The sequence below is a fragment of the Puntigrus tetrazona genome, chromosome 23 (assembly GCF_018831695.1).
Source record: "Puntigrus tetrazona isolate hp1 chromosome 23, ASM1883169v1, whole genome shotgun sequence".
NCBI classification, from domain to species: domain Eukaryota; kingdom Metazoa; phylum Chordata; class Actinopteri; order Cypriniformes; family Cyprinidae; genus Puntigrus; species Puntigrus tetrazona.
The window spans coordinates 6,948,795-7,092,973 of NC_056721.1; the positions used below are offsets into that span (position 1 = coordinate 6,948,795).

Consider the following 144,179-nt stretch of genomic DNA (forward strand, 5'->3'; position numbering starts at 1 on the left):
GTGCTCAGGCTGTTAGGCGCATAGATAGCATAGATTTCAAAGAGATAGTCTTTTAAAAGTTGCAGCTCCAGCTCGCTCATGGCTCATTCATCACAGTCAGAAGGCGGTCATATTTGCATAATCTGACCCAAATGGTCAGGCAAAGAAAGGAGGTTTCCCGGTGACTGCAGCAGTGCCATGTCAGGAAGAAGCTGCGTGTTTTCTTTTAAGCAAAAAACACTTTGTTGGCCTTGGGAAAAGTAATAAATGGGCTACGTGTTGAGCATTTGCTGTTGACTGTATCGCTTGTCGGTGCACGCCATTGAATGAATAGATTTCGTGCAGGCATTCTACTTCCTGTGTAGAAAGGGCCTTAAAATGTGTTGTGTGTGTGAGAGAGAGAGAAAGAGAGAGACCTGCAGGAGTCACTCCATCACAATTAGATCAATTGCAACTGCAGAAATATTGATCTTTAAAATGGCATCATATCACTATTTCACATGATTTACTTGCTTGTTAAAGATTAAACTCCTCAAAATGAAACTTTCTGACAATTTCTCTCACCCAGTCAACATGTGGATGACCTGAGGAATACATTTCAGCAATTTTGTTTTAGGTGAACTAACAATAAAGTGTCTTAATTAGGCACACCTGGCTTCCATTGCCCCAAGCGTCATCACCTTGGTGCAGCATGTCGTTTTGTTTTTCCTTCTGCATTATGCATAAATGTTCAAACTCTTTAGAAGTGCATTTATTTCCTTGTGCAGTTACATAATAGTTTTTCATTAGAAAGAAAAGATACAAATCCATAGAATTTATTGGGCAGAGATGTGGGCAGAGAGAGGTTAAGCGGAGGTCAGTGTTGCATATTCCACAAATCAAATGGATCTTTAGAAACAATGGCAATGTTTATAAATACATATCTATTGATATGATAGATGTGCAGGATATTTCTTCCTTTATTTTCCCTATCTTTAAATCATTTTGTTTTGAACACAATTAAATGTTATGATAAGCTATGATTTTACATTCCATTATTGGAGGACATAGTCACCCAAAAGTGCTATTGCAATTTATTTAATGTGATTGATTTTATTTTTAATTCTTTTCATTTATAGAAAATATCTGTATTTTTTTAGAGAAAGTCTATCTGTGAGGAATAGACATAGTACAATGATGAGCCCATAGATATAAAAGTAATTCTAAAGTCTTTAAAATGTATTATATTATACATATGCATCCAACAATCAAATTAGAGAATTCTCTTTAGAAGAGTACTGTAGCTGCCATTGCTACATAAATAGCATCTAAAAGTGTGTAATGCAGTTTGATTCCTGCGATTTTTTTGCATGCACAAGAAGCTTAATGCACGACTTATCACATACAGCGACCTACAAATGAAGACCCAGAATCCTGTTGAAATCCACGATGCAGCTGGAAAAATGACAGCGAACAATGATAAATGACATACATTTTTGCAAGTCAAAAGCATTAACAGAAGTGTAATGTTGATCTACAAAGGAGAGCTATACGTACTTGTATGTCCACGGAGACAGTGATGTTTTGCTGATGAAATAATTTAAAATGAGAATTCTGAGATTTTTACGTGACACTTTGAAATTCGGCCATTGGTACAGTTGCATCATGCTTGGAGCACTGGTTAGAAAGCTGCACTGGATAGCAAGAAACACCAACTGAACAAAATCAAGTAAAAAAATGCAATTATTATAGACAATTATAGCCATTTTATTAAATTGTAAAAAATTAATAAAAATAAAATAAAAATAATAAATAAATATATATATATATATATATATATATATATATATATATATATATATATATATATATATATATAATACTAATTTATTTTAGATATTTATAAACATTTAATTTACTAGCTTTAGAAACAACTAGAAATTAATATTCAACATAAACATTTACAAATGTATATGTTTATCTTAATCAGAACTATGTATATGTATATATATTTAAATGTGCATTATATATTACAAAAAGTATTAAAATATATTATATTACACTAAAATAGTATGCTATACTTTTCAAGTCATATATCATATGATAACAAACTGCTACAATTTTATCAAAGCATTATACGTTTTCAACTATAGGTTATTAAACCTCTTATGTGCTTTGTCACCAGTCTAAATAACATACCAACATTTGTTACGAGACAATAACGTGGCATAGAAGGCATTGTTATTGTAATAAACAACGTAAATACACTTTTACTCACTAAATATGTAATAGTAACCAACCACCTAAATAATAGCATGTTTGGATTTGATGTACAAATAAGAGTACAAAAAGGAGTATAAATCTTGAAACTCTAAGGAAATAAAAAGACATCATCATGAATTAAGCCCAATGTCGTCCGCATGATACAGGAGTCAATTGAAAACGTATTTTTATTTTACCAGGCTGCATTTTATATCAAGCTCATAGCGATGTACAAATTTCCCAAATAAATTTGCATAATGATGTTTACAAGGTTAGAGTGGATGCTTTATGCCATAATGGAATTAATGAAGCTGCCTCTCTATTCTGTCTGCTATAACTTGTCCCCAGGCAAGCGCGGTGTGACTGATCACATCCAGGAAAACAAAGAAGCAGAAAGAAAAAATAAGTAAACAGGTATTCCCTCTGATGCGTTGACAGACTAGACTAGATGAGAAAGGTCATTCATATGACCAAAAGAGACCGCTTATCCTCTACATATTACCAGCTCCATAAGTAATGTATTTTATTATTCAGTTTTCACCGTGGAAGTCATGACTAATTCTGTTGTTTTGTGGTGTAGTTGTGTATTAATATCATATCAGATAGACCAGCAGCGGATAAAACTGTGCTTTTATAAAAAGCACGCCACTTTTTTGTTGACATTATTGTTGAACTGATCTTGTAGGTCTGGCGATAAGCGGCTTTAGCTACAGTAACAGCATGGATCAATGAATCCGATCAGACCGTTAACGCCATCGCGAGCGAAAATGACCAGAGAGTTAGTTTTCCTGTTTAAAAGTCTTCTGTATGCTACATTGCGTGCTAAAGAAGAAAAAGTCTGGCGATTATCCAGGCTGAAATAACTAGGAACTATGCTCTCCTTTCAGATGTAATAATGAAGGGAAGTTAAGCGCGTGAAAATACTGCGGACTGTTTTTTCTTAGTACACAAGGTAGTAGTATCAAACATGAAAAATATCGAAACTTCACTATCATATAAGTTTATATAAGAGATTAATGTGCTCTGGAATCGGCAAATCCACAGTGAACAGGCAATGATAGGAAAGATTGAGCTGGTTTGCATATATATCCTGAGCAGAAAACAAACCACATACTGCTGCTAACTGCATCAAATCACACCTTTGATTTTTAGATGACAAATTCAAAACTGTTATTCACGTCATAAATACGCCATTCAATGTGAGAACAAAATTAGTTTGTAAGTCAGATTACGTGCAGCTCCGTTCACTGCGTTTGAAATTAATATATATCAGATGTACGCCAAATACATTCATTTTATGTAATTACATACACTATTAAACAAATCAAGGAAATCAATAAAGCGGCATCCTCTCCAAGTAAAAAAAAAAAAAAAAAAAATGAAACAAGCGTTCATTATAAACATTGTTTTCTTTTTCTTGCCTTGAAATTAATTAAACTGACTTTAAATACAAGCATTTTCTGAGTTGTTTATTGCTATATATAGTTTTATAGGTTTAAGCATGATTAGCAATAAACCTGTCATTTCAGTGCAAGTCATACTAAGAGTGATTCCTTTGCGGTTTTTGTAGTGGAGGGAGGTTTTCATGAGATATTCTACGTGAGTGGAATCCCAACAATGAATCGACTCTCTCCGTGATGGGAACACTGTCTGTCAGTGAGAGATGTACAGAATCTAATGTTTCTGCATCTCTCAAAACAACAAGTCTGAGATGTCACGGTACAGCACAACATGAGTGGATCAGCATGCCACTACATCATTCTCGCATTTCTCTACTTCCTGCACACCCAGCTGTTATTTTCATTTTGTAATATTATTCAAATGCATCATGTTCATATTCCCATGTCAAATCAGCATACTATTTGTATTTAGTCTTTCCTGCTTATGAATTTCTGCTGGCGAGTGCGCCGAAGATTTTATGTTGTAGCTTTACAGAAAGCGTCAATATCTTTAATTACAAGTGAATATTTCATACAAATTTTAATTTCAGACTGACAAACAAAAATATGCGTCCTCTTCCCATAATATTGTTTCCTAAAAGTCGTGTTATCATTAGAAATATGTACAAATCAAGCACTGTTCATTCACTTGGGGATTATTGCGATGCTGTTATCAGCTGATCTCATTCTGTGACACCCATTCACTTTAGAGATCCATTGGAGAACAAGTGATACTAAATTTCTCAAATCACTTCTGATGAGAAACAAATGAATTGATCATGGACAGTGTTGGAACTAGTTACTCAAACAATGTAATATATACTCCTTATTACTTTCTGCCATGCAGTAATTAGTTATAACTTTTGCAATTTTACTTTACATAGCAAAATGATAAAACCTACATCTAGTAATAATTTGATTGTTGGATTTTAATTGAGGTTGGTGATCAAAAAGTCTTATGCATTATAACTGCAATATTATTGCTAAAATCTTACCTGTATACAGTACTAATTACTAGTTACTAGTAACTAGTTACTACCTAACACTAGTCACGGATGGTCATTTTTTAGCAAATGTTCTTTTTTATATCTAAGTGTAGAAAAAACACTTTAGTGATTCGTGTCACAATAATTTGCAACGAGATAACGGGAGAGGTTTAAATGTTTTCTTGTGGTCATTTTAGATCAAGTACAGACATGCACGTACCTTTTGTCATAGTTCAAAAAGAAAAATAAGTGGGTGTCACTTATGAGGAAGATCTCTCTGCATGCTGAACGTGGCCTTTCCATAGTATAAACAAATCATTAAAAAACAAGCAACACAGTGCACTTCTAGCACAGTGACATTTACACTGAAACATATAATATAAATGTAATATATATTAAGGAAGTAGATGTAGGTTGAAGTGTGGGTTACAAAAAGAAACCATCTTGCATTTCAGTTTGAAATGATTGTTTGATTCCACATAATCACAGAATACATTTAATGACAATGAAAACTAATAAAAAACGTGAAATTTCAAAGATAATATAAAAGCAGTATCAAATAAAACACTTCCAGCATTATTATTTTCAATCAAATCATGGCATAATACAATATACTATAATATAATATAAAATATACTATACATAGGTATTAAAAATGTCTTAACGATATTATTTATAATATTAAATAAATTAATTTAAATAAATGAATTGAAGTAAAATTACTATTCAAGTCTACTTCATGTGGCGTATGAGAGTCCAAACTCTTGCTTGATCTGGCGGCAACCTTCAAATCTTAACACTTCCTCTTTTACCATTCATGGACTTTTACATACTTGGGCTTCAGTTTTCTTTTCAGGTCTGAAGTGCAGAACAAAACCAGATTAAACTACCAGACTGTATGCTTCTCAGTAAACATCGATGCCAGTATACCAATTCTTTCTTAGCTGGTGAAGCAATTCCAGCTGATTCTCTATCGAAGTCTCTGCATTATTCCATCTTCTTATTCATTTCTCATGCATTGAAGATCAGCCTTTGTCAGGGACTTGAATGAATCAGTGTCATTAGGATTCTCAGTTTTTTGGAAAGATCCTGGGAAACTCTTGTAGTAGTTGAAAGGGCCATCTCTTTAGCCTTCATCTGGAAAACCTCCAGTCACAGGGTTTCAGCCACTCACGAGCTGGCCTGCCATCTTACGATCTCAGTCAAGAAATCGGAGGATGCTACCAGTTCACGTAGGCTTTGCCATATAATTAAAGGGACATAAAGCTCATCTTAATCTGGCACTACATCCTTCATATTTTGGAAGTTAGAGAAGTGTCAGGGAGTTACAGGGAATTTGTCAGGAAGTCTTTTTGTTGTTTTGTTGTTGTTGTTTTCACTTTGGCCATGTTTAGCAGAATCATCAAATCTTTGACAGTGTAAATAACTAAGAACGCATAAAGTAGCATTGAGTATAACACCAGTTCTTTCGCGTTGGGATTAAATAATAAATTTGCGCGTGAAATCACGCTTAAATTTCCCTTCTGCTGGTGGAATTTAGGAAATTACAGGCTGTTCTCGAATTCTGAGATTTGTTCATGCATTCTGTCGGAGTAGCATTTAGACAACAAACTGTCTAATTCGAAAAGCTACTATTTTTGTAAATAGAGCTATATATGCAAGACAGACCTAAAAACGGACATAAAATGATAAGTAAATTTGAGAAATTTGTAATTTTTCAAGTTTGCTAATGAATCGTCTTGATTTACATTTAGCAAAGAGACGGTTTGTGTTTGAACAGGTTGGAATGCGTTACATTGCTGTGTAATGTGAAGTTAAAGTGTCAAATGGAAAAACGTATTAAATATGACGTGGCAAAGTGAAAAATGCTTGTCTGGGTGAACTGTCGTGATAAAGAAGTCTTCCACAAAAGCAATCCCTGTTTTGAGTGTTAGCAACACCACCTCATCGTGGTTTCAGTCGATACCTTGGAGGCACATGTATTGTTTTTGTGTCATGTGTTCAAAAAACAAAGCGTAAAAAACGTAATGCCTGAAGTAGTGTTAGTAGTTATGTAGTTTTATTAAAAAAATTAAACCACTGTACCCCCCCAATAAAAATATTTTTGCTGCGTTTTAGAGTTTTTTAGAGCATAAAAAATGTAAAACATTTTTTTTTGAAAAAATTGTATTTCATCCATCCCTTGGGCGTCAGGACTCAGTAATTATATTTTAAAATCTAATAAATAAATGAATATTCAAATAACAATTTGTTTCACTATTAATCTTGTTATATCTCCCATATTGCTTAATAAACATCAACATCCTTTTCGTTTCTGTCAACAGAATGTCATGTTTAGTTCTGAAACTCTAACATTTTCCTGAGGCGATAGATTTATGACACAAATTACTTCAAAATGAGACAGTTTTAAATGATAATTATATCAATTATATAATGTCATATTAAGAGTACATTTGTTCTCTTAACTTGATATCAAAAATCTAGTTGGGTTTATGCTTTCTCTCCTCCTCACCAGACCTTAGATCCAGAAAGGCACTCCCTCCTATGAACAGAATTGGAAATAAATACTCAGTAATGTCATTATAGAGCACACTTGAGCTCATTCGGCCTGAAGCATCATGACTGTCAGCATCGGCATTGTAGTAGCTCTTTGTTCTTAAGCTGGCCTTTGTATGCGACTGTATCCCCACTCACTAATAAAAAGGAGGAAAAAAGGCCGATTCCCTCCCACCTGAATGGCGACAGGCCCGCTATCATTCTGGAAAACAAAACAGACACAACTCCGCTGCTGCACATCTCCATGCAAATTGTGATGCAGGAAAGAAGTTGGTGAATTACGTCAGGTCAAATCGACCCGGTATAAATGTCAGTCTGAAGCACAATGCGGCAATATCCCTGCCACCGCTTTTACAGGAGCGCATGGCTAGCCAGAAACTGAACGGGTCTACAATGAACATCTCCGCTCTGGTGGTGAAGTAACTCTGCTCTAGTAAGTTTCTGTGCTGTAGAGAATCTGACCGCTGGCGTCCAAGCTAACTTGCTGCTGTTTGAAACAGGTTTTGTTTCGGCGCGTCGTGTCTGTTTATGGATACCACGGTCTGCCCTGCTCGGACTGCAATCAACCATGTACTGCCGATCACTTAAAGCCGTCGCCAACGTCAGTTGCTCAAGCAGATGTACTTTTCAGACTGCAGAACGAACAACCACATTTCAAACACAGCCGATCCTACTTGGAAGTGCAGGTTAGTATTCGTACATATTATATTACGCCATTTAAAGTTGCGCTTAATGAGGCAGCAGATCATGAAGGTTCATGTTGATATAATTGATATCTTAAACTGCTGATTCTAATCAGCCAAATAAGAGAGTGCAAATCAGGTTGGGAGGGTTAAAACTCGGTTTTTCTTTTCCCAGGCCAGCAGATGCAGTTTTAGACAGGGTTAGGGAGACAGTCCGAAGCGCCACATGCGGAAAGTGCCTACATTCTGGTTTCACTGTGGCAGTGCCGATCGCAGTGCAAGACATCAACATGTTATTCACGAAGAATTGCGTGGGCACTAATCACACTGTAATATATATAAAACCTGTCACATTTTCATTGCGGCTGTACATGCACAAAGGAAGGTTGGCCCGCAAGCGATTCCTGCATGCACTTTTACTAGTTAATGTATTCATACTTTAATTTTCATTTTGTGAAAACCAAATATGAGCGCTATGTTTGAAAATGTCAAATCAGTGCCAATGCTTTGATTATGTTTTCTTAGTTTTTTGACAGAAATGTTTTTACAATACATGATTGTTAAATTTTTTGTATATTACACATTATATATATATATATATATATATATATATATATATATATATATATATATATAAATTGAAAATTATACAATTATTTGTGCTAAATTATTCTTCTTATAGAAGTAAATAAAGCTATGTTCAAATAATCAAAAATCCTTTCATTTTTGTACTATATGTAGTTATAATTCATTGCAGGACTGTATATTTTCTATTCAGAGACAGAGTTGTGTTTGCATGAATTAGTTTCATATTCTATAACTAAAATGATTGACACCATTGGAAAATGTGAGCAGAGAAGGCTGTGAGAAATACTTCCAGAGTGAGTTATTTTATATCTTTCATTTCATTTTAAGTCTGACCTTTCGTTTAAGCAAATGCAAATGTTTTTCTCCAATAGACATAGACCACAGTCTTTAGAACCCTTAGAAATCCTTTTGAATGATATATTTCTGAGCATTTCCCATTTAAATGTTGGAACAACCAAAGATTCTAATAACATCTGATGAATATCACACTATTCAAAATGAAACCGTCAGCCATGGCTTCCTGTTTCACAGAAGTGTTACGAGATCTATGGGAAAGATAAGATAAAAATTCTTAATCATCCGTCATGAAAACTATACCTATACAGTTCTCATGGAGCAGAAAAGGTTGTTAAGCAATAAAATGAGAAAGCGACTGGCATTGTAGAAGGGCTAAATGCGTTTCAAAATTTTCCATTTGCACCGTTAGAAATAATTAAGAATATTCACAGATTTTCTTGAAGAAGTGGGCGCATGCGTTGATGTTGCCCTAAAAATGAAATAGCACCTACATTACAGCAAGTTCAGTAAGAGAAGAAACCTTTCAAAAAAACACATCAAAATAAATCTAAAAGATTAATAAAACAATGATTTCAAATGGACTACTATTCTGACATTATTACAGAGTGCTCTTTTTTTATAAAAGCGTATTTAGTGTGTTAAGAAACATGAGGATTTCACTATGAAGTATACTTAAGAGGCCTTACATTTCTAGATTTCTTTTTTCTATTTCTATTTCTTTCCCAGTCAAGGAGAAGCATGCGTCATGATACGAGGAATCCTCTACATCCAGGATTTCTCAGACTGTATTAATCCTTGCGGTTGGGATATCCCACACCTAAAAGTAATCCCCAGTATGGAACTATTGTTTCAGGAACAATAACCGTCATGGTATCATTATCACAGACAAACAGTTTCTATTGTTTTGCATATGCAAACTCAGAATATTTACTTAGACCGTAGACAAACAGACATACAAAAAACAGCACCTATAATACTTGTTTTCAGTCACGGAGTAGAACAAGAAAGCGTCAGCTTTAAATCCAGCCTGTGATTTCTTTTTAATGTCAAATATTGATAGCATACCTAATATAGATTTTTTAAAGATTTTTAAAGAACATTAAAGATTAATGAATGGTTTATGGAATGATGTAAATGATTAACATAAATAAATAAAGTCACATTAATCTCTAAACTGTAAAATGCAATGCTGAAGCATACTCACAATTCTCCTGCAAGCAGACTGCAAGCGTTTCAAACGCAGCCGATCCTACTTGGAAGTCACGGTTTAACAGCTTTATAAAGTAATCTGCTATGTAGTTTATATACATAAAAATGAAAAAAAAACGGACTTGAAGCTGAAAAATGGTCTACTGATGTATTTGCGTGATTTATAACAAGATACCTTCTGGTTCACGATTTATTTTATGCTTAAGCTAGTAAAGATCGTGGTTAACGAGCGCTATTGTAAATCTATTACTGACACTTGAATTTCAATAATTGGGATTTCTTGCCGAAAACAACAATTTGAGCTGACACTTTGTTTCATCACCAAAGGTAAACTTGTCTGCGCGTGTTGTCAGTGTCCTTAGCAATGTATCTTTCACTGCGTGAGGCAGTGCCATGGTTTGTCAGACATAGCAACAGTAACTAAGGGGGTGGGTCTTCACGAGAGTCAGGATGGGACTTGCTATTTACAACTCTTGAATTCCGCTCACTCATCTATAGTAGCCAAAAAACTACACAAAACTACATAAAGTTACTTTAACTGTGTTAACATTATTTATTGCTTGCAAGCTCAGACCCAAGTGGCGTTTTTTGATCGAGACTCACAACCTCAGCTCATCCAGACACATTCAAATGACGCATTATAAATATGTATTGTCTTTGTATTTTATGTGTCTGATCAGACCTCTCATCAAGGTCGACACGTAATATGAGGGATTCTCTGTGTCTAAGATAAAGCTGATGCTCTTTGTGTTCTGTGTAATCATTGTGGTAAGGCTATCCCACAGAAAGGAAAATCCAGGCTACGGTGGTTTTCCAAGACTGATGTCACGATTCAGTATCTCAGACAAATATTGCACATGTGTTTTGCATAAACAAATGTTTATTTAGGACTCAAACAACTGAATAAAATAGTACAGTATTACTTCCAGAGACAACTTGTTTCAGATGAATACAGTTCATTCTAGAGTGAAAAACATTCAACATAGAGAGAGTGAAAGCGAAAGAGAGAGAGAGAGATTAAAAAAAGAGTGAGAGCAAAAGAGAAAGAAAGAGAGAGAGAGAGAGAGAGAGAGAGAGAGAGAGAGAGAGAGAGAGAGAGAGAGGAGTGGGAGTGAGTGAGGAGTGGAGAAAGTCAGACAGAGAGAGACTGAGTGAAAGAAAGAGAAAGAGAAAGAAAGAGAGAGAGAGAGAGAGAGAGAGAGAGAGAGAGAGAGAGATTGGCAAAAGAGAGAGAGAGAGAGAGAGAGAGAGAGAGAGAGAGAGACTTCTTCTACAAACCCATAAATCTATTTTTATAATTTACTACCAGTTAAAAATTCAGATGGTTATTAAGGAAAACTCCAACCTTTTTGAAACACCATTTGCTCTGAAACAGATATTCAGGCATGAAAACAAATGTTAAGCACCATCTCGAGATCTAATAATGAGCTAATATTATCAGCATAAGCTGTTCATCTCACTAATGGAGCATTAGGGAAATAAGATCATTAATAATTCACTCCCTTGCAACTTTTTTCTCTCAACATCTTTTAATACCCAGTTCAACTGGAAATGTGTGTGCAGGAGAAAAGAGACGGTCAAAGTTCTTTGTTAAGAGAGTTAATATTGCTCTTCTACAGTTGAGAGGCAATTTTTTTTTGGGCTCAAGCTTTCAAGAAACATAGCATGCAAATCTTGTCCTATGATTTTTTTCACATTTCCTATCAGGTCATCCAGCCCTGGTGTATTTCCAGAAGATTCCTTAACTCCTGCAGGGACGGTGGTCTCTCTAGTCAGCTTTATCTTTTCCTCCAGTTTCTATGTCTTCACCCACACCAATAGAGCAGCTTAAATTTGCTGTTGCAAAAATGAACTTTCTCTCTTGTCTCAGCATTGTACCATTCTCTGAATACTGTTGACTACACTTTTCCAGTATCCCACCACTGGATTAGAGCTTTTAGGGCTTAAAATGTCTAAAAAATGTCTACAATGTCTTTTTCTTTTCTTAATCTATTATTAAAAGGCAAATAATTATAGTAGGATGTGCTCTGTAATTATTGGACAGTTACAGTTACAATATAGTCATTATCAGAAAGTGCGTTGGGCAAAATGTAAAATCTTCCTCTATTACCCATAGGGTCAATATGAACCCAATCGAATGGGAAATGCAAAAAATGCCTTTTTTTCCCATTTGTCAAACAAAATCAAAATGACTAGCATAACAAAACCTAGCATAAATCTGTAAATGTGCACACAGAAAGAAAATCTGCACTGTAGCACAAATCTATATAAAAAAGATATGCTCACACACACACACACACACACACACACAGTGTTCTTGTGCTAGATGTGCATGGACTCATTCATGTTGAGAATGTAATTAAAAATTTTGTTGTTTAGCGTTTATACTTCTCCAGTTAACTTCTGCATATTTCTGTTGGTTTAATTTACACATTAATTTCTTCTACATTATAAACTGTATTATTATTATTTTTTGCACTTGATTCATTAAAATTGATCACATGCAACTCCAATCTGATTCCAAGGTTTGTCCTTTAGGTGTGTCAAATTTCTATGGCATTTTATGGTATTTCAGAACGCGTCAAAAACTACAAAACATATACCACTTGAAAGAACGTTTATTTTTTATGTCTTTTCTAATGGTAATATGTACATAAATTCATACAAATAAAATTCACAATAGTTGTGCTATGAACAGTTGGTCACTTCCAGTAAAACGAATGACTCTCTATGGCCCTCTGCTGGTCGACACAGCTTCTTTCCTGTGCTAACCCCTTTAGGTTTATCTCCACCCAGCTGATACAAGTACAAAAAGTACTTCATATGCCCACAGCATTAATGTATAGATGAGAAGTAAACAAAAACAAGAGATCTTTTATTAAAAGGAAATTTAGTAAATAACATTGTGGCTTAATTCTTGTTAAACCTACAAAATGAATACAGGTCAAGAGCAGTGAGTGATTTTCATCTTTCATTTTCTTGGATAGCACTGAGCACACACTGACAGCAGCTAGTAAATTAGACGTACGTCATTTTAAGAGACAATTATCCAATATAACAATGCACACGCAGATTCGATCTCAAGGTGGGTATTTTGACATGATTTGTATGTATTTGTTGGTGCAAAAACGATTAGACAGCCAGTGCTCAAAAAAGTCGGTTGAGATGGCTGGGGCCCCCACAGACCGTGGGCCCTTAAATTGAGGCCCTGACTGCAACCAACATGTGGAATCATCCGGCATGCCCTTCAATCTGTGTCTGAGAGTCACGCGTGAGAAATCTATTCAAGTTCGGCAAAGTGAAACAAACTCTCAAAAAGCGAGCTCCAAAGCTCTGAGCTCTCTGAGCTACCCACAATCCCGAGAGAGAGAGAGAGAGAGAGAGAGAGAGAGAGAGAGAGAGAGAGAGAGAGAGGAAGTACATGAAAGGACATCTGTACTCCAAGGACAGAAATGAGTTATGTTTGCAGTACATCTTTAGGAAAGATGCTAATATGATTTCAGCAGCTCTACTATACAGCTTATATATCCCTTATCTGCTGCTGGCGTCCTTCCCAGCCTTCCTATCATAATTTGTAAATGGAAGATTAGCTAAAACTGCTCAGAAGAGATCAGAGGAAGTTTTGATATCCGCTTCCTATTCTCTTGAGAATTTGCTCTCCTTCCCCTCTGACCTTTGAAACAAACCACACCGTCTCTGTAGGCAAAAAACACAACTGAAACGTCACATAAAAAAAAATAATGCCATACGACTCGTTAAAGCAGAAACGGTCCGCCGAGCCGACATATTATTCTGGATAATACGGTGTGGAAAAATAAAAGCATAACCGTCACAACAGACAGGTCCGCTAAACCGTGCTCGAATAATATTGTTAATAATAATAATAAAACAACCAAACAGGCAAAAGGATAATACCCTGTCAATGAAAGCAATTACAGTGATTTGGAGTGCAATACTGGAGGCTATAGAAAAATCACAGTGTAAATAAACCAAATACAACTGCTTTACTTCCATGTTTCCCTTTACCAAATTATAAATAATAAAAAAAAAAAAAAATCCTAGGCACTTTAATTCAACGTGTTTGATTTTACATCCATTAGACTTGCTATTTTCGTTCGCTCAGGGGCTCTTGATGACAAAAAGTAGTGCACACACAAACACAAAACTAACAAAAGCCTATAAAAACGTCCAATTTACGTGTGGTGTACAAATATCTCCTGAGAACACGAGTGGGATGATGCTTTTTAGGCCTTTGTAGCAAAATCCGCTTCCTAACAGTTTTCCTGTTAACATGTGATTGCAAATCGCTTCCTTTAGAGGGCAGCTCTGGCACACTCGCCTGTAAATGGTGCTTTCACAGCACAGCATCGTATCACGGGAATGCAACGTCTTATTTTAGGATTACCATCATAAAAATATGACATTTGTGGACGACGTTTACAACGTAAATAGAAGGATGCGAAATACATCAGTCCAAAAAAAAAAAAAAAAAAAAAAAAAAAAAAAAAAAAAAGAGAAAAGGAGCCGTCCGCCAAACTGGCTACTCACAAACTAGTGCAATGTTTTCGGGAATGGGGTGTTTTGTGAGTAAATGGGACAAGCGCGTCTAAGATTTTGCATAGATTGAGGAAACCTTTCGGGTTAAATCATGACACGAATGACGCATGGCCATGCTACTAGTTGAGAAATTGAGACAAACACAAAATGTCATGGTAATTAATGAATGAACAGTGAAATTAGCATATAATATATATATACAAGCTCACCAAGGCTGCATGTAATTGATTTAAAATGGAGTAAAACAGTCGTTTTGTACCGTTTTCTGTTGTAATGCGTTTTAAAATGTCATTTATTCCTCTGATGCCATTATTAGACCAGGCATCTGTGTCAGATGATCCTTCAAAAATCATTCCAATTTGCTCAACAAACATTTATCACTGTTAAATTATTATTTTTATTATTATTACTACTATTGTACATTTTTTCAGGATTCTAAGAGCTTGCTCAAAAGAGCTGCATTTATTTGAATTAGTGAAGACACTAAAAGCGTTAATATGGTGTAAAATTGTTCATCAACTTGATGCAACCTTGTTGAACAACAGTAGAAATTTCTTTGAAAAAAAAAAAAAGAAAAGAAAAGAAAATGAATTTAGCATGGAACCGTGTACGTACATTAATACAATGTGTATTAATACCATTATAAAATTAAAATAAATAAAACTAATCTTTTACTCCTTTTTTACATCATGACTTTCTTCTGTGGAATTTAGAAAGAAGAAAAAGCAAGAATGCCAGCACCGAAAATGTGCTTTTCTTGAAATTAGCTCTAACATAGAGCACTCTTCACAGTAATATCTAGCCCTATCAACAGTAATCAACATACCAGGTCTAAACGCTAAGGTAGATTTAGTCAGTCACTCAATAACACTTTGAGTACGCTACTAAAGTGAGTGCATATATATTACGTAATCTGTGCTAATGACTATATTATTATTGCATAACGTTTACATGTATAGTCTTTTTTTTGTTTGTTTGTTTTAAAGTGCTTTAGTATTTTACAGTGAATGGTAGGTCGTTCTATACAAAGGAGAGGTGTAAATTAAATAAAAGCTGTTTTTGGTAAATAGATACGGGATGTTAAAAAACGTGCATGCACACAAGTGAAGTAGCAGGAGTTAAACTCTTCCCTTGTCGTTTGAGTGCTAAAACCTTCTGCTTTCAATAAAAGAAGACCCGTGCTGTTTTCCTCAGCAGTATTCCCATGGTGGTCACTAAACCATACAGCCATGAAAAGAAAAGCCGCTGGCCAGATTGCTATATAAAGCATCATTTGGAAACGTCGGTTCTTCCTTAGAGCTCCGCGTTGATGTGCATTCGCTCCGATACCTCAAACTGTCCCACGCTTTCCACTGCTTTAAGCATCTCATCTGCATATTCACGACGGCCCGAGCCCTCCCGCTTCGACCCACGTCAGGTCTGCTGCACCAGTTTGCGGTAGTGGGGCATGACTTTGCTCTCCGGTAGGTAAAGCGCCATTTCCAGAGCCACCAAGATGGTGAACTCAAAAGCGATCAGCTCTCGGACGGCTAATCCGGAACCTCTCCTCCAGTTTCTTTGGGCAGAAAAAACCAGATACAGATTAGCGATAGATACAACATAGGGCTGCCACTAATGGCTGTTTTCATTTCGATTAATCAATAAATTAGTTAACAGATTAATCGATTCATCTAAGAGATTAATTTCCCAACCAAAAAAACCCCCCAGCAATCAAGAACATTTTCATTGAACTTGCAATTATTATAATTTTTTTAATAAATGGTACTGTACTGAATGGCAATGTATTATAAACAATATAAAGGTTAATGTATACATTACAACAAAGGCCTAGAGGGGGCGCCGGCAGCCTGACGATTGTTTTACAGTTTACCGTTTAATGAATATGTGATGGTTCAAACTTTTATTTTGAAATAGTGATGAACAGATGCGTAGATTTAAGTGATTTGGGAAAATTGTCTGATAATGCTTTTCATGGATTCTATTTTGTGAAAAGCGCTACTTCTGGTATTTTAGCGGTTACCCGACATGGACAAAACAAAAATAAATAAAATCGAATAGTCGATAGAATCGATGAATCGTGACAGCCGAGTCAGAATATTTGAATGATGATAAGTGATGTTGAAAAATTCTGCTTTGTATCTAGAGAATAAATTTCATTTTAAAATACAATAATATATCACAATATTACTGTTTACGATGTATTTTTCATTCAATAAATGCAGCCTTGTTACTCATAAGGGACTAAGCTTTCACCATCTCCAAACTTTTGAACTGTAGTGTATGCGTGTTTCAGAGCATCACTCACGTCAATCAGTTGCTTGACCTCTTGTTTCTTCAGGTCGCTGCTGATCTTGGCAGCGGCGAGCAGTAGGCACGCGGCTGCCACCAGCTTCCTGTTCTGCTTGTTGAGACGCCCCTGCAGGACCAGCTTCTCAAAGTACACAAAAGCCATGGCTATGGTAACCGGCTGCAAGGAAGACTCCTCTCCTACTGAACGAATTTCTCTCTTCAAACTGATGAAGAGAGGGAATGACAAAGACGGCAAAACAACAACGTCTTTATCCACAAATGTCATTTCAAGCACTTTTGAACTTTAAAAGGATCGTTCACTCAAAAATGAAAAATCTGTCGTTCCAAACTCATAAGACTTTGCATATTTGGAACACAAATTAGGAAATCACTGAATAAAATCATTATTTTTGTACAAATGGCATTCTCGTAGCTTCATAAAATTACAGTTGAACCACTGATGTCAGATGGACTATAATGATGTCCTTACTACCTTTCAGGACCTGAGCATGCACACTTGCTCACTATAGAGGGTCAGAGAGGTCTCGGATTTCATCAAAAATATCTTCATTTGTATCCTGAAGAAGAACTAAGGACTTACAGCTTTGGAACAACATGAAGGGAGTAATTCATGACAGAATTCTTTTTTGGTGAACTATCCCTTTAAAATTTAACTGTTAAATGTAAAAAAAAAAGGTTTAATCTGGTAACTGCACACATACAAAGAATACCATTTTCTGATTAACCTACCTGTGTATTTAAGCATTTGAGGCTAAACGTTTAAAAACATTTGTGTGTACCTTCTGATTTTGCTCAGTGTGAGTTTGATGTGGGGGAACTTTTCCTTAAAGGTCTCATTCATGTCCTTTTTCAGATCTGACGGTTTGGCGTACTCTATTACTGTTGTCTGTAGAGAGAAAGCGAGTCACCGTTAACAGAAAATTTACATCGGTAAACTTTTTCCAGGGTACACGGGTATAAGCAGTATTATCCAGCGGTCAGTATGACGTCTGTAGGTCAGACCACCCTGCTTTCAGCCCAGAGGTTTAATAACACAGATAGCCATTCATCCCTACAGATGTGTATGATGGGTAAATTAATGTCTAAAAACAAGAAACAAGACCTAACTGGGCTGCATTAAACCTTCCAAAACACAAAAACATATCTGTGAATAGGTAAATGGCTGAGCAGCTGTGCTGCGTGGTATGATTTAAAAGTAACAACAAGATAATAACCAATATATGATAAATAATCAATAATAATCTCTCTCACCATGTATGAGGCAAAGATGAGCACTCTTTTATGTTTTCCACATGGCCACCGTGGGTCACTGAGCACATTAGGGTCATAGTCAATGTCTTCAAGGCCTGAAAAAACACCACCCCACACACACACACACACGGCTGTCAATTGAGCCAATCAAACTACAGGAAACACAACTTAATATGGCTAATTTAAGCATGTTTTGAGATGGTGCCAGCATCTTCCTGCACTGACTAGGCTTAGTTATATTAAAGGGTAGTTCAACCAAAAACCAGACGTCGGTTACATTTCACGGTGAATAAATGACAGTGTTTTTTTATTTTTGGCTGAACATTTACTTTAAGACGACACATATAAAAACAGCTATTAGCGCTCAGCACGTACAATCAGTGACACACTTGGTTGACACAAGTGTTGCAAATGCAGGCTTGCTAAATAAGGCACAAGAATACACAGAGCTGTGTTGATGACTCACACACTCACTAAGCATTAGAATACAGGAATAGCAGCATTAGTAATTATATGACACACACACACACACACACACATTTGTGCCTGAAATACTGTGATAATAACCATGTCTACCAAGTTGATTGAAATGTCCCTACCCACTCTGTGAATTATACAGCATTAGAACCTTTATTAAGCTCCCAGTTACTGCACACTTTTTGAATGAGTGTGTGTGTTTAGTTTCTGAGTGAATGTGTGTATGCTTTGCATGCTTGTGTGATTTAATTTCACCATTTAGAAGGGAATGAAACAACTTTTGCGTGTCCACAGTCCAGAATTAGCATTAAAATGCTTTTAAGCATTACAACACGCACTTACAAAGCCTTACAAAGTCGAAAAAAGGTCAGAAGCAAAGGAATCTGTCATAGAAAAGAGTTACAGGTGTTCAGTAAAAACAAACAAAAAAGATACTGTATCTTCACTAATTATCCAAGTTGGCCAAGTAATACCAAATAAGACCAAGAAAGTTTATGTATAGAGTAGGTCTAGGGTTATTCTTCAGATATTTAGCTTATTTGAGGACAATATATGCCTATATATGGTCCTCACAAGAGTGTGTGTATATGTGGGAGACATACCCAGGTCCAGGCCGACGGTGCTGTTAAGGCGAGAGGGAGGATAACTGCAAGGGATGCTGTTTCTGGAATAGGGCACGGGTAGAGCGAGATCCACTGCGGGCTTGTGGCGGTCCAGAGCGTTAGTTGGGTACAGGAACTGAGCGTACGACACCGTCTGCACAACAAATAATATCATAACAAGCCGTCTGTCAGCCTGAGACGTCCTGGACGGGCCTTTAGCCCTCTGGATGCATCAAATGATATAAAGCTGTCATTCCTGAGCAGGTCCAGCGGTACACGGAGCACAACGCCCTGTGACATTTCCTGACTGACTGATTGACAGGTGCAGTGAAAGAATGACACGCTCTTACCCTGCCGTACATGCCCAGTTCCACCCCTTCTAGCCCGGGAAGCATCTCTAGGGTGGTGGATATTCCTCCAGATGAGTGCCTCCGCCGCTGGGCATCCAGACGAGGGTCACTGACACAAAGACAGATTGACAGATGCTTGTTTTCAATGATTAAATCTAAAATTAAGAACAGGGATGGCCAGACGTATTTGTCAGCTGATCCCTTTGACCTGACATTTTATTTGAAGTACACTGAAATATTAATATTTTAAGAATTTAAAGGGATAGTGCACTCAAAAAATTTTGATAATCACAACTTAGAATAGCCAAAAATATTCATTTGTGTTTCAAAGTAATTTTGGGGTTAATCATTCCTTTAACAACACATTTGCACATTCATTGCTGTCTGATGTCAGATAATGGTCACATGACATGCATAAAAAAAAAAAAAAAAAAAAAAAAAAAAAAAAAAAAGTGTTTTAGTTAACTGTTTTAATTTTCATTTAATTGAAAAGTGTTATAATGCATTTACTGTTGACAATTATTTAATTAAAGTGCATTACAAGGCATATTTAATGCATTAAAACTACTTGCATTAAAATCCTTTATTTTAGTTGATATGTAAATTACATTTTCTTTTGAGAAAACAGTCCAAACATATTAATGACTCACATTAACGACCCGCAACACTGTCCAATCAAATGCTCTGTAAGACTGTGAATCCTCTTAAGGCTACCTACTTCTAAAAAAACTGTGACATACACTAAAATCTGTTGGCTATTTAAAAATAAAAGCCCTTGAGATGGGCCTTGCAATATTTCCCACAACGAAACAAGACAAAGACATGCTAGCTCATTAAAATTACTGTTGTTTGGTTGAAAGCGCAGCACACAGAGCTTTACAGAAAACAAGTTCAAACACAGAGCTAATTCAACACTCAATTAACAACACACACAAGTCTAACTCACCCAATACAGACAGCTTTAAATTCAACCTGATGTCCCAATCTATTGCTTTTCCTTTCAGAAGTAGCTGAGTGTTGTGTACAGAGCTGCTCTTTAAGCACTGACTGAACACACACGCACACACAAACATATATATATATAGTTTTCACTACGTCTAGCATCCCTTATCTACGGTCTTAGACTTCTTGCATAACATGGCTGTTTAATTTCTTCTCTTTTTCAAAAAAAGTGACCTAAAAGACAAAGTTTCCCATGGTTCGATTCCTTTTTTCAGCATTTCATGAAACCATAATGAAAGAGGGTGGGAAAGGAGAGGAGGTTTTTGGCCGTGTCATGCCAGGAAGCATTTCATGGATGTGGGAAAAATTCCTTCCTGTCCCATTTGCCCTGAATCTCACCCTAGATATGAATCCCCTGAGAAAAGCCAAGGAAACCAAACAGACCTTATATTCAGATCAACATAACTCCGTAACTGTGCATCTGACTATTTGAGATTTAGGAAATGTAAAAACATGTAATGCAACTGACAGCTAGGAATACAAATTTCAATTCTAATTTTGAATTCTCCAACCTTAATGATCCATCAATTCTTCTACTATGTTAGTATGGTTTTGTATGGGATTATTCAAACCCAGTCTCTTGCTAACAATATAAATGTACAAATATACCAAGGAAAAACTTAAAGGGCAACTTCATTCAAAAATAAATACAAATCTGTCAATAATTACTTCGTTCCAAACCCATAAGACATTTGCTCATCTTCGGAATAATAATTATGATATTTTGCAAGAGCTGAATTGCAAGCGCTTTCTGACCCTCCATAGTTATATAACTGAAACAATTTCTTTACCCAGAAAAGTAGTAAGAACATCATTAAAATAGTCCATGTGACATCAATGGTTCAACTGAAATGTTATGAAGCCTCAAGAATATTTTTTTTTGCAAGAAAACAAAACCAACTTTTTAAAAAAAAAATGCATTCTCTTCCGTGTGAGTCTTCAACATGCATTTTAGAGACGAATAAAGGCATATTTATAAAAAAAAAAAAAAAAAAAAAAAAAAAAAAGAATATTACATTACAGTATATTCCTGGTTCATTTTGAGTTGTTGAAAGTAATACTGAATGATTCAGTGAGTCAATAACTGTTACAAAGCGATTCAGTAAGAGAGTGAATAATTGGTCTGAATAGACAGATTTAACACTTATTACTTGAGTCTTTTTGCCTGATTAATGTATGAAAATCTGAATCAAACAGACTGGCTAAAGTGCAAACCAAAATCCTACCTGATAACAAGACTTGAGAAACATAGCTTCATTAAGCTTGACTGAGTGAATGTACCCCTATTACACTATACTGTACAGGCAAACCGGACCTTTGATTTAAATAGGCAGATTTTCATGTCTGTTTCATGCATACCTGATGTGGAAGCTCTCTCCATAAGGCAGCACAGAGAAGGCGGCACACAAAGACCTTTTGGCGCAGATAAGCACGATCCTGTAGTGGTGAACACAAACTAGTTAACATTACACCCACAGGCCGGCTCATAAAGGACACGCTAATCTCTACATTCAGATCAAGACCAAACAATACCTGTGACACCAGAGTGGTCAAATAAGGCAGTTTTCAAAATACACTCCTGCCTCAACACACACACACACACACACACACACACACACACACACACACACACACACACACCCAGTTAAAACACACTATCAGTCCCTCATTTCTCCACACAAAAACACAGGAAGTGGGGGGTGTGAGTCAGCTATTGGTGTGTGACTGCCTCTTAACCATAGAAATGTCAAAGTGTGGTAAGATGGCAGTTAACACGAAACTGAGGGTCTACCGCAGCAGTCACATGTCAGTGGGGACATTTCTCCAGAAATAACAGTGTGCATGAGTCAGTGCAATTAATCCAATCATTTTCTACAGATTTCTGGGATGGATTTCCATTTCTATCTCAGGTATCAATATTGGGTTTAATAGATTGTTAACAACCATCATGTGTCTCCATTAAGAAAACCATCCATTTTTATACTGAACTCGCATTTATTTGTATAACTACAAACTAGCTTCACAGAAAATGTAAGTTTCTACATTATAGTTAAGGGTATTTTATCGGTGGTTACCTTGTCAAGGTGATTTTCAGATTGTTTATTAAATATTAAAATTGAAAAATGCTATATAAAAGCAGGACCCCAACAGTCTTACAGGATATTAATGTGAATTCTGCAACTGTGCTCCATTGTTTTCTATAGAGAAGAGTTTTAGCCTACTTTTTGTTCGCTTTTTTTATATTGAGCCTCTGCATTTATTCCATAGATGAGGCCACTGAACACCAGGCTTATCTGGACCTGTGATCATCCAGTGGAAAATATCTTGGTCATTAAGCAATCCTGTCTGTGACCCTGAGAATGCGAGTAGGTACGTGCGTATTTGTGTGTGAAAACCCAAGGCCTGGGAACACAAGCAGAAAATATGGGCCGCTGTCTATTTGGGGCAGTTTATAATGGGATTTTTGTAAACATAGCCAACGTTCAACAGATGGAATGAGGCCAGATCTCACGGAGAACAGCCACTTCCTGAAGAGAACAACCAAATTCCAAATTCGGTGTCAAAACTATGACATAATATCCAATCATAGATGTTATGCAAATTTAGATAACTGAAATACAAATTTTGTAACTTTGGGGTTCAATGCAGTTGGCATTCTTCAGTAAGACATGAACAAAGCTAATAAAACAATTTGCATCAAAATTAGGCGAAAAACCCAAAAAACATTGATATTGTGAAATATTATTACAGTTTAAAATATTATTTTTTTTCAATTTGAATATAAAAGTAAGGTCTAAAACACACACACACTTATTTATTTATTTAGACACGACATTTCCATAACTGTTTAACTGTGGCTCTATATGCCACCAGACTAGAATTAAAATGAAACAATCAAGACTTTAAGCTTTAATTAAATGGGTTGAACAAAAATATAACAAAATCCTTATTAATTACAACCATTTTTATACACAGCTCCCCATTTTTAGGCGCTCTAATTGGACAGCACAATAAATAATGTTCATTTTGTAATAATTTGTTAAATCCATTGTGAGCAATGACTGCCTCATGGTCATCACCAGAGGCTGGGTTTCCTGCTTTCTGATACCTTGTCAGGCCTTTACTGCAGTGGTATGTTTTCGCTTTTGATCAGTTTAATGCATCCTTAATGACCCCAAACTTAATATAAACTGATAATAACCTACTTTTGCCGTTCTTCAGAATATCAAACTTGCTGATTGCCCAAAATAAAAGAAATGTACCGTTTTAATACGGCCTTCATTAAAAAGTGACTTATGATAATAGGAAATGTGTAATTGCTATTTGTGTATAAACCGTTAGAGATATGATGTTGTTATCACATGAATCGTACAAGAGCACTGCATAAAGTAATTGTAAACAGATCATTGCCAAACTGAGAAGAGAATGATGACGAGAGCCAGATTGTTTGTTTTGAAGCACAGAGAGAGGAAAACATGACTAGCATGGGAAAAGACAGACTGACACACACACACACACACACACACACACACACACACACACACACAGCCAGACAGAGGGCTGTTATCACTGGTATTACCAACCCAAACCCACACACACACACATATGGAGGAATGAATAAACACACCTGCTGCCCCTGGTATCATACTGCCTCATGTTCTTAATAAAGTGGACTTTCTTCACGGAGCGTGGACGAGGAGAGCCAGATGCGTTCCGACTCCTGAGGACAAATACAGATGGACAGAACATGGGTAAAACATGAAATGAAAATCCTTTAGTCTTTCATATTTGGTTTCACCTCACCACTGTCTGAAAATTAGACGCGAGCTTTATAATGCATGCAGCTGTGACTCAGAGCAGCTACATCAGAACTATTCAAAACAGCCCAAATGCCCACAAGTACTTCATCCAAACTCAACTTCGACGGAAAGAATCAAAACAAAACACAAAATTCAGCACACACACAGGATTTATGCTGCTTGAAACCGCTTTAAACCAAATGCGATTCCTTTCATTTGTTCTATATAAAGTCATGTATTATTATACACCCGTTTGTTCCCGTTCAGCCAAGCGCTGCTGCAGTGTTTAAATGCTGTTTAAATGTGACTGAAGTGTGTGAGCCAACCAACTGGCTGTTTCCCCTCCTCAAGAGAATGTGCCATTATGGCTAATGAAACTGACCATGACCTGCTCCACTTGGCACCACCATTATGTCTCTTTGCTCGTTGACATGAAACTACCCTCACATTTTACTAAGATGTGATGAGAGCAGGGCTAGTTATTACATTTTGATAAAAGACAGACAGTTTCCTTTTAAATAATGATGAATCTCTTGCAATAAAACATTGTTAAATCATTCCGTGTGTAAAAAGAAGAAGCAGGAGACCAGAAAGTACTGTACAAGGCAATCACCACTGACAATATGGTGTCTGTACAAAATTATAGAAAAGTTAATATACAGGCATACATATATGCATACACACACACACACACACACACACAAATATATAAAAAAATCTTTTACAACTTTGATTTTTATTTATTTAGCATTCATTAAAGCATATAAATAGTGCAAACTGTTAGGTTGCAACAGTTTTTTTTTTTTTTTTCTATAAAATTCTATATTGTATTTTTTAAGCAACTCAAATGTATCATGCATAGGAATGCACAAGAGTGCCAAGAGCTCTGCAATTCTTTGGAAAATATGGATTATGGCGCATTAAACTAGGAGATCAGGTTTTAAATGCCAAATACCAAGTGCCTGAGCAGACAGCCGGTCAAATCTCACAAGATTTCTGCTACATTTCGTCTTACGTCCTGGTTAAATAATAATGTGCACTGCAAACCAACAGTTTCATAACTGAGCAGTTGTTAGGGCTTTAGAATGACACCAGATCAACAGCTAGTCAGTCTTAAAGGGACAGCAACACAACTGATGCATTTAAGGCCTAGAGAGGTAGTTAGGGCACCATTAAAATAGTGGTTCAAACAGCTACGATATTTTAATGAGAATACTCATTGAATAAAGTCATTTGCTTTGCAGACAAAATTATTCTCAGAGATTCATAAAATTAAGGTTATGAACCACTGATGTCACATGGAGTATTTTAATTATGTCCTTACTACCTTTCTGGGTCTTGAAGCGTAGTTACATAGTTGTATATGCAGGGTCAGCAAGCTCTCGGCAGCAATATCAATGATATCTTCCAGGTCTGGAACGACACGAGTGAGTAATGCCAGAATTTTCACTTTTGGAAGCTTAAATATGATGTGGTTCAGACATGTAATTAACGTCTATCAAAAAACCCATAGAAAGTCAGTTACATAACTTTTGATCTACGTCTCATCTGTGTGTATTCAAAGCTTGTACCCTCTATCCCTACACGAGCATCACAGATTTCTGTTTTGGCCACCAAACCAGGCCACATCTACCTTCTGTTTGGTTTGATGTAAAAACTATTACACAACCCTAGCGTGCCGAACAAACACAAACAGCTCCCCCTATTCGCACCCTCCATCTGCTCCGCCATTTGTGTAGCGATACACCCTCCCTCCGAATCTGAATTACTGTTATCATAACCCAGGGCGAGGAACCGCACCTGCGTGCAGGCGAGCGAGAAGAAGAGAGCAAAGAAAAACTGAAGACTGTGACCGAAAACAAATGACTTGAAACCCCTTTTATTATCTCCAGAATGAAAAACGTGATGAACTCTGAAGCAGCTGCCAGCTTTGGGTAAACCTCATTCTCCCTCGGCCCATCTGTCACTCACTTGATCCTGACATTTCATTTATTCTGTCTTTTCTCTCTGTTTTCTAGTAAATCTCCAATCCATTTGCATCCGTCTCAAATGCAGAAAATGGGATGGAGAGGGGACTAAGACACGAGTTTGGTGAGGCGGGACGCCGGGGGTCAAATCAAATCACAGACACAATCAGAGTGGGCAGATTGCCCAGAGAAAGATGGATGTGTTTGTCTGAATCATCCATTAAGAGCGTTCATGGAAACAACAAATTTCTTTATTGATTAGACTCGTCTCTGTGTATCAATGACGACATTATTAAAAACAACATTGCTTCTAAACGAATACATTTACATTACTTATTTAGTGATGCACTGGCATAAAAATCTAGATGATACAAGATATATCATGGAAAATCTACTAAACCGTTAAGTATGTAAAAATACAACTGTAAAAACTTAAGTCAACAGTAATTTAATTCACATCAGATTAAAATGTACAGACTTTGCTCAGACAGGGTACTGTATAACAATTTGTTTCATACTTTACTTTTGGTGGTTCTGGTCAACAAAATAGTTAAGGCATTAATATGTTCTAATAAGCTACTAATAAACAGCCTATATGTAAAATCATGCTAATAAGCAACCAGTGAGAACTGGTCCCTAAACTAATGTCTCGGTTGGTACTAACTGATCACCGGTCTCATTCATCTGACCTTATGAATATATGACCATTGCCAAAATTAACTTTAATTTTAATAAGATTTTATAAAACTTAATAAATAAAATTGATGAGGAACAACCCATCAGTTTCAAAAAGAAATACAAAGCCTGTGCTGACAAAGAAAACTAATTGATGAAATACGGAATCTAATATAACAATTTTTACAAACATTTCACAAGCATTTAAGGGATATTTTATGCAAGTATAAGAGAACCTTAAGGGCAGCCTTAAGGGAAGAAGAAGAAGAAGAAAAAAAAATTTAATAAAAATCACACTTTGTGCTTTATGCAGTCGGGCACATGTAATTTTACATTTTTTTGATTTCCTTGCATTAAAATAGTAAAACAACTGTAAGACAACAGAAAATCCACATGAGAGGATGACTCATCAGCCCATGGAATCTCATGCAGCAGGCTGGCAAGGATAAACAAACAGTTAAGAAAGAATGTACTATCCTACAGGAATAACTCAAGTTAAGAGGCAGAGGGAATGTTAAAATGTTCTCCTCCATATACTGTACCGCTGCTCTTCTATCTTCATAACCCATGTCTATTATATATCTCATATTTTTATGTCCAGCAGATCCCTGCCCCTCATTCCAGGGGATCAATAGCTGTTCCTGGCTGACTGGATGCAGTCTGGCCACAATCACGTCACAAAGCTTTGAATAAATACCCTGGCGTAATCCTGCCTGGACTGGACATGCACAGAATTAAAGTGCTGAGAGAACATATGGCCTGATTCCATGCTTCCAATGTTCCAATAGCACACGGGGATAAAAGACAAGGCTAGAGAAGCAGCGCCGGGGCAAAAAGTGCCGAAGCACAGGCTCAAGAGGAAGAGAGTGGGTGAAATGTCAGGCTTCAATCCGTGGGCTGGTGTGTTGGAGGTGAGACATGGGCTACTACATAATTTAAGAGCCAGATCTTTGCCTCGGAGTTTAGTAGTTCAAGACAGCTGCTGTTTTGGATTGTACATAAACATATGATTGAAGTATATATACTTCAATAAGGTCTGCAGGCAGTACATAAAGTATCCGGAAAATATTAATAAATCACAACTGTTTCCAAATGTTGTAAAAGTCCCCCTATTATGGATTTTTTAAAAAGTGTGCAACAAGTGAATGAAACGTTTTAAAAGTGCACAGCGTATAAAGTTATTGTCTCAAAAGAAAGTCGAGTCTGAATCATTTAAAAAAAGTTTAAAAAAAACAAAACAAAAACAAAAAACAACATCCCAAGCTGTTTCATACAGACATCAACGTAAAAACATTAGTATATTACCCGCTAATGTCTTGGAAAACTTGATTTTCATGTTGGTCTGAATGAAAATGCCAATTCATTCTTTGCCACTAGGTGCCGCTTTTGGAGTGGTAAAAGCAACCTGGCCTCATTGGAAATACGTGCCTCTTCATACATTTCTGCAAAACTGTAGATTTACTCTGTGACTCATGTGATACCGTGTTGCACTGAATCTCAGATTCGAATCCTGTGAAACTTCGGATGAACAAAACAGCTCAAATCCAAATAGGGAAGTTAAAATAGTCTGCTTCAGAAAATGAACTACTTTTGCATTTGTTAACACTATAGCGTAAGTTTGGGCTTGGGCTTTGGTGTAGGGGATATTTCCAACATCACTGGAAATTTAGCAACACTCACTGGATACTTGAATTCTGAACGGCTGCAAAACGTACCCCAAGCAGCAAAATAAAAAAGCCCCAATAGGTACATGTAAATAAAAAACGCGCCACGGTCGTGTATTAAATGTGTGTTTTAGCGCCACTCTTTGGGCATTTCACTTTGAAAGTGCAGAGAAACGTGCAGTGTAGTAAGGTGTACAGAAATGCAGCCATTTAGAGGCACATATTTCCATCGAGCCTGGGTTGGTTAAAGCTCAAAAACACTGCTTTAAATCAAATCGACCAATCACGGGAGGGGACAAATCGATTGGTAGTCTTAGAACAAATTAGGTAAAGAATAAATGCATATTATATGAAAATGAAAGTGGTATTTGACCTTACATGCATGTCGACCCGTTGCTTAGGACAAAACCAAAATATGAACCTTTAATAACCCATAATAAGGGCATTTTAAATGTTTCTTGTTGTTGGTCTATGTTGTCCTCTCACATACATTTGCTGTTGGTTAATTCTCCTCATGCCTTTTTACATGGGTAATAACGTAAATAATGTTCTGTTTCTTGCACAAACTGATCTTTTCATATTACGAGACCTCAATATATTGTCAGGAGGCACGGATATTCATTTTGTGTTCTTTGATATGGTTTTGCTCACTTTCATTTCGTGAATCACCAAGACCCACAGTTCAGCTAAAATTCTCCTTTACTGTTGTACTAAAGAAAAGTCTCCTGTATATTGGCTGGCCAAGAGTAAATTAACAGCACATTTTCATTTTTTGGGTGAACACGCGTTTAAATTCTCCATGAGATCGGTCATATCCCAGCTAAAAACATTTTTCAAACATTAAACCTAGGAACAGTAGTGTTAATAATGTGTTATTTGTCTTTGTTAATATATGATATTTTTTAAAAAACCTACGCACACTCAAGTGTACACAAAGGCATACCATTTAGGCTCACTCCCATAACACTTGTTTTCAACAGCAAGGAGAGTGTGAGGAGAGCCTTTCTGTTGACATGAAAAATTCATTATACATAATGTCTCACGCTGTCATCAGATCTAATGATAAAACAGCACATCTAAAACGGCAAAGGTGGAGGACAGCCAAATGACACTAATAGCATCCTTCACGCTGAACATTGTTTTCCTGGAGAACCTCAGCTTCAAATTCGGATTATGCCACGGGTGCTATTGACAAGCGCATGAGCCAAACCCAAGGTCAATCTGCAAACAACACCACTTCCCTGTACACGGATACGCCGGTTCAGTTATTAACTCGCACGTAACGACTTCCCCCAAACAAGAAGAATCAACAGTTTTCTCTGTCGTGTCTAGACTACCCATTACTAGACATAACTAATGAGATTACAGAGATGTTTTCCACTTAGCACGCTCAGAACAAGAGTGACAGAAGTCAAGAGATACAGAGTGAATTGTCACGGACTCGATTCCTCAACTGGCAGAAGTACCTTAATAGTCCTTGCCGCCTTTGCGTGAAGCGGTCGCGCACAAAAATGCAATATACAAACTAAGCAGCAACAGAAAAATACAAAATTTGGTGAAATGTAAATGTTCTATTTGCAAAATAAAGATTCTCCATTGTTCTAGCTTGATGCATTTGTGATTTTTTTGTGAGCTTAACATTTTTTCAATGAAATGAAGGACAGAAATGTCTCGCGTTTCGAACAGGCTAAGAAAATGACGATAGAATTTAGGATATTTAAGGTTGGAAAATGTCTTCATAAGACTTGACTTCTCCATCAGAAAAAGAGGCATGTGTAATAGAGCTCAATGTGAGAACATTTAAATGAAGAGACGGTAAGATTCACCCTTTAAAAAGTTACCACAGGGATTCATGTTCAAACAGCAAAAATGAATATAACCCAAAGGCAAAAGCAAAAAAAAAACACCTCACGCAAAAGTCTTTCCACTATTGATTGCAAAACAGCTCTCTTTTGAGCAACTACATAAACAGTTCAAAGCCTCAGAAGCATTTTGACAATGCACGAAGCTGAGAATTTGACAAGTGCGTAAACAAGCTCCTACTTGTTGTACTATTCAAACGTCTTTATTTTGAATGTCACGTCTCTCAGTGACCATGCTAAGAACGGTTACTAAAAAAACTGACTCTGAGAGGTTGCTTTCAAGCAATGAAAGGTCAATTTAAATGCATGTTGGATGCATTTACTGGAACTATTTTAGGAAGCCGCAACATTTGAATCAAGTTCACGTAGCCTGATTTATTCTCCAGTGCAGAGACGGTTCAATCCCCCCAGGCCTGCGGAGACCCTTTGAAGGGTTGAGAATATGACAGAATGTCTTAAGCTTTAATCTCTGCAGGTACTGTGTGCACAAGGCAGCATGAAGCGCTGGAAGAGCACCACCACCCCTAAACGCAGCACAGACTGACCTCAAAGCTCCAGCTGATAAAGCAAAGCAAATGTCTGCCGCGACTGTCAGTCTGGTTTGAATCTACATGTCACAACCGCACCCCTGTTAAAAGTGAAGTTGGGAAGAGGGTTTGGGGGGAGGTATAGTCAAAAGAATAAAGACCTCCTATTGCTCAATGGACTGGTGAGATTAAGAGCTAAACATAAACGTCATTCTCTCACAATGTGTACGCCAAGCTTTTTCACTTCCTCATGTGACGAGATAGACCAACCAAAGCTGAAAACTTCACACACAAATGGCCATTTTTAGGCAAGGTTCATTTGGCTGTGAAGTCATCTGGATTCCAGAAAGGGGTTTGTTCAGTCTGTGGTCAATCAGATTATAGCGAGAACGGAAACTTTTTTTAAAAAAAGTTGCGTCCCTGGAACAACATTTAAAAGTCAAGCAGATAAAATCTATGGCGGTGACTTGTCATTTCACCCTAGTTTTCTATCTGCAGATCAGCGCAACCTGAAAGCTTGTATATTTAAAGAACAACAACAAAAGACGCTTCTAATATAATTCCCAAAGTGATATTTGGAAAGGATTTTGGAAACGGACCGGAAAAATGCGCGTTTCGAAAACTACAGATCACATAACCCCAGATGATTCATTCGCTGTAAATAGGGGGGTGTATATTTAAAGCACAAGCAAATTGGACTCTGACTGGACGGATATGTTAAATGACTAAAAATCATGAAGAAATCGTGCATACGCTTTGTGTTACTATACATGGTCCTCTGTAATCAGATCTTTGAAATCTCTAGTAAATAATAAAAGAATAGAGTGAACATTGACGTTGGTGACATTTTATATAAACCCTCGTATCATTAGTCTGGATGACTCTATGGTGCCTCTCCCTCTAAATATACAGGTTGGGTCAATCTGCTACAAAGCATGCCTATTTAGACTGCTCAGAGGAATGACTAACACCTTACGTTACGTGTCCTTGTTAATGCTGGAATATTAAAAAAAAAAAAAAAACAATAAACTGTGCAATTATATTAAACCTCAGAAAGAAATTACACATTAATTTTATATAGTTTATCAGAATTACTCTTTACTTACATAATAAGAACTCTAATATAAAGCATAAAAACCTAATATTTTAACATTTCTTTTCATCCCAAAAATGAGTGTGAAAAGGATGGCAATGGAAGAAATTTTAAAATACAGCCTTTTCTGGCATTAAAACAAATACAACATTAGAGGCACTAATTTTACTTTATAATATAAGACGCTTGCTATACTGATTATGAACAGTTTTTCTACATTTTGACATTATATTTACTTTTTCTACCACAAAACTAGCAAAACATTTATTTTAAGGGTTAATATATTAATATCAACTGTTAAACGTTTTAAGCATCAACAGCTTTAAGATCAAAATCAAATAAAATAAGACGCTAACTTATCACCTCGTCACAGATGACATGCATAAATATGCTGCCTAGGTAAACACGGCCAAGTCTTTTTGTTCCGAAGTTTACGTAAACTATCAGAATGCAGTGAACTGTCCTGTCTCGTCCTGCCCCTAAAGCGAAAGCCCTGTTCAGAAACCCGTGCAGAACCCACCGCGGACGAGACTCCAGCGAGGAGCCGCAGCTCTGCACCGACAGCAGCGTTGGAGACTTCCGCGCTCCGAGCGGAGTGGGCTGCAGACTGCAGGGGGACAGGAGGTTGCTCTGCGAGGAGAACGAGCCCCTCTCCCTCTCCAGGAACATCTCGGTGCTCCCGGGGTTGCTAAACCCAGAATCCGACGGCAGGACCAGGATGGGCGGTACGCCGAGCAGCCCGAGTCTGGGCACAGAGAGGCTGGAGAAGGTCCCATCGCTACTGGCCGCAGCGGACAGTTCGTTCACAGTCGCACCGATGTCAGAGCACTGAAACTCGGCATCACTCGGGCCCGCTGCGCTCACATTGTTCCGCACTGGCCGACCGTCCAGGATATATTAGTGAGAAACAAAAGCGCGGCTTGCCTCCTCCGCGAATCTTTACTTTTCCGCAGGTGCTCTCGGAGCAGCTTGCCAGCGCATGGGTTCAGAGTGCTCTGCGTACTGCACGCAGCAGCCGCCATTCTCGAGTAAACCGCGTCCGCCGCCGCTCGGTTCTGTTTCTACCCCGGCGCTACTCGCCGGGACACGCCCACCCTCAACCGATTGGCTTAGAGGCCAGGATTTTAGTAAATAGATAGAGCGTGCGCGGATTTGATTGGCTGATGAGTCATAAAGCGTTTAAAATAATTTCGCAGGCGCGCTCCGACAGGAGAGAGAGAAAATGAAGGACTTTAGATGCGACCTCAGCGGCTTTTTTGTGACGCTGGACCACAAAAAAAGTCAGTTTTTTTTTTTTTTAGATTTATACGTCATCTGAAAGCTAAATAAATAGGTTTTCCAGATATTGACAGGACGACAAGTCTTTGAGGGTGCAAAAAATCTATTGAGAAAATCGCCCAATCAATGCACATTACTAATCAAGTTTTGATATATTATAAATTTACAAAATATCTTCATGGAACACAACCTTTTCCTTATATCCCAATGATCTTTGGCTATTATGAATGGCTTTGTGGTCCAGGGTCTATATACCCATATGAAAAAAACTGTATAATTCATATACAGCAACCATATATCTTCCTTACTGAATTCAGCCAGATTTACCTTCTGTGTTTCATACAAGTCCAATATATGTCCTACACAAAATCAGACCAGTTATGGCCACTTTCATATTAAAAGCACACATAAAACATGTAGGGGATTTTAGGGTCATATATGAAAACTGCATAAATTCTTATATGAATTTTACATTAAAACAGTATGAAAAATATTAAAAATAATTAGGGAAATTACTAATACTCGTATACAAATCATTTAAAGTTCTTATATAAAATTATATGCTAGTGTAATTGAAGTCATATAGGATTTATTTACATTTTGTGTAGTTTCTTTATAGGTTTCTTTATATATTTCATACATATTTTATACTGTTTTAATAGGGAAACTGTGTGCCTGCTCTTGAAGTTTTATGTTTCCATCTAATTGCTTATATTGCATCAATAATATTGTTGTAACTCTACATATAATTATCATACATGATTTCAGTCAATATTAAAATATGTAGGCATATACTAATCATATAGGATTTCAGTCAATGACTTACACAAATTTGCATTGGAACGCTTATTTATTTAAACTCAATGAAGATGACAATTAAATTATACTACAAGTAATATAAAATTTCAAATAGCAAACAAAACATTGCTCTGGAAAAAAAACAACAAAAAGTTGATACAACAGTAAATACACACTGTCATAGCCATCAGTTATCAAAGAGCATCAAGGTTTCGAATGTTTTTGTGTTTTTTTCTTTCCTCTTATTTCTGTTAATTTGGCATTGATGGCTGCACCAATGCTGGGGGCATTCACGTGAGGCCACTTTTGCAATGTTGCTCTGTGAGACAAATGAAAAAAAGGTGGCCTACAGTTAATGACTACATAAGTCTAGTGTTTAGGGATCCCTAGAAGATCCCCAAATGGAACCCCAGAAAGTTGTGAGACAGTGAGGGCATTTACATGCACATTCTTAAGCTGATTATGCTTAATAAACCGAAACACACTTGGTCATGTAAATGCGGTAACAGGTTTTCTTTTATCGTAGTAATGTCATAAACGGCATAAGCATAAAGTGGTCAGAACAGGTAGTTTTTTTGCCTCTTACTCAGATTTCGTGTAGCATGTAAACGCAGTGGCCCACTTTCTGTCGGCTTATTAAAGTGTGCTATTCATGACAGGAGCGCACCGTTACTGCAGATTTAAGCACATCTAGACAGAGCAAACGTCTTGCAGAACAGAAAGAAGGACTTTTTCATGACGAATAACATTATAAAGGTGTGTTCTCATCTCGTGCAGCATAAGTAGAAGTGGTTCAGTCACAATGCTCCATCTATAACTGCATAAGAGGATCATATATAAGCTGCAAGTTCCTGCTGATATTTTGCAAGTTTTAATTAACATCACAACCGATGAATTTATGGAATACAAGGGAGTCAGATACGCAAATGATTATATTTTGATGTCACTACAGGAAAATAACTTGATTTATGAATGAAGTCATGTAAACACAGCTTACTTGTATTGTCAGGTTACTGATGAGCATATAAACAGGGAAAACTTATTATTTAAAAAAAAAAAAAAAGTGAGTTATCAGCTTACTGGTGTGCATGCTCTGTGCTGGGCAAGTTACTCTGAAAAAGTAATAAAATTACAGTTTTCTTCTTTTATGAGTAATCATATTACTGTTCTGATTGCTTTGTATAAACATTAATTAGTTAAATTACTAGTTGCATTACTTTTTTTTTTTTTTCAGTGGCAATATCCATGACATTTACATGAAATGCCAGCATAAACTCTCCTGTTATATATTTATTAAAACATTAACTAAAGCAAGCATAGGCTGCTGTGTACATGGCAGAATGTCAGCAAATAGCTCTGCTTTTATAATTTGTAGTTCATCGCAATCTCACAAATCTTTGTCATAACACAATTAATATACAGTACAGACCAAAAGTTTGGACACACCTTCTCATTCAAAGAGTTTTCTTTGTTTTCATGACTATGAAAATTGTAGATTCACACTGAAGGCATCAAAACTATGAATGAACACATGAAGCTGCTTTTTCTTGCCACAATACAGATTCTAACAGTCTGTTCAGTAGACTATCAGCTGTGTATCACCTTACTTCTGCACAACACAACTGATGCTCCCAACCACATTTATAAGACAAGAAATCCCACTTATTAAACCTGGCACCTGTGAAGGGACAACCATTTCAGGAGATACCTCTTGAAGCTCATCAAGAGAAAGCCAAGAGTGTGAAAGCAGTAATCAAAGCAAGGGGTGGCTACTTTGAAGAACCTAGAATATGACATATTTTATGTTATGTATATAATTCCACATGTGTTCATTCATAGTTTTGATGCCTTCAGTGTGAATCTACAATTTTCATAGTCATGAAAATAAAGAAAACTCTTTGAATGAGAAGGTGTGTCCAAACTTTTGGTCTGTACTGTATGTGTATTGAATCACTCATAATGGCTAAAGTGTACAATTAATTTGTGTGTTATATCGAGAGAATTTGTGAGCATGCACATTAATGTGTTACTGCCCAACACTGCATAGGGACTGTCACTATCATGGCCTGAAACAAGACAGTTTGCATAAACTTTACTCCCAGTGAATCACTTTGGATATAATGATAATAATATATAACTCATAGTGCAGCTATATAATATGGAGCTCAATCTACATAATTACAATTTTCTGAACTGATTTACAACTTACTGTAGATAGCATCCACTTTTATTTTGTCAAGAGCCTGACGTTGTGGTCCAGAATCCTTGGATGTTCCTCGAAGATTGCTCACGAGGAGCACATCAATTGGGAACACTGCTGTCAGGAGTGTTCTCACAAAACAGGAGGCAGAGTTCGCATTCTGTGCCACTGCCCAAGCCAGTCTGTCAATGAATACGTTAGATCCAGGAGAAATTTCCACCTGTTATAGAAAGAGTACGAAAAAAGCTTTTTATACAGTGTTTCCAAGGCCTGCAATACTGATTACCAAATCATCATTCAGTAATTAATGTAGTACATTACCTGTTCTGTGGATGCTGCTTTGGTGCGGGAGGGCTGTTGGATGGGGGTGTAATACGCTGTGGCAAACCCTGTCCAACTTCCAAGTCAGAGCTGACCGACGACGTTGACGAACACTGAGACTTTAGGGCCATTTTTACATCATTAACCAGATTTGGTAGCTCTACAAACAAAATAAGATATGATAAAGCAATCTTTAATACCAGTTTAGCTACTCAACTACCTCCTTTGTGTACATATGGTAAAGCAAGCCGATGAATGCAATGTCAATGGTGCATTTTACAAAGCCACATATACCAAATGTTGTAGCTTGATAAGTTTAGGATAGAGTATTACCTACTCTATCCTATACTAATACTATTATTAAAAAAAAAAAAAAAAATTATGCACTGAGCTATACTGAGACTTGCTACAGCACTTATATCCGAGTGTCTTCTTGTTGATTTGACTGCTTCTATTCTCAATTGTAAGTCGCTTTGGATAAAAGCGTCTGCTAAATGACTAAATGTAAATGTAATGTAAATGTTTCGGGTTTTTTGTCATATACTTTATAAAAATGTAGTTACCAATAATTATTTTGATTGCATGCCATTAGAGTGTTTGTCTCATCTTTACATACCAAATTAAACAATATTATTGGAACAAAACAACAGTTCAATAAAAATCTAAAAGTCTGAAATGCTGACTGCATGTTTTAGCACAATAGGACAATAACACCAATACATGCCTTTAATAAGCATTGTTCTTAATTTTTCATTGTCATTTCTCAATTTTTCATTTTCCTCCTCCAAGTCGTTCAGCTTCTTCTGAGTGTCTGTCAAGGTTGTGGCTTGATACTGATCAACAATCATTTGGGCAACATTTCTCTGTGGTTTGTGAACCACTGTCCTTTTCTTTTTGGCTCTGTCAAGGAACAAGAAACAAGTGTAGAATTTTTTTTTTTTTTTTTATCTAAAATGAATTCAGTGCAAGTGGACAAAATCTTTTCCATGAGGGTCTGGTGTTCTCTTTCAATATACTTGTAAAGTATAAAGAGGTCTTTACTAAGTCTAGATCAAATATCAATGGAAAAATCCTTTAATTTGTCAAAACATTAATTTAAGCTAGAGTGAGGTATCTAGCTACCAGCTATGAAAAGGCTATACAATGGAACTGTGGCAAGATAGCAACATTAAAGTTATCCTTACTTAAAGGCTACTAGGCTTAAAAATGTTATTAAAGGATATGACCCTGGAGAGGACATGGAAAATGACACACATTTGTCTTCTTACCTCTATAAATGTAAACATATTGACATAAAATAACTGTACAGCAGAAGATACCTAAGTGAGAGAATCTGAAGGAGGCAGAGAGGCAGATCTCAAAGAATGTTATTCCCATCTTAAAGTCATCCACATTTTGGACATAGTCAGGTACAAAAAGTAGGTTACTTTGTTGTCTTGCTATGTAGACTTCCTTTGTATAGCCTGTTTGCCACAGCTGGTTTTACTGCTCTAAATATCAATAGGACCTATGTTTAAAAATACCAAAGACCTTTTTAAGTATCCAAACATTTAAACTCTGTACTTAAGTATATGGTGTGTGATTATTGTGATCTGAACACAAACAATCTTACCGGTGTATTCTCAACATCAGTTTCATCTGAATCTGTATATCTTGATGGTGGGACTGAGCTCCTTTTTCTTAGGCAGAGGTTTGTTACTTGCATCAGACTCCAACCCCAGTAATTCTCTAATTTTAGCATTAGTGTGATATCGGTTGTCTGAAAAATAGTTCAAAGTGGGAGGTGAGATCAGAGCACTTCAAAGTAAAGAAAACAATATTTTTAATTTAATGCATGTAATTAATCATGTGCATGTTATTGTATGTTAAATAAATATATACCTAAACATTAGATTAACATTTTAAAACTTAAAAACAATAGAAATGCCTTGGCAAGTAACTGAAATAAGTTTAAATGAAACTGAAATTGAAACTAAATGACAGCTAAATTAAATCTTTATTTTATTTCACTTGTAATTTAATTAATTTAAAGTACAGTGAAAATTTTAAACTGATTTTAGTATACTTAAATGATATATAATGAATAATAATAATAATTACAAATGTTGCCATGGCAATTAATAGAAATAAGCTTAAGTACTAAAAAATTTTAATGGAAATTAACATGAAATAAAAGCTAAATTAATCCTTTGAATTTATCTACAAAATTTCTAAATGTAAAAATGTTATTGGTAACAGAGTCACATCATTTATAGGTCCTGATACTGTAAAAGAAATGCATTACATAGGTCTACTTACTGCTCTATTTTGGCTAAATTTGATAGAGGCCATGTACACTGGCCATCCATGTTTTGGCTTTTTTCCTTTCTGCCACTCCACAGCAGCCGAATAGTCCGTTTGTGGGTATCCATCGTCATCCATCTTGGTGTCATCATATTTACGTATGGCATCGGTTTTCACCTCGCTTATACATCCCAGCATCCTCTCCACTGACCCACTGGACCACTGCAAACTTTCTCATCACACCTTAGGAATTAAAAAGGGTTGCTTGTTAAACTTACATTTATAGTACACAAAAAATAGTAGTGTAATGTTGACATTTCTCGATATAACGTTAAGGCTCAGGTACTAAGTTTAACGTTAGCTATAAAGTTAGCAAACTAACGTAACGTAATGTTAAACGTTAACTCTTGCAACTGTGGTCTGATAGTTTAGCATTAACGGATTCTAGGGAAAATATAGCTATACTTTGCTTATTAATTGTTAATTGCACAATCCTGGATAAGCATCGTTAAATTATTCATACCTTAGGCTCCTGGTGACGTTACTGAAGAAATCAATCAAGTGAGAGCCGTTGAAGAAACGCCCGTTGCCGCTCTCTGGGTACTTGACTTCCAAATAACCCAGCGATCTGGCTTTTCATTGGATCCCGCCAACCAGTTCAAACATCAACCAATCAGCGTGTTTTATATTTTGCTTACGCGTAGGTGTTCAGAAAATATACTATTTTTTTACATAAGTAAGAAGAAAAATGCCGAAACGAAAAGCATATTGCTTTCACAATTGCCATGAAGATGAAAGAAAGATACCTCGACGCACATGGACCAGATGGAAAAGAAGGTAAAAAAAAAAAAATATATATATATATATATATATATATATATATATATATATATATATATATATATATATATATATATATATATATATATATATATATATATATCGATGGTATAAAAATACAACGTTATAAAATGTATGTAGAAAAAAATTAATTTGACAACAGGGTCAGAAATTAAAGGGTGCTTGAAGAATATTAATTTCATGAATGAAAATGGCCATTTTCGCGCAATCCTGTTTAGATAATCAGATTGCTTTATTGGTTGTTTTTTGCAGCGTTGAACTTTATAACCAATCACAGTTCTGTTCACGTTTTGCGCTTGCAACGCAATAAACAAGGACACCCAGTCTTTTGTGTTATATTATTCGACATTAATTATTAATCACTATTAAATTAACAAGAGCAATGATTTTTTTTTAAATATATAATTTTTGCAACTATATTACTTTTTAGTTTTTTAATGTATGTTATATAGTTTTCAACAGTTTGTTATTGGTAACAGTTTAAAGTATTCTGATTGCATTCATTACATTAAACCATTTATTTCAAGCATTCAGGTGATTATCAAGTTTGCCCTTACAGGAAAATAACATCGCCTCCTAATGGAAAACTGAATTTCTGACCCTGGTTAAGAACCACTTATCTAGAGTAATGTAGTCTAAATAGTAATTAGGCAGTATAGAGTCGTGAAACTGTCTTTTACAATGTTGTATTTGAACAGGAAAATCAAAACATATCTACAGGACTTGGAAGAACAAACTTTCCAGAGTGACACTATTGATGTACAGTAAGTCCTAAGTATTAAAATAATTCAGACATTTAAAAAGGAAAAGTGGGGCTATTTTGTATGTGTATTGTGCTAAAAGATTTAAAGGGTATAATTAAAATGAAGGTTTTCTCATCTTTTGAAAAGGAAATCAACTTTATAATCATTTAAATTGACTGTTTTGTTTCATCCTGTTTTTATATATTTCCTTCTGCCCTGTCTTAGAATGATGTTTCTCACTCACCAAAAGAGACTGAAGAATTCACCCCCACATATCTCCAGGTAGACATTTTGAAGTAAATGGTATCAATCTATTTATATAGTCCTGTTTTTTTTTCTTTCACATAATTTAATAATGTTGTCCCCTCTTTTAGGACAATATACTGTTACAACCAGCAACCACAAAAGGTTCACCATCTAAAGAAACACAGGTGAAAAGACATTTGGATATTAATATTACCAAAGGATATTGTTGTGATTTTTTTTTTAAAAGGTGATGTATTGGCTTCTTTTAGGATATGTTACACCTCCCCAAAAGGACAGAAGAGTCACAATCACCAAACGTTAATGTGAGATTTAAATTACATTCATAATATACATTAATTTATTTAGCAGACACTCATCCAAAGCGATTTACCAATGAGAACAATAGAAGCAATCAAAATCAACAAAAGAACGATGATATTAGTTACTTATTTATGTTATTTCTAAAATGTCTCTTTTTGAAAATAGACAGCTCTACAATACTTATTATACTTAAATATATAATTTCTTAAATATATAATTTCTTAAATAACATTGTCTTTTGTGTTCACATTTATTAGTTTGTTTTGTCCCCTGCAGGTCAATCTACTACTGAGGACAGAGCAGCCTATATCTGGACAAATACAGGTAAACATGACCTATTTCTGTTTTAGTGCTATTCATGTTTCAATTGGTATATTTGCTATTGTTAGTTCAAATTATATATCCTAAAAATGTTGTTCTTTTAGGATGACAGGCCTTCATCAGAGACTGCAGGAAATGGTACTTCATCAGAGTTGCAGGTAAATAAGGAATTTGTCCCAGACTATGTTTGGGAATCAGAAAGGTTGTATATAATTTAGGTTTACGTTGTATTCTAGGTACATTATCCTAAATGTGTAAAGACTATTCAGTACATAGCATAATGCATTTTTGATGAGTTTAATTTAATTTAATTTATTCATTTATAAAGCACTGTTCATTTATCTGGTGTTTTCTTTTTTTTTTTTTAGATGTGCATTTTTACTTTTGTGCAGCACTTTGGTCAACACTCTGTTGTTTTAAAAGTGCTTTATAAATGAATGAATTGAAATGAAATGAGTTTAAAAAAATATATAAACCTTTAAACTGTAACACATTTCTTTTGGTACACGCTTAGATTATGATCACTCCTATTTTGATTCTTTTCCATTTGTTACAGAATACTAAGCATGCCGCCGGGTTCCTCAGATGACCATGTCACAGACATCAGCTGGCTGAACATCCTTGCATTTTCCTTGAAGCACAATGTAACAGGGGCTTTAATGGAGGACCTACTGAAGCTGTTAAGGTTATGTAGTGGGGATACTACAAGCATCCCACGTAGCAAGTACATGCTAGAGAAGGCATTTAAAGATTTTGTGGACAAATCACAATACCATCATTATTGTGGTGTTTGCAGCTCTTATATTGGCTTTTCAGCATCCAAGGACAGTGAATTAAAATGTCAGATTTGTTCCTCAATAAAAACTGTGAGACAAAGTTTAGAGTTGGGCCAATTTTTTATTTGTATACCTTTGAGGATCAACTTAAAGCTCTTTTGGAGAATGAACCTATTACAAACATTTACAATGAGCAAAACAAAGCTGGAATAACAGATATTTCCGATGGAAAGCTGTACAAATGTCTGAAATCAGTTAGTGATTCTTTCCTTTCCCTCTCGTTTAATTGTGATGGAGTGCCTGTGTTCCAGTCATCTAAATTCAGCATCTGGCCCTTACTATGCTCTGTTAATGAATTACCCGAGAGGAAAGAGACAAAAATGTCATATTATGTGCCTTGTGGTTTGGGTCATCTAAACCACTGATGAATAGCTTCCTCAAACCTTTTGTGGAGGAATGCAAAAGTCTTGGACAAATGGGACTTCATTGGCAGGATCCAGTAGATCACTCATTTAAAAACACAAAGGTCTATGCATTATGTGCCATATGTGATGCTGTTGCACGACCCTTGCTGCAAAATTTCAAGCAGTTTAATGGAGAGTATGGGTGTGGGCACTGTCTTCATTCAGGTGTTCAAATGAGAAAAGGCAGTGGAACTGTGCGAGTGTATCCTTGTTTGGAAGAGATGCCAGAACGTAGAGATCACAACACAACTGTGCAGATAGGTGAGATTGCCAAAAATAATGAACAGAGTATTTTGGGTATAAAAGGGCCATCTCCAATTGTGGATTTGCCCCATTTTGACCTGATTAATGGTATGGTCCCTGATTACATGCACTGTGTGTTACTGGGTGTTTGTCGGCAAATGGCCACTTTATGGTTTGATACCAAAAGCTACAATAAACCCTGGTATATTGGTTTGAACTCTGCAAGAGTGGATGGAAATCTTTTAGCTATCAAGCCTCCAAGCATTTTTTCCAGAATCCCACGGTCTATTGTTGAGCGAAGGTTTTGGAAAGCTCACGAGTGGCAGAACTGGCTCTTATATTACAGTTTGTCTGTCTTGAAGGGATACTTCCAAACAAGTATCTTTGCCACTGGGCTTTACTTGTGGAGGGCGTGAGCATTTTGCTGGGTTCAGACATTAGCCAAGAGGATACTGACCATGCTCATGAGGCTCTGGAACTTTATGTTAAATCAGTTCAGTCTTTGTCTGGCGAAGATCAGATGACCTACAATGTGCATTCACTCCTGCATTTGACTAAGAGTGTTGAGAATTTGGGTCCTCTCTGGGCCCAGTCTGCTTTCATGTTTGAAAACTATAATGGCTACTTGCTCAAGCAAGTAAAAGCAGTAATGCAGTACCTCAGCAACTTTGCAAAGGGTAGCATGGTCTTGTGCATTGCCACGCATCGCTAAGGCCTGCTCAACTAATGATGTCTCACCTGAAATGAAATCATTCTACACAGAAATTACCTCCGTAAACATCATGTAAGGAACTATGCTAGATATGATGGGGTGACTGCACTTGGAGTGCCAAAGATCAGGTCGGTGTCTGAAAATGATGTCAATGCATTGCATGCATTGCTAGATGTAACCGGAGCTCTACTGGCAGGTATTATAACAGAATAGTGGTCAATGGAGAGGTCATTCACAGCCAAAATTACACAAAGACAAAGAAAAGGAACAACTCTGTTGTGATATTGAAAGATGGCAGTATTTTCAAAGTGTCATACTTTCTCTGTGTCAGTGATGACCAACATCACCTATATGCAGTTGGCAAATTTGGAAACTGTATAATGCAGAAGCTGGTTCGAGGATGTACTGTCAAAATATCATTGACCTTTATGAAGACTGTTCATTTTCCTACAGGGTTTGAAAGAGCAGTTGACAGCAATGACATTGTGAGACCATGTATTTACATTAATTGCGAAAAGGCTGGTCCTGTTGTTTGTGAACAAATCAGGACATATTACTGTAAATAAATGAAGTTGTGGCAAATATGTTTCTAGATCAGTGATTAAATGTGACTAAATATTAAACATTAAGAGGTTAAAATTATATAGAATATAGCATAAGAGAAAACCATTTTTGTACAGTATGTGACATGAACAAGAATTACTTTTTTTTTTTTTTTTTTTTTTGTTTTATGTTTGTAGGTAACAAAAATTACTTGTATAAGCTAAACTTAGTAATGTGAAAGAAGCTGTGTTAAAGAAATCGTCACAAAAAAATGGTGATGATTTGAAAGAAAAATAAATATGTGAAATATGCAGCTGAACTTTGTATAATACACTCTATTAAAAATTGTGTAATTTAAATGTGTGATTGTGTGTGTTTAAATGTTGTGTTTCATGTAAGGCTGAAAATCAATATACAGATTATGACTATAATTGTCTTGAATAGACATGGGGCTGTTCAAGATAAGATACTGTAAGATAATTGCAAGGGCGTGACTGAAGTAATTCCTTGTACTGATTAGTAATCAGCTTTATTGCCAGGTATGTTTAGACATACAAGAAATCCGTTTTTGTGACAGAAGCCCCACTGTGCTTCTGTCACACAGAAAGCAGCAGTGACATAATAAAAGAATAGGAATAGGACTAACAATAGAAATTGACCGTTTTAATTTATAGGTATGTTACAATTTTGTATATTATGTGTAAATTTGAAATCTAAATTAAGTATAAGTGTGTTGGATAAATAAATAATGTTGAGTGTTCCACAATTGTCTGAGATGGATTGCCTGAGAAAATAAACTGTTGTTGTGTGGCCACTCTGGTGCTCTGTGCTCTGCAGCGTTTTATATGCCTCACAAGAGATGTGGCTGGCATTCATATTAAATTAGCATTCTTTCCCTATATTTTTACATCTTGGAAATATATAAGGATTCAGTCATATGCAGGACATATATAACATATATGATAGTAAATACAGAAATATTATGCATTTTATATATGTGATTTCTGCAACATATAAGTCCCTTACAATATTCTGTTGAAACATATAAGAATCACAGTGGTTTTTAACAAAACTTTTCCATATGGGTATTCACATTTCAGCGATAAAAGCTTTAAAGTATGGCAAAATAAACATCCTTTTAACCCAAATTTTAGGTATGTATAACATTTTAATTCATAACATTTTACAGTGTTTAACTATTATAAACAGTACTACAAAGTCAGTCGGTTCTTTATTTCAATGGGAACGTAAGTCAAAAATAATTCCACTGGGCCCTCCGTCCTATGACCTACTGACTAAGATATTCCACAGAGGACCTCAGCTGGCCCTCTTCATCACACGGCCATGGACAAACATTTGTTATTGCCACCCTGCTGGTTTGACTACTAAGATTGTTTGGGTGTGAGAAGAGGTTTAACTTTAAACTAAACCCTATCTGGCCCTGTTCTTCTGCCCAGTCCTATTACATAACAAACGTTTAGCCTGACAGATGTATGTGCCATTTTGATAACCCCCGATGCTGGGCGCAGAGCCCATCAACCTTCAGTGGTTGGCATAGATAAGAGGGAAGGGAAGGGCACTAGACTGTGGCAAGGTGGCAGTGTCACTGGAAAGAATGTCAAGGTTGAGTTTTTCATGAGTTACTCTCCCTTCAGACAGCAGCCACAGTCAACGACCCTCCGGCTCCAGAAGATTACCATCATCATCACTGTCATCATTATTATATGATTGCTTACTCTTTTTCTCCTTTTATGTCTAAGTGACCTTTTCTCCAAATAATATGTAATTACTTAGGTTCTCTCTGGCACTTCCTCACTGCATTGGTGCTCTTTTGTAACTCACGGACGCAGAACATGACATAATCAAACTTGCATGCAAATAATACGCCTATTCACAAATGCAAATAGGATGCAAAACGTCCATTTTTCATCAGCAGCACTCCGTGTGGCCCAGTAAAGTGCACATATACTATAAATGCTATAAACTAGTTTGAATATTTTGTATCAAAGAAATGTGCGACCTAAACCCTGTCTTTAAAAAACTCCAGTGCAACAGTTCACAGGTAATAATCCTCCTCTTCTATGTCTCCGTTCCCTTCCTCAAAGCCCAAAGCCTCAATGTTGTGTGTGATGTCATCAATTCTGCGGTTAAAATCCTGGGAACCGGAAGGAAGAGTCCAGCCGTCATAGCCCCGGACTGCTGTGGCAGATGTGCTGCTCATGCTCCGCTTGATCCGGCCAAAACTGTCTGTCAAAATCCCACCCTCTCGGATCCCAATGTCTTCCAGAAACGTCTCGAACACTCCTACATCCTTATCTGGAATAAAGGGCCTCATGCCTGCTCACATGGAAGAAGGATACGTGAGATAGACTATACGTCCGTAGACAGCATGCATTTGTTGGATTATAATTGGGAGTAAGTATTCTTATATTCACATTAACGAGCAAGCATTTTGAGAACTTACGATGAATACATTTTAGAGATCCTTTCGAACTGTGGAGTGCAGTAAATCATACTTTTATCCAGCAGGACGCATTAAATTAATCAAAAGTGACAGAAAAAACACTGAAACTGCTTTTTCCTTCCACGTTTGTGATTAATTGTCTCTATCCAGCTCTGTAACTCTACTCTATAAATTCCCTCTAACAATACTGAATGGCGAAAGCACAGACTGTCTTGCGCTCGTCCAGAGCTGCATGGAGCTGACTCAGCCTTTAGCTTGCGTGTCAGGCTAGATGAGTCTACGGCCAGCAGAGGTATAAGTGGCTCAGTGGGTGTTATGTAATTGTGTCTCTGTTGCACACAATCGCAGCAATTTGCTTTAGCCTTTACCAACTCACTTCTAAATTAACATCTACGAGGTCTTTCTAATCAGGTTGGACAAATTGGGTGTCGCCGTGGGACTTTACTGTTTAATCCATTATTTAATGACTCACTATCTAAATATGTATTTGTGACAAATCTGGGATAAGAGAGTTATTTATAGTTTGGAATCGTGGTCATAGAGTTATTTATGGGCTGTGTCATGTTTTTTTTCCCCAGAGCTGCTAGTGTTAGTAGAGAGTTCTGTAATTCTGTCACGCTGTGAAAGTGTGATGTTGACTGCTCCAGTGAAGCCAGGTGCTCATGAATATCATGAATGTATGTTGCTCAAATCCCTCTAATGAGCTAATGATAGACGGCAATTACACAAACTCTGAATACAATGCCAGACTCGATAAATCATGACTTTTGAAATGACTTCGGACTTCATAGTGAAATAAACCCAGTTGAACAAACACGCCCCTTGGGGATTTAAACAGCCACTCAAGAGAGGCAAAGAAAGAGAAAGAGAGAGAATCTATGGTGTCTTTTGTGTTCTGTGTTGTGGGTTTCTCACCAAGCAGCAGGAACTTGCGCGAGTCTCCATAGAGCTGCAGCAGGTCAGTGCAGAACTGCTCTATCGGAGCACCAAGTCTGTATTCTCTCAGAAACAGAGCAAACTCCTGAATCTCCTGAGGCACCAGCTTACTCCTCAACTAACCAATGAGAACAGGACACAGAACGTTTAAGAGACACTCATTTAGACAACTGCAGTGGATTGTTCACCCACAGATGGAAATATACTCATTCTATACTATTGGGAAATGGAAGTACTGGTATTTTAAAATAACCATGATTCATTTTGTGTTTCCAAAAGTTGGGAACCACATTTGAAGGCAAAATTTTAAAAATACTTTATTCAGTCCAGTTTATGCAGGAACAATTCTTTATTGGCATCTATCCGCTTAAAAATGTAAATTCTATTGGTATAGCTTCTGGTCTCATCTGCGTCCAGCTATCCAGCTCATTACGAATACACTGGTTTTAGTGCTAACTGTTTTACCAGTTACTGCATGTTGTTATTCTCCTCGTTCTAGCAAACTGGAAGCCTCACCCATAGGATTACTTCTGTGTCGTACAGAAAGGTGGAAAGGAAGGCGGAACCTTCAAAGGGATAGTTCATCCAAAAATGCAAATTCTGTCATTAATTACTCATCCTCATGTCGTTCATTCCAAACATGTAAGACCTTCATTCATTGTCGGAACACAAATCAAGATATTTTGACATTTCTGATTCTGCATAGGCAGCAATACAACTGACAAGTCCCAGAAAGGTAGTACAGACATCATTAAAATAGACCATGTGACATCAGTGGTTCAATCGTTACTTTTTAAAGCTCCAAGAATACTGTCTGTGTGCAAAGAAAACTAAAATTATAATTATTCAACAGTTTCATTTTTATTCATATTTCATTTTTGGGTGAACTAAGCCTTTACCGTACAATGCTTTAAGAGTGGAGTGGTGAGTTTGGTCACATGGTGTGTACAATATATGCATGTCAGATTGTATCCAGGGGCATCAGCCTAAGAATCTCACCTTAACAATAGGTATGGATTTGTGAGTCTGCTTGTTTTAATGGAATAAAATAATTCAAATGAACTAAAAAAAGTAAATTGTGAAGTACAAATTAAATTTTACACTTTTAGTCTGTTTCTGAAACATATAGCTTTAAAAGACTTCAAAAGGCTTTAAAATACATTGTGTGTCTCAGTGTATGTGTACATGTAGTAGTATATCCATACAACAACATGAGGGTGGGTAAATGATGGCAGAAATTTGATTTTTAGGTGAAGTCAAGTGTCACTTCTATTACATAATTTTCTGTGTGTAAGCATCTTACAATGATCATGTACTCCTGCAGACTGGCATTACAGGGCTCAGAGTCGCTGTGTGTGGAGGCCAGGCTTCGATGTGACTCATGGCAGGAGAGAGATGAGCTCTCACTGTAGTTCTCACTATAATACGGATCAAATGCTTCCTGTGAACCATCACTGTGAGGAGAGATAACACACATGAAGTCAGATGTGACAGAGCTTATAAGTTATTTTTAATACCACACCCCCGTTTGCTCACATATATTAAAATAGCTTTTAAAAAAATATATTTGCCCTCCAGCTCTGGGCTCCAAATGACCAAAATATTACACTGTAGCCCATGAGTTTAAAGATCTTTGTCCCAGCAATGGCAGACAGGGTAATCGCATTTGCGTTTCTGTGCTGTTGGTTACTGAGGCAATGACTTGCAAATTCAAAATTGAAGAAAGTGTATGAATGTAATGATAATTCATGAATCATAACATAACAGACACTCACTATGAACTGCAGCAGCTGAAGTCTGTGTCATAGCCATATGTCATGTCAGTAAGGCAGCTGTCACCTTGGACAAGTATTGATGGGAGGGAGAAAGACAACATGTTATAAATTTGCGCTTTTAAGTGGCAACTGGAAATATAATGCAAAATATGTAATTGAGTGTATTCTAGATATGCACTGACCGTACAGTTTAGAACAGTTTTAAGTGGGTGATGTCAGAAAGACTGTATTTCTTAAACATTACATATACACTTTTATATTAATTACATTGAAATGCAATAGAGTTATTAATATAAGTCATACTAAGAATTTTACATTTATATTTATCTGGCTATCATAATTATACATGACAAATGTTAGTTGTCTTTTTAATTCAATTAGCTTCTGTTTTCCCCCTGCTGTTATCAGATCAGAAGAGACCTGTGATCTGTTTTTATAGACTCATCAGTTGGGAAACACTGTTTTGAGGACGTTCAGCACTGTAGAACTTTGTTGAAAGAGCAATAGTGATGTCACTCACTCCTCTGTAGCCAATAGCGGTCAGGCATGGTGTAGTGATATCCCGCCCTGTCGACACATTCAATGGTCTGATGTCCATAGATGATCTGAAACATTTGACAGATGAGTGCGCAGTACTCCTCTGCAGCGTCCTGTGTGAGTGATCAATATAAGAACCGAATGAAGAGCAAATCATGGCTACATACAACTTTTAAATGCTTCTACCTTTCTGCTTTTCTTTCTTAGACAGACACACGTACTGCACACCAACAAAAGCAGCCAGACTCTAATGTGGGTCAGCACAATCCCATCCATATTAATGTCCGCAGGCACACAGAGACACACAGATTACTGACACAGCATGCTGTTACATAAGTCTGGGCATTACATCACAGGGGAGTCTACTCTGAGCGCGCTGTTTACATCACAGCTGACACAACTCATCTCGTCAGCACGGCCACTGCAGGAACGCAGCTACAGCTCACCGTGAGGCTCACACACACTGATAAAATCAGGATCACAATCACCTAACATCTATACAGCAGCAATAATTCATATCTCTCTAAATGTCACAATTGCAATGCTTGTATTGTCCATCCATTCAGCCATCATTGCTAATTAATTCATCCAGCATCCATCCACATGAAATCCTGTCTCTCCATTCATCCAGCCAGACAGCCATATTATTGGCTTTAACCCAACTCACAATTATTCATCTGTCCATCCGTCCATCCGTCCATCCATCCATCCATCCATCCATCCATCCATCCATCCATCCATCCCTTATAATTTCTTTTACACACCCATCAATTATTGACCCTTCATACATCTATTCACCTAATCATAAATCACTTATAATTCCTTTACAGACCAATCAATGATTAACCCTTTCATACATCCATCCACCGAATCATCCATCACTTATAATTTCTTTACCAACCAGCTATTAACCCTTTCATACATCTATCCACCCAATCATAAATCACTTAAAATTCCTTTACCCACTCACCAATTATTAACCCTTTCCATCCATCCATCCAGCCATCCATCCATCCATCCATCCATCCATCCATCCATCCATCCATCACTCATAACTTATAATTCCTTTTACCCAAGCATCATTTATTAACACTTTCATCAATCCAACCAGCCATCCACAATGTGAAAGTGTTAATATTATAAACGTTCTAATGGCTTTCATCCATCCATAGATACATGCATATCTAATGCATCCATCCATCTATCCACCCATCCATCCAACCATCTATCTAGCTAGCCAGCCAACCACATTACATAAGACATATAACTTGAAAAACATAACAGTTTTTTAACCCATCCGTCCTTAATTTTTAACCTATTTATCCATCCCTCCCTCTATCTTAAAGCCTTTTTAACCCATGCATTTATTCATCCATTCGTCCATTTAAATGGCTGGATAACCTCACCCTGTTCTCTACAGCCAGTATGACGAGGTTGCAGTAGGCATCAGGGCATGGCATGGGCTCCAGTGGATTATGGTTCCTCCTCTCCCAGCTGCCGTAGGACTTTCCCCTCTCCCAGCTTCCTGTGCAAGCCTGCCTGCGTTCCCAACTGCCACCTGGCGTGTGCTTCCTTTCCCAGCTTCCACCTGGTTTAGCTCCAGGCCCGTGCCTCTTTTCCCAGCTACCTCCTATGACCCCTCCACCTCCCCGACGTTCCCAGCTGCCCCCTACAGGCCTCCGGTCCCAACTTCCACTCACTGGTCGTTTCTCCCAGCTACCTCCGCATGGCTTCCGAGTCTGTCTACGCTCCCAACTCCCGCTCACACGTTTCCGTTCTAGGCTGTCCTCATCACCACCACCACCACCACCACCACTTCCTCCACCCCCTGTCCCACCTCCTCCACCCACGCTGCTCTGTTTAGGCTCATGGCGGGACGAGAGCTTCCAGTCCACACCACAGATGGTGTGGCGGCGCTCCATGGTGCCCCCTGCAGGCCTGGGGTCAGTGTTGCTTATAGTTTGTCTGCGGCTCTCCAAACCAGTGGGCCTGTTCTCCAAAGTGTCACCAGCTAGTACAGTGTCCACATTCAAACCTGAGAAAACAAACACATTATCGAAGATTCATTTTTTAAAAGTTTGCATGGTAAACATCTGACAGCCATCTTTTTTTTTCTCCAATTTACATACTTCCTTACGTACTTTGTTACTTATTTACCTAGATGAGTTTTAACATCTGTAACTCTGTTTTTCTCTGAAACTAGATTATTGTTTTCCAATATTTGTAAGCTACAAATATTGAAAAAGAAGGTAATTTAGAAATATAGAATACATTCCTAAAATGTGTTTTGAGCCTAATCAAATGTACTGAAGCAGAATATACAGTAACCAAGTTTATCTCTGGCATCCTAATTTCCTACGGACCAGTTTTGAGCACCAGTAGGTGCAGTGCATCATCCCGCAGGTAGGAGGCAGCAGCGATTTCATGTGTGGGGATTCTCAGCAGCAGTTTTTCGTTGTCCCTCCAGGTAAGCAGCAGACAGCGAGCAGACAGGCTGAGAATGCAGTCCTGCTCCACACTGGTCTTCAGAGGCAAAACCCTCAGTTTCTACAGACGGACACAGACACAATGCATCATCTGCCACATGAAAACTTATAGTATGAAAAAAATTCAAAATTGAAAAATGTTTATTTTTAAAACTGAATGATCCCTCTTCTGAATAGCATTACAATTACTCTCACCCTGGCTGTGTCCAGAAGCTGCAGAAGCTCATCTCTGCTGGACGGGTTCAGGGAACATGACACCCAAGTCAAGTGTCCCAGGAACTGTTGGTGACATCTATAAAATTCAGCTGATGTTTCCATGCGAATGTGAAGCGTTTGCTTTGTGTTGTCGGACTCACCTTGACTTCCTTTTCCACATAGTCGTAGATGAGTCTCTCTGGGTGGATGAGGTAGTCAGGTGGGTAGAGGGGGACAGTGTGAAGGGGTCTGCGGTACACACTGCCTTTGTCTGCCTGACGCCGGCTAGATTTAGGGAACACTAGGCGCTTTACAAAGCCCTGAGACAAGAGTCGGCATAAAAGATAGAAGATGTAAAGTGATGATGAGAGATTTAGCAAGAATGAAGGTTAAGTTCAAGTTTTTCCCCATTGGGTTTTAAAAGAAGCAAATTAAAAAATTGTGACTTTATATTTAATATTTTAGCCATTTTTCTCACAATGCTGAGAAAAAAGTCATAACTGTGAGATATAAACTCAGAATTGGTACTTTATAAACATTTAAAATGGCGATATATATAAACTCTAAAAGCTTTTCTGTCTATCTATCTATCTATCTATCTATCTATCTATCTATCTATCTATCTATCTATCTATCTATCTATCTATCTATCTATCTATCTATCTATCGTTTAGATGCAAAAGCCTCTAAGCATGTCTGACATTTTTCTTCAAAAAGAGCATTTCTTTCTGACAACTTCGTATGAGCTTCAATGTAATACTGGTACTTTTCAGTGGCTTGAGGCTGGATGTTAGCGCGTTTCAAGTGGAAGCACTTGATGAACATATGCCATGTTTAAAGAGCATTCCCTCAGTATTCTTATCTCATTTTTGAGCATCTCGCAGCATTGTTAGCACACAATATAGTTCACCAAAACACAATACAAAATATTCATACGGCTAGTAATATGAGCTTCGCGTTAATAGCACCAGCGACTCTTCTTGGATCTGAATTTATCCAGAACACGTCAGATTTGCGAAAGGCTGTTAAAATCTGCTTTTATGATGATGTAACACACATCAGCCTGCTGCTCAAACTGTGACATCAGCGAGACAGCTGTTAGATATGGAAGGCAGATTAGAGACAACGTGCCTCGCCGACATCCCGCTGATTTATACAGCGTGTGTGAGGAAAAGAATTTCAAATATAAGGAATGCGTATCAATCACACGTGTCGGTGACGGTGTGTGTGTTCACTATCAGATGTGATCTAATGGGGCTTATCAATCATCCTGACTGCTTTCTGGGTGTTAGTCAAAACGCATTAAGAAAGGCAAATTCAAAACAATTTATCAACCACATCGCATTACTCTATCGTTAAACCTAAACACAACTATTACCCCCCCCCAGCAATACATAATAAGCTAATCCTTTGAAGATAATATGAAGCTATAATTGGCCTCTTATACTGCTGTGTCCCACGGCTCAGAGGATTTGCCGTTTAATTAGTGACCCAGAAATAGAGCAGAATCTCAAATATTTGTTATTCATTTTATGCCACAATGTTTCTTTGTTTTAAGGCTTGGAAAATCCACACATTTGTGATGTGATCGGTGCTGGATATGACACTGATGCCGCTGCACGTGGCCTATAGCTATTTAAATATCCTTGGAGTGTATGTTTGTGCTTGTTCTGTAGCCAGCGAGCTCCTGTCCCACGAGACAAAGGTTGTACTGTGTCCTTTATTTAAAATAACCCAGTTGTTGCCTCAAGTAACAATCACTTTAGAAATGCAGAAAAAATAATGAAACATAAAAGTCAAAAATGGCAGGCTGTGAAGCATATGCAGCAGGCAGAACTGAGAAATATACAGTAGGCAGAACAGAAAATACGCCACGCACTTCAAACGCACATCTTTGAAATATTCCTAGATGTATGGCCAGCTAGTTTTAGTGTATGACAATGAGGAAGAAGAACTTACCTTCTTGGCTCGCTTGGGCTCATAGTCCATATCGACCAGCCTGATGGCTAGCTGTGTGTGCAAGAGTGTGTGTTTGTATGTGTGTCCCTGTTTAGGACAGGCCCAATCTCCTCTCAGCCCTCTGGAGCCAGGCAGGACTGTGCAGGAAATACACTTCCTGCTGGACAGGAAACTCCACCAGAGACTCTGATCTAAAACCCCAAACACCTCCACACTCATACTGCTGATAACACATGCTCGTACAGTACACACACACACACACACACACACTACTGAAATGATTGGACATTTGTATGAAACCAATGAGATGGCACTAAACAGAAAGACTACACACATCACACACCTAAATTACATAAAGTCAGATTTGCAGAGATTTGTGGAGCAAAACAAATTCAAAGTCCTTCTGACAATTATTAAAATGAATTAAAATGAGTTTTTGTGTAGATTTTTTGCTATATCAATACTGAGAAACAAATAGGCCCAAGACATCAAAAAAAACAAACAAAAAAAAAAAAAAACCTGACATAAGTAACACAAAACAACTATGTGGCAATCTTTTTGACAACATTCAACCAAAATCAAAATATTAATTTGCGATTTAAGCCAAATTGGTTTTGTAGGGCCAAAAACATTTTACTGTAATATGCTTTTCTCCAATGGCGCTTTGAGGCTTGTCTCCCAAGTTTCACAGACTAGACTAGACTAGAATGTGAGTCTGAGCTGTTTCAGCTGAAAGAAACACCTCCAAACAGAAATATTACATTTATGACTTAGCATGACATAGTAAAATTTACAAGTCAAAAAAATTTACATTTTTGACTAAAAACACCAATGAAATTGACCTTAGCTCAGTCCTGCCAGTGATTCCTGCAATTACTCAAAGCCTCCGCTGGGGGGCAGTGTGGGCCAGCACTTTGTTTCAGTGGGGAGTGGCACTTTAACGTGAGGCTACACGGTATGAGGATAGCTGATAGCTAATCACCTGCAGAGAGACCATGCTCACTCACTGCCCGGAGCTGCACACACACCCAAGCTATGTCTTTACATTTTCTATACAGCAAGCGCGTTTTATAGATTCCTAAAATAATATTGCAGTTGTTTGACCTGTTGTAACCTTGTCGAAATGAAATCTATTTGATTTTACTGTGTGCAACAGTGCGGTTTCACTCACGCCCGATGACATTTACCAAAGAAATGTAATGAAACTTTATGACGAGGGAAAGTAGAACCGTTTCTAAAGTCACGTGCAGTTTGTCAGAGACTCTGGGCTTGGATTGATCTGGATTGTTAAACAGCCCAGGGGAACATGCTGGTAGCTCAGTTTAAGGAGGAACAGATCACATAAACCCAATGTCATACTGGGACAATGGCCAGATAGTCCTTGGAAATCAGTGGCAGATGATCTGGGCCATAAAGGACACCGAGGAGTAAGCAGTCTGCTTTTGTCATTGCGCAATCAAAAGTAATCCTACATACTTTCTTAAAGGGTTAGCTCACCCAAAAATAAAAGTTTTGTCATTAATTACTCACCCTCATGCATTTCAAAACCTTAAGACCTTTGTTCATCTTTTTGATGAAATCGGAGAGCTTTCTGACATTGCATAAACAGCAAATCAACTACCACGCTCGAAACCCAGAAAGGTAGTAAGGACATCATAAAACTAGTTTATGTGACACCAGTGGTTCAACTGAAATGTTATGAAGCAGTGAGAATAACAAAAATAATGACTTTATCCAACAATTTCTTCTCTGCCAGTCTTTGATGAATGTGCCACAAATGCTTCAGAAGGCCTTTATTAACCCCCAGAGCCGTTTGGAGCACTTTCATGATGGATGGAATGCGCTTTATTTTCCTTCAAAATCTCACCATTCACTGTCTTTATAAAGCTTGATATAAAGATGGTATTTGTTTGAAAGAAGAAAGTTGTATACATGTAGGATGGCTTGAGTTTGATCCTGGGATAATTTTAATTGTTCGGCGAACTATGCCTTTAACATTAACATAGGCTACTAATAGTTAAAGCAATTATAATATGTATTTAAAAAAAGAGCAATAGTATTGGGATTTGACGGTCAAGGTTAAACCCGATCTTCATGCTCCGGTCCTTCAGGAATAGATCTCCACAGTTCACAGAAACTTACATTTAGGTTTGATTCCATTCAGCTATGTGATATTTCATGCAAATTGCATTACATGTGCCGTACATATACTTGAAGAGTTTTCTCTTGTAGAGTGTACTGTTGACCTGGAGAACCCCAGTGTGTGTGTTCTGTGTGTGTGTGTGTGTGTTTGTGCGCTCACTGTTACAGTAGAGGATGCTGTTGACCCCCTTAAGGGCATGAGTGGAGGAGGAGGAGAGCTAATGGTGGGTCAGTTTTCAGGAGAGGGGCCACACTGAAAAGCTCTCAGACCACAAATACAGTACACTCAGACACACATCACATATACCTGCAGCCCTGCTTAATGATCCTGCAGTTACCACAGCAACCTGGATACGACTAAGGATACGACTTTCATCTCATGCTCTTTGTCTTTCACCAGATATTTTAGGTTTGTTATATGTAACATACTATAGCCTATATTTTTCACATTACAAATTATATCTTTTTTTTTTACCCCATTTCATAAAACCCGTATAGTTTCCCGTTTGAACTGATTGAACTCCAACACTGGTAGCAATGTCCAGTTTCTTTTAAGCTGATTAATATTGATCAACCTGTTCACAAATCGAAATCAATTTTCCAGTCAGCAAATCACAGATTCAGTAATCTAATTGAAACGAGTCTTCAGTTCAATTAATTCATTTTGAATTAGTCTCGACTGATTCAAATGGTAAAGAGATCCTCAGAGTGTACATATGAAGTATATCAAATGGCAGTGCTGTGACAAGGTAAATAAAAAAAAAGGTTAACTTTGTTAAAAATAAGCAGCGACTCTCAAAGTTCCAAGACACTGCATGCGATCCTGTGATGTTTTTGAATGTAGGTTGCACATATTTATTGTAGCTTGGAGTGATTTTACACATTTATACGATTTGTTTATGCCCATATACAGGCTATAATTAAAAAGCAATGCTTGGAAATCTAGGGCAAAAGTTGTTAGCATTCAGAGTGAGTTTGATTCATGCACTGATAATTGTTCATCCGGTTCATGATACTCCTGTATGATGGATAATGCACTGTGGCAATTTCTATACAAATGTTTCCTGCTTCTGAATTAATTTTAGCTGTAGGAAAACTGATTCTTTGTCAAATTACATTTGCATTTAAATGTATTCCTTAATCATGCGCTTTTATCCAGATTGAGAATAATACAAGCTGAAGGAATCAATCCAAATGCGAACACTATACTAAATTCCCAAAAGTATCAGAGTTGCAGAATTTTTAAAGAGCCTTTATAATGGATTATGATTTGGTTTTAGAAGTCCCAAACAACAGGTTGACATGTATGCAAGGTCAAAAACCTCTCATTTTCTTATAATATGCATTTATTTTTATCTTATTTGTTCAACAGCTTCCAAACAATTCGTTTCAAGGACACGTGTCGATGTCAACATGAAACGGCAGGACTGAATCAGAGTTGACGCTTTCTTTAGAGAGAACTTTATACATGGTGCACTTTTTGATTAAAACTTTGCAGGATGTTTTCATTCACTTAAAACTGTGTTACACACTGCATGAAAGTTCATTTGCAAAAATCTATAATGGGGCACTTTAAAGTGCTCTTGGAGGAGGTTTTCAGTTGTTTTATGAATATTTCAGTGGATTCTGGTACTCCTGTGAAACTGTAATCCTAGATGTCTTATTTTATCAGTAATACATTTCACTTGTGATCGGCTGCAGTTGCATGAGCATAGCCCCTAAGAATTAGTTAGAACAACTAACAGTTTAATCAGTCTTACACGATTAGTTACTCTTTTGCAACTGACCTTAAAAAGCTATGACCAATCTTCTCTAAGCAGTTTATGCAACCGGCCCCTGATTTGAGCAAGGTGTGGAGACCACCATGAAGCAAAGACCAGGCACTACGAACGACAACTCATTTACTTCACAACCTCCAACAATAAAATCCCTGTATGTGTGAATGTCCTATTATAGGGGCAGCATGATTACAGCCCCCAAGCGGCTTTTGCTCTCCATCAGCGTCTTCAGACTGGACAGCAGGGTTCTTGTCATTGGAAATTACCCACCATGACTCTGGGTTTTTCTGCTTGGTTTTTAACCAGGCAATAGAATTTCAATGCAGCAATCAAGACCTCGAAAGACCTCACAGAGGGAGTGAGAAAGACAGAGAGAAATACTTCAGCTGATGTCTTGTGATGGTTTTGTAATTGCGGTGATTTCTTTACAATTGCCGTTACTCAAAAAAAGCCTGGAAAAGAGCTAAGTAGGGTAAGCAGTTAAAACTAAAAAGAGGTCTTAAGATTTTACGAGGTGACAAAAAAGTCTTTCTTTCTCTCAAGCACACACACAAACATTGTTGTCCCCAATAGTCGGCAGTTTTTCATGGCCAAGAAGAGCATTCGCTCTTGCCAAGCCACAAAGCCCCCAAAAATTCAGAATCTAAACTCCTTATAACCACAGCAATGGCCGCCCCCTTCCAAATAACAAAATAATGAGCGAAATGAACACATACAGATGTAAAAAGGGTTTTGAGGCTTGTGGATGGAGCAAACTAAGACTCACTGCTCTAGTTACTGTAAATTGAGTTCGCATACAACATTAGAAGTCACTGTCAATCATTTGGGGGTTTTTTCCCTGTGAAATGCAACACAAACACTCAGACGTTTGCAAGTTTTATGTTCCAAGATGCTCCCAAAACCATTGTCATGAAACACTCAAACAGACATTTTCAAATTTTTTTTTACTTTTCCGAGGCTGTCATCTGAATCTTTTTTTTTACAGTATTATTTTCATCCAACTACATTAGATCACAGCTTTTTGTCTTACTATATGACATTTTTTCTTTATCTTTACAGATAAACAATGCAGCATGACCAGACAACCCAAAAAACATTCATACCAACACACTGGCACCATTCTATTGTAGATACATATAACAAAAGATAATATCTATTTATGAATATTGATTAGAAGAATTATATCAAAGACATGGCCACAGAGTCATAAAAATAAATCTAATAAATAAATAAGTCAATAATTACAGAAGAACTCTTTTGAAGAAATGGATGATTGGACTCGCTTAACCTCACCATTCACAGAAGCAAATAATACACAATTTGTACTGTTTTCAGGTCACTGAACATTAAGCTTAGACCAATACAGCAGCCAGGCTGGTCCTGAGGAATACTGATTGGTCAGTTCATCTATATTTTACAAATGTCCACTTCTTCTCATCATGGTCATTTTTTATATGTTCAGTGCATAGGCAGAAAGGTAAATCCCTTTCGTAGTTTCACTTCCCATGCAGGTCATGTAAACACCACGTTACTTGCTTCCAGCCTGATGTGCACTTTCGGACCAGTCATGCGCTCCCAGGCATCCGAATGCCAAATGTGCGCGGTCCCACCGTGTAGCACCATGCCGACCGTCAAGGATCGGACCTTAACCTCATGGCGGCTGAGTTCCACCTCTGCATAGAGATGTCTTGTGGAAGGTGGAGGTATGAACAACACTACACCGTAGTCTCATACTCCGTCACTTCTTTGGGGTTGCTGAAGCTCTGGTACTGGATGCGAGGCGTCACGGGAGATGTATTTTCCAGCACCAGGATGGTCTTCCTCAGCCTTCGGTCAATAAAGTGGGCATCCCAGGCAGGGTACCTTTTTCTTGGCAGGTCGATGCGGATAACGGGACCTTCAGTTCTTGGGGGACGTGGGGAGGAAGCTGGGGGAACACTAGGAGGCCTAACCTGAAACACCGGCAGGCAACTCTCTCTATCCCCGGCCCCTATCTCCCGATCTCCACCAGTAGTCCTTTGAAGTGTTCTGGGAGGGCTAGTAACCACGTCCGGTTGGGGCAAAGGGGTTTCCAAATCCCCAACGCCTCCCAGACCGATTACCCCCATTCCCTCCTCAACACAGCTCCACTGAGCTCCCAGGATAGGTCCGTCTGGGTGGAGCAGGCAATAATAGACGAACATAAAGAATGTTCCCAAAGCATAGCTACACACCACCACACACACAATAATCAGGGCATAGAAGTCCGAGGTATGAGGTCCCCTGTGAATATACCAAGCGACGGTGAGAGCGACGTTCTCAACCAAGGTCACGCAGTAGTACACACCAAGCCGAAAGCGGGCACGGCCTTCTTTGACATTGAACCAGCAAAAGATGTAGATGATGCCCACCACCATGTTGTAGATGATCTCCTCCCACTTGGACATGCAGAAGTCGGTCTCGCCCTGGATGATCCAGAAGGTCATGGCGCACCAGTGGGCCACGATGAAGATCCCGAAGTAAAGCTGGAAGACTGAAGCGAAGAGGGCGAAGGCGATGGTTCGAGCACCGATGGTAAAGAGGTGCCAGAGCATCTGAACAATCACGGCCTTGTAGGACATGGGGAGCTTGTCGTCACGAGAGTCACGCAGAACCTTCTGGTAGGATGCGATCATCCAGGCGAGAGAAACCAATGAGGCAGATGCGGAAAGACCTACAGAGACAGAGCGAGAAGAACAGGGAGACAGCTTGAGCAATGTCAAGGAAAGAAAGGATACAAACTTTACAAAACGATACAAAAGCAGCTTGGCTAATGCATTGCGTGCATGTGGCACTGTTCTGGTTACAAACATAAGTACTAAGTTTATGGAGTTAGCTTTTTAATGTCTGTGCTGTTGCTATTGTTTGTGCAGTTATTTAATTGTCCACAAAGTAACTTGCTCAACAATATGCGCTGTTGCTCAACCACGATAGTGGCTGACTTAAAAGAGAAAACAAGCCATAGAAGACACCCACTATAACTGAAATGGACAAAATTGAGCTAAATTTATTTTATAAAACATATATTCACAAAATTGTCTAAGAACCCTGGGACTAGAAATGGCATTATGTTCACCACATCGTTTTTCTTTTCTTCTATAATTTTATCGAAAGTTTTATTATGATAGGACAGGTTTAGATCTAGATTTAGTTTGTACAGTGGGTCCTCAAGCCAGGATTTGAACTCAGGACGCCAGTAGCATAACAACACTATACGTCTGCATGCTGCCCACAGGCCTACCGGTGCTGATCCCTGCCTGATTTTTCTGTTGATGCTGGATGAGAAAGGATGTTTTGCTAGTTAGGCTCGTCAAGAAGCTGGAATACCAGCACATCAGGAGCCCTTGCTGGGGACTAGAAACCAAAGCAAAACATATGCTGGTGACCAGCTCTTTTTTTCTTTTTCAGCAGGGAATGCCTTGTGGCTGAGAAAGCAGTGTTTTCATTTTGAATTGCACCCTGACACATTTCGAAAGGCAGTGATGCACAAAATCAAGCTTGCATAGCCAGAAGCCTTTGCATTCACGTAAATGTATAGAGCAGGTTTGAGGCCTGAGAGTGAGTAAACTTTCTACTGGTCATCATTTAAACCACAAAAATTGTATTTATGATAAATAATAATAATAATGTAATTCAACTCCTTTAAAATACATTTTGAGTCTGTCTTAAATCAGTCTATAGTGATAACAGTGTTCAGTGTAGGGGCCAAAGTTTCAAATGAGACAAGCTGACTTAGATACAAGGATAAAATGTATTCAAAATGGCATTAAATGATTAATGAAGTGTTTGTGTTTTATTAAGTAATATTATAATACTTCATTGCTTTGTGTATTTATTTGGCCGTTAATGCTGCATCCGTGTAGCTTCTCTATAGCTGGGGCCATTTAAATAGCCTGAAACGTGCTAAATATAAAACCTAATCAAAATCATTAAGAATAACTGCATTTCCACATTCCACAGTTCTGCTTTCAATATTTAATTAGATCTGATGTGATTCATTCCTAATTGAACATGCGATTGAATAATTAACTTTCAAAACATGAATAATTCAGGCCCTAATTGATGTCTCTAGCCTATCTGGACTCATAATATATGAATGTGCGAATATACCTTGCGTCATGACAGACACATTTCGAGAGAATAGATTCTAACGAGGCAAAGATGCAAAGCGATTTTAATTCCAGACATCACAGCGGCTCTTATGAAACACAACCCGACGTGAGCTGGCAGAGACGCGCGAGCTGCACTTTCAAGAGTGATGGCAAGAAAAAAAAGGTTCAAAGTTTTGTGCTTGGTTGTTGCTTTTGTTTTAGTTTTCAAATAATATTTCACAGAAGCTACAACACCTGCTGAGACAACAAATCGCAGGGCTTGTTCCCCAACTGCCTGAGAGGATGTCTCTCTAGAGAAAGCGAGTGTGAGCGTGTGTGTTTGACTTGCTGACAGGGAGACAGACAGGCACTTTATATTATGTTTGCGAGTACCCTAGAGCACAAGGTAGAGTGAAAAGGTGAAGAAGAGGTGTGTGTGAATGTGTGTGATTGAGAGATATAGAGCTATCTCAGGAGGCTTCCACACTGAGCTGATGTTATCATGAGGATCAGCTCTTAAATACATCTCGCTGCATGTTTGTTTATCTGGTGGGTCCCGGCAGATTGGCTTTGTTCTGGTGTTTGATCCTCTCCTGTCTCACACACACACACACACACGTGTTTTAGGGAGCTATACTTGCAGGTTCACCCCGTTAAACACTTCAAACCCTCCAGGCTGGCTTATCCAAGGTCAGCTAAGGATATTGGGATGATCACTGCATGAAAAGAAGGCAGTCCTTTGCTTTTGTCAGGCCAGGAATTAAAGGGATAGTGGTACTCTAGTGAAAGACAGCGGAGACTGACCTGGAAGAGAAGAATAGTTCAAGTTGTGGTTTTTTTGGGGGGGGGTTTTTGCACACAAAAATTGTTGTTGTAGCTTCATAAAATTCCGATTGTAGCACTGATGTCACATGTACTATTTTACTGATGTCCTTACTACCTTTCTGGGCCTTAAACATGTCAATTGCATTGCTGTCTATGCAGGGAGAAAAAAGTCTCAGATTTACCTTCATTTGTGTTCTGAAGATGAAAGAAGGTCCTACAGGTTTGGAACGACACGAGGGTGAGTAATTAATGACAGAATTTTAATACTTAGGTGAATAAAAAAACTCCATTTTGGGCTGCTTAGGCAGAACAGGTTAGTGTTGAACAGAATTCACTTCCTGGAGTGTCTCTGAGAGTTCTGCCACTCATGGATTTGCAAGCACAAAGGGGAGTGAAGAAAACAAATATATGCATAAAACACACTGTGAAAATGTGGTCCACAGTACAAAAAACATTCACAATGCTGGTGGGGGACTATGTGTTTCCCTCCTATCAGTCTCTCCTATTTGTACTACATATATTATTAATAACAGCTAGGAAGATAATTACTGTGAATTGGATGAAGATGCGCCAACCTACTTTAACAGATTGGACACAGACTCTGAATCAGAAATATATATTTGAGAAAATGACTGCAGACTTACAGCTGAAATCAGATATTTTCCAACAGACATGGGAACTAATTTAAATATATTTGCTTGGTTTTTGAAGTTGTTGTGGGCCTAGTTGTAGTTTTTGTATTGAGTTCTATTTATTTTTGCCATTGCATGTTTCACTCAATTGCATGATTACTTAACCATTACCTATTTATTTTAATTTTTTTTTGTGAATGTTAATATTTTTATATATTAAATATATTATTATATATATTTATATTATTTTATATTGTGTATATTGTAATGTTTATAAAAACAAGAATAACCCCAGAAAAACTCATCAGCTGATGGACGATAATTAAAAACACACCAAATATTGGCACATATATTGGTCAGGTTGACCAGTAGCATAAATATTTTAAGAAATACTCTTTCACTTCATGGAAACACAGTGCATATCGTACACAGGACCCTCGCTGTTTATTGAGTGTTTCCTCTTTTTGAGTCTCTTTAACTTTCTCTCCGTCTTACTCACATTCTCAGTCTCGGCTCTCATTCTGAGCAGCTCATTTGGTGCAGATCCAGATTAAGTGAGGTCTTAATTAGCAGAGATCCGAAAGCATTAGTCTGCGTTTTCCGCTCCGCTTGCAGCTTGCCCGCATGCTCTCTCGCGCTCTCTCCGGCCTCTATTTCAGAGGCTCTCATGGAGCAATGCGCTGGCAATCTTAATTAAATCAAACATCAGACGCAGCGCAAGCCCACTGCCACAAAGACTGCCTCCGATTAGAATGCAGTTTAAAGAGAAAGGGATAAGACAAGTTAAAGCCCAGCGCTGCCAGTGCTGAGAGAGAGAGAGAGAGAAAGAGGGAGGTCTGAGTTGCTAACTGCCAGATGATGTGGTGGAAGAAAAGTATGCAGGAGATGTTTGCATAATGCATTTTAAAATCAGCATTTGCTCTTTAAGATTGTATTAAATGACTACACGAGAGTTACAGTCAAAGAATAAAGGCTCTCCACAAAACCTCAAAGACCTTAAAACACACAGTAGGGAATTCACAAAGATTGAATTGTTCCTGCTGATGGTGCCGTTCATTTGCATGCCATGTCTGTGTTCCTTCATTCCTTCAAATGCTCTTCTGTGAGTTACTTTCTTATGGTGGTGATTAACCAAACAGCCCAAGCCGCCATTACTGGTTTGAAAGTGCTGGAAAGTAAAGTTTTCAAAATAGTAGCAATTCGGTTTTTTTAAGCATTAGAGCTATGTGTGAAAAGAGCATTATGATTCGCTGTGGCTTCTCTCATTTTATTACAGCATAAATTTAGTCACATTATTACAATATTTTAAGCTGGACCACAAATGATTTATAAGCCTTTTGATCATCTATCTATCTATCTATCTATCTATATCTATATATATATATATATATATATATATATATATATATATATATATATATATATATATATATACTTATATACTTTAATACAAGGACCAATTCTCATTGACTTCCAAACGATTGATTCGTTTTTCATTAATTCGTTTAAAGATTCACTTTTACAAACCCGTCCAGCGATTGGTTGATTTCATTTAGCAGCGTTTGTGAGCTTATGGCTGTTACACCGCATTGAAAGGTCATTTTCGAAATCCATAATACTGACACATTTAGAGGAAAAAAGCCAAACCGAGATTATGAAGACAATTAATATTTTTGACGGATGGCAGACACAAATCATTAAGGGGTTTTGAATCTGTTACTGAAACAGAGAGACTGCTTTGATTCAAACTTTTCAGCTCTAACAGTGGTTTGCTGCTTTGAATCAGAGATGTATGTAAACTCAGATGATGATGATTCAGATAAAATAAAAAGATCTCCATGCCCTCATACTTGCTAGCAGCTTGAAGCTACTTCGTAAAAGTAAGAAAACACGAATTACATGTACAAAACATAACTATCATAACTATAAAAAAAATCTTTTTCATAGTGCGGGAGACTGCAAGCTTCACAGTCTTCACTTCAAGTGCTCTCCACAGCGAGCGCAGCATACAGATGCTCACTTTCAAATGGATTTGCTGACACAATGTAAAGGTCAAAGGTCTGAGTCAGACTGACAGGCCGGGCCATGAGATCAGAAAACGCAGGAAAAAAGCGAAAGAAGATAAGAAAAACAAGCAAAAGCCTTTCTGTGGTGTAGCTGGTAACCAAACCCATGACCCAGAATTAATCAGAACATCTCTGAGTCTATTCAGTCTTACAGCGTGTCCCTCTGAGCTCTCTGTCCTGCTATATACCACTCGTCCTATCCTTCCCTCATCTCTCTTTCATTCCACCCTCTTGTCTTCTCTTTTTTTTTCTAAAGTCCTTTTCCTCTTGTGTTTTTGTCCCCAGAGTACCTTTCTCTTTCGCAGTGTGGTGGCCTTCCAAAGCAGGCTCCTCTGATTTTTAATTCCAGTCCTTTTTAACTTTAATGATTTATACATCATTCAATCACAATATTTATTCGTTCGTAATACGAATATAAGATAGAAATAAGTATTTTACACTGTTTTGGAAGGGGTCTCATTATGTTTTTTACACGTACAACTTTCTTCAGTGCGTAATGTTGCTGTTTGAGCTTGAAAAAGATTCTCTAAATAAACAGCACAAAGTCCGTTCCAGAGGGAGTTAATAAGTAAGCGCTGTTTCCGAACTCCCTCAACCCCTCAGTTGTAGTCCTGAATTTTCTTTTAGAAATGTACACGTCACAATGACATTCATTTCAATAATTCCCTGACACAAATGCAATTTCCTCTTTACCTTCACAGACAGCGTTTTTTCTTAGCTTTTGACATAACCTTGTGTGTATTTCACAGCTGATTTAAAAGAGAATTTAATATATATAGTGTTTTGTGTGTGTGCTCTGTATATCAGAATTTTAATCTGAAAAGGGATAAACTGCATGCAGATGATTTTTGTTGTTGTTACCAGAGTATCTGATGCACAAGCTGTAAAGGCTCCGCCCTCTTCTGGAAAGAATATACTACTATTAGAATATATTGTAAAAGTATTTCTGTGATGTAAAGCTGATTTTTTTTATTCAATAATGGCTAATGATTTTCTATTTACATATATTATTTCTTTTTTCCGATGCTCCTAGCTAAGTCGTGTCATATGTCATCGCACAGAGAGGAGCGTGTTAAACGTTTTGTTTAATTCATCACAAGCAAACGTCTTCTCCGGAGTGGCCGTATGAATAAGTCATGACGATCACGGCACAATCACACAAGCGTTCTGTCCTCTCTTTCTTTCTCAACAGTCCTCATTAAGTATGCCCAACTAAAAGCATCTCATGTGGCCACCTGGGAAAGCTCAGTGTGTGTGTGTGTGTGTGTGTGTGTGTGCTGTCTCACCCTGTAGGGGCAGTATGTCGTTGCTGTGGATCATGATGCTGAGCTGCAACACGAGCTGGGGCGCTCTTCAGGAAAGCCTCCAGCAGCGCAGCATGTTGATGTCAGCGCTCTCGAACATCAGACGCCAGTAGAAGTGCCTCTGACCCGGGCCGCCATGCCAGCGTGGCTTTGCACTCCCAGGTACAAGGTGTGGACGTACCTGGAGACACGCAGAGGGGAAATGTCAAGTGGTTATTTAGGTTCAATAATTAAAGGTCAAATGATGTTACACGGGGATGTTTTCTCTCTCTTTAGCCACTGATTGAATATACAATGACAGTTTGACAACTGCAGCAAAGGGTAAGAAATGCATGCCAATAAAAGTGAAGAAATACTCCAGAATATAAAAGATAAATCCATTGCGCTTGCATTTAAAGTAAAACAGTTGGTAAAATACAATTATCTTACCAACAATGACAGCAAAAGCGCACAGTATTTATTTCACGATGCAAACACATAGCAATTTTAGATTAGGCCACCTAATATAAATTGCGACCGATCCATTATGTAATATTTAACAAATGTAATGTTTCTTCAGTGATGACCCACCAAAGCACGAAATTGTTTACTGCATGTAGTGATATTACCAATGACTGCATAATCCAGCAATATGCATACTTGCGACATGACAAATTTTATAAATGCATAAACAACAACAGAAGTTTGATTTACCAGCCAGACACATGGAGCAAACACCGAGCTAATTATTATGTTTGTATTAGCAGCGACAGATGATTAGATGCTCAGCCTTTATTAAAAGATATTTTTGCTGTCTTAACTGTGCATGATTATTATTATTTTTATTATTTTGAATACCGTTTTTTCCTGCTGTCAGGAAAAATATTACACCGCTCTCTGCTGTGTAATTAAACATGAGGTTATACTGATTTTAAAGTCAGTTCTAGCGGGGCAATTATTTTTTTTTCATTGTAGCATTAATCTATTGAAGTATTTGATTAACTGGATAACATGCTGTCTTACATGCTTCCAAAAAGATGCCTTAGACTGAAAAAGGTAAAAACCAGTCGTGGAAATTCTGCTAGGAACTCGTAGTTTAAGTTCTAATATGCATATTCATAATGTGAATAACATTAATTGGGCAAGAACAGAATGCAACCTGTTTGAATACTTTGCTTATGCGTAGGCTATGCGGAAACACTGCCACGTAAATCTGCTAAGGTTTTATTATATCACCTAAAAATGTACATAATACTGTCTTTTTTTCATTTTTGGATAATGCATTTGCCGTCGCTGTTTTTTAACACTTTTACTTTTCCCCTCAGACGCTGAAACTAAACACAGCTTTGACAGTCGCTGCGACTTGCGACAAAGTGCATGAATGTTTAATGAGGTGAGCTTTAAATGTTGTTACATTTGCTGCGTGGTGTTTTTGAGAGGAGTGGGGTTTTTTCCCTCTTTGGCCAGTCTTGACAACAGTCTTCTAAAACTACATAAATCAAACTATGAATTACTTTGGGGGAATTCTGGTGTAAACCTGGCTGAACGGGGAGTGGGTGAGACAGGTCTAGTAGCAGAACTATCTGAAAACAAGCTTTGGCTGAGCTGAGCGCACTGACTGTCAAAGTGCCCATCACAATATGACACCAGCAGAGTGGCACTGAGGGCTTTTCACCTGTCAGCAGCTTTTGGCAGGAGAAAAGAAAAGGACACAACCTGATACCACACACACACACACACACACACACATGCATGGTCAATGGGGTGAGCTCAAGCCATCCACTTGCGCTGAATGTTGATTTAAGGAATCATTCTGCCAATTTTTCTTAAAATTCAATTTCAAATAGATTTTATTTTACTTTTTACGATCATTTAATGGTCAAAAAACATTATATTGAAGAATTTTCAAATTTAGATGTCACTAAATAATTTATTACACGGTTCATCATATCTTCCTGATATTAAGAAATTTTGGGGTATTGATTCCAAAATGTAAATAAAAATGTACACAAAGACTTGATTGCTACTTATGTCTTACCGAGTTTGATGGATTCTCAGCCAGTTTTCTCATGTATGTATAAATTATTTTATATTTCATTTGATGTATTTTTTTAACCCTGGTTTAAGACTTTTTTATAAATGTGAATATTTGAAATGATTCCACTCCTATACAGATTAGTTTAAAAATAAGTTAAATGAAGTTAAATTCTTCCTTTAAACAAAACAAATAAACAAATAAATAAATAAATAATCATTTTTGGAAAATAGCCTTATGTTCCATGTCCCCTAGAAGTAAACATTTTTGCATTGATTCAAATTAACTTTTAAATTAAACCAAAAAAGTGTTTTTTGTAAACACAGAATAATGAAATTAGAGGGTTTTCTTGCAAATCAGCCGAAATACCTTTTTTTTTTTAAATGTAGCGCTGTTATCTTTTTTTGATCTTCATCTTTCATCTCCATTTGATTCAAAGAACTCTCAAATTCTAATGAAAAAATAAACGTTCAAATTCAAATAAATAAATGTTACATTTAATATATCTCGTTGTAGCACTTTTTCAAACAGAATTCTGAAGCCGAACCTATTCATTCGAAGAATTCTCTGATTCAACCTGAATCGCTTCGCCAGTCCCGTTCTCTTTCTAACTCTCTCTTTTTCTCTCTCATCTCTCAGGCTCTAACCAGCTTTAGGCCAGCTGCATTATCTAAAGGCTGCAGAAGAGTACTTTTATCCTGAGCTCTACACTTTCAGCCTGCAACGGGAGGGATTTTTCATGCTTAACTCTGATAGGCAGTAAGGGCCAAAGATTGTATTTCATGCTCCTCTCTGATAGGCTAAAGGTTTTAAGGAACTGAGCCTGCACGGCACTATGGGAGATTTCGAGATGATCCAATGCCAAGCGCTCCATGTGAAGCAAATGTGAATATTTTTCTATCTGCAAGAGAGAGAAAAAGAGAAAAATAGCAAAGACATTGCCAAATACCAAATAAAAACACATTATGCTACAATTTCTGTTTTGTGTGTGTGTGACGTCTCAGACATTTAGCTAGTATGCGCTTCCAGCACATCCATTATCACAAGGATGAATTAATCTTGAGGGTCTCCAGTGCACTGGAGTGGTTTGGAGAATACGAAATACAAGAAAAATAAGAGAACCACCATCGAACTGCTTCACAGAAAGTATTGTTTTTTTCTACATCTGTATTTCAAATAAATAGCTTTATGAGGCTGATGAAGTTCAGCCGTCATTGAACTGTTGCAGAGAGGCTAATATAAAAGGACAGATGAACTTGAGAACCTGAGAGAAGAGACTAAAGCGGTTGAGCTTTACGGTATGAAGGACTTTAATTACATTGCGCATTGATTCTGCCATTATGAAGCTTGATTACTTCATACAAAAAGACCTGAAGGAGAGAAGTAAGTTCAGAGAGAGAGAGAGAGAGAGAGAGAGAGAGAGAGAAACTGAGCATGTATGTGTGTGGTTAATTTATCCTCTGCAGTAATTAGCACCCCTGTCCCTGTTGAGACCGCCAAGCTGTATTCTTGTCTAACACGCTTACAGTCAACACTGTTTAACGCAGTCTGCATTTCAGCAATAAGCTGCATTATTATCGGGTGTCTATTAGCAGATGTGCCATCTGCTGTGTATGAAAATGAATGTGCGATTCAATTGAAAATCCTCAAATTTAAAAAAGAATCCTTTTTTCATTTTTACATTTACATGCTTTTTCTTTTCTATGCGAGAGAATTTCTTACTTGTGCTAACTGAATGTGAATCAGCTGATTTTTTTTTGAATCTGCATTCATGTTAAGATCAACCAAAGATCTCTGCTTCGTCAAAAACAAAGTTTTCGAAAAGCGGGTTTGAGTGTTGCCATGGAAGAACCATTTTTGATTACAAAAATAACATTTTAAGTAAAAAGTCTTAAAAATTTTTTCTTCTTAATGGAAACAAATGGCCAAAAGAACCATTATTTTCTAAAGAGTGAAATCAACTGAATCTATTAAAGAACTTTACAAATTCAAGTAATCTCAAGCTCAAATAATTTCCTTCACTCTTGTTCAACCGATTCATTGAAAAGATCCAGTGATGGAGTCAGGATTATGTTCATCACACTCAAAAAAGAATGGAGAGAGGTTTAAACAGACTAAATTATTGATAAAGTCTGTCGTTTTAACCGGAAGACTGAGTCGACATTTTGATTGAATATTATGAAAAATATTACGTTTAATTTATTGCTTAAAACAATTCAAACCTATTTGGCCGCCGAAAAAAAGAGATCAAATCTATACTAATGTATGCTTTTATCCTGATATTTATTCTAATACATAACAAGGATATTGGATGATTTTTGGTATTGCACTAATGGTATAGTATATAGTCCATGTATATTATAGTCCATATTTCATCCTTAATGTCCTGTACCTTGACTCGATGTTAAAAGGTTGAAGGAAATTATATGCAGATAAGGTTCGGTGTAGTAAAACTAGGTGTTGTAAGCTCCATATATCTATGGTTATTTTGGGGAGGAGTCGGGGGGGAATTGCACGGGCGCACAATCTCTAAAGTTTCTGGCGTGCGCATATATAAATCTGAAAACTTCGGTGCGTACGTGAAATCTAGCTTTTGAGCATACACTTTCAGAATGAAATCTCATGAAAGAGTTTTACAAACGAGGCCCAGGTGTTTGTGGAGTACATGAGAGGCAGACCTGAAGGCAATGTGCCGGTGAGATGTCTCTCTTTCGCCTCCCGCATTTTTCCGCCTGGAACCACAGCATCAATATTCTACTCTGTTTCTCCTTCTACCGCCCAGCAGACCTACAGGTCAAACCTCTGTACTCTGAAGACATAGAGATTTAAAATGATACAGAACCTAATATTTAGATGAAACCTGACTGTTGAGTGACATACACAAATGCGTTGGAGTCTACAATTGAGTCGTGAAACACGGCTCAGAATGAGAAAGCTGCTACAAATGTAGAGAGACCTTTACCTCAATAACTCCTTTTCAAAACCTTTAGGTTTCACACACACACACACACATGCGTTTTTGTGAAAAGTGGGGAAATTATACTGTACAAACTGTGTGTTATTGCCCTAAACCTACCCTACACCTAACACTTTACCCCTTACAGAAGACTGAGCATTATTACTTTCCTCCAAAAATCTAACTCTGTATGATTTATAAGCGTTTTGAAAAGTGGAGACATAGGGCAATGTCCTGAAAAGTCACCTTCACCTTGTAATACCTATGTCATACTTGTGTTATTATAAAAATTCATGTCCTGATTTGACACAAACTCATACACACACACACACACACACACTTGGCGCTGTCAAAGAGGTCTGTCAAACTGCGTTGAAGAAACAGCTGACCTGCTGTTTCATTCAGCCTGATCAAAGCGTAACCTTCAAGCTCCTTCACCTTAAGTGCAAAGTGTATTTTGGCATACTTTGTTATACTTAGGTTTTCACAACAAACTGCTGGAGATGTGACAATAATAGTCGAAAGCAGATGAAACACCACCTGTGTTCACACGCTATTAAATGAAGTGTAATGTGAGCGGCTGATTGCTGAAAACTGAAGAATAATTTGGAAAAAATCCTTTATTTAAACCTCAGATCCTCAAAGGAATTCAATGAGCCTTTAATTAAGTTTTTTTTTTTTTTTTAAATCAAAACCAGTTAACCTAGACCCAAGACCAGAGAGACAATGGGCTAAATCCTCACAAAGGCACTAGTATTGAAAAACACTAAAACACTGAATATTCAAAAGTGTTCCCTGCTTTTGCTTTTGAGACAGAAAAAGTGATTTTCTTTTTTTCTAATGAAAGTTCTGAATTCCATTTCCACTTAAGATCTCACATAGTTTCAGATGAACTTCCAGAGGGCTGGACAGAACATGGGTGCTACCTTTTGGTTGAGCTGGTTTACCATCTTCTTAAAACACTTTAGTTTAAGGGTATATTATACTGGTCTTATTTGTTCCTGGCAACTAAGAGATACAATGTTTTCAATATCAAAATTGCACAAGTGTGTAAAATCAAGTATTTTTGTTGCACAGTTGCACTAAAAATCAAATTTGTGTGTAATATTGCTCCATGCAAAGTTCACTGTGAAACGTGTATAGCGTCAGAGCTGCGAAATGTAATGAGAGACAACATGTTTTTAATTTTTTTTCACTTATTTCACACTGTGGGTATGCTGATATGGGTTCATGTGCTCTTCATCTATTTATATCAATATTACATTTGCAGTGTCTTGTTTCCAGGAGTCTGGAGGCCCCTGACAGTCAGAGACCCCGGGGCACTGGCCCCATTGGCTCGGCCCATAATCCATCCTTGCTTAAGCTGGTGTGACCTGGTTTTTCCAGTAGGCAGGGGGATGAGTACTGGTGTGGGTATTGAGGCTGGCAGTGAGGTAAAAAGCGTATGGCAAATTGTGAACATACAGAATCAAAGAGCACGAGCAAACCAGCTGCTTCTCAAATACGTGGATTTATCATATAAGACATCAAAAATGGTGCATCTGTGGAAAATGAGTTGTAAAAAACGAAAAAAAGAGATTTAATTAATTCAATTAATTTAAATGGTATATGCTGTTCTTGAAAGGCTTTAATTATTAAAGGCTTTAATTTAAATATATGAGTGTGTACTGTGTATATTTATTATATATATATATATATATATATATATATATATATATATATATATATATATATATATATATATATGGATATATGAACAACATTACAGTGACTTTTATTCAATTTACTTGAAAAATGCTGAATGAATTTATCAATTTCTTCTGACCTCAAAAGTTTGAATGTCAGTGTACATAAATGTATATACAGTATTTAATCAATACATTCTAGCCTAAACTCAATAAAAACATGATATCACACATCAAAAACTGAACCCCGAAGCTCACAAGTTTTAACGTAAATATCATATTTTATCATCACTGGTGCAAGAAGTGTCTACACATATATTGTGGCTTACTTCGCCATGTTTTGCGCATGCGTAAGCGAATCGATTTTAGAGCGAGTCAATGCTGGGAAAAAACCAGAGCGCTCTTCTACTTCTGCTCAATATGAGGCACATGCTAATTCAAAGGCAGAAATGAAGTTCCCAGTGACTCTATTTGCAATGCAAAGCGACGAGCAGCGTGACTAACATCTCCTGTCTATCAGCCTGTCCCCACCTTAGTCCTCCACCATCCCAGCAGCCTCTGGGGCAGAGCTGCTGTAATTAAGCGTGATTAATGCTCACATTGAGTGTGAATGAGGCCCCGGGAGGTTGTCCCAGCCAGAACACACACACACACACACACACGCACTTGTATACACACACTAACTCACAAGCGCAGTCTGTCATAGGTAGAGTCTTTCTCCTTCTGACTGACAGAGTTCCTCTAAAAACAAGTATCCAGGACAGAGAAACTCATTAACTCAGGCAAATACAGCTAATTACACTAAACGAGGCTTAGAGTGCACAAAATACGGAAGCAGGGAAGATGCAGCTGGCGCGCAGGGTTCTAGGTGAAGAGCCTCTCTCTCTCTCTCGCTCTCATTCACATTCACACTCGTCTGCACATACATACATAAAACAGCTGCTGCCACATTAAAGCCTGACTGAAAGGACTTGACAAGATATTCAATGATATTATGGCTTTTTTGAAATAAGGAATCAGCCAATTATTCCACAAACGTAGCATTGAGATGCGATGAAAGAAATCTGTCCCGATTTGAATAGGACAGTCTTTTACTCAACATGTTTATCTACAGCTAGAAGCAAATACAATCCTTCTCTCTAGGAAACAGCGCTCTTTTTAAACGCCTGTCTGCTTGGCTTCTTGTTTGTCATAAACTTGAAATAAAAACGCTTTGGCTTTAAAGACAGATATCCAAACTTAGCAGAAACCTTTCTGCAAATTTTTCCTAAAAATACAAATAAGGATGTGCCCAAATAACTCCCACATGAAAATTTGGTAACACTTTATTTTACAGTTACGTTATTGCTTATCTATTGCTTATTAGCATGCAATAAAATGTTAGCCATTTATCAGTGCTGATTAAGCACACATTAATGTCTGTATTCTACGTGACCTTGTTTTGCATCACTAATCCTACCTAGTATGTAAACTTAATAACTACCTTGCTAACTATTAATAAGCAGCAAGTAAAGATTTTACTGAGGAAAAGTCATTTGTTTTTAACAAGTGTTCTAAAGTGTTACCAAAATTCAGATTTTGTTCACTTTTGGGAACAAATTTGTAATTTTAAGTAAACACACACACATACTGACACACATTCACACACAGACAGACAGACAGACAGAGACACACACACACACATACTACACACACACACACACACACACTAATACACACACACTGTTATGGGAGACAAATATGTAATGTGTATTTTCTACCACCTTTTTTCATTTTACATTTAAAAAAACTTAATTCTGTAATGATTTATAAGATAATCTCTCTCTCTCTCTCTCTCTCTCTCTCTCTCTCACACACACACACACTTTCCAATTCTGTTTAAGTGTATTCTCCTGTCATTACATCAAGATCTTTGTTTCCATTCTTTTAACTTATCCCCTAATTTCTGTAATTTCTACTTGATTTTATGAGTTTCTCAAAATGAGGCCTATTTTATGGGTCAATAACAAATTCTTGGAGAGGTTCTGCAGAGTTCTTGGACATGTAATAGTTTCATTTGGTTTTGAAAAAGAAAAGTTCAAGAAAGGTTTCAATTTAAAACCTTGCACCCTTGATACAGTACAAAAGTTTACACATCTTGTATATTTAAAAATATTATCAGGCTTTTTTATGCTGATAAGAAAAGAGGAAATGAAAATTAAATTTAAATCACGATAGAAAAGATCTTGATCTGTGTGAACTGCATTTTTAATATATTATTAACTCTTTCCCTGCCATTGATGAAATACCTTGTCAATTAGGTTATGCATCCCTGCTAACAATGAGATTTTACAGCAATCCCTGTATAAACAGACACAGAAATATCTCTAGTCATGTTGTGGATAGATCGATAACGTGGCAATATGAATATGAATATGTATGTGTCAGATCTATAAATAGAATCTGTGTGAATATATAGATACATATGTATGCATGTGTGTAAACATATGTATATACGTGTGTGTGTGTGTGTTTGTGTATGCATAAATGTGTGTATGTTTGTGCATAAACGTGTGTGTGTGTGTGTGTCTGTTTACTGAATGCAATTTCAATTATATTATTATTCATTGTTATTATTTACTGGTGAAAGAATATGATATCTGAATGCATTTTGTTTGAAAATGCACTACTTTGGTAAAATGCATTTTTCAAATTCTTTTGTCCAAAATGTTGTATTTCTGATGATCTGTATTCAAGTGATGACAAAACACATAAAGATATAATAAAAAATGTCTTGATTCTTTTTATTTTTGACATATAATGTTTATATATAGCAGGAAATATTCTGAAGGCTGTCAAATTTATAATTGTGCAACTTTAAAAAAAAAAATGCTTGCAAGGAAAGAGTTAATAATAATAGGTTTCTTGATTCTTATATTAAACTGAAACTTAGTTTCAGTTATTTTCCCTTCAGTTCACACATAATACAAAACTAAAATAAATAATGAAAAGGAAAAAAACCTTTAAAATAGTAAAACCTATATATTTTTGTCATACATAAAGTATTGCTTTTAATTTTTGCGGATTTGAGTCTTTGTCTCCGTGAGAGTTCACTCATAAGCAGTATCTTGTTTTGACCAGTTTGAACTCTTTTATAATTTGAAGTGGAAAGTTCGCTGTAAGGATGCTTTATACGTCTGCAATAACTTTTATTGGAAGACATAAAGTCCTCAGAGAGAGGAAGAAAGAAAGAAAACGAGCAGTTAGAAAGCCGAACTGCTGCATGTGGTTTAACTAAATGAGGGTAATTATCCCATTTCAATGGAGAGTCCAGTTTAAGCCATGGATTATACACTAAACCCAGGTGAGTGACTGTCTGAATGACTTCACTTAAACTGTAAATTAAACCCACTAAGCAATTACAGTACAAAGACATCATCAATATTTAGTGTGTGTAGTTAGCTAAAGTTTAGGAACTTAGAAGTGAGCTGAATCAGACAAAACCTGCCTCTGCTGACATAAAATGATTCATAAAAAATATCAATGACTGTTTAAGCAGCATGTGTGTGTGTGTGTGTGTGTGTGTGTGTGTGTGTGTGTGTATGTACCATATGCATGCCTGTGTGTTTGTGTACTATACATGTGTATGTGTGTGCATGTACCATATGCATGCATGTGTGTGTGTGTGTGTGTGTGTGTGTGTGTTTGTGTGTATGTTCCATATGCATGCATGTGTGTTTGTGCACCGTATGCATGTGTGTGTGTGTTTGTGTGTATGTACCATATGCATGCGTGTGTGTGTGTGTGTTTGTGTGTATGTACCATATGCATGCATGTGTGTGTGTGTGTACCATATGCATGTGTGTAAACAAGATTTCAGCTCTCTGGACTCGAACATGCATTGCATGCGATGCGAGCATTGCACCATTTTGAAATGATTTGAGTGAGAAGCAGATGATGAGACGACATCCATAAGAGGAAGTTCCTTACTGCATTGAATACATTAATGCATAAAGCGGAGTGCTGTAAATCCCTCTCTGTCATGCAGAAAGCAGGCAGCAGAGACGAAAAAGTGTCCAGCCCTCCTGCGGTAAGTCTATACAAGCACAAATCTGCACAGCTCCATGAATAACAACGTTACTCCAAACCACATGCTTTTTCTTTTACTGTCTTTTTTCGAAAATATGTGCCTGTTATTTTGTTTCTCACAGAGTAATGGCTGTCATTCATCTCTAGCAGCATATTGGCGTTTTCTCTATTACAGCCAGGGCTGACTGTGTGACAGACCAATGACCAATGAAAATGAGCTTCGAGCGACAAATACATCTAGCAAAAGGTTGGAAGTGGAAGTTTAAATATCATCATACCATTAAAAAGTCAACTTTTTGCCGAGAGATGTACTGTTTCTAAAGCAAATGTGCTGCATGTCAACTAAGACAGGACAGGCTTTAAGGGGAATAATATAAATCCATACAATCTGTCTGCATTACTTCATTTATAAGCCTGTCACCTGCATATTATTTTTAGCAATATTTCACCTGCACAATTCACTGTATTATCACTGTTTGAGAGCCCAAATGTGGCAATTATATAATGCAATTGTGTGTGTGTGTGTGTGTGTGTGTGTGTGTGTGTGTGTGTGTGTGTGTATAAAATAAAAAAATCATATTCAATATTTCTGAATTTCTCTTTATAGGGTCAAAGGTGCTTTCACGCGATTATAACCCAAATAGACAGGCCGTTAGGAGACATGATAACATTGTCTTTCCCACTTAAATGCATTCTTACCAAGATAATAAAATTTTATTTGTAAAAAGTATTAAACCCGGCACAGATAAAGTTTGTGTAATCAGAGAAATGCCTCGAGTCACGTGACAGTCACACACAATGGAACTAATTGGGCAAACACAATGCAGCCAATCACAATCATCAAAGCCCTATAGCTGTTCTTTTTGACACCAGTTCAGTTCAGTTTCAATAAAACATTCATGGGTTGGAAGGTTGACATTGAAATAATACAATTAGACGAGACTTTTCTTTTTCTTTTCTGATGAAAATAAAAGCGGTGCTTGCTTGTGCAAAATTTGCTGCTAGAGCAGAGCGCTCTGGGTGGTTGCCAGGCATATATTTACTGGCAAAAAAAAGGTGAACCCTAAATATGATATTATAGCTTTTAGATTTTAGATGTGATAGTTCAGCTCTCGTTGGGATTTTTTCAACAATCATCCAGTCACTTAGAAAATTAAAAGCACACCTCATGTCCGTAACACAAAGCTCTAGAATGAGTTACACACAAAGCTTAATACTTAGGATTAGGGTTTTTTTTCAAATTATTAAATCACAGAAGTTTATAAATAAAAATGCAATGAGAAATATTGCTACTTAGATGCTTTAGTATGCATTATGCATACAGCACCACAACCTCTGTCTCAGGTAAACAGATTTTCAGGAATGTTTATTGATGTGTACACACACACACACACACTTTCTCTGGCTGGCTGCGTGACTGTCTCTTTCTCTTTTACGTCCGGCTCTAGTCAGCAGCAGTCAGCACTATCAAAATTGCAGCGAGATAAAGATTGAGACTCTGCTTCTCTCTTTACAAGAAGTCCAGTATCTGACTGACAGCTGTCCTGTCCCATGAGGCTTCAAATAACACTTTTATAAAGTCATTGGGCACAGGAAAGATAACTCTCTGCAATACCAGCTCTACTTTTGAAGGTTTTATTTTTGCATAAACAGGAAAATATAAGCTATACATTTTCCTTTTTCTCCAACATAAGCTAAAATCGGCCTTGGAAAATAGGAACAAGATCGCGCTAAAGCCGTTTCTGACATGAGCGACAGAGAGGGAACAAATGTACTATAATTTTCCAGTGTTGTTATACACCTTACACGCCATCTAATGCTCTTTTTCATACTTTATTTTCTTGCTGAAATAATTCTTTTCGGATTGTTCGCTGTCCTCGCCTCCTTGTATTCAGCGAAGACAGCAGAGACGCAAAAACGCAGCACAACAAAGAGCTGGGGAGCGAGCAGAGACAGAGGAAAGACACTACAGAGAAAAATCACGCCAACTATGTAAAGCTGAAATGATCTACTCAAAATGATCGATTAGAACGAATCTTCATTTTTCTGTTGTTCTTTCGGTTGTCACTTTCCTGGATGTTTGAGAACGGAACAAAGACCAACTTTGTGAAACAATCCCACTCAAGCCCACAATCTGTTCATCTCTGCCGCCTTCCTCACTCCGGGCCGCTACAATCAAAAGCGCTTTCTGATCGCTATCTATGAGACAGAAGGCTTGGCGACGCCATCAAACGAGCTGGAACAGCAGGTTATCAGAAAAGTGACTCATCAAGCAGATAGACTTTACTTACTCAGAAGTTAATAGTATCTTTTATAGTCATATCAAGGATGTTCTGGTTTTAAAATGCTATGATTCTCTCCTTATTAGTTTATCTAGTTCTCTCAAAGACAGAGTAAATCTTTCAATTAGTGAGGCTGTGTCTGGAACAAAAGAGATACAAAATGTCTTACGGGATTAGCTGCAGTGTTTTTCTCCCACCCTGGCTCTTTCTCTCATTAAAATGCACTGAAATACAGAAGAGTACACATGAAAGATGTAGCCTACTTAAATGAGAATGTACCGTAGGACTTGTGTTATTTATTATAGAATATTTACTTACACGTATTTTAAGTTGTGTCAATTCTAAGTACTAAGTAATACACTAATCACATGTGTTTACTGTATGGTTAGGGATTAGGATTTGGCTTGTTATTACTTATAATTAATTGTAAATGTACAATAGTAAATGCATATGCAACAAGGACACCTTTAAAATAAAGTGTTATCAACATGTACATGAACTATTCCTAATTAACTAACACTGTAAATCGCACAAGATGTTTTTTTGAAGAGCACGAGTGGCACAGCCCTATTAGAAAGGGCGGGGAGAAACACCTCATTTGCATTTAAAGAGACACTTTACTAAAAAAACGCGCTGCTTCCATTTCTCAAATAGGTGCATGTTAAAAATTATATAATAATTTATCTGGTTAAAACATTTTGAGGTGAAACTCCACAAGCACATTTCCTGGGGAAATCTATGATGCATAATGTAAAAAGCCATAATAGGTTTGCTTTTTAATTACATTCATTGTGTGTGAGTTTGTGTGCGTGTTAGTAGTGTAGTTATATTTAAAATAATTTTAGAATTATGCACACAGTACTTATGTCAGCTGCAGCTGCATTTGAGGCATGCGTATATACAATTTGGTCACACTTTATATGAGGTGGCCTTAACTACTATATACTTACATTAAAAAAAAACAAGTACAATGTTTACATTGTATTGAAAAAATAGTTTGCTGCTAATGAGATGAGATAATGTTACATTAGGGAGAGGTTTGGTGATATGAGTAGGTTTAATTTAAACATAATATACAAATAACATAAGAAAAATGTATACAGTACATTCTTCAGAGTTACAAATGACATGAGAGATATTTTTCTTGTCAACTACCCATATACAGGTACACACACACACACACACACACACACACACACACACATACATATATATATATATATATATATATATATATATATATATATATATATATATATATACACACACATATTATTATTATTATTTTTAATATATTTTTTGAATTAACATTTAAGTTATTTTATTCATGAAGATGTCCCAAAATGTGTGTTTATTTTACCTCTTAGGGACAAAACATTTATCAAAAATATATAAAATAGAAAAGTAAATATTAATATTAATTTAACATACACACACATACAGACACATTTTCATTTTGAAAAAGATTTTACATAGCTCTGGTTAAGTAAATATTTTAAAAATAACTATTAAATCTAGCATGTTTAGTATAACATATAAACAAAGAAACAAATATGTTTAAAGTCTGACTGCTAAATCTAAATGCAAGTCTAAAGTTAAATACTTACTGAGCATGCAAATGCATGACGCCCAGGTAACATCAACCAGTGGGCGCACGTGCTGAACTAATATGCTGAACTAGCGCTACAGGCAGCAAGAGAGAATCAGGCATTAGATTTTACTAGCTTAAATGTCGACTTCAGCTAAACATCTTCAGCGCAGCTGGTGTAATTACACTGCAGCTAGCAGGGGATTCACATCCGAAGTCCCTCGCGGCATTTATTAGACCTGTTGGTATGTCAGTGCCTTACTTTCATCGTTGACGACACCAGAAATCGCTATCTTAACCTCTGTGTTGTTTCAGACCCAAATATTCAAGATATCTTCTTTTATGCTCCACACGCGAAAATTGCTTTGACGAAAGGTCAATGGAGCTCGACTTCTGGATTAAACCCAACTCCCTAAGTTGTAGATTTAATAATATTAAAATCCAGAGCCACCCGATTTGAATATGCCATGTAATTCACAGTGTGAGAAGACTTCATAATGCACTCAAAGCCCTCAGAGCCTAAAAAAAGAGAAATTAGAATATTGGAGGACAGCATTCGACTGAACTGGTTTGGCTTTCTCTGTGGGATTGGGCAAACTTGGTTAGGCACTCAAGCACAGACATATGAACTGCCAGTGTCCCCTCCTCTCTGTCTTGATCTGTCTCTCCGTGTTCCTGCTCTCTCCCTCTTATTCCTTTCTGTCTGCCACTTCTGATGTCATCCGCTACCCTGACCTCTGCTGTTTCCATGGAGATGTGAGAGTGGTGCCATACTCGCTCTTTAATAATTAACATGTCTGGAGAACGGAGTTGTTCCAGAGGAGCTGTTCAGGTATATTGCTGTGTTTCTAACATACCGCGCAGGTCTCTCATTGCAGTCTGCCTGCTCATCACTCTCACACAGACACCCACCATCTGGCCGAAAAGAGACCAACAATGTTTCAATGGTCCTCATAAAGTAATATGACGCCACGGCATGGTGATTATATTTATAGAAAATGCTGGCGCACTTTGATGTGTACCATAACACTGAATAATGCAATATCTAAGTACATTGGAATTCCGCAGCTGTGCTTTGCAGTATAGGGCTTTGCAGTTTGCATGTAAAATAAGACATATAGAGCATGTGTGTTTCGAAACCCGAACGCTACCATTCAACATCTGAGGACGGTAATTTTAATATTTGAAGAAAAACGAATACTTTCATTAATACTGTTCAGGAAGGATGCATTGTATTGATTGCATGTTACAACGATTTATTTCAAATGAAGGTGTTCTTAAACTTTCTATTAATCAAAACATGCTGAATATTTCAAAAGCACATAACTGTTTTCAACCATGATAATAATAATAATCTTTCTTCAGCAGCAAATAAGCTACAGCATAACTGAGCTTTCAGCATTAATAATAATAACAGTACTTTCTGCAGCATGAAAGCATATTAGAGATATTAAAAACATTTAAATATATCAAAATGCAAGTATTTTAAACTGTAATAATACTGCACCGTAGTACTGTTTACTGGGTATTTTTTTATCTGTTTTTTTTATCTTTCTAAAGAAAAAAGTGTTTTTTCAAATATTACAAAAAATCCTTCCAACACTAAACTTACGAATGATCTCATTTACAATGAAAAAGATTGGGCAAGAGTAATATGACAGTTTTGAGCAATTTAAGGCACTTTATTGATGGTAAATTAATTTTTCAGTTTAAAGTAAACGGTCTGTTAAAGCATGACTTGGCGAGGCTGATTAAATTAGAAATGTCAATTATTGATTTCTGCTCAATTGTATTGGGAAAATCTATTATGATTAATTCTAAATACTTTTGTTATATAATTTTTAGGATTTGGGGAATAGATTTTGGGGATGGTAAAACAGGATATTACCATAGAACATGTCCAGAAATCTGTCATAATTGACTTATCAATAATACTGTACCTTGAAGGCACCCAAAGAAAAAAATGACTTGTGGTATAATCAATTGGGTAACATTTAACAATATCATGATATATGCCACTGTACTTAATATAGCAATTGCCATGATGGTTACGCTTATACAAGTTACTTTTACAATAATAATAATAAGGATAACTGAGAAGGAGTGAGGCAGGTTATAAAGCAAAGGAAACTGAAACTCCAGAAATCTAGTTTGATAACTAAATAAACAAACAAAGATAAGAAAGTCAAGCAGTTCAGCTCATCAAGAGGACATCAGAAAGAGTGGAAAGTCAGAGAAGGGAATACAGAATAAGAAAGACAGGTATTTAAAACGAGAGACAAGGAGGATCGAGGGCAAAGTGGATCACGGGCGCTGCCAACCTCTTCAAACTGATAGGATCTGTCTGTGAGCCGTGACACATTCATTTGCAAGAGAAATCAGACACGAACAAGAGCTGCATACATCTGAGTAAATGCACAATGTATACTATATTCCAAGTGGCGCTCTGGTAATGGTCTTAGATCAGATGTTTGTATTTATGTGTGTGTGCGGGGTCTTTGTCACATGAAGGTAAAAGTCAGACTGCACTTAGTGTGTAGCTGTCACAGTGTTGAATGGGCATGTGAAAAAGAAGTGAAGAGTAGGTCAGTCACAGACAAGAGTGAAATCAATTTCATTTAGACTGTAGACACACACACACACACACACACACACACACACACACACACAAACATGTCCTGAGAGACGTAAAAGTGCTGCTGGAGTGAAAGAGTACTCTCTCACTATAAATACAAACTCACCTGTGTGCAGGTAATATAATGAGTACTGTATAGAGTTATTTTTCAAGTTGTTCTTCTGAATATCACCTGCATCTGATCATGCTTTTATAAACAGCTAAATAAACAGGAAATTAATATTCTCATTGGTTAGTTTGTCTGTTTTTACTTGATGACAGAAACAAATAAAGTCAAAGCAGAATTATTAGCTAAACTCAGACCTCAAAACACAGATGAGAACTTACTACAATTATTAAAACATCCTGTTCTACTCCCTGAACAGTTATATTACCTGGTAATATTAGGTAAGTAAACCGTAACATATACAGTAAGTGTGTCACACGCAGGCATAATAAAAAAATAAAATAAAATGAAATTAATAAAATAATGAAAAGCATGTTCTTTTTTATGCTTGTTGGTGGGTGTTGTGCTTTTTAATTAAACTTATTTGTTTTTTGTTTTTTCCTCTTTAATGTGAGGGTAATATAACACAAGTAATTGTCATATGGATGCGTGATAACAATTACAAACATGAATGAAATAAAAGTTTGCAAGAAAAATGCAATTATTGCAGTTCAAATTACTCATTGCACAAATGTATCATCACAGTCTTTGAAAAAGGTTGGTTAGCAGCATATTTACAGATCACCGCTTAACCAACACAAATTCAAGGACCAGAACTAACTTTATTAAAGGAGTGTATAATGAGGCCATTACCCCTTCATCATCTCTCTTTATCTCTACACTCTTTCCTTTGCATTTGTCTAAACACTTGCACCGACTTCTTTTTACTCAGTTTTCGTCTCTTTTTTCTTCTAGCTCACTATCTCTACTTTAAAGCATCCCTGTTTGTGCAGCAAGAAGAGCTCAGTGGGTTTTTCTAATTTGCTTATTTATGGGAGCTAGACAGAAGTCTTTCTCACTGGGGATTGTTGGATTGATAGTGGAGAAGAATAAGCTATGAACCGAAATAAAGCTATGATTTACAGTATAACTGGGCTGGACACATATAAGGGGGTTTCACAAAACTGTATTACAACTTGCTGTGCATACAGACAAACCTGAAAGTGACAAAAGAAGAAAAGAAATTGTCTTTACAATGAATACAATGCCCTGGTCTCAGTGTGACGAGCATGCTTTTGAGGTCCATAGCATACAGAGGAAAGAGAGCCGAGCAGAAACATGTGACAGAAACAAATGAACACAAGTAACAATGGACAGGACGACAAGTGAATAAGTAAGACTGCAGGCAGACATTCAGAGAAAGTGACACTGAAACCAGAGGGACAGGTGGCCAGTACAAACAATGACACATCCTACAGCACATGCCTCCTATGGACTGACAGTAATATCACAGCCGCTCAATCCAACCATAAAAACCTAAACCTGACTAACTGAAACAGCGACCAAATCTCAAAGCGCCACCAATTAATTCGGCACACCCATTAAATAAAGTATATTATCAAAGCAAATTAAACACAAACTTAGCATTTTCTTAGCTAACACTGAACAGTCATTCAACCACTGCTAGCTTAGCCTATTCTTAAATCAGTTTTAAGAATCTGTAAAAGAAGTGCATCAAATAAAGCACTCTAGTCCTGGAGTTTATCCGTTTCTACAGCTGAGCTCAGTCAAGACTTCAGTTGCACTCCAGCATCACAGAATTCTCCTCACTCTATCACTCTGATCTCTGGCGCGCCGCCATTTTCCGCAGATCTCATGCCCCCTCTTTCCCACAATAGCTCCCGAGGTCAATGACAAACCACTGATTTCCCTGAAAGCTATACATGCTGTCAAAATGACTCCAAACAAATTAATTATCCATTTACCAAGACTATGGAATCTCAGAAACTTGCCTCTAGACAATAAAAGAAACCAAACAAAGAACAGAATTACGCAAGAAAATGTGCAGAGCTAGTCAACACTCCACAGTAATAGGGTCTTCGGCTTGTCTTTAACCAGATGCGACGAACGCTGTGTCAAAATGATCAATCATTTTAATTTATGTTACTTTTTATTTTTGTCCCAACCAGCCATGATCTATACGCTAAGTGACAGGATTCTGTTTTTGTAATGATTCTATTTCTGTTTCTATGCGTTGTTGATGATGATTATCTCTGTGATACTTACATGTATAATTTTATGCACTTGTACTTATCGTGATAACTTTGTTAGTCATAAAAGCAATACCGCACTTACCTCAGATCTTGAACATCTTAAAAAAAAATCACAGTGCATTCCAAAACAAACATTGTTAACACTTTAGATTAGAGAGCAATTTCACTGTTAACAACTGCTTATTATCAATGGCATAAACTTACTCTGGGTGTTTCTTTTAGAGAGACAAGAAATATGTACCAATACACATATCACCTGCAGTTTCCTCAACACCAGAGGCAGTAAAATTCCCACATCCTTTATTCCCTTTTTTATACATTTTTGATTAATAAAGCATAATTTTCAGCCACAATTTCTTGAAGACTATCATGACTTGTGTACTACATGACATTCTCGTAATACTAGCTGTTTGTTAATACTCAAACACATATTAATTAAATACTTTCTGTAATTACGTTTTTATAATATCACTGTTGACTATACACCTTAACCCTTAACCTACCCATGCACTAAATCATCAATAACCTTACCTGTATCCCACCTCAATAGCAGCAAGTGTTTTGCAATACAATATGAATCATACCAAGTGCCTTTGAAAGTAAATTAAGGCCACCTAATATAAAAACAAAACATTTTCTTTTTCTTGCCAATAGGCCTGTAGATATGATTTGCATTTCTCCTAGATACAAAGATATAAACCAGATTTAAATGAAAGGAATTCAGGAAAATCGTTTTTTAGGGACATAACTCACAGTAAGTTCCTCTAATGGAACATAATGTTATATGCATTACATCATCTCTCAATTGATCAGTTATATATAAAAAGTGTTCCAAAGTAGCTCAAATAACTTTCATGAACAGGCAGACACGCAAGATAAAAAGAAAGAAAAGTGACTAAACTCTAACCATCGTTTAGTCGAAAGATATGGGTCACAGATTATTATGTCACATCATGCAACACATGACAATAATGCTTTGTATCATGGTTAGAAAACATGAGACTATGTGTGTGTGTGGGTATAGATGGATGGCTCTCAGCAAGCCTTCTGACTGATGGATAAAGCCATAGAAAGTTTAACACCCCCATGTGGTGTGTGTTCTGTGTGTGCATGTGTGTGCAGAGATGATAATGGTTCACTTTGGAAATACAAGGGATACAGAAATCTGGCTGGCCGTATGGCAGCTCTGATCCCCAGGATGAGTAAATACATGCATCAAAGTAGCTCCACAACCACTCAGTCAGCTTTCCATGCTTTCAGCATGTGTGTGAGTTCTCAAGACTGTATAGACTGTATATATATATATATATATATAAACAAAACAAGACCAAGTCACTTTCTTTGTATTTCAAATGGTGTGCTAGCAATGCTAAAGAATGAAATGAAAAAATGCTTCAGCTAAAAGCGTCTGCTAAATGCATTACTAAACCCGCCTATGTATATTTGATTATGAAAAAATGTGATTCAATCTTCCTGTAGTTTGTTATATAAAGCTGGTAAACATGGTTCATTTCAAGCAAAAGCAAGAACTAAGGTACTTTAAAATGCAATGTTAGTCACTTTGGGTCAAAAAATTGTCTTTTCATTTAACAATACTTACATTAGAGAGGAGGTATTGTATCTGTAACTGTAATTTATTGTTTTAGAACACAATGAGAAATCTTATTAAAATAAGCGCTTTTGTATGACAGAATGTCTACACATGAAATTCTAAGGTGTTTAGGTGGGATTTTAAAGAGGCTATCAATAGAAAATTGCTTCGAAAAGCATAAGATTCCTCCAGCACTCTCCAAAGCCACGCTTCTCCAAAACACCTGAACACCAAACACGCCAGACTGTGAGACTACAGAGCTACGATGAGACTGTGTTAGGAGGGTTGAACGCGCATTGTCACATTACCTCGCGTCATTAACGCTGAGAAAAACATTAATGTGCAAAGTGAATATCATAGGTCTCTATGATTTTTCTATGTAAGATGATGTCTCGGATAATCATTGCTGTCCAGTTTCTAAATTGAATTCTATCAGGTGGAAATGATACATTTAACAAATGTGTCATGAAACATCTAACACTGATCATGAGCCCAACCGTGATATTTCCGAAAATCATTCCTCAGATCTGATTGCTTGTTAGGAATGTTGTTCCAGGATCTAACAAGACTGCTGGATCCAGGAACATCCTGTACTTCTGGGGTAAAATCCCGCCACCAATAGTACAACAATAACATCTTCCATTCTCTCCCGGCCTTCAATAGCGAATTGCCTTGTGGGAACACTGTAGCAAGGAACCTAAATACATACAACTATTGGCAGGTAGAAACGCCTATTATAATGTTCTGGTCGAATAATTTGATTGGTAACAATTTATGCTCCTAAAGCACCTTTCAACCACTTAAATACTGATTGCTATTAAGATGCTAAGAGATTTTCTAATCGCATATCAAAATGTTTTTGAAGCAAAATTACTAGAACGCAAGCAAAATCTGAAGCAAATCATGACCTTCGCCACGCCAGAATGAGAGTGTAGTTTCCTGTCATATTTGGTCATTTTGAGCCGACGCTAATGGTCTAATCAATTCAATGATCTGGCGCAAGCTGGCTGTGCCAAAGATGCTCACTGCCAGACCTGAGGATTGGCTAAATCGATTCAGAACGGTAAAACTTAAATCACTGTACAAGTAATTTAACTTTTAGTTATCCTTAAATCAAAACTTTTTGATTGTTTAAATTATTTGAAGCGGAGTTGAAGTATTTCAAGCATTTGCTTTGAACGTATGCGATTCAAGCAATTAAATAAGCAACAAAGTTTCAGATTTCTTACAGGGATATAGTATATGATTTATATATATCATGGATAGAGTATTATTTCATCAGCATTATGTGCTGTATTTTTCTGTCGTCAGTGACGCAGCTGTGCGTAATACACAGGTATATTTGAGGTGTTGAGTTTACGCGTATGCATCTATAAACAGCTCTTTCCTCCAGTGCCACTCATGAATCGCTGTCTCTCCTGAAGCTGCTAAACATTTGCCCAGTCAACCAGTGACTTCCTCTGACACACACACGCAGGTTTAAAAGCACGTGTTTACGACACATACCTTTTTATTCACACACACTCAAGTACGATACATGATTAGCCAATAAAGATTCCCTTGGTTTATTACTCTTTTGTGTGAGTGTTCTTGGACGCCTTTTCACCTTCTCTGCAATGCCCTATCACCAGAAAACTGAAGCAAATAATACCCACTAGTAGATTAATTGTAGACTAATTGTCTTAATGCTTAAATGCATACAATATCCAATAACTGTGGCATAATCGAGCAAGCAATGAACTATATTGCAAGAAGCAGTAGTGCAATGTAAATATTTAAAATACAATTAAATGTCATTTTAACGCATTACATTTATAATCATAATCAAGTACTTTACCTGTTCTTTAGTATGTTAGTCAAAACATCAAATTAAATGTTTCTTGCATAATAAAAGATTGTTTGTATACATAATTTGTGTACTTTTGAAAAGTGTGTTTAAATGTAGACAACATACTGTATACAAACAAAACAAATGCTTTGCACATTTTTGCCTATGTATTATCTTTTCATGACTTGCATTGGCTGATTCATTCAATATTCATAAGTTTATGTACAGCAGTCTCTAAACATACTGTATACTGTTAACATATTGTAGCATATACAGCACTCACCCATGAAGAGCCACAACGTAAACAAACTGACACGGACCCATCAATCACTGCATTAATTATTCACTTCGCACATTAGCTTTAGATGCGAACTGGAACTAAAGAGCAAACAAATATGTTAGCCGAACTGAAACACTGGATCGATTATAACTAATAGCGCGGCGCATTCAAAGCGTTGCCGCTTTGTTTCTTCCAGCGCTGAAATGCAGCGTGGTGTTAAAGGAAGTGGCTTAAAACCACTGTAAGTGAAAAATATTTTCTTTCATAAAGCCACCTTTTCCCCTTTTTATCATGAGCCGAGGCTGGAGTATATCGCCATCGACATCAGCACACTATTCACCTGAGCCTACGAGAGCCCAGGAATGAGGCTGTCTATGGCAGTGTCTAGTTTCAGGTCCATCTGTTTCAGTTAGAGCCGAGAGACACAGGCACCTTTCACCGCTGAGATCTTACTAAAGATGAACTCTGTGGCTTGATTCAGTTCCTGAGAGAGTTACTGCGCAGCTCAATGTGCACGACGGATATAAAATATCTTAAAGGGATAACTAACCAACAATGTCATTATTTATCTAACCATCACGCCACACTGTAAACTGTGTGATTTGAGCGAAAAGGAGATATTTTGGAATGTACCACAGAAGCGTATTTCCATGCAATATACTATTAGAGCTGGCGCTTCAACCAACGCTATTGGGTGAAGCCAATAATATAAATATTGCGCATTTTATTTGATCTAAAGTAACGGAATCAAATTATAGTTTGTTGTCATTAAAGTTAATTACAATGAACTGTTCTGTTGATCTGTTTCCAGATAATTGAGCTGAACTCAAGAATGGTCTGTCTACGAGTGAATGATTAAGAAATGGCTTGCAACACCGGCTCATAAAATAAAAATAAAATAATGAAAAAACTCAAATTAAACATAACCAAACGTCTTCGATTATTGCATGGATTCAGAAGAACATGTAGTCATACAATTCTCTTTTATAAATATTTTTATGGTACACTTTGGTCATGTTGGAGCCTGTGAGCTCCTGAATCTCTTTTTATTATCTTTTATTGCCCCTAATTAATACTTTTACCTGTTACACAGACGAAATGAAGTAATAAAAGCCATAAAACCACATGGCTAAATAATGAGAGACCTTTGCTAACTATTCCTTTAAGAGCACAGTTATCCAACCTATATTTATTAATATTTAGTGTGTAGTTACGATTTTACACCTTCACTGAACACAGTATTACATGCCATTCAGTTGATATATAAAGGCACTGTTCATACAATGTTAATATCCACTGGAGAGGAAACTGTCTGTTTTCCCATTGGGCAGAAATACTACTTGCAATTTACTCCTCAAAAATAATGTAAACACAATTAGACCAATAAACGCCACATGTGATGTGCACGAGGGAAATAAAGGAATTTAAATGCCCAGAACGAATCGGCGAACTAACTGAAACAGCGCATATTTCAACAAAAATCAGGTTTTAAACAAAGTTTTGTTTTGAATCGTTCGAATCGGCCCAACCAAAGTAAACCATTTGGGGATTGCGTTTAGCTTCTAAACACCGTATTGGTCTGAGAAGGTTACTAAGTCAGTGCGCGTTTTCTGAACCCCGCCTTCTTCGCCGCAGGATTTTTTCTTTCCCCGGTTCAAGTCAGTCTGCATGTAGGTCAAGCAAGAGAGCAACTTCTCCAAGTCACTATATACATAGCTGAGCTGCCACAGATGCATCCAAGACCTCTACAATCGCTGAGAGAAATTCAGAGAAAGTAAATTGTCAGTTTTCCAAAGCAATGAAAAGAATGAAAGGAAAGGTAGCAGCAAATGTGTCCTTGTGTTCTTCTTCAAAGCGACTTAAAAGGTGCATAATGATAAATCAACCTTTGCTTTCGATTAAACTTACGGCCACGCATGGCATCACACATGTTTGTATTAATCTAAACCCCACTCCAGCAGCGTGGAGGGGTGTCTGAATGTCGAAAGAGTGTATCGTTACTCAAACTTCTTTTGGCCTCAAACTATATCGTTATTAATAGTCTCGTATCGACAGTGTCGGAAATGTTTTCTCTAATGATGTCCGTCAGGCAACGTCATTCGGAAATTGAAGTTAGCATCCTCTAAAGATTTTGTCATCGCAAAATGGCGTAACGCGGCATATTATTTATCGTCCATTTAAATTGTGCGCTGAGCATAGAGAGAGAGCGAGGTGTTGCGCTGAAGTAATTGACTATCACTTAAAGAGCTTATTTGTGCTTTCAGACACATCTTGGGAGCTGGGTGAATAATTGCAAGGGAAACAAAACATGGCGATCACTTTCTGATTTATGATATATCATTATTGAGTTAATAGAGCAGAACAATATCAACAAGCTGGTACGTGGGCCTACAGAGCAGACATTAGAAAGTGCGTTTGTGTTTGAACCAAGTACCAGGGGCTTCAAATTAGCTAGGTAATGAAACACATGGCTAATGCTATTAGCTCGTCAGCACTGATGCAGGAGAGAGGGAAACTTTATATTTGCACTTTCCTCCCAGTGCTAATCATGGGGTCCATAGGCATAATGTTTTTACTTTTCACATCCTTAACAACTTCACACTTCGAATTTGCTATCTGGTATTAATGCAGGGACCTTGCTTATCTTGATAGTAAGATGAGAATTCTCATGAGCTAAAAGTGTGAGATCGTGTCAGTATCGGTTAAATATAAACACATACAGTACATCGCACTTTTTTTTACACTTTAGGCCATGAGCATGTTGCATGTTAATTGATACACGAAACACTGTCTGCTATAGTTGTGTAATGGTTAGCACTGCTTCAAAAATTTGCATCACTGTGTGTGGTAGCTTTAACCACGCACAGTGATAATGTTCAGACTATAAGCAGAAAGTAATGAAACAGCAAATTACACACAGTTTCATCCTTAGATTGGGTAGCCATGAATCATTCCCAGAAACTAGACTGCTGGGAGTAGCTTACACATTTACACATTGTAGTTTGTATAGATTCTGATCGAGCGGTATGTACAGATGCTGCGCACTGAAACCCTGCAGAACCTGGGCATTTACGCTTGCATCGATGAAAGCATAGACATGAATCACACCTCAAATCGTAGGTTTGTTGAGAAGAGGTAAAGCAAGTATTATTCTCAGTAATCAAACTTTTTTATTTTGGTGGATAATAAAACTAAAAAAAAAGAAAGGAGATAAGACGGGTGAAGGACCTTCAGAATGAGCTCTTTGATTTTGGACAACGAGAATGATCTGGCAACCACACAGAACGTAGTTCCCATTAAAAACAACAAATTCAAAGGTTAGAACAGTAAAATACATGAGATGTAAAGATTAATAATGACAAACAGGAAAAACAAGAAGACAAGTTCATAAAAGAAAGGAAAACCGAACATACAAAGTACGTGTAAATAAAAGTAAAATAAGCAAGAAAACAACAAACAAAAAAAAAAACATAAAACACAAACACTCAGAAAGCAAAAACTATTTTTTTAATCAGGTTTTTTAATTTATGGAGGGATTTATTTAAAATAATTTATTTTGCAATGGTGGGGGTCTCTGTAAAAGAAAATATTAAAGTGTACACTAAATGAATTAGAGACTATGCAAATTAAATAACTAAAGAAATACAGATGCTGGATGAATATACTATTTAGCAATAAAAGATATTTTATATATAAAACCCTATATGTATCTCATATAAAGAAATCTTTCAGGTTTGACTGAACTGCACACTGTGTGTTTCTATTGGAAATAGTAGAAAAGGCTATTTTTCACTTTTGCTAAAAATAAAGATTTTGTGGATGGCTACAAGTGTTCTGGATAGTTTATCTACCTTTATTAATCCTTAACTCAGAGTGTAAAAAGCTCTGTGGTGCACATGCCTTTGCGTACATATGATACATATGAGTCAGCAACTACGCACATGAAATATTGTAAAGTAAGCCAATGATTCCTTTATAAAGCGAACAAATCCTTAATCACATAGGTGCCTCAGACACAGAGGAGTAAGAAAGTATAAAGTCAGCATTCTAGCAATAAGTCCAAATATAGAGCTTCTGCTGCATTCTGCTCTCTGCTATTGTTTGTGTTCTATCTTTCAGTTGTTCACTACTGTCCAGAAACGCTCTTTGGGTCACAAGCATTATAAAATCAGTATCATCATACCCTTACAGCTGCTTTCTCAAACTGGCGAAAAGAAATTTCTTGTGTATGGTTCAAACTAAATGAGCCGGTGTTTGCACTCCAAACATGCATAATGACGTGATCACCTCCTCCACCTCAACTAAAAATATAGTTAGGTATCAGTATGGATTTATTTCTCTAAATCATATAGTTTATGACTTTAATTTGATTCTAATTATATATGTGTATTTATATATGTATAAATGAATATACACTGTACACATACATATAATATAAATAAAAACTTTTATTTTGGATGACATCACAATTAATCATTTCACAGCAGTAATATGTATATATATATATATATATATAGGCATAGTATATATGTTATATATATATATATATATATATATATATATATATATATATAGTTTGTAAATTTTTCTAAATTAAAGTTATATTTATTTAATCAGAAACACAGCATATATAATATTGTGCACATATTACTTATTTCTTAAAATAATGGCTTTCTATTCTAATATATTAAAATGTCATTTATTTCTGTGATTACACCAGTCTTCAGTGTCATGTAATCCTTCAAAATCCTTCAATGTGCTGATTTACTGCTCAAGAAAAAAAAAACATTATTAACAGTTTTATTATTACTTCTTTAATAAAACCAATTGAGAAAGATTCTAAAGAAAGCAAAGGATTTCAAAAAGATGACAGTAACAGCGTCAGGCTTAGCTACATGAAATGCCAGAACTAATAGTGACCATCACTGGATCATAGTCTAACATTTCCAAAATATCTCAGTGATTGGCAATAACGGTCTCATTTTCTACAGAAGTAAAACTAAAAGCTAACATGATCTGATACCCATCTTTACGAATTGGCCATTGGCCTTACACTTTTAAGCAACATTGAGGAATACATTATTCTGTATATTAGAGAAAATGGGTTCAAAAGCATTGATTTGACTGTAAAACTGCTGTATATACTTGTAGAAAATGCAAATTGTAGGTCTTTCGCGCTATTTCAGGTACTGGTGTCATTGGCTAGGTTATTGGATGTGTCAGAAGCCGCTGATTAGATCTGGTCACAAACTGCCGGCTGAGAGAAGTGCCTGCTACTGTTCTCAGCAAGGATAAATAGTTCGCTATTTGTGTTTAATGAACTGCAACTGCAATAATTCAGGGTCTAAGAAGCACTGACAGATTTCTTTTTGTAGGTTTTAAATACAGGCTTTGCAGGATCTCAATGGGCTGTACAGAACAGATGAGAATAATTATCTGATCACTTCCATAAAAAAACACCGCCTTGTTGAACATCTGTTAAGCATCTTTGGCTGGTCTAATTCAGTTTTTCATCTTCTGATCGTGTTTGTACTTTTTACTTTTTTTTTATTTTCATCTGTGTTTGATTAGCCTTCTTTAGACTCACCCATGTTCATTTATTTCTTTGAGAAAAGTAGAAATTTAATGTTTAGTAACTCCTGTGTCTGTCTCAGGTTAGAGAAGAAACTGACAGAGATCAGAAAATCGGCTAGAAGCCGTATTAGCTGACGAGACAAATGTCGCACGCACTTTATGTTAAAGCTGTAGATTTGCTCTCACCGATAAGATTGAAACAGCCATTGAAACGCATTTTAGCTTGATATCACAAGCAAAACAAGCCAATCCCAGCTGACAGCTCTTTTAGCCACTTATTTACCCAAGAAAAGTTTGGCAGTAGTATGAAAATTGAGCAATATCTGAAGCTGTAATGAACTCAGCGTATATTTTAGTTAGTGTTTGATTCAGTGTTGTTATATTATAAAGAAGTCATCTTCTGAAGTATCCACTCGCCATCTTCAGCCACCGAACTGCAGCAGCACGGCAGTTGTGAAATCACAGACTTCTGATCACAGAACCCTTCACCCTCTGAAACACCGAAGCTGCCTTTTCTTTTGCTCTGGTACAAAGACTGGCTTGATTTCACAAATGGGCGAAGTCGAGGATTTTTTTAGTCAAAAGTTCTATAATCACAGATGCACTTATTTATTTTGCACCTCTTTATTTAATCTTATTTTTCGTTTCCAACAAACATTCGTGGTAATATGTAATCTTTTATATATGTGATTAAATCTTGGGAGATTTTTAAACTTTTTTTAAAATGAAAGCCCCCTTTGTTTTAGCCACTGTAGATTTTTTACTGTGTTTTACTGCGCGTTGAAATCAACTAGGACCGACTGTAAATCCACGCTGGGTCCAGCTCCATTCTGTATGTGACATCCAATACGCACCATTCAATCAGGAACCCGTTTCACTGGGAAACGCACCACATTGGCGCAAGTCATTTTTTGGCGAATATCTCCCCGCGTAGACTGCGTTGTTCAATACATCACCTCTCCGCCTCCGCTTTCCTCCGCTCAAATAACCTCTACAGCCAAAACGCATCATTGTTCACACTGCTGGCAGAAAACTGACGGAACCTTTACTTGTAATTAGCCATAAGCTATTTTTATCTTCTCAAGCATAGCGGTGCAGAGAAGCTGAAAAGGGCGTTTGATAAGACGCCGGGCGCTAATGCCCTCCCCTCTCTGCTTGATTTAAGCACTATTTAGCAAATACTTCATTCTAATAGTGTATTATAAATGTTGTGCTTTGGTTCCAGCAAAAGCCCTGCTTTCCTCACAACCAATCGGACTCTATGGCTTGTGTGACATCTTTAGTAGGTCAACATGAATATACATCAGAGTTAGAGACTCACAAAATGTGTGTGTGAGGAGAGAGAGAGAGAGAGAGAGAGAGAGAGAGAGGTTAATTAGCTCAGCTGAACAGTTTCAGTGTGGTTTCCACCTCGATCTACTCTCATGCCTGCACTCCAGCTGCTCACATGTGTGTGTGCGAGAGGTGTGTTTCATGTGAACGCTGAACCGAACAACCCCCTCTATCTTACTCTTTCTGTCACAATTCTGGTGCTTTGATTATAAGGCTTTCATCTCAGTGTTAAAGCAAAATGAGACAGGGCAGTAATGAAGCTGAATTTCCTCCGATCCATTACACTCACTCACACACACACACACACTAACGAGTGCTGGAAGGACACAGTTCAGTTTACTTATAATGCTAGGACTAAATAAGAGCAACGGAAAGTGTGAAGCATTGTTGAGACCTTTCTTGAGTAATTAGCTCTGCACGCTTGAGACGCCTCGCAGGCTCTGGGCCAAAGCAGACAATGTACGCCACTCTACAGAATCAAGAACTATGGCAGCTTCGCTCTTGGTCTCCTCTGGACTTCACTCTGTATTGGCACAGTTTGTCATCTCTGTTCAGCCAGATCTCATTTTTTTCCCCAGTGCAGCAAGCTGCTTCACTATTCTCATCCATAGTTCTCTTCTAATGGATTTTCAACCACCACAACCACTTTGGAGTATAAAGAGCTATTGCAGCAAGTTAAAAAGTAATATTTGAAAGTATAGAAGTGTACTTTATACTGTAATTTTGCTCTACATTGTCAAGACATCTTCTTCAGCGTGAATGTAGGTCAGGGATTCCCAAAATGTTTTTTGGTAGCCGTGAATTTATTTACGTAAATTCTGGAGAAATTTAAATATTTCACTTAACAACATTTGCATGTTCAAAGCAGAGGTATTATCGCTGAATAAAACTATTGGAAACAATTTTGTTAATTAAAATAAAGGGGAAAATAATAATAATAAAAATTAAAAATTAAAAATTATATATATATATATATATATATATATATATATATATATATATATATATATATATACACGAAAAATTGGGAAAAAATTGGGGAAAATTCAATATAAAATGACAAAAACATGACAAAATTAGATTTTTTAAAATAAAATTAAAATGAATGATAATTAAATGAAAATAAAAATATAAAAATACTACACATCATATGAACTAATGAATAAGCTTTTCATTTATGTATGGTGTGTTAGGATACAAAAATATTTAGCTGATATACAACCAATTGAAAATTGTAATCTGAGGTAATCTGCAAAAATACAAATTGTAAAAAAAGACAAAACAAACAAAAATCCCCAATTTGTACAAATGAAGTCCTTAGCAATGCATATAATCTAAACAAAATAATCTTTCAAAGATACGGCACACCGTGTTAAGTGTTAGTATGTTATATGCGGATTTTATGAGATTATTCTGCTCGTGCAACCTGCTGTTATTCATCCCAAACCTAATTAGATCTAGCAACATCCTGTACATACAACACATCACCATGAAGATTTGGATACCAGCAACAGGACATCAATTTTGTATGTACTTCTGCTGAACAAAATATCAGATGGAAGCTAGATATTAAATATGTTCAGCTAAACGCGGAGGGTTCTTCCTCAAGCTCTAACAATAAACAGCATCAACAACACTGTCCTGGGTTTGATTCTCATTGAGTAAGAGTTACAGCTTCTGAATGCAATGTAAGTCAGTTAGAATAAAGATCCACAAATGCATAAAAGCAAAGAAAAGATAATAGCAAATCTGCCAATGTGCATTGGTAGTGTGGTTATGATATACGCTACCTGGAACATTGTAGAATCAATCCTGCTGATTTTGGACACACAGGATTTGCCAGGAAAGGAGGAAGATGAAAGACACAGCATTTTTCCTGACAAACAAACTTCATTCACTCATTTATAGACCACATAAAACACACTTAGCCAGCAGCCTAAGAATACAGGAATGCAGAACGCAGGAAGAGGACACAGAATGCCACTGTAATCATTATAAACACATAAGATGAAAGCCGCAGGCTCAGATTTAGTTGAATCATTACCCTGATAAAAATAAGCAATTTATGAAGTCCGTAGATCGGGTAGTAGAAGACAGCAGGTTCATTCTCAATGAACGAACACTGTGGCAGAACTCAATAAATGCAACACCGTAATGCTTGAAAGCACATAAAGGTCAGATTGTGTATGTGCAAGGCAATTTAATTCTCAATTCTGATTATTTTTAGTTTTTTATGTTTTCATGCAGCAAGGCTAATGTTAAATTGATCAAATTCTGACATAAAGAAACCGTTGTAATGTTACAAAAGATTTCATTTAAATGACTGCTGCTCTTTGCACGCTCCGCTCTAAGCAGCCATTTCTCTTTTAAAATTTACACAAGCTTTTAAAGCAGATTCAGATGTTTAGCGAACATGTAACGATTAAATGAGCAAAAATGTTACGGTACTAAATATGTCACAGATATAAAATGCATAGGCCCGTGTTTTTTTTTCTAGTTAAACCGAACGCTTACTAGATATCCTTTTTTATTCAGCAAGCAAAAGTTTGCTGGTGTGTATGTTTATGTGTTTTGCGTGTGTGTGTGTGTGTGGTGGGAGTGTGTGTACTGTGTGAAATGCAGATTCTACCTGTATTGTTTGGCTCTGTGAAAATGTTTCCACAGCAAACTGCGCAGCAATGAATAATCACTTTGTATTTACTCGCCAGAAAAATATACGTGCAGTATCCCACTCATATTTATATAGAAATCGGCGTATATCTCACCGCGCCTCCATTTTCAAAACAACCAGCAATAAAGTCCGGTCCGTTAAATCAACGCTCATATTGTGAGCGCGGTTCAAGGTGCAGCACCGCCAGATCAAGATTACATGTCAGGAAAAGAAACGCTTGCTCTCCCTCAACCGACTTTTGTTTCCGGCGGACACGTTTTCAAAGCTGCTAATAAAAGAAACACGGTTGCGTAGTAAAAACTCTAAACGCCGGACGCACCGAGCTAAAAAGCGCTGATTGTGGCTTGTGGGAAACAGTATACTATTTCGGGATGTCACACTTTCTACGGAGTTATCTTCCTCCGCCTTCTCTGTGCCTGCTCGGGAAAATAACTAGAACAGACTATTCTTTCTGTTTTCCATTTTTCATCCTTGACCCTCTGGAAGTGGTGGAGAAAATGAGGCGAGCTCTAGAGAAAAAAAGGCATAATCTGATGCATTCACCAGGGGCCGGAGAGAGTTTGTAGTTGGAATTGTTAAATCCAGGCTCTTTAGAGGAATCGGACTGTGGAGCGGAGGACAGCGTGAACGAGGGACGCTGGTCATTTTCAACGTTATGTTGAATCGATAGCGTGACTAATGGGCCTTGTGTTCAGCTGTTATTGTTTGAAATAATTAGTGGTGCTCGCTGAAGGAAGCATGACTATTAATACTTTTCAATGGGACCGATCTATAAGCCTTTGTAGTACACTGTAATGCGTTTATTGGTATGGGTGCGAATAAAGCCGTGACTGTGTCTAGGGACCTGGATATCATTAAGATATGAGATTCTTTGCACACAAAAAAGGTATTGTCGAGATTTGTAAAATTATGGTTGAACCACTGACGTCACATGGATTATTTTAATGATGTCCTTGCTATGTTCGTGTAAGGATCCTCGCTGTCTATAACGCCAGATAGCTCTTGGAATTCATTAAAACATCTTAATTTGAGACCTGAAGATGAAGTCGTCCACGTGTTTGGAAGGACTAAGGACAGAAACTGCCTATTTAAGCTCTTTTGACTTGGGCCAGCAAGCAACCTCTTAGTAACCACTCCGAAACACCTTAGCAACCACAAAGGTACTTCAAGAGGGACTGAAGTATATGGGATGCTGCGTTTTGCAGTTTCAGCCTCAGAGAGCAGATGTGCACTGCAAACTAAACTTTGACTATATAAAGAGCTCATTGGCAAAAACAGATAACGCAGTTTTTATTCATTTTCATAAAATCACCTGTTTTATCGTGTTAATTTTTGCTCCGTTAGTTGTTATTATTATTATTTAGTAAATGAACCCGACTGCAGTTGGATTGATATTCATTGAATGCAAGATTTAAAAAAAAAAACATGGTTTTTGAACGTTTTGCAAATGAACTCTTCATATATCAACAGCATCTCCAATCAAGCCAAGCGATACACACGTCTTCTGAATTTGCAAGGTGCAGCTTAGTGATGCTAAATATTAACTAATTAATTAATTTTAACATTTAATGTATTTCTGAGACATTCAGTGTCGCGTACAATTTAAAGCGACAATTTTTAAAATGCGAGTTATTGAGGTTTTAATGTCTCAAAGGTTTTAATAAATAATTTAATATGCAACATTTTAAAAACATTACAACAGTATTCCCTGCCCCAACTGTTTCTTTAGCACGACTGTACAAGAAGATTTTTAGCTGAAACCATGGACCTTGGTGATGCATAGCATGCAAGTCAATGTCTACCAGCAATTAAAAAGTAAAAAGAAACAGAAGATGCATAACAGGCTGCACAAAATAAATCCCTGTGGCTCTTGATGATATATTGAGGTCTTACGAAGTGAAACAATCAAGAAACTGAACATACGTTTTATCTTTCAACTAATTCTGTTCTTTGAAATGTCCTATAAGCAGGACAACTGTTATAATATTATCACCGATTACAATATTACAAAAATAATTCTTGAGTAGCAAATTAACATATTAGGATTTTTAAGGATCGCATGACATGATTACACATTTTTTTCCTTTTTTTTTTTACTGACTGCTGCAGTATCGCTTTATAGGTGATATTTATACACACACACACACACACACACACACACACACACACACCCAGCATTCTATTACTGTGATCTAAAATCTAAACAAGACTTAATATAATGTTTCTGAACACATCCAAACTTCATATAAATATTATAGCATCAAATCTGTCAAGCCTTCAGGTGTCTAGTCTCTATCTATAGCGCATGTTTACATACAACTACTTCTGACTGAAGTAGTTCTTGACCACAATAAACAATAACGCTGCCAGTCAAATGCCTGGTTACACGATGTTAAATGTTCCGTAACATTTTTATTTGCGCGTTATCCTCTCATGTAACCGGGTTTCTCACAGCTGGCTCTCACAGATAACCCCGGTGTCACATCTATTCTCAAGCTTCTCGGCACGGTCCAAAAGACAGAATCAGAGGAAGGCTCTATTAAACCTCTGCCCTGATCAGCATGAATATACATATCATAAATGAATATGCAAGCAACCGAGTCAAAGGGAGGTTACGCACCTGGGGAGTTGCTCTTCCCTTCCGCTCATGATGTGACATTATTACACTCGTTCTGTAATCGGGAAATCTTTCACTCAGAAAAGAAATGAAAATGCCCTTACATTTCACAGCTCCACCTCTCGCTACATTTCTCCCCGGAGAGAACAGGCAGCACTTCTCTCCTGCTCCTGCTTATTCTCCATTTTTTTTTTTACAGAGTTTGACGACAGAGATAAGATATATCCAACCTGGTCTCATAAAAATACACTTTTTGTGCAACACCGTTTTCACGTGCCGCACTGCACTTTTCATCGCTGTTTCAAAGAGGAATGTCCACTGAATGGCACTAAAACAGGCTTGCTTTATTACGTTGATGTTGGTACGTATTGCTGTGTTTTTATTACGTTAAATATCCAGGGACTGTCGCTAAAAGTTAATTCTCTATCGTGTTGGAAATATGCAGTACACCAAATCCAACCCTAAACCTACCCGATAGTGTTAACAAACGCAAAAACTGACATAAAAAGGCGCTTGTTAAAGCAACCGAGTCATTTCAACTTACTTTTACTGTTTGTACACTGATTTGAACTGTTTTGTCGAACCTTAGTTACACGGAGCTCCTTGCCTCTCAAGTACATCTCTGAACCATCTAACCTACCATCTATGAAAACCCATGGATGTGTGTGATGCTAGTGATAAAAAGCATCCGATTCCAAATATCCCAGCAAGTTACTATTGTTTTTACTTTTTTACTATTACTACTGTTTCGAAAGTTTCGCTTCATTAATCCAAACTCTGTAAATTTGTGTGAAAAGGAATAAAGGGTGTCGGAGTTTTACCGCCTCTAGTTTTCATTTCTTTTGGGAAATACAGTAATATGTACTTATTGGTACATATTTCGCGTCTCACTCAAAAGTGCGCCCAGGATACACGTCATGTGACGCCACAGCTAACAGCGATAAAGAATACAGAAAATGTGAAGAGCGCAAAAGCAAAATAACGGAAAAATGGGATTATTGGGTGAACGTCTCAAAGTTTCACTTTCATTTGGGACAGAAAGGTCAAATTTAGGACAGAACGAGGCACCATCTGTTGGATTTAACTAGTTTTCTACGATCTATCACTATAACAAACCCTGAAAAGGCTCTATATAAGCGTGTCTGTGTGTAGACTAGATAATAAACATAATTAACCCGCGGTCATAGCCAATACAGATGTTCAAAACACCGGCACTGCCCAGAACTGTCACAGCCAATCGAATCGCAGTAATACGATTGACAGGTGTAATTGCACTGGGGAAATAGACACCGATGAAGCAAACAGGTAAATCAATGTGCGTCCTCCTGCTGATGTAAAACTCTAAAGCATAACCTATTTATCAGTCAAGGACAATCAAAAGAGATGATTAAAATTCTAATTTCAATACAAATATGTGTTTGTAAATAAAAAATCCATTTCCTGCCAGAGACAGATTGTTGTTTGATTGATAGATTAACAGAGACAGTAAATTACTCGCCGCCTCTTAAACACACAAACATTCATGAGTCGCCTTTTAAATGAAATGCGTCATAAAGTTTCACTGCGACTGGCTTGACCCCATGTCCCGCGTGCATCCATAAAACAAAACACATCCTGTGAGCTCTGATGACTTGTCAGAATGGATCCATAAAGAAGCTGGGTCAGTGACTGATAGCCATGTCTGGGATGACGGAAAGACAAAGAAACGGGTCTCGCTTTATATTTAAAGTGGCCTTTGTTACTATTTTAGTTTACGTCAAAAATAAGTACATTGGTCATAGTGTATTGCAAAACACTTTTGCTGTTGTTGAGGAGGGGTACGGGTAAGGTTAGGGACAGGTTTGGTGGTATGAGTAGGTTTAAGGGTGGGTTAAGCTATTAGGCATGGGTCAACAATGTAGTTATATGTTATATAATAGTGTAATTATATAAACTGTGTATGTATGCAAAAGTGCATTGTATCAAATGATTGATTTAAATGTAAGTACACAGTAGTTAAGGGCACCTACTGTGTATTAATTGGGGCAAATACATTTTTTCAAATCTATTTAAAAATATTGTGCAATGCTTTGTAAAAATAGTCTTTGTTTTGAATGTTTTTGCAAACATAACATTTCTGAAAATGATTTGATCCAAAGATTCGAAGAATGTTTATTTCATTCATTTTAGGTTAAGCTATATTTAAGGTAATCCTACAAATATCCACGAAGTTTCAATGTTGAATAGTTTTAGTAGTATCTTTTATTCTTTCATTATAATTTTCATTCTTTTGAATTTGCTTTTATTTTATTTTTTATTTATTTTATTTTAAGATTTTATGTTTTATCATTATTCTTTTAGCCTTTGTTTTGTAAGAAGTATTTCTAAAATGTATAATAAATTAATGAATTTTCAATTTTACTTTTATTTTATGTAGTAGAACTTATTTCATACAAAAAGGCGGGCTTCTTATTTAGACTTATTTCATTTAAAAGTCATAGTTTGTTTGTTTGTTTGTAAATTCAATTTAAAAAAATGTTTAAATGAATTTGTTTTTCAAAAGAATAGGTTACTTAGTTTTTTCATATGACATATGACATTTTTTCATATTATAGTATTAGTTCATATTATCATCTATCTATCTATCTATCTAGATACATCTCTCTCTCTCTCTCTCTCTCTCTCTTTCTCTGTATATACAGCTCATGTTACTCCTATTACCTTATTATCTGCTTTTGGTGGTCATTAGTGTATTACAAATTTACTTTAAAAGATTTCAGGTATGATAACATTAATAAAATAAATTTTTAAATAGTAAATTTAAGGTTATTGTGTAAAACCTAAAATTTTGCTACCATATTTTTTACAGTAAAAATCTGGCAACCACAGCTCTCGGTTTTTTACCACGAGTAAAAAAAGTCCTGACAAGAAGACCTCAGTATATCGAAATCGATCTTGTATATGCGCTGTTTGTTGTTTTCGCCAGTTGAAATAACATCCCTGGACATAAGTACAGTCCCTAAATCTGCTCTCGCACACATCTGCTGGCAAAAACTCTGTTTAACTGAGTCTGACAAGCAGATGGGTACACTGAGGCATTCACATACAGTACAAACGGCGCTCAGCGTAATCTATATTCAGCTGCTGTGTTTAGGAAACCTGTGAACGCTCGCTTCCCTTCACAAACACACACACAGTGTATCCGTCACTCCATTGTGAGTGTTTTTCCAGCATCTGCTGTGAAGAACTGGGTCAGCCCCGACAAGACAGACAGCATCAGGATCTTTAGGAAGGGAACGAGATGGCGAGACTGACAAGTGGATAGAGGGATGGCAGGGGAGAGGAGACGAAGACAACCTTCCCGTCCTCTAACCTGTTCCTAATGATGGCCGTATCTAATAAGGAATTATTCTCTCCATCCCCCGGTCCTGGGAAAATGTCACTTTGAGGTGCGTAGTGGAGATAGGCAAGGTGTTTTCTGCTTTAAAATGCTCCTCACGCACGCCGGCTGCGGTGTAATGCCTTCAGCTCGGTGAGAATATCCCCATCAACTCCCTTAATGGCCCAGCGGATACACTCCACTGCCTCACACACCTGCAACACACATATCACAACAGCTGCTCTGTGCTCGAGTGCATCTGCGTGTGCGTGTGTCTGGGGTGTTAAAACAGGTCCAACTAAGCCTTTACTTCAGCTTGGCAAAACCTGTTTTTAGACAATGGAAACTTTATGTAGCCTAAAAGAGTCTCTCGGGTAGCTCCGGCGTCTCACGTACGGCACAGAGGACTGAAAAATGCAAGCCACGGTGTACAATACAGAATCGCTCCAGACTCAAACCCGCTGTGAAAGTTTTAGTAGACGCCGCCGTTTAAAGGTTTGAGGTTTCGAGTGTTTTTTAATCGTTTATACAATGCTTCTATTCGGTATGTATAGATTACATTCGACAAAAGTGACGGTTAAGACATTTACAAATGATTCTATTTCAAATTAAATATTTGAGTTGTTTCTCTGAATTTCCTAGTTGTAAAAAAAAAAAAGCACTGAAAAAAAGCACAAAATCTGTATATTACAATGATACTTAAAGGACTGCGTGACACTGAACACTGGTATAATGAGGATTTTTAACCATTTTCTCCAAATGTAATTGTACTTCGTGTACTTCACAAAATTACTGTTTGTCTTTTGATCATAAGAAACCCCAAAAAAAAAAAAAAAAAAACTACTTACCCAAAGCTTTTGAACAGTATACAATACGTTGTATTAAAAAGAGATTCAAATCATGTGAGAAAGATGTTTGTATTTTTTATGTCTATTGTCATTTTTAATAATGAACAATTTAAAAATAATCACCGTCTCTGTTGCTATGTTACATGGATGATGCATGTTCTCCACCTTTGATTTTACTGTTCTTTTTATAAAACAGTGAAACATAAAAACATTTTGAGTTATTTTCTTGCACATTTCTTACTAAATTTGTGTCGGTATTCATTAAAAAGTCTAAAACACAAAGCACTTTAAAGCTGAACTATATATATATATATATATATATATATATATATATATATATATATATATATATATATATATGTATGGAGAGTCACAGTTCCCTAATGTTTTTATTCACCTAGGTAGAAGCTAAACTGATATGTGTTTAATGGTGTGTGACATTAAAATTCATGCAATGCAATGAAGTCATAAGTCACTAAGACAAAAATAAAAGTGCATCTCGTTCTATTATGGAGTGGCTCTTTTTATACCGTTCACTTTTGTTTACAGTGAGATCAGCGGTTACCTGCCGCTCATAGGAATGAATAAATGAATGTACGGATAGATTTTTTTTTTAGCAGCTCTTTGCTTTTATACTTGTGATATTTCATCAGAAACATTTAATAGCCAGCGAGCGCTCCTTTCATACCCCGTTTAAAACTATTTGTGTACATCTTACAGATTTCTGGTTTAAACACGTCGATATCAACAAGCTGAATTCAGCACATTCTATTTACTAATCTACGACAAATCAAAATAAAATGACCATATGATCTCAGCCATTGCGAACAACAGATCAAGGACCAGCGATACATCCGTAAAATGCAATCTCACACACCACATGCTTCACATAATAACTGATCTAGGGATGACTCTGTTGATTTGGCTGGCTTTGTAAATCTAGTCCCAGCTCTCTGCAGCTGATTCAGACTCTTCCAGTTCTGGTTTATGTGAGCGGCGTGCATTGATCTCTCCTTGACTCAGAATTTCCAATAACTGAATGTTCTCAGTTGCTTTATGCCTCTTTAATCTGCTCTTTATGACTGCTAGAGTAGTGCTAGATGTTGCACATTTGACTGGTGATGTTCAAAAATACAGTTGACCTGCCAAGTCCGCCGAGGTGTTGCTGTGAATGCATCAGTTTGGGATCAGGTCACGTGGATTTTATCTGAGACAACAGAAACCTCACTCAAACAACAAACAGGCCGATAAAGCTCTACACAGATGTCCTAATGTGACATGATACTGTGTAACACACACACACACACATTCACAAATCAGGCCAGTGAGTATGACCTCTAAAACAGTGATTCCCAACCAGTGGTGCACAAAGAGTTTTCAGGGAGCACACGAAAATTTGGTTGTTTATTAAAAATAAATAATGCATTATATATATATATATATATATATATATATATATATATATATATATATATATATATATATATATATATATATATATATAATTTTTTTAAGTTGATTTAAGAATGTACAGGACTTATTATTAAAATGTCATTATTCATAAAGACATTGTTCTTCACAAAAAATGAAAAGCTCTGTTCTATTTTTCTCCCATCACATCTCGGTCAATCAAAGCACAGAAACTAATATCTCAGTAGAAGTGGTTATAAAGATTCTATATTTGTCATTGACATTTATGCATTTAGCAGATGCTTTTATCCATAGCTTTTATCCTTTGCATTTCATCAGTTACATTTAATCAGCTCCTTGGATGTCAGACCCATGACTCTACTTTATTAACTACAGATATGCAGAACAAGGAACCCACCACTGTACTGACTGTTTTTATTTGTAAAATCTAAAGCAATATTACACAAAATCAAATGAAAATCAATTATTTATTTTTTTTTACACTAGTCAACATTTGAAATGGATCAAAACCTTCCAAAGTTATCATAAAACCAAAAAGCAAAATGCGTTCTTGTCTTATACAGCTCTATATGATTTACACTACATATATTACAAATATATACTAGAGTAATATGCCAAACAAATTGCAGAAGAAAAAAATGTTTAACTCTTAAAACATAAAATCACAACCAGATACATACAGGATTTTTCTTTTCTTTTTTTCTTGGTGAATCTGCATAATGGATTTAAACACGCTTTATAAATATCTGTTAGCATAGACCTGCCATAACATAGCCACAAACGATCCACAATATTTAATAAACAGATGTGCGTGAGGCAGAAGGCGTTGAGAGCCAATGCAAGGAAATCTGCGGGGAATTTTGAGGACTTCTTCAGGTGCTGATTTTGTGTGGACCGGTCACGGCTGACAGAAGAAAAAGGTTCTCGCTCACACGCAGACACGCATATCAACCCATGCAAATATTCCCCATTCCGGTTACAACTGTTCGCAATAATAAATCATATTTAGAAATTTCAAGTGGGAGGTAAGGAGAGTGAGAGAGAGAAGGAAAGAGAGGTAACAGGAATTTGTTGCGGAGAACGATGGCAGGAAATGCTGTATCCTCTCCCACACAATCACTGAGACGCACAGTTCTCTCTGGCCCTGTGTTAATAATTCAGCACTTAACTACCAGTAAAACACTCACACACATGTGGGAGTGAATCGCTTCCTCTGTCCCTGCTCTGGAATAAAGAGGAGCGGCATCTGACAAGGGAAAAGCATTCCTCAGATGCAGTCTTTCCTCAGGGCGCTTTCAGCAATGCCTATGGAGCTCAAATGTCATTAGCAAAACAAACCTGCTCTGTCCCTCAAGTGCCCGTCTGGTTTCTCTCGCAAACACGCCGCATGCCCATTCCAGGCCTTGAGAAGCACAAAAGCCGTAAAGCACAAATAAAACAACATCTTTTGACTCTGTTTCCCTATTACAGCTGACTCATGCGTCCCGAAAGAGCATATGATGCTCACAGCGATCTTCAAACCAGCCTTGGCACTTTTGATAACTTCTCCAAGAACAGAGAAAACAATTGGAAGCTCTCCACGGTAAGCCTAAAACAAAAGGATGAAGGCACACGAGGCGATGCAAGAATGAGTTACGATCCTCCCCAGAGTAAACAGGCCTGGAAGTTGTCTGTACTCGCTGTACTTAGCCAGTAATGAACCTGTAGGGTTACACAATGCCTGTTTTGTCTGAAGGGGGCTCAGACTTTTCAATTATTTCTAAATCTGTGGACTATTCTTGCGTGATCTGCTGTCGTTTTGAGGAAGTACAAGCACAAACTGTCTGCTTTCACAGCAGAGGATCTCAACTCAGTCGCGTGTCTGTTCTGATAGGACACAGACAGAAGGGAAAACCAAAGCTAAACGCAAAAAGAACAAACAATATAATCAAGAGGAAATTGCTTTGCGTGGAAAAAACAATTATGAGAGAGTTTAGTGCACATTTAAATGCAACGTCACAACACAAGCAGGTTGCAAACCCACCATCCTTCTATGAAAATACACAAGAAAGAAGACAATTCAGTGCAGATTACGTTTGGGTTGCAACATAACATTTGTGTTCAGACCCACTGTTTTAGGATTTACTGAACACATTTGGGTGCTGTACCACAGCGCAGATGTCTTAAGATTCAGAACACACATTTATTGGCGACTGAGCGGCTCTTATTACTTAATTGTTTGCTCCAAAGGACACAGCGAAAGTAAGCCAAAAACAACATCCATCTCAACATAACCTGAGGGTATTGTGCGACCGATCTGGGCCACCAGAGATGGCACCGGGCGCTCTGTCCACCTTGGCACACCATCTATGTTGGCAACCAGCACAGACGCGCAGCCAAGAGAAACGAGTCGGGATGTAGACAGACAGGGATGCAGCTCTTTCCATCTGCTCCCAAAGCATCACCGAGCAGAGAGCCACAATAAGAGTAACATCCATTCCAAGAAAGGAGACGCGCGCCGACGGAAATGAACGCCCGTGAGAAGTTTCGGATACGAGGCGTAACACATCTTACCTCCAGACCTGGCCGAGCTGCAAGATGTGGATGATGGACTGGAAGAGCCACACGAGCACTCTGCAGCATTTCCGCGATCCGTTCGCAGGCAGGGTTCTGCCGCTGCCGCTCCTCCGGTCGCTGTCCTTGGTGCTGAAATCGCATCCGTCCCCGCTCGGGGAGGCGCTCATCTCCGAGTAATCATACACGAACCACCTGAAACTTAACACCTGAACCACCGCGGAGGGAACCACCACGAACACTAACGTGAGCCCGAACCACCAATAGTCCTGCCTCACGTAGTAGTCCGCTGCCAGCCACAGGTCGGTGGCTCCGTCGGAGAAGAAGACCAAGAGGGCGCACAGCACCCAGCAGCAGTCCAGCAGCGAGAAGCGCTTCTCGGCGCGAGGGTGCAGAGGAGCCGCGCTCTGCTCAGGGCCAAGCAGACACCGAGAAGCGCTCTCACACACGGCTGCTCCATCCGATTTAGCGGCCATGTTTGTTGTAGAAAGAGAGTGGGCAAAGGAAAGCGAAGTACAATGAGAGGAGGGGATGTGTGTGCTGGAGAGAGTGTGTGAAAGCTCATGGGAGAGTTGGGGAGAGAGAGAGAGAGAGAGAGAGAGAGAGGGAGAGGGAGAGGGGGAAGGGGGAGGGATAACGGACAGACCTCGGGGATATAATTGGTTTGTGCTGGGATACAATCACAAACCTTTCGTTAGGAGGGCTGCAAAGATACCCAGCGTCTTGCGAGACTTTTGGTTTTTCTTTATAAACGACCAAAACGTGTAGGAAAAAAAAATCAATTTAAATAGCACACTGAACATCTAACCTTGCGGAGTTTTTTTTTTGCAACTCGAAAACGTGCTATCAATTTTTGCTACTTTTTCATATTGAAAATCATTTTAATGCATGTTTAGTATTTTAATCGCGTTCCCGGTTATTTATTTATTCCTTAATTCCGCAAAAACGCGAATAGCCTTCCGTATGTTTTATGTTGTGAATTATATTCATTAGGAAAATAAATAGAAAGTGTTTCGACGAATGCTTTCATCTATAGTAATTAATTTGTATCCGTGTTATGGTTTTTGACCCATTTTCGCGTTCTAGAGGAAAATTAACAGCTTCGCATTTAATTTTTTTGCTCGAAAATCTGTATAGAGTGAGAATTTAACAGTGCGTAATTGTGTGCCAAGCTACTGATAAATAATTCATCAAAATAACAAAGCTGTTCAGTTCTGACGTCAGTTTGTGCATGGGCAATCTGAAAAGTTAATTAAAAAAATTAAGTAGCAGTTTTAGATGAATAAATTCCTCAGATTTAAGGACTTCGTCCGTTGTTAATCAGGTAATCTCACATCCTTTGTTCCTCCATTTAGCACTCACCGTTTTTTTTAGCACTATGCATAATGTATGACGTACTTCTAATAATATTTAAGACAGATTTTGCTCAAACCTGAAAGCTGAAAGTACTTAAAATGGTAAAAAGAAGGGGTTGTCTTACATGTTTCATGACTTATTTGACTGACTTTATGAACCCAAGACAGTTAAAACTCATTCATTCGTCGAGGCAGCTTTTTAAATACATTGTATGCTTTCCGTGTGCTTTGAGATCCATAAATGGAGAATGATAGCGCTCGTGCTTTCGTGGTGACGGATTGGAAATGGTTTATTGATTGGTGGGATGGGAGCTCTCTCCCGCTCTCCCCGATATTTAATGTTTGACAGTGCGAGGCGAGCACGAGGTCCTACTGGAACTGTCATTATGACAACGAGCTGCATGTTACCATCCAATCTAATGTACCATATCTAATGCGTAAGCAGTTTGGTGGATGTTGACTCACAATGATAGCAGTAACAACAGCAGCAGCAACAACAATACCAATAAAGAAGCTCGAGGGTCGTTACGAACCATTTTCCTGTAACAACATTCTGAAAGGTGGAACAAAAGCTTTAAAAAAATGCATTTGCACTACATTCTAATCTCTTAGAAGACTGATATATATCATGCTATAAAAGAGATTTTATTTCAGAGCTTTGCAAAGACTCTTCCAAAATTCTCCCGCAACATACGTGAAGGTCAGAAAATAAAAAGAGAATGTGATTTTTGTGGAAACTTTAAGAGTCGGTGAAATCAAAACAACAACAACAAAAGGATAGGCCGGCGTGTTTTTTGAATTGGTGAAAAATCAATTCCAAGGTCATTTTCAACTTAAAACCCCTTATCTGACAGAATGGAAGTCCGAAAGCATTGCTCATGGACCGTAAGAAATGAGCAGCAGACCTAATTACACTTATTCCATTAAGTCAATTAGTGTTCTAGCTTACTTTGAGATTCGTACTGGCAGAGTTGCAGGGTAGGCTCTTTTAACTTCCAGCAGAGATAAATAATGCTTACCATTACTGCTCGAATCAGATATACAGCATTCGCTTTGACACAGAGCAGACTCTGATCCGGTCTAGCCGCTAAAGCACTGTCAGAGGTGCAGTGAAATCAAAAGGAAGTTCACGGAAGCAGTGTAAAATTTCAGTTCCCTTTGAGACCATTGTCCAGTAAATGATAGCTCACCCCAGCCCTTGTGGTTCAGAAGACGTTATTGTCCTTTTCTGTGTCAGTTACAACCGCATGAGTGACTGACTGAGTCTTTTGAAGCAGACATGCACCTCTATCTTTTTGAGCATCTGTCTGAATAATGGGCTGTTTGGTGGGGTCAGAGTACTTGAGTACATGGGTATTAATCAAAGCTTTTTCAGGTGAGTCAGTGCTTTCTTATGCTGGTGTTTCCATTGCCAGCAGTTGTCTGAATAGCGCTGTGAGAGTTATTGTGTTGTGAAGACCCTGCTGCGGGAAGGCTCGCATTTGCACCTTGCTTTCGTCTGCTTTTTCACCCCTCTGGCATAATCATATGACCAATGAATCGGACTGTATTCACTTTGTATTGGTTCTTGTGTCAGCGGAATTTCAAATTCATCTCCTCAGCTGTTTCCATCACTGTTTCCTGGGGTCTCATCATGCTGATGTTCGTGAACTGAAGGAAACGACTGTTACGTGCCGCTATGCGTATGCGCTTCTTCCTAAACCAAAGACACTCATAAAAAAAGATCACCCCAGCACATTTTATCCTGCGGTGGCAAAACATCGGTGCTCATTTCAAAAGTCTGGCCATGTTCAATTAAGAAGGTGTTTACATGACGCTGCTTTCTAAAACTAAAAACTTTTTATGCGTTTTGGCGTTACATGATAACGGCGCCTGAAAACGCAAACATATGAAAACAGGTTTCAAAGTGCAAGTTTCTTAAAACAGTAGTGCTACTAAACTACAGAAAAGTGAATTTGTGAAAACGTCGATGTTCCTTCACATCAAGACAAATGAGCTTACTGCTCAGCACTGAAATACTGGGCTAGTGCTACTGTAGCCTTTGCAGTGCCCTTCAGGAACCCTCCATCTTCCCCAGCTCCACCTCTCTGCATCTGCGACAGGGTGCTTTCATGTATGTCATGGGGGTATTTTCATTTCTTCAGCATGTCGTGGACGATCGCCAACTTCAAGCATCTCTTGAAAAATTAAATGGACAGTTTTTCCTCAGGTGATTTGTATTTGTTGTTATTGTATGCTACTAAGCAGTTCCTGAAGTGACACACGAACAGAATAATTTGCTAAATGCCAGTGAACAGCAGCAGAAGAAGAATCAGGAGCTAACTGAGGTTGTTGTAATTTTAGATGGTGCAGGATAAACGTCATTGGCGTTTTAGTCCTACAGATGCACCTGTTGGATTAATGCTTTAATTTACCCTCATTATTTTACCTTGCGCAACTCTCACAACATGTGCTAGGCTAGGTCTCATTAGCTCATTTTATTAGTTAGAAACATGGCTGACAGTACAGGTTCAGGCATTACAGAGTCTTGCAGATGTCACAAGCATCACAGCATGTCAAAACACTGTAGTGAAGGCTACTTTCCTCACAACAGAAGAGCGAGTGACTTATCATAAATGGTAGTTAACAGAAGATGGCATTTAACTGGAAACATGGATATGTTTATTATGTGATACACTGAAGACTCAGCGCGTCTGTCATGTCTTATCTCCACCTCTGTCACAAATACAACTAGGGTCTTAAAAACCCACAAAGCACAATGAATTAATAATGTTACTCGCCATATTTATATAATACATATAATCTATTTTAACATATTCAACAGCCCAGGCTGTCTAAGCCGCTGTTTGTCACGATATGCACGAATGTATTACTCTATCGCTGGAAGGCATGCGATGTTACGCTAGTCTCGTGTTTGAGACGCTCAGTTTGTTTGTGTGTCAGCGGCAGGAATCTCGTGCAGGCTGTCAGCTGCCATGTCTGCTCGCCGTTGTTTGTCTGGTCCTCTCACCCCGGTAAGACGACTGCCAAGCCACTGCTGCAGCACCGATCTGGTGATCCGCCACGACAGCCTGACGTCGGGAGAAGACGGTTCAAAGAAGAGGCATGGGGGGGGACCGAAGGCAACTCTGAAAATCCAACGGAGCAAAGACACAAAAGAAAACAGCGTGGGAAAACAAACAAACCAAAAAAACCCCAGGTGTCTCTGGAAGATACTTTGAAGCTGTAGCCAGTCAAGCGACACATAATTTGAAACAGTTAAAGCTAAGTTTCTAAAAAGCAATGAACTCTATACATTCAGGCGGGGTTCAGTTAATATTACTAGTTCTATAGTGTACACAAACTATATTTAGGAGGTCGATATCTTTTAAAACAGCACATAACTATCAGATTGTGTAATCTATAACTTGACGACTGTTTAATTGTATGCTAAAGAACAAAATACATATGGCAATGCAAAAAGTAATTTGCACCTATAGGAACCAACAGCAGCAGTGATGCTGCCATCAAGTGCATCATTCTCATTCAGTGTTTTGGAACTGAAAATGTTTTTACATTCTACGCCCTTTCAACACCAGTTTGAGCTTTAACCTTGTGTGGTCAATTCCTACGAGAGTTACATGGTCGTACCTAAATATTCCCAACTCCATTTGAAGTCTGCAAAAGACTCCTTTTGCGATTTCATGACTGCCAGTGCAAACACAGCTTTTGACTGTCAACATGAACTGTAGGTCATTTCTAATATATGTGACCCTGGACCACAAAACCAGTCATAAGGGTAAAGCAGAATAAATAAGCTTTCCACTGATGTATGGTTTGTTAGGATAACAAGATAAACAACGGTTTGAAAATCTAGAATCTGACGGTGCAAAGAAATCAAAATGTTGCGAAATATTGATAATTCACCTTAGAAGTTGTTCAAATAAAGTTCTTAGTTATACAAACTGTAATAATAAAACATGTTTTGATAGATTTATCAAGAAATTAACTAAATAACTTCATCATACATGATCTTTACTTCATATCCTAATGATTTTTGGCATAAAAGAAACATTTATACATTTGACCCATATAATTTATTGCTGAAAATTGCTACCTACCTGTGCTACTTACAGTATGACTGGGTTTGTGTTGCATGTAACCCATCCCAAAGACTATAGAATACGATCAATCACAAGAAGCCCCGCCTTCAAAATAAAATAGCCAATCACTGATCAGTGAAGTCAGTGCACTACCGCATTTGCCCTTAGAAGTTCCGGTTGCTATAGAAACAGTCAGCATTCTGAGATGTGCGCCTCGGACTACGCACTGACTGATCTCGCCTGAGAAATAAGCTTTTTTATAATGCTCTTCGAGCAATAGAAACAATTATTGCACACTGTTGTCAGATTTCTAAGCTTAAATCAACCATGATTTAATCGTAAGTTTAGTAAACAATTTGGGAGAATTTGATGTTGACTTGACTTATCTTAAAGTGACTTTGCCCATACATAGAATACCTAATCAGATACAATATAACAAAGACTTAACTGACAAAAACATTAACACTTTTTTCACTTATTATTACCATCATAATTTTTTTTACCATATCTAACATCGCCAGGACCACTAATAAGTATGAACAACAATAATAGTGGCAATTGCCTTAGCAGGCACCACTAATTACAATTTTTAATTACTAGAAGCTCCGCAAATTATTACACATTAGGCTAACGTTCTTCATTCATATTACTCGGAACTTATGTAGGCTAATTATACCATAATGTGAACTTTGTACTTTCAATGTAATATGTGACCCTACTTCTAAAGCAATAAAGGGAAAATGTGTCATTTACAAGTATTGATGTCTGGTGCAGAAGGGTATGCTGTTGTTTCAAGCAGTCTAAACAATGTATTAACTCCAAATGAGGCACATCTGTTCAGCAAATCATGTTGATGCCACATCTATTTCCTTAATCAAATGTGTTTGTAACCCGTTAGTTGTTTCTCAAACTATTAGCTGTGTTTGGCAAGCATCTAAATACCAGATACTTAAACAAGTGCTAAATTAGCTAAAATGCTCAAAGCTGTTATTAAGAAAAGAATAGACATGGCAGTGCCATATTTAATTTTTGACAGGAAGACGAGGCTGCGAGGGATAGAAGTACAGAGTGTTCAGTTGATTGAGTTGTTGTTAAAAGGGTTTTTTTGTAGACTTGATTGTGTTTATGGGGTGCAGTCTAACATGTTAATGCTTCATTAAAAAACATTTTTTACATAATTCACTTTTATTCCACACTCTATGTCCCTTTTCCTATAAACCTGCTTATGATTTTCTGTTTTCATGAAGCCCCTCTATGAGAAATAAGCAATGGATTTTGATTGGTTAGCTAGTCCAGTGTGTTGTGATTGGCTAAATCGCCTCTAGAGCACGTCTAAATGTCTGGCCTCTCAGCTAAAGAATGACATCCTCTATATTGCTTATCAATTTGAACCCGATTGATTCATTAAAAATGTAAATGACCCCATATTTAACTCCCCCCGAATCCATCACCTCCGGAGCAGATCGACGTCTTTGCAACAAAAATACTTCTAGTTGAAAAATTACAACTCAGACAACTGACTATTTACCTTATAGTTTTAAAACTAGAAATCCACAAGCATTACGAAGCTTGAAAGAGCTACGGTACCTTTTAAAAAAAAAAAAACTCAGACTCGTTCGTTAAACTATTCCTTTAATAGTACGTTTTTCTCACACTTTTAGACTTTGCTATTTATATACTGCTTCTGTACTGCTGCTTTAAAACTTGTGAATTCATTAAAATCATCAGAAGACAGAATCATGATTCATATATGAATAGATGCGTGTCTCTTCCTCTTCTCTAAAACAGTGTAACATGGCCTTGCCCCTTTGTTACATGTTTCTGGGAGCGGGGTTTATAACGTCACAAACCCAGGAAGTAACTTGCCCTATGTCCCTATGTACAGATGTGCAATAACATTAGTCAGGTTGCAGGCACGCTGCACCGTACTTTATCTACAGTGCCGATTATTTAACCACAAAATGTTTTAACAAACATAAAATATATAATCGGCAATGGAGAAAAAAAAAAGTACAGTGCAATTTACCGTCATTTCTACAAGGTGCCTATTGCATATACAAGTCTGAAAGACTATATAAACGTATAAACGCATCAGGTGAACGTTTTAAATGCGCTCTCTCTCTCTCTCTCTCTCTCTCTCTATATATATATATATATATATATATATATATATATATATATATATATATATATATATATATATAAATATATAAATCACTTTAAATTTGTAAAACTAACGTTTTCCTTTATAAAGTTTTACACAGCTTCAGTAGCTAGCTAGCTAATCACGTCATCGACGGTGCTAGTCCTGACAATAAACGGCTTTGTAAAAAAAGAAAATTCGTTCCCGCATTTTAATGAAACAGTGGTCACACTGTAATAACTTGATTCCTTGTTTCAATTAAATCGAAATAAACGAGCATCGCAAACGCGCGCCACGATGTGCATAATATAACCAGGCTGTGCGTGCGTTTACTTCCACATTTTAATATAACGTTTATGTGCACGGCACGAATATCCTACATTTTACGGTTGGCTTAGCACCACATTACAAATACTTAAGTATGATTTAAATGTAACTTACCTTTTAAACCCACTCGAAGATAATGGCGGCGTCTTCGTGGATTTCACCAGCGGTGATTTGAACAGAGTGGGCGGAGTCTAACTACATCTTTAACACTGATAAACAACTTCAACACCAAACGCCATTTTACTCTGAATGTGTTAAAATGACTCCTTTCGGTGGTAAAATCTACTCCGAACTTCACCCATGTTTAACACCGAAATTTCAACTCCAATTTTTGCTGCGCAAGAAGTGAAAATAAGCGTTTTTCAGATCCAGGTAAAAGAGCCAGTCCTCTGAGAGGATGTGCGAGAGGATCTGTTTCAGTTTATTCATTCTGAACGGCTGTTTTATAAGAGCGTGATTCAGATGCCTCAGATTTAGAATGGGTCATAGACCGCAATCCTTTTTGGGAACATTTTTTGTGCTTTCACAGTAAGGCGCTGCTTGGGTGCTCGAAAGGACCCAGTATTTGCAACATACACAATATTGACGAAGCTCTGGACGAAGCCAGCAGTGAAGGGTCCAGCATTACATTGGGCACTATCCCTCTTTTTTTGTGGGCAGGGGAAACGTTTTGCCCGAAGCAGGCAGGCACCAGTCGCATTCCCGTCTCGGGGCTTGATCAACTGCAAGAGTTCAGTGGAGGTCAACGAAGATTGTTGTCGTAACTGAAGGAATAGCAATCTAAACCCGCTTATATAGCTAGTGGCCCCACCCTTTTTGGCGGGCTTAGGTGGGCTTTGCAGCCATAGGTTCGCGCGCAGCATCGCTTCTGCACCATTGGCTTGTTTTCATTACACTGCATGAACTGATCCTAAAGGCTTCAGTTCAGTTTTTCCCATAATGTCTTTAGCAAGACGCAGTACGAGAAAAGTATCGAAAGGGAACAATCGTACACTAAAGCGTTAGGCTCATGCCATGTGCGTGATATTTGCTAAATAAGGTTCTTCAAAAATACAGACATTGCCAAAACATGAGCTAAGATGGTAATGAGAAAAATGTGTTTACCTAAAGTGAGTTGTTTGCGGCACGTGCCGATGTCGAACATGTCCTGTCAAATTTAGTTTCAGTTGATGTATCCAGTTCCAGCAAGCTTCTCGTTCTCTGTGTTATCCTTGGTGGTAAAAAGTTACTGTTTTACAAAGTTAGAAACAATTCAAACGATTTAGTGTGTGAGTGATCATGGTATGAATCATTTACACTGAATCGCAAAACCGACTTGCAAACCGCTGTAGTTGGACCAGTTCAAAAAAACGGGATCCGATTGAAAATCTGGCGTCTTCAGTTCTATTTTCTAACGTCTAAACAGCCTAGAGGAAGAGAGAGCAGAAGCTATCTAGCCTTATCATCATATATACGCTTTTGTAAGGAAATGGTTTGATGAGGCATAGCTGCAGAACAGAGCTTTTCCTCACTTTAGATTGCATTTAGTTTTTGCGAATCACATAACCAAAGCGTAATATGTTTTAAAAAGGTAATACAGCCCTACATAAATTGTTTCTGATTAACAGAAGTCATGTCATCTGTTATAATTTTATATGATTATATCATTAGTGACAGCTGGCCACATCATAACCTAATGAGCTTCGATATCAGTCTGTTCAGCTTCAGACTCGATATGGGTTTACAGTTACACGAATGGACTGTTTTATTGATATCTCCTATGTTGTTATTCTCCTATCATTTAGGAAAGAAAGACACAATTCGTTTTTGGGTGAACATAGATGCAATATGTCAGAGCTCTTTCTTTTCAGGTTGCAAATTGCAGTTAACGTCACGTATAAAGTATATTTTTGCATAGATAGAAGGGAAGGGAGAAAAAGAGAGATAATAATTCCTTAAAAGAAAAGTGAAGGAGATGAAAGATAAAGCAGAATGACTAATTTTAATGGACAGGAGCCTTTTGTAGAGGGAGGATATGGTACCGTGGCGGTATGAGTGTTAAATAGTGAGACAGGAAGACAGAAGGGCAGCGAAAGCGAGGGAGGAGTGCTGAGCGCTCGGCAATGAATTAATGTGCCGTTAACAGAGAGGAGGGAGAAGTTTTTATCAAGTGAGGAAGATTAGCTTTAGGAAGCTATGGATGCCCCCGTCAGCATTTCTGCTGCATTCAGGCCTATATCCTAATGAAAATAGTCTCCCGACTCTCCTCGCCAAACACACGCAGACTTCCATACCTCCTGGACTTTCACACTCAGCACTCTCGCGTTATTGAGTGGCGGTTATTGCTCCCTTATTTATTTCATTTTGTGTTTTCATTTGCCTTTTTAATTCCTTTAGTTTAATTACTCAAGCGAGCTGTTGGGGGCTATGCCCAGAACCGATGCTGCTGGTTCATCAAAAGTGTCTTCTTCCAGTTAAAGCAGCTCAGCGTGTGTGAGATTACAGGAGGGAACACACACAGGCACTCAGTGCTAAGTGTTTTAACTGAAGAGTATTAAATAGAAACCACCGGTTGGTGCATATCATCTGCAATTAAATACTTCTTTATTCAGAAGAGAGAAATGAAAGAAGAGAATGATGTGTGGAGATTTGAGAGAGGGAATCTATCTATCTATCTATCTATCTATCTATCTATCTATCTATCTATCTATCTATCTATCTATCTATCGTCTGTCTATCTATCTATCTATCTATCTATCTATCTATCTATCTATCTATCTATCTATCTATCTATCTATCTATCTATCTATCTATCTATCTATCTATCTATCTATCTGTCTATCTATCTATCTATCTATCTATCTATCTATCTATCTATCTATCTATCTATCGTCTGTCTATCTATCTATCTATCTATCTATCTATCTATCTATCTATCTATCTATCTATCTATCTATCTCTATCTGTCTGTCTATCTATCTATCTATCTATCTATCTATCTATCTATCTATCTATCGTCTGTCTATCTCTCTATCTATCTATCTATCTATCTATCTATCTATCTATCTATCTATCGTCTGTCTATCTATCTATCTATCTATCTATCTATCTATCTATCTATCTATCTATCTATCTATCTATCTATCTATCTGTGTCTGTCTATCTATCTATCTATCTATCTATCTATCTATCTATCTATCTATCTATCGTCTGTCTATCTATCTATCTATCTATCTATCTATCTATCGTCTGTCTATCTATCTATCTATCTATCTATCTATCTATCTATCTGTCTGTCTGTCTGTCTGTCTGTGTGTGTGTCTATCTATCTATCTATCTATCTATCTATCTATCTATCTATCTATCTATCTATCTATCGTCTGTCTATCTATCTATCTATCTATCTATCTATCTATCTATCTATCTATCTATCTATCTATCGTCTGTCTATCTATCTATCTATCTATCTATCTATCTATCTATCTATCTATCGTCTGTCTATCTATCTATCTATCTATCTATCTATCTATCGTCTGTCTATCTATCTATATCTATCTATCTATCTATCTATCTATCTATCTATCTATCTATCTATCTATCTATCTATCTGTCTGTCTGTCTGTCTGTCTGTGTGTGTGTCTATCTATCTATCTATCTATCTATCTATCTATCTATCTATCTATCTATCTATCTATCTATCTATCTATCTATCTATCTATCTATCTGTCTGTCTGTCTGTCTGTCTGTTTATCCATCTATCTACACTGCAAGTTTCAACCTTTATAAGAGTTTTTCAAGCCAGCAACAGACCTACAGGTTAGTCTTGACAAACTTTATTTACATTCAGTTATATATATATATATATAATTTGTGGGGTATTTTTTTGTCAGGCTGGTGTTATTATATGAACTACTTCAGATATACTCACCCCTAAACCACATGTAAAAACAAAACATATTTTCTATGTCCTCGACCGGAAAAAGTCTGGCTACACGAGACACAAGACATGTTTCTACAATAACTTGGATGCCACTCAACTGCCACAGACATTTTGATGAATGAGTTTAGACTAAAGAAGATATTGATAGTGAAAATATTATGTTAGGTGTGCATTACTGTATGGGTTTAAGAATAGATGCTAATTGGAAACTTCGGTATTATTCAAGGGTATAAATGTCTTTTGATTATATACGGGCCAATATCAGAGTCTTTACTGTGAAATGAAGTTGTCTGTTGTTCCCTAATGAAGCTTGGAGCCGAACCACATAACGATTTCAACAGTAATTTTCTCTTGAATGTTTTCTTTTGTTCAGAACTTCAAACGGGAAAGGCTTAGAATCCACATGGCAAAGAAATCAGCCCGTAAGCTTGTGTTTTTTACAACAAACACAAATATTGATCAGAGCTATCAATGTTACAACCTTTGCAGTTAAAGCTGCATTTTATGCTGCGCATTGATCCAATATCTGGCAAGCGGAGTGACATTACAGAGAGAAATGAACAGGAGCAAGCGCATATAGGCACACGGAGCGGTGTGTGACTGCAGAAGTGACACCAACACCGCAAAATCTCATCAAAGCACTGAAGCAGAAGACTATCGTCATTCACAGGCAACCCCAGGAGGACAGAGAGAGGGAGAGAGAGCATTTACTCTACCCGACTTGGGGAGGGAAGAAGGTGACTGTAAAAACAGAGACGAGAAGGATCTATATATCTTTATGGATGTGTGTAACAGAGAGATGTGAGGCAGAATGACATCATAATGGCTTGGCCTACATGAGTACACGGTTCACCCATGCATACCGCTTCCAGTGTCTTGTAGTAATTCACAGACATTACACAATCATGCTGTAATGTCCTTAAATGAAGCTTGAGATGTAACAGTTTACCTGCACAGCTCATGCCAGCTGGCCTCCCTTACACAGCCAACATAGTTCATTTTATGTAAATCAAAATGAGATCTTTGCCATAAAGCGATCTGATGGGATTTTATATCCATACACCAAGCTTACGTATATATGCCCAGAACAGAGGTTCAGATGAAGCATAGAAGCCATTCACCTCGTTAGAGCAATCAGAATTATGTTGAAACTTAAAATGTAATAAAATCTTAAGTATAGTGTGTTTAAAGTTGAATTGTAAATCACCGTGTTATTTGTATTTTACAGAATCTTGTTTTAAACAATATGTACTCTAGTTCACAAGTTTGGGGTTGGTCATTTTTTAGTCATTTCAGGCTATATTTATTTGATTAAATACATAGTAAAAATAGGAATTATTCTAAAATCATTCTATTTTGCTGGTTTGATTCTCATTCAAACATTCTCTCTCTGTCTCTCTCTCTCTCTCTCTCTCTCTCTCTCTCTCTCTCTCTCTCTCTCTCTCTCTCTCTCTCTCTCTCTCTCTCTCTCTCTCTCTCTCTCTCTCTCTCTCTCTCTCTCTCTCTCTCTGTCTCTCTCTCTCTCTCTCTCTCTCTCTCTCTCTCTCTCTCTCTCTCTCTGTCTCTGTCTCTCTCTCTCTCTCTCTCTCTGTCTCTGTCTCTGTCTCTGTCTCTCTCTCCCCTCTATCTCTCTCTCTGTCTCTCTCTCTCTCTCTCTCTCTCTCTCTCTCTCTCTCTCTCTCTCTATCTTTATCTCTCTCTGTCTCTGTCTCTCTCTCTCTCTCTCTCTCTCTCTCTCTCTCTCTCTGTCTCTGTCTCTGTCTCTGTCTCTCTCTCTCTCTCTCTCTCTCTCTCTCTCTCTCTCTCTCTCTCTCTCTCTCTCTCTCTCTCTCTCTCTCTCTCTCTCTCTCTAAACCATGATACTTTTCAGGATTTTATTAATATGTAAAATAATTATATGCAAAAAAAACATTTGAAATCAAATAGTTTGTAGCAATATAATGTACTTACAGTACAGTCACTTCTGATTAATTGAATGTGTACTTGCCGAATTAAAGTATTGATTAAATATTTTTGAATCCTAATGAGCCAAACTTGCATGGTAGTGTACATTATTTACTTATTGATTGAAATATGACTTCACAGTCCATAAATACACAAACGCATTAATGCAACTGATTTCCTTCCATAAACCTTATTTTAATGCTGCATGTAAGACAGAGCGACACACACTGAGATGCTGCCACACTGTGGTTGACATTAGAATGTACACCTGCGCTATCTCTCTCTCTCTCTCTCTCTCTCTCTCTCTCTCTCTCTCTCTCTCTCTCTCTCTCTCTCTCTCTCAGGAGGAGGAAGTACTATGATTAGCTCTCTCTAGGAGTCACTCCATCTGCCAAGGTCAGGAGCTCTTATCAGCTCTGCTGCAGCTGCCTGTCCAGTACAACACAACAGAACACAACAACTGAGAGAGAGAGAGAGACAGAGAGGACAAATGAGACAGAGTGGCATGCTGCCAAAAGACTAAGAGTTTTCACTCCATCACTTCAAGTCAGAACAGGATCGAAAAAGTAGCTGCAGGTTTACAATGACCAAAACAGAATAACTGAAAGTGTGAAAAAAAAAAATACAAAAAAAAAAGAGAAGACCGAGGTGCAAAAGTAGTTTGGTATGTCCAACTATAATGAATCTGGAGGGGTGATATGAGACGTACACCCTGTCCATATGCTACACTCACAGTCACCATATGGCCCAGAATGCCCTCTGCTGGGGAGAGCAGTGCATCACGGGCCTTCTCAAATATGCACCGACACTCATCAAAACCTTGTCTGACCTTGCTTTTCAAAGTATCCTTTCAAGATCAAACCTCTTCATTTTAGTCTAGGTGTAAATTTTATTGAAATTTGTCTTCAAAAGAGGAATGTGATGTTAAGTTTGTCAAACTCCGCACCACGTCAGGAGTGGAGAAGATCGGACTGGACTATAAGACAAAGGACATGATAAAATGTAGTCCTGGGCCCTGCAATGAGGGTGGCCAGCATCCTAGCACTACACTGTAGCACTGTAAAAATCATTTTCAAAAAATAGAAAAAAATGTCAAATATAAAAAATATCAAATAAAAAAAAAAAAAAAAATACCAAGAATGATTTTTTGAAGGATCATGTGGCAGTGAAAATGATGCTGAAAATTCAGCTTTGCAACACATAAATACATGACATTTAAAATATGTTCAGTGAGAAGACAATCATTTTAAATTCTAATAATATTACATATTATTACTAAAAACAACCAAAAAAGCAAATGTAGTTATGTAGTTAAGAATGTGCATATTATCAGGAATACTGCATCATTAACAACATTTAATTTAATTTATTTACTTTTTATTTATAACTGTTGCATCTGCACATTTTAGTGCAACATGTATATATTTTATACATTTATTTTATTTTATTTATTTATATATAAATAGTACTTTTTTTCCAGAAAATACACATATACATACGCTTAATAATAAAGTTTTCATTTAGAATTTAATTTGATATTTTTTAAGCACGATCAGGTATATTTTACTTGGAAAAAAAACTAAATAGATGAAAATGATTAATTCTTTGCAGTGATCCTACTGAATCTCCAAGGCAATGAAAAATAAATAACTAAATAAATGTTGTCCCAGGTCCTATAAAGTTTTGCTGCGGTTACTCGTGATAATTTATGCAAAGGCACAACAAATGTTTGCTTTGCTTGCTTACAGTCCTATTAATCCTCTCTCACACACGTACTGTACACAAAAGTAATGAGTATGGTTTCTGTGGACCCCTTCCTTTCTGCTGAGATGAGGAGGTGTGATAACACTGTCTAGACATAATATCAAATATAGATGGGCTCCATTGTGAAACAGCGCATACAGACGCATTGCAGATCAAAAGAAATGCATCTAACAGGTGTAAAACTGTGGATGGAACAATATGAACCAACATGCATCAATAATTGCACAGTAAAACAAGAAGTAGATGACGTGAAAAGAGTCTTTAGCTTGTGCAGGCCACCTTACTTTTTGCTTGGTTGTATGTGTGTGCGTGTGTGCCTGTGTTTTTTCCCGTAAAGTTTGTTGCTGGGTCTAGGGAGAACATCCTGTCAGCAGACCCTCAGGAAAGGCTTGTATGTGTCTGTTTAGACAAAGATTTGTGTGTGTGTGTAAAAGAGATAAAAAGACTAAAACACCTGCTGTACAAATAAATTTCCGTTTAATGCAGGAAGCAACAAGTCTCGGGCTAAATTCACAAAGTCAACACCTTCCCTCACTTACGATTCCCTCACTTGCAGCAATCGTCTGACCCCTTAGCTAACCTCAGATAAAGCCTGTGACAGCTCTTTCAAGAACGTAGCACTCATTATATAAACCTACTCACGGTTGTTAGATTTTTTTTAATCATTTAAAAATAATGTGCGCAAACAGAGGGACCAAAAATAATCCTAAAATAACACTCAGAAAGCATTTTACCATCTGCCCCTAACATTCACCACTGGTGAAGCGCTTTAACAAAAAAAAAAAAAAAAAAGCGATTTAGCATAACAACTCCACACGCTGCCAAGAAAACAAATTACACATTGCAATTGTACACACGCTGAAAAGTTTTGAAACTGACAGCTGTTTTGAGAAGTGGGGTCAGATCTATTTTTCATGTTTCTGAAAGACGTTTCTTATGCTCCGCATTTGTTTGATGAAGAATACGGTAATACTGTGAAATAACTGTACGACGTAAAAAAGAAAGATTCCGTTTATGCATATTTTACGTGACAGAACAGCTGCATTTTCAGCATCCATTACTTCAGTTTTGCAGACATTTACTAAGTAAAAATGAAACCGACATTTGAATACAGAACTGAATCAAAGGAACCGTTCACCCAGAAATGAACATTTTCTGAAAATGTACTCTCTCTCAGACCACCCAAGGTACAGATGACTTTGTTTCTTCCTCAGAACTGGTTTGGGAAAACCACCTGATCCTCTGCAGTGAATGGGTGCCGTCAGAATGAGTCCAAACAGCTTAAAAAAAACGACACAACAATTCATCAGTTAACATCGTGTGTGTTTGTAACTAACAAATCCATTGAGGCGTTTTAACTTTAAACTGTTGCCTCTGACCTATCAAAACACTTTGTCCAATTAAAAGGTCAATCACCTGTTGACCTTTCTCATCAAAATCAACAGACATGTTTGTTTAGACATGTTTCAGACTGTTTTTGTGTGTAGCAGTGCTTGATTTCTGCAAATTTCAGACCACACATTTTATTGACTGGCAAGGCAATATTCTAAACAGAGGACTCGTATTTTAACGAAAAGAAATGGTTTGAAGCGAAATTTCTTCAAACGTGTTCTGACGAGCAAGCAAACACAACTACATCTCGAACGGCCTGAGGGTGAATACATTGTAGAGGAAAGCGCATTAAGTGGAATAACAAGCAATTTTAGCTGCGTATCTGGAATCAATGGACAGAATGCACACAAACAAGGATCTATCCAAGCGGTCAGTAGTCCGGCAGCTGTTCTAATGGCAGCGTGAGGTATAATCAGTGTGAATGAGATAGCACAGAGCGCCGGGACGGCCTGATCTGTGGTCGGCAGGTCAGCATGGCTGCTCTTATGGGCTCCCGCTTGCAACACGCCACACCACAGAGCTTCCTTCAGAGGGAGGAAGAGAGAAAGGTAGGGTCATATATACAGATATAAAGTGGTTCTGGTGTACCGCTGGAGGACGTTCCACTGGGCTGATGCGGCCATCCTCACTTCACAGCTTCAGATTCAACACCACAGAGACCAAACCTTCCTGACCTCGCTCTCCACATTACCCATGACCAACGGTGTCTCCAAACAAGCCCTGCACGCTCACAACCACTGAAATCAGAGTCTGCCAGCCAGGAATATGAGACCTGGAAACCATCTCGTATTCATAGCTTGTTTATCATGGGGAATAGAAGAAAAAGTGGGCTTTTCAGAAAATTCTAAATGGTGCAATTTGGTGCAACGGTGCAACCGGATATATTTTTGTGGGTCGATCCAGAAAAAAAAGGAGCCCTTATGGTTCTGAAGTTATGAACTGCAACACAACGCACATATTATAGCGCCACCTAGTATCTGACAGCTCTGAGTGCGTTCACCTGAGTCGGAAGCATCCCACTAAGTTTGAGGTTACTATGGTCTCTGACGCTTTCAGTTCTTGAACTTCTAAAAATAAAACAGAAAATGAGAAATGGTATTGAGGTGGATTCATCACGCGAGTCAAAGTCGTAAAAAATAAAAAGTGCTTTGAATTAGATTAAATGTAAAAAGCTCATTTGCAAAATCGATTCTCAAAACACACACACACACACATATATATAAATAATTCAGGGAGGCCAAACCACTTACAACTACATTATCATTTAAACAACTTTTAATATGTCTTAAATGACACCAAGTGAATGCGCGCAAAAACAGTTTAGAGCTCTACACACTCCCTTTTCTGCCTCAGCTGTTTGTCTCTCTCTCTCTGTCTCTCTCACCGTCTTCCCAAGCTCCTGTTTCTTTGCATCACCATGAGCACTGTTTCCTGTTTTTCATACAAACTCGTAAATGTCTCTGAGGACCAACAAAGGAACCTCAGCAAGCTCACACACACACACACACACACACACACACGCTCAAACTAACTCCACTGGGAGGTATGTGAGAATAATAGCGATGGGTCTAGAGGGTTTTACTGACGTCTGAATCATTCATAGATGCTGTGTTGTCAAGGCTTTTCTTCAGGTCAGTAAACACCCAGCGATCCAGCGCAGCAACTGTACCCATAACACCACATATTATAACATTCCCATGTGTTCTTACACACACTGACATCTCATTTTACAGCGGCAAACAAATATAGGATATAGTGCGTTTAGCCTACCAGGTATGTATAGTACATGACATCTACGCCTATCAAATGACAAATGTATATTTAGTGGAGAGCTATTTAAAGGCCATACATATGAAAAGGACAGTAAATGTCAGGCTCCCATGCAATGTAACTACTGATAAAGCCCAGGTTTATTTCAGTTTTGACTAAACTTGACACCTGCTTAAAAAGTAACAAATAGCTCTTCTGTTGTATGTGTATACATTGGACTGCTGTAGCCTCTTTTATTGAACATGTTTTTTTTCTCAAAAAGGCGCGTAAAAGATATAAGCCTGGACATTATCTTTGCTGCATCCAAAATCGTTGTAGCCCTTAAAAATGATGTTTTATGCAGTATTAAAGGGACAGTTCACACAAAAGTCTCAAAGCCGTAAGCTCTCTGTCCTGTCATCTTCAGAAGACAAATTTAAATATTTTTGACGTAACCTAAAAGCTTTCTGACCCTGCATAGACAGCAAGCGTCCTACCACGTTCAAGAAAGGTACACTCTCAGAAAGAAACGTTCAAAACCTGTGGGCCATGCCTTTTCAAATGGTACACTTTTGTAATATGTAGACTGTGGGTATTAATATTCACCTTTAAGCTACCAAAACGGACCGTTGAGGTACAAAAGTTTATGACAGTACCATAGAGAAATTGTTGAATTGTTTTCTTTATGCACAAAAAGTATTCTCATAGCCTCAGAACATTAAAATTGAACCACTCGTGGACTAGTTTAACAATGCCCTTACTACCTTCCTGGGCTTTAAATGTGATAATTATCTATGAAGGGTCATAAAGCGTTCTTCAGAAATATCTTAATTTGTCTTAGGAAGATGCACAAAGCTATACAACATAAGTGTAATTAATGACAGAATTTGAATGCTCTGGCGAACTATCCCTTCAATATTAGTAATATAAAAATGTGCATTTCCTAAGGCCTCCAGGGTTAGTAAAGAGTCAGTCAGGTGAGCTTGTCGGAATGGTTTTTTTATGAATTTACTTTTTTTTTCACCTACTATATTTGGGAAGTATATATATTCAGATGCAGCCTGTCCGGTGACCTGTATCTGTGCTGTTGATGAACAATTTAGTTTACAAAGTAATGGGAAATACCTCCTTGAGGTATCATTGATGTTGAGCAATACGTGACCAGGAAAAGGAAAAAACATCCTCCAACTGGGGAAAAAAATGGAACAGACTGAGAAATAGGAAATGTTGTGCTGAGGGCTAACGGTAGCAGCAGCGAACGCTTTTGTTAACATCACACGTCTGCCATAGGGTTTCAAAGACGCCTAATGCCTATAAAGTGCTTTTCAGATTTGTTGACAAATAACGTTTGAGGTTTGAAGTGCTGTGCAGTCTCGCTCTCGTTCCCTCTCTTCATATCTGTTTTTGAGTGTGAATTAAAGTATGTGAAACAGGAAGAAACTGGAATAACAAAGGAGAGGAAACAGAGTCATCTGCTTTACGAATGAACACACACACTCACACACACACATTTTTACAGGTGACACTTTGCAAATCCAACAGATGCTGTTAAGTTTGGCGTTAAATGCTAGCAACCTCACTTGTGGAAACTTGTTAAAATAATCACACCTGTATTTGTCTATTCAAAGCTATGTCTTTTCTTTTTTTTTGTAAGCGATTATTACACATGCAGTTTCAGTGAATATCGGCGTTCTGACATTCAGTACAACAGCAGGACTGCGTCTCACAAAGTCTATCATCTCACTGAATACGTAGACGCCTGTGGAAAAATTCACCTTCAAACATCTTGGGAACGGGATCGCTGCAGTGCTGCTTCATGCCGGCTCTCTTACTGGCCACAGAGAGCTGGAGAAGACGAGAGAAAGAGAGACCATAAAAAAAGGAATAGGAAATGTTTGGCTTTCCATCAGAAACTTAAGCTCTTTTTGATGTGCCGAATAGCGCTGGAGTGGGTGGTTAGCTTCAGAGACTCACAAGCGACACATAAGCAACATCTTTCCTCATCTTGTTTTCCTGTCTTTTTCAATTTTGGGTGGAACTTTCCAGACATTTTTGGGGTAAATTAAGAGTAAATAAGTGGAATATGCTGTGAACTTTTCATGTGAAAATAAAATCAGAAAATAGAATTGGAAAGCAATAAGGAGGAAAGCTTTATAGAGCGGTGTAGCTTCAAACCAGGAGTGTGTGTATTGTGTGCAGATATTCACAGAGCCAGAAGATGAAAACTAAAGAAGCTTTTCCTGAAAATTCTCTTTTTTCTGTCCATTTTTCTCTCCCAGTTTCAGACTCAACAGTTCTCTTATGTTTTCTTCCTTTTTTCCTTGAGCGATTGCTTGTTTGATTATCTCTTTGATTAATTGCTTGTTTCATTTTTAACTGAGTGATAGTTTTAGTGATTTTTGTTTTCTTATTTGTTTGTTTTTTGACGACTAATCTTCTTTTTTTTAAGATGTTTTATGTTTGCTCGATTTATTCGCTTGATTGTGTTTGTTTCTTTACTTGTTTGTTTCTTACTTTATTTGGGCCATTGTTTTTGATTGTTTCTTTTTTATGTTTAATTTCCTTGCTTGTCTGTTTCTTTGAGTTTTTGTTTTCATGTTTGATTGCTTTTTTGTTTGTTTGTTTTTGTTTGAGTATTTATTTATTTTCTATGCTTGTTTCTTAGAGCCTTCGTTTCATTGTCTGTTTGACTGCAGTTTTTTTTTCTTCGAGTGTTCATTTAGTTCTGTTTGTTTGTATTTGTTCTTTTTCTATGAGTGTTTGTTTCATTTTTTTGTTTGATTGCCTAGTTTTTTGTTTTTTTACTGTTTTTTTTACATTATTAGAGTCTTTGTTTCCTTGTTTGTTTGACCGATTGCAGTTTCTGTCTTTGAGTTTGATCTGTTCTGTTTATTCTCTCTTTCTTTGAGTATTTGTTTCATTGTTTGGTTGCTTCTTTCATTCTTTCCTTCTTTCTTTCTTGCTGTTGTCTACCCTTATTTACCCCCCACCCTCCCCCCACATTTGGCTCTCGTCCACTCGCCACACTTGCGGTCTCGCTGTCTTCTTCTCTCCCAGAGAAAACCACTTAATGCAAACAAAAAAGAGTTTTGTCCTCAGTTTGCAGAGTCCTGTCACATCGCTACGGAAACAGCCATTTAACACAGTGAAGATAAATCAGTGAGTAAGTGGTAGTGTCTTTACATCACAGAGACTTGAAAAAAACATCACTCATCAAGGGCATTGAGTTGTTTTTATAATTACACAGATAGCAAATAACAGGCAGGATGAGAAAGGAATAAAATAACATACAGAGCCTGGGTGGATGTTACACAACGGCCGCATGGCACCAGCGGGTTAAGAGACTGTGGGTCCTGGGAAAGGGATATGAGTTTACTGTGTGTGTGTGTGTGTGTGTGTGTGTGTGATTGTGTCTGAAAGAGTCAACAATTGAAATTGCCCTGTCGAAGACCAAGTGGAGACACTGCCTCGAAACCTCCGGGCCAGGGCAGTGACTAGCCCTTAGTATGTGTTGAGAGTGTGGGTGAGCGCGCGCACACACACACACACACACACACACACACACACACACGCACACACACGCACACAAACTCAGGGCCAAGTTCTGCTTGACTCTGCAGAGACAGAGACTCACAATGATATGTTTGTAAAAGAGAAAATGGAAACCTGAGAAGGGAATTGTGTGAAAGGAAAAAATAACCTCGAAACAGAAAAACATCAAAAACACTCAAAACAACCCCCAAAAAAGAACGGAGCGTTTATGAGGGCTGTTTTAGTCTGCTGGCTCACTCCCCGATCTTTAGCAAGGCGTCACTCCGGGTCAGCAGCCCGTCTCACAGACGCTGCACTGTCAATTATGGCACTGTCATGGAAACTGCAGAAAAGCCGTGGAGAAAATGACCCTCACAACTAGCAGTGCAGCTTGTCCTGGAATAACACAACGCACTGCTACTTTAACAATTAGAGCACACTGTAAACAACTGCCATGTTGAACTGTAATTTCTTATGATAAAATACTATATTTAGAACTTAACACTAGCTTATAAGTCATGTAATTAAATGACAAATGACTGTTTAAACACAAACATATCATGCAAAACTGTTTTAGTTGTTTTATTCACTTCACGTGTCTACACTAGGGCCTATATGTGACACTTCTGTTCATTGTAGTATGGAAATAATATACTTTTTTAATGAAAAAGTATGTGCGATGAAAAAATTGTGTAGAAAACAATTAATTATAAAGAAATGGCAAAAGAATCACACTGAAATTACATTTTAAAGTGGAAATTTGCACTTGTAATGCAATAATACAAGTGCAATAATCTGTTTTATTTTCAACTTAAAATTTTATATTTATTGTGTGTGTGTGTGTGTGTTCTTAACAAGGTCATTGCAAGGTCAAGTAAAAAACACACACTCACACAACATAGTGGTCTTGCATTACTGAATAGTTCAGCGTTTCTAAACAAATCAGTTAAATGAATGATTCAGTGATTCAGCATTTTAACTAAATGATTCGATGACTCACTTGTTCTGTTCTAGAATGACTCAGCAGAGTGAAGCAGTTCACTTATAAGGACAGTGTATTTTTTCCTGCATATATGGAGTGAAAAAGTGAAAATAAAAAAGCCATTATTGAAAAATCAAAGTAAAAGAATAAAATTAAACTCTTTATGAAAATAAATTTAATTTGCTTCCTTGTTGCCTCATATTCTTAATTTCCACCACAATATCATACCATGTGCGGGGGATCTTTAGTATTACATGAATAAAGATTCACAAAGAATTGCGGTCTGCCCGGAGCAGACAGATTCAGACAAGCGGACTGATACAACAGTGAAAAGTCCCAGTGCTGTATCTCTGCTGTTAAAACGCTGCTCAACCAATCAGCTTTGACAACCCGAACTAACTGTTACATAAAGACACGCAAGTAAAAGTGACAACGAAATAAATGTACAAATATCAAAAAAGGAAAAAAAAAAATGATGGGAACATCCTGAGTGGGTAAACACCGTTTACATATACTCAAAATTACTGTAATGGAGGCCCAGATAATTATTGTAATTCTACAGCATACTGCTGCTATATTACAGTTATTTTCTAAACCTTATATACGGTGAAGTTTCAGCACACAGCCATCATTTAATTGCAATACATTTTAGAAGTGCTAATGTAAAAATGCACAGTCCTGTTCCGTGCACATATATTGTATATACAACGAAAGTGGGACTACAAATGCGATTAAAATGTGCTAAAGCATCAGTATTAGGCCTCAATTTGAACAGCTGATGCATAGAAGTCTTAGCAGGTTTTTCACACTGTAACTATCGCAACCTGTGTTTGAAGCTCAGAGTGGGATGGCATGTGTCCATTTGGTTGGGTCACAGTTACCATTCTGTCCGGGGTTTGAACCCACAACCCACGGGTCACACAAACCCAAGGCCACCAAACCACCAGGACTGTGCACAGCCATGCTCGTAAATTACGCCGACAGTTCAGGAAAGAGAAAGTCAGAGGAGACTCACGTTCCAGTTCAACAGCGAGGATTGGACACAGGAAGTCAGGAACAAGTGACCAGCAGCTCTGTGTTTTCCAGTGCTGTCTCTGGAATAATATTCCATTTAAAAAGCCACCTACTCACAGGGATCAAGTTGCAGTAAGTCAATGTGACGTTTCATGTATATCAGTGCTAAAAATGTCAAATATAGCTCTTCCTAATGATCTCAAGATGTTTCAGATTTCGTTTTATAAAAAGCTGATGCATGAGGCTGACGATAACATCGGGCTCTTTCCTGCAGTCTATACACTTGCCTGGCCTAGCACTGACCCTGGGTGTTACACCCGCAAAAGTTTAGTGCTAAATCTGGGCTTTTTTAGTGTAATTTATATACTATAATATTTTTGGTAATAATTTGGATATAAATTTATTTTATATTTTAATTTTAAATTTAGTAAAAATTCTAGTCATTTTTATTCTTTTTGTTTGATGTTTGTTTTTTGTTAATATGGCTATATAATATATTAATATAATTTTATGGGCCACAATCAGCTATTAAACAAAAATTGATTTTGCTTCTTAAAATAATAATAACAATAATAATGAAAAAATAAAAAAATAAATAAAATAAATAAAAACACACACACACACACACACACACACACACACACATATATATATATATATATATATATATATATATATATATATATGTGTGTAATTAACATATTAATTAATTTAATTGAAAATTTTTAATTTCCAGCATTATTTCTTATTTGTATATTAAATATATGATGATGAGAATATATATATATATATATATATATATATATATATATATATATATATATATATATATATATATATATATATATATATATATATATAGACACACACATCCACAGATATATGAAACTGCACAGGTGTTTTTAACATTGATAATAATAAGAAATTTTTATTGACCAGCAAATCAGCATATTTTTGAGGATCATGTGATGCTGAAAACTGGATTAAACAGTAGAAAACAGTTATTTTAAATTGTAATAATTTTTAACACAGTTGTTACTGTATTTTTGAGCCAATAAATGCCGCCTTGCTGAGACATAAGGAACAAGGCAGATTTTGAGACATATTACATCACGCATCTACCAGGTGTAAGCGGGGCCGGTGTGTCCCGTAATAGATACGCGGTTCCTTTACACATTTACGGGTACACGCATGTTTATTCACGCACACATATGCGCCACGTCCTGCTGCTTACACAGGAAGGGGAGGTAGAGCTACTTCCTGTCCAAGAGGGGAAGAGTAAGGGTATAGCAGGGGGCCACACTTCCTGTTAAGAAGAAGAAGGGAGGAAAGAAACAGAAAATACACAGATGACATCATGCAGTAGGTTTGTTGGACGGGGTTTTGGGGAGAGTCCGTATTTTGGCCTGATGGAAAAGCTGAAGCAAGTGTGCAAAGAAAACACACACACACACACACGTGCAATCTTCAGCTGCAATAATAAAACACTTACACAGGTCAAGCTCTTTTCGTCTTCTTACTTACTGACACATGAAATCACTCACACTCCCACGTGTGCAAATGCATAAAACACACACCGACACACAAAAACACGCTATAAACTAAAATTGTGCATAATATGAAGAATATGTGAACGATAGTCATGCAAATTGTATCTGCATGACTGTTCACGATGGTTGCCAGGGTATCTCCCGCAATTGTTTAGCTGTGTTCCTCTGAACGCAATATCATTTTTTATGAATGATAATTTGCGCCAGTTTCAAAGCAAGTGATGATTTTGTTCTCTTTAACACATGTATTGAAATTGTGTTTTTTCTTCATTTTTTTGATACTTTTGATATTCTGGTCTCGAAGGTATGCGAAGACAGCGTGAGCCGTGATGTCCGATTCATTTTCAGAACGACAGCTCATTGTTATAATAATAACATAACTGTCTGTTGGGTTGGAGGCTAATGTAGTTATCATTGTAGTTACGATAGTTATGATGTGAACAGGCCTGTTATGAAGTTATTTTTATGAGTGAGCCAAAAAAGCTTCACAAAACAGCCTCAAGCTCCTTTGTAATTTAGCGGTTTGAACTGACTCAGTGAATCATTGAGAGTCATTACTGCTGACAGAGTCATTTTGACAGAGTCAGACCGTCATTGTGCTGTATAGTAGCTACATTTTAGTTTTATGAAAATTACATCAGTTACTTAATAATTGTCACAACATGAAACAAATAAAGACACACATATATATATATATATATATATATTTCTGTCTGGAGCCCTGATATTACTAGAGCTATGCAGGTATAGAAACAGTGTAATCAAAAGTTGTAGCAAAAAATGTTCAAACGCACTGAGAATGCTTTGAACCTATTTATTTTTAGGCCCAAAATCCTTTCAACAAACACTGGTCAGTTGACTGATAATGAGATACAAAGACTTAAGTCGAAACATTGTTTTAAACGTGGGATTCCTGAAAACTCCAGAGTTGGGTTTTGATTATTCATCCTTTCAAAAAGTGAGGAACGTCACTGTCAGTTTCATTAGGGAAAAAAAAAAAAATTGAAAATATAATAAATAAAAAATCACCAGGGGTGCATGTCATGAAAACACTACTCATGAGTTCATGAAGCCACAGATGGGCAATAAACCGTAAACTGTGAACGAAATACCAGCAACAACCGCAAACGTAGCTCTCAGGCCTTCTTTCTGTCCGTCACACAAAATAACATGCAGCTCAAAATAAGCGTCGTTTTGCTGACCTGCACATCGGACTTCAGAATTACTGGACCTGCATGATCGGTCAGTGTTGTTCTTTCCATTTAGGGAGCTGGTCAGGGGTGAAAAAAAGCTCCTCTTCCCTTTAACATCCTTCCCCCAGCAGCAGCACACACACACACACACACAGATATTCTATAACACACAGATTCCTGCTATCCCAACATCCCCAGTTTCCCCAGGATCTTCCTCTGTTTTGACATTCTTGCTAATTCTATGGCTAATTAATTGGCGGGATGAAACTTTACCGCACGGCAGCTGACCTGGACCTAACTGAGCCCACTTAACGTCTTGGCAGAAGAACCTGTGGTGTGTCATTCATCAGACATCCGAATATAGTCAGCATGATATGAAGGAAAAGAACACATGAAATGTGTACGATTGGATGCAAAGAATAACACACACTAGGCATCCTGCCTGAAATGTAAATGCTTTGGAAAGACTATTTTCCCTCTTGAAACCCACTCTTATATCAATCTTTTTGTTCTCCAGTATTGAGTGAATCAACATGAGGGAGCATTTCTTTAATCTCAGAGCTGCATTTTTTTGTACGAAGACATAAGAGAAGACAGTTTCAGTTTTGTTCTCCTCAGTCGAAAATGTTTTCTTTTTGTTCGTGGTTTTAGGGGAAAAAATAGCTTAAAGAGCCAAACTCATTTTGTGGCTGATCAAAAATCTTGGAGGAGGGAATCAGAGAGACAAGACTGGATTACAATTTAAACATTGCGGCCCTGCTCTCGCTCTTCGTTCTCTCAAAAAGGCAACAACAATTGCAGCCACATCACCGTTTTACATAAATCAGGCAAATATGCACCGAATGCAAGTGTAAAGATTTTGACAACTACCCAATATTTAGTGACAACTTTATTTAGCAAAATATGCATCGATACATTTTAATGTGTAATACATTTTTTTTTATTAAAACTGTTTTAAGAAGAAAAAAACACATTGAAAAGCACATGCACTCTGTGGTGTGGGAAAGTGTGTTAGTGAAATACTATGTACAATTGTGTGTTTTCAATTTAATTGCTTTGATTTAATAGCTCTGAGACATTTTTTATTGCAAACTCTTTTTATTTGAAGATAATTATTACCAAAAGGGGGAGAGTTATTACCAACTCAACATGTTCCTCAAGTGCTAAGAGGATTACAAAATTTCATGTCCACATGAAATGCCCAATTCAAACATATTCAACCACACAGAAGGGAAGAATGCGAGATAAATTAGTCGCCAATGGATCAAATAAATCGTCAGATGTGTGAAAAAAAAAAGAATATTTGTAAGTTATTAAGTGCAGTATAAAAGTCTTGAGTGGTTTTCACATACCCAGTGCAAAACGTATTTTCATACAACCTTATATAAAATGTCTATAAAAATAGAAATAAACAATATAAAAAGATATATATATATATATATATATATATATATATATATATATATATATATATATATATATATATATATATATATATATATATATATATATATATGTATTGCAAAAATATTCACATTCTTGACTTCCACGCCCCAGTACCCTCATTTGAGACCGTAAGCATACAGTAGCTGGATGGAGTCAGCAAAATTATTGGTTAAATCGGCCACAGTCTCAGAAAGTACAGGTTATCAAGACCAGAAATGACTAGTCATACTGTGAAATGCAATTTAGTGAAGTCTATACGGTGAGAACCATCCTGTATAGAGTTCAGTAACCTCCAGTGATTCGTGAAACCGGGCAAGATGATTCCCTGAAGAAGGTAACTCGAATAAATCAAAAAGTTCTGAGCCTCAAAAAAAAGCCATATGTGCACCAGACTTCAGGACTGCGCGGAGAAGCAGTTTTATCCCGTAATGCATGCGCTGTAGTAAACGGCGCTGCTGGCGTCGGACAGGGCTGATATCAAAGCGCTGCTCTCCTCGCAAGGGGTGTTCCTGCTCAATCGAGTCCTGCTCGCGCTCAGGTATTGGTCGAACTCAATCCTGTCCACTTCGCCCCAGAACTCGGCCGAGGGTCCCAGCTGGTCCACAGAGTCCAGAGAGGGCGGAGCGACCTGAGCAACCGCCGAGGTCTCGGGCGGAGGAGACAGCTGGCCCAGATGAGAGGTGAAGGCAGGCTGGGGCTGACTGCTCCCGTATATCTGACCGTAATAGCCTGCAGGTGTGGGGGTGTGAGGAGCCTTGGAGGATTCTGGGAGGCTCATGTTGGGGTAGAGACTGTTAGGGTTCGTGGACTCCACGAGCAGGCATTTCTCCTGTAGCGGGAGGCAGGCCAGCGGAGACTTCTGGTTGAGGTGTGGGTGGGAATGCTGGAGGTTATGGGAGTTGTGGTGAGGGTGGTGGCCAGTCTGATGGTTTGGATGCTGGTGGTAGTTTATCCACGAACCCAGACCCACATCTTCCTGCATGTGAGGGGGAAAAAACACAGAATCTCCGCCTCCCTCTTCCAGCACGTCAAGCGGTGACATCTCTGGCGTCGGCAGGCCGTAACTCTCCAGCTCCGAGGCTCCAGAGGGGTGGAGGTCTCGGAAGTGTCCCAGAGGAGGCAGCAGATGATGGCCATGGCGATGCGGCGAATAGGCATCTCCTGGTCCAGGGCCGCCAGCTAGGCCTTGGAGGAGCAAACCCGGTTCCACTCGTTTCATCTTCTTGGGTTGTTTCTTGCGGCGAGGACGGTATTTGTAGTTTGGGTGATCCTGGAGGTGCTGCAAACGCAGTCGTTCGGCTTCCTCCACAAACGGACGCTTGTCTAGGGTGCTTAGAGCCTTCCAGGATTGACCTGAAAACATCATCCAATCAGCGTTACTGTTGTAGGATTCGTTGGGCTACTTTTTGCTTTAGTTGCTTATAAATATGATCATACCGAGTTTAGTCACTACAACGTTGTTCTAATTTATTCTATAAACAATGCCAGGGTATTGAGCCAGATTCCTCTGATTATTTATAAAAAGTTTTTAATTTAGCTCTCTGGAATAAATATACAAATATAATCATGCACAAATGATTTTTAAATGAGCTGTCACAATTGTTACGTTTGCAGCAGCAGCGATTGCTTTTGGTGAAAACAGATGTAACACAAGGACTGACAAACGTGTGTGTGACATGAGCGAATCATTACGTGTAACTGGTGCGGGGCACACGGGGTTGGGTTGTAGTATTTAAATTATTAATGGGTCAATGGCTGCAGACAATCGGCAGCTTGTGTCTGCCACAGCCCTGTTATATTTCAAAAAATAAGGACATCAAAATGTCTCCCAGAGAAACAGCCAAACACAAATATTGTGCTGGATTTACAAACTTTTCAAATGACTTCCACGTTGTGTGCGCCCAAGGCTTGTTTTCTAAGACATAGCGACATACAAAGTTCTTTTTTTTTTTTTTTAATTAAAATAATAAATACATTTTTACTTGCTTATTTTTTTATGTAAATATAAAACTGAGTTACCCTTAACAAATCAGCCTGATTGTAGAAGTAGCAAGGTTTGTATAAAGATGTGACTTTAACATAAATATCATTTCAGCAATAAACTCAAAAACCATGTTTAAACTATTAGATTTAGAATTAACTTAATTTATGGCCACTCACTAAAGATTTAAATGGCAGTGTGGTCACGATTGCTTTTCATTTATTAGTAGAGTAATTTTATTCCAGTTATTCCTCTAATAACCCAACATTCATAATCTTTTAAAACTGAATTATTATTAATTTATCTGTATTTATTTTAATATTATAATATTTACCGCATGTATCAATTAGGCAGTTTTGACACATATGTTATATATTTTTATTATAATTTTCGTAGTTTTCTAATATGCCCAATCCGTGACATCTCAGCCCCCATACACTGGACTGACCCCAGATTAACCCGAGATGTGATGTATAGCAAGCGTCTTACCCAGCATCTTACTGAGCACGGCGTTATGCAGGTCTGGGTTCTGGAGTGCCAGACGTTTGCGCTCGTCTTTAGCCCACACCATGAAGGCATTCATGGGCCTCCTGATCCTGGACTCTCCCCCTGATTTCCCCTCTCCGGAGCCTAGGGTCAGAGCTCCAGTGCGGGTTGAGTCCGGGCTCCCCGTCCTGGCCTCCGCTCCGCTTCGGGACCCTGTCCGCGTTCCAGAGCCGGGCACCGGCGCCAGCTCTGTGGTCCGGCTGTGGTCAAAACCATGTCCCGGTCAGGCCCGGAGTGCTGGAAGAGGCACCCCATGTCCCACGCTCCGCAACCTGGCTGGGCTGAGAACTGGCCTCTTGACAGCAACTAGACTCAGATATATTCATTCCAGCAAGACCACCACGGTTAAAGCACGCTGTTGTCTTTGGATAGAAGCAACACCGAGCTACTTTAAGCTACTTTAAATACAGACTGACCAGTAACCCAAATGAAACAAATCGTAAAAAAGAAAGAAAAAGAGCTGCACCCTTTCTTTTCGGATGTTTCGGAGTACAAAGTATAAAATCCCACAGATGTTAGTGTTTTGTAACTCCTGCCCTCCAGACGGTATATAGTTCTTGTGCTGAGTTTGAAAGTTGTAGTGAGTTTTGATGAACCCATGCTGTAAATATATACGTGGCCTGAGCCAATCAGAGCACCGGCCCGGACAGGAGAGGCGGGAGGGGTAGCCAGTGGGAGTTCTCCTGCCCCCCTTTACAGCCTCCACAGACAGAGAGATGTAATCTGAGAGGGCCATTGTTTTAGGCCTGCTGTACACACACTCATATAGGGCACATACACTAAATCATAACACACTCGCGCACACACAAGAACCCTGTTTGTACTGGGGGGCCGGGACCACAAAGAAAGCTGTGCACTTGAGTGTTAACAACTTGTAACAATGAGCGCAAATGTAAAGACATGGCAGGCAAAACGAAGTGAAGAAAACACATAAACCCAACACTAATGTAATGCAACCATTTTAGATGCATTCAACCTTTGCCCCGAATATAAGGCAGAGCCTGCTCTCTGGTTTCTTGGTAGCATGAAATAACTATACTTAAAGTGATTTATAGACAGTTTTCACAGCTAAATATTTGTGGTCAACCCATCATTTATTTAAAAATACACTGTAAAAAGTGAAAACGTGCAGTTTTTACCTAAAAATTAGTTCTATTATATGTGAACCTTAAAAATGACTTTGTGTAACTCAATATAGTCAGGCTGATTTAGTCATATTAAATATGATATTTGACTTGGATAAAACCAGATAATTTAAAAGCATATTTTTAGGTAATGTGCTTCAGTTTTTTTTCCAGTGCAGATTTATACAGGGGTGAGAAGTGTAAAGGCTGTTTTATGAAAACCATGGACATGAAAAGTTCTACAGATCTAAAGCTAAAAAGTAATACTTCAGGTTTATCTGTTTTATCATTTTAGGCATTTAGGTTTTATGTTTTATGCAGATTTATGCAGAATATATATATATTTTTTGTTATATATATATTATATATTTATATATTTTTTAATATATATATATATTTTTATTATTATTTATTTATTTAATACATTATATAAAACCTGTTACAGTTGCAAAAATGTGCTATTCTTTTTCTGCATGCCAAGAGATTTAATTTAAAATATTTAATCAAATTTTTGTGTTGAAAGACGAAAAGTAGGACTAAAAAATTCTTAGTGTAACACTGGCGTTATTTTTGTCTGGGTTTGTATGCAAACATGAAGCATTTTTATTGCTCATCTAAACATTATGTTTATAGGCTAATGAGCTGAAATCACAGCCGTGCTCTGGGTGACAGCAGCATTTATTACATGGCTGTTAGTGAAAATGCAGAATAGGAGGAGGCGAGTCATTAAACAGCTGCGATTACAATGAACTTCACACTTCACAATGAGCTTCATTAACTTCATGCGAGTCAAATGGAGAATAGAAAAAAAATTGTTATGTTTGCCAACAAAGTGCAGCAGAAAGTAAGCCAATTTCTATCACTCGTATTACAAATACGGAAGAAATGCCAAACGTCAGATGGGTCAAAGAGAACGACCTCATAATGAGATGGGATGTCGACATGCCTCTCTCCTTTGAGAAGGGTCACGGTCAACAACAATCGCTTAACCTCATCTAACTCAAGAGGATGTGAAAGTTAAAGACCATCACTCTTGTAATATGTCCATGCGCTTAAAACTATACGCACACAAGCGCATGTGCATGAAATGCAAAGTTGGCTTTCGGTTTACCTTAAAAGAATGCGAAGTAACCACATTTAACCGTTCTCAAACGTCCATGTGAAAAACACAAATTAGTCCTGCGGTTCCTTGTC

The 144,179-nt window shown here is 37.5% G+C and overlaps 4 protein-coding genes across 4 annotated transcripts; all 4 read right to left on the bottom strand.

The window, feature by feature from the left end:
* Window positions 1-15,947: 15,947 nt before the first annotated feature.
* Window positions 15,948-33,167, bottom strand: LOC122328436 (CDK5 and ABL1 enzyme substrate 2-like). The gene is given in 11 exon segments (XM_043224124.1): window positions 15,948-16,059; window positions 16,061-16,090; window positions 16,841-17,048; window positions 17,625-17,731; window positions 18,097-18,191; window positions 19,176-19,329; window positions 19,526-19,634; window positions 21,887-21,964; window positions 24,156-24,248; window positions 32,636-33,008; window positions 33,011-33,167. Coding segments are annotated over 11 exon segments (1,485 nt in total). The 5' UTR covers window positions 33,138-33,167; the 3' UTR covers window position 15,948.
* Window positions 33,168-45,372: 12,205 nt separating this feature from the next.
* On the bottom strand, window positions 45,373-54,729 carry LOC122329304 (cerebral cavernous malformations 2 protein-like). Its single transcript, XM_043225536.1, has 10 exons — window positions 54,578-54,729; window positions 52,780-52,938; window positions 52,619-52,702; window positions 52,301-52,484; window positions 51,344-51,972; window positions 49,921-50,050; window positions 49,401-49,464; window positions 48,929-49,079; window positions 47,605-47,743; window positions 45,373-46,562 (listed from the first exon to the last, which is right to left on the bottom strand). The coding sequence occupies exons 1-10, from the start codon at window positions 54,605-54,607 to the stop codon at window positions 46,282-46,284; spliced, it is 1,851 nt and encodes a 616-aa protein (XP_043081471.1). The 5' UTR covers window positions 54,608-54,729; the 3' UTR covers window positions 45,373-46,281.
* A 5,373-nt stretch (window positions 54,730-60,102) lies between these two features.
* LOC122328474 (XK-related protein 7-like) lies at window positions 60,103-111,457 on the bottom strand. Its single transcript, XM_043224180.1, is given in 4 exon segments — window positions 60,103-61,189; window positions 67,416-67,578; window positions 67,581-67,614; window positions 110,944-111,457. Coding segments are annotated over 4 exon segments (1,650 nt in total). The 5' UTR covers window positions 111,420-111,457; the 3' UTR covers window positions 60,103-60,212.
* Window positions 111,458-139,382: 27,925 nt separating this feature from the next.
* On the bottom strand, window positions 139,383-142,450 carry sox18 (SRY-box transcription factor 18). The gene is given in 3 exon segments (XM_043225559.1): window positions 139,383-140,687; window positions 141,805-142,082; window positions 142,084-142,450. Coding segments are annotated over 3 exon segments (1,317 nt in total). The 5' UTR covers window positions 142,188-142,450; the 3' UTR covers window positions 139,383-139,752.
* Between the last annotated feature and the right edge of the window lie 1,729 nt (window positions 142,451-144,179).

Excerpts from the sequence above, each read along its gene's own strand:
- LOC122329304 (XM_043225536.1), bottom strand. The coding sequence starts at position 54,607 with ATGGACTATGAGCCCAAGCGAGCCAAGAAG. Across the intron at positions 49,465-49,920 it reads CCGCTATTGGCTACAGAGGA|GTGACAGCTGCCTTACTGAC; the intron begins GTGAGTGACATC and ends TACTTGTCCAAG. Across the intron at positions 49,080-49,400 it reads TTCAGCTGCTGCAGTTCATA|TGATGGTTCACAGGAAGCAT; the intron begins GTGAGTGTCTGT and ends CTCTCCTCACAG.